We start from the raw sequence: 144,179 nt of genomic DNA, 5'->3' as shown, positions 1-144,179 counted from the left end.
ATTTTTTTTTTTTTTTGCAGTTGGGCCCTATCTTCCAAAACCTTAGGCCCACCTCCCCTCCAATTAGCCTAGCTAGCCCATCCCATCTAGCAACCACCTAACCCAAAAACTTAACAACAAAACTTTAAAAAAATTAAAATTAAAATTAAAATTAAAATCCTAGTCAGCCCAATATGAGAGCTTTCAAATTAGTTCATGCAAAAAAATTTCGTCTATTTTAGCATAAAAACCTACTTTTTCTATTTTAAATACTTATTTTTCAAAACACTTCACATCAGATTATTTATTTTACACAATACTACATTAAAATATCAATTTTTCTTGATTTTTTTTAAAAAAAATTTTCACACATAATAACCAACATCCACACTCTTCCTTCGACCTCGGGATATGTAAAGAAAAATAAATATAAAAAAATTTATGCAAAGTGAGTAATATCAGTGTAAATTTACACAATTACCATAAGAACTTTGCAAATGACATATTTTTAGTTTGTCTGATATGGATGATTTTGGAGGTTGAATGTGTACAAGTGATACTTTTTTTTCTTTCTATTTTGCATTGTTTGATGCAAATGCTCGAAAGAAACAATATATATTTGTTTGTGTGTGTGTGTGTGTGTGTGTGTGTGTGTGTTTTGTCATTGTTGGTAGATAATTGCATTTTTTTTTTTTTTTGAGAAATAATTACAACATGCTACTAACCCCGCAGCTCGAACCCTTTCCTCCTAGACCCCTAAGGACTTTGTACATGGGGAGGTGCCAATTCAGCTACAAGGCCTCTTAATGTATTAAGAAACAATTATTTTGTGTATTTTTCTTGGTTGATAATTAGTTAATACTATATGGATGACTATTTGAATTTTTTTTTTTTATACTCCAGCTCCCCCCAACTTGAAATCCTAGGTCCGTCCTTGCCCTCTAAGTCTCTCAATCTCCTCAAGTAATGGTGCTTATAGTGTGGTGTTTAGCAGAGATAGGGTTTTCTCTGCTTGGGTGTGCATGTTGCCATCTTTGTCCTTCTCGGATTGAAGCTAGTGTTGTATAGCAGCAAAGAAGGTGCGTTGGGCAAGAAAGATTTGATGAGGCTAAGTCTGGCTATGGAATGCTATAAGGTCAAGATGAAAGGGGTGTTTAGAAAATGGATATGATAGCTGAAGTGATTTCATGTGGGAAGCCTGTCGATATTAGATAAAAAGTAATTACATGAAATAAATTAATTTGTCTCAATCGAATATTGGATAAATTATTTGGACAATTGAGACCAAAATCCAATCCAATTGTGAAAAAATTGTGTTCATTTTAAAGATCATGAAATTCTCTTTAAAGTGACAGTTTACAGGCCCAACTTGAAGTTGAAACGTATAAGATATCGTAGAAGCATTGAATCTTTAGCCAAAAAAACTTAACTATTTTTACGAATTTTGATTATTAAAAGTAACAATCATTTTGACACAATACCAAAAAAGTTTGGTACCAAATTACTATATTTGAAAGGTGATTGACCAAATTGACATACAACCTAATGATTAAGGATCAAATAGGTAATATACCCTATATTTTCCGCCCAACCTAGTTGAAGGAATGATAGTGCACAAATAAGGACCAATTTAGACAATCCCCAAATTTTAGGGGTGTTTAATTTCAAATTTAAAGAACAAGGAGCTTTTGGGCTTTGGTTGAAGAGGATGATGACGATGATGATTATGGGCCTATCTACCCCTAGTCTTCCTCCTCGAATACATTTTTATTTTTACTTTAAAATATAGGGAGTTTGAATCTGACCCAAATTCATGAATGTTTTGCATTTTTTTCAAAAATAAAAATTATACTGATCTAAGATTAATCTTCAAATGGATTATACCTCCACGGCACAAGAATTAAAAAATGAGACGTATTACTTTTACACGCTATATGTTGTATTCTATAGAATCCTCTGCCTTCATAGAGAAAAAAAATGGTTTAAAACAAAATAAATCTCCGTTCATCAAAATTTATCTCTTACAACATTCCCACTTTATTAGACGAGCCAGAAAATGACAAAAATGAAGAACTAAGCCAACCATGTACTTGCCAAGTGGTTCGATATATTGTGTCCATCATTACTTTACTATTAGTCTATGGCCTGAAATGACCTCAATCATCTTCTCCTCTACCAAAAACGCCATTCTCTTGACATCTAACCATTACAGATGGAAGAAAAGAAAGAAAGTACAACCAACCATGTACATGAGGAAATATCTCTCTCTCTCTCTCTCTCTTTTATGCCTTCGTTAAAATTATGGTTAAGTGATTAAATTCACAATTTCCTAACAGCTTAAACTTTTTAGACAACCGGTAATTTAATATGATATAAGTGACTAAATTCATCATTTCCTAATAGTTTAAACTTTTGAAACAATCGTTAATTTAATATGGTATCAGAACAAGAAATCCTAAGTTCGATCATTGTCTTCACTCTATCTCCCATTTAAAATGTTAAATTCCCACGTATTGGGCTCCCACTTATTAAGTGAAAGTTTAGGCCCACACATGAGGGGATTGTTAGAATTATGATTCAGTTAGATTCACAATTTTCTAATGGCTTAAATTTTTGGAACAATCAGTAATTTAATGGCCATTTCCTTTTCGTTGGTGACCTATTATTTATTTGTTGTGTCTGTTTTATGGGATTTTCTTCTTGTTGCAAGGAAATTCCATAAATGGACATCGTAATACAATCTTAAAAGTTAAAACTAAAATGACCGCTTCAAGAGAAATTAAAGAGAAAAAAATGTTGAAAATTTACAGAACTCAAGTGTTCAATGCTTTGTTTTTTTTTTTCTGGCTGGACATTCTTTATTCAAATCACTTGAATATCAACCTTAGGCAGTAGGATTGATGAGTTTGGATTCACTTCATTAACACCCATCTCAGACTCCTCTGCTTTGTAAGTTGAATGAACACCATATAGCACATAGAACAAAGTTATGAAACATGCCCATATACCAAAAGTTTGGAATGCACTCATCTTTAATGTGCTCATGAGGAAGACATTAAGGAAGACTGACATTGCGGCTGGCCATGGCATAAATGGCACTGACCATTCCGTGTCTTGGCGTAGACAAGGTACCATGTATTGGAAGAGGGCAGTGATGATGATCATGGATCCTCCGAAAATGGAAAGATACCACCATTGTTCATGGAACTGCCATGATATGGAGAAGCCAAGAGCACAAAATGATAGGAGGAAAAGGAACAAAAAGGTATGAGAAGGGGGGTTGTGGCTTATCATCACATATTTTCGATAGATGAGAGCGTTGGCGACAAGGTAGAACACCAAGAGTACGCCAAGGTTGATCATTTCCACCACTATTTTTAGTTCAGTGAAGAGTGCGATTGTAGCTGTGCAGAGTCCTACATCATGAAGAGGGAAGGATTTGTGAGACTTTGTCTTTACTCATGGTAAATATAGGTAAAACGTTGAAATAATGTATTTTATATATATATAACTGATAAGAATGCTGATGGTTCAACACTTCAATTAAAATGGGAAAATAGATAATTGTGAGTAAATAGATAATGTACTTCCCTTGGTACTTTTATGCAAGAGAAATGCTATATAGATAATATTTTTATTTCGAGCAATGTCTATTACACGCACTTTAGTGAAAACATAGTACATACAAGCGGCAATTTACAAGGGAACTTGTGACTTTAAATCACGATTTCGAAGTTCTCTTGTAAATTATAGCTTGCGTGTTGTATCTAGTACCTACTATGTGTACACTTAGCTGTGCACTAGTCATTTTCCACTGGTTTTACATGATCTCATGTCTTGTTTGGTGCAGAGTAGTAGAGACAGAAGTCTTGTCCCAACGTGTTTCACAATTTGCTAAAAGTTAAATTTTTGATTTTATTATGGGCTATTATAAAATTATTTTATTAACTACTATTGATAACTTGTTATCTTAATAGTTACGAAAATAATTGTGTATGAAGACTTTTTTTTCATGTGATTTGGACATTATCTCTTCCCACCCCACCTCTTACATGCAATGAATTAGGTGGGGGAAAGATCTGGCTAAAAATTTTATCGGGTGGACATTTCTTTCTAAGTTCTCAATGAATCCTGAGTATATCAGAATTGTTACAAACAAAACACGGTTTTCTTTCTTAAATACTAATAGTATTATTTTTGTTATTATTTTCTGTTACCTTTGTGGTGGTGTTCCCCCACTCTGAAAAATGGATAGACCTTGGACAAGATTGGTGGTAAGAACATGTTAAATAAGTTATCATGAAATTCCATTAATACAACCCAAAATCCAACCCAAAATAGGAAAGATAGACTGAACTTTTTAAGAAAATATATGATGGGAAGTATTACATGAATTGATATCCACCTGATTGTTACCAGGTACATGATCAAGCTTTGATACCAATTAAATGACCAATTGTCCCAAAATTTAAATTGTTAAGAAATTGTGAGATTAACATCTTCTATGTTGTACGAGTATTACCTCAGGTTTTTAAATTAAATTCATACAATATAGATTTGTTTATTTTGTGTTTCCTCTTTGGGATGTATTGGGAGAGACAAAGTTCAAGGAGAAGCATATCACGCGTGCAAGAATTTACATACCCAAGAAGAGGGTGGCATTCAAGGGGGTGCCTCTTGAAGGATGCACCCGAGCAAACCATGGCGGCACTAGCCGGGCCCTTCCAAGAACACAAAGGTATCTAGCTTGACCTAACATGGCAACCAGGAGAGAAGCAATAATTCCCAAGCATGCGCCTGCCCCAACAACATTAGCCGCCCACTTCCACCCAATTTGTTGGAAAGCCATTGAAAATGAGGCTGATTCTGATATCTATAAAATGGCTATAATTTAGAATTTGCTCTAAGAGAGCTTGAAGTTTTCTTATATGCTTTTGCTCTTCACATGCTTAATAAGAAAACACATGATGTCTTTGAGATATCAAATTTAGATTACTCACCTTGTTGTAAGGAACCATGAAACACAAAGACAAGGCCATGAGGCAATATAGTACAGAAACAATGAGAACTGAACCTACAATTCCCACTGGAAGACTCTTTGAAGGATTTTGGATCTCTTCTGCCATTGTTGAAACCGAGTCATAGCCAATATAGCTGAAGTAAACACCAGCTGCTCCATCTAGGAGACCTCTAACACCATGGGGAGTTAGTCCATCTGGGCTTACCATGTTATTGGAATTCCCATGAAGAAAGCCAGCAATTATTATAAATGCAAAGAAAACTACATGAAAGACTGTCATAATAAGGTTCAAGATAGAGCTCTCCTTTGTACTGCATCAATAAAAAAAGACATCCATATGTCACTTTTGAAATCCACAAACAAACAAACAATCTTATCAAAAAAAAAAAATCCACAAACAATCAAACCATTATTAACTGACGGTCCAATAAAATTAAAGAAAGTATAATTATCTGTAATGGTAATAGTTATATGGTTATAATGATGATAATAAGTAACCAACGAAATTATAATAGTTATGATAACATCAAGAATAATATATTAAATCTTCTATAATATAGGATTAACATTATAAAAAAATAAAAAATAAAAACATTACTCCAAAAGACTTGTGACTCAGTGGGATTGTCTGACATTTTTAGGGAGAAAACTTGGGATTAGAAATAGAATCCCAGTCCCACTTGTAATTAAAACAAAAAATAAAAAGATTAAAACCAAGCCAAATGGCCACTAACCCACGTCAATGGAAGATCTACCTATCTACAAGAACCCTGTGCACCAATATTAATAAAACCTCATAAGAAAGAAAACTAGTAAAATAAATGTAAGAAATCAAACCTATGGCATAGACAGAGGGTGAGAAGGAGAATAAGAGCAACGGCAGGGAAATCCAACATGTCGTAACCTTTTATTAGTCCATCCACTTGGACTCTCCATGCTGTGGTTGAATTATGTACCCCAAAAGCACTAGACAAATACTCTGTAAAAGTTCGTGCTACCGCAGCGTTGGATAATACATATTCCATCAGTATGTTTGCTCCAGCAAAATAGCCCACAAACTCTCCTACATCATATCAAAAATAAAGCTCTAGATGAAGAATAAAATGGAGTACCATACTAATTAAAAACAAAAATAAAAACACCCAACAAGTATTTCTTTAGGGAAATGGAAAAAGCAAGGATTTTGAAAAAACTATATATACATACCAAAGGTCACTCTAAGATAGCTGAAGGCACCTCCGGCAACTGGAATTTGAACTGAAAATTCAGTGTAACACAAGGAGGAAAGAAGGGCTGATATTCCAGCAATGATAAATGAAATGAAGACGGAAGGACCAGATTTTTCAAGGGCTGCAGTACCGGTTGTGACAAAGACTCCAACACCAAGCATTCCACCAACACCAAGGGCTACCAGATCATACCACTGCAGCTTCCTCTTCATGTCAGCACCAGACCTTTGCCTCACTTGGTTGAGCTCTTGGTCTGGGGTCCAAGTGGCTAACATTCTCTTTCTGAGCCTTTGAGGTGTTTGGGAGAGGGAATAGAGGTATTTGGAGATGCAAATGGAGTTGGGTGCAGTTTGGGTGGTGGCCATGTTTGTTAGTGTCTTTGCTTCCATGAAATGAAGGTGGGATTGATGGTTTTAAATATACATTTGGGAGATGATTTCTTATAATGCTTGATAGTTTTTTACTAATAAAGATTGATCAGAGAATCCAAATGGGTGTCCCTACTAGCTAGCTTTATTGTGAGTACCTAGTTGTCCTTGTGTGTGTATAAAATGACAATGATGCCCTCTCCCTTTCTCTTTCTTAATTTCCCTCTCTTTTATTGCTAGCAAGTAACAGCCTTTGAGAGTCCCAAGCAAGACCATCCCAAAGAGAGGCTCTTCTGTTATATAAAAGCATGCACAAAAAAGATAGAAAAAAGCCTAACTATTTTGAAGTGAGCTTTAGTAAGAGGAATCACTATGTGTAGAAGGGACTTTGACCTAATCTTCGGAATTTCACATCTAAATTTTGAAAGATGTGACAAGCATCCAACACTTTGTTAAAGTAACTAAAGATTTCTTCAAATAAGTCTCAAGAATAACTGAACTTGATTCCTCAACAGGAGCACCTTCACTTCACAGTTCCAGCCAATATATTGATGATGCCCCTGCTTCCAGAAAGTCTCTAAAATTTTAAAGCCAAGCACGTGTTAGTGCACCAAAGCTGGACTAATATATTTTGTTACATAGTCTTACCACATCTGATTCCATCTGATCTATGACCAATATAACAACTACTCAATTTAATGGAACCATATCTTTCAAAGTTGAATTTAAAATTCAGCTTAAGAAGTGGAACGAGTGGTTTTTGAGTACTCATAAGTTAAAATAATGTCCAGAACAAGTAAAAGAAATAATAATAAACTGAGGTTGGAGCTTTGAACCTTTAATTATCATCTTCGTGAAAGCTTGTCTGACATCTGATGTTATACAGGTTATGCAACATAACATATTCTCTAAACCATATGTTAAGCTCCCAAATTGATATATTGGTTGTTTCAAAATATACGGAATAAAGCTTGTCTGGCATTTCAACATAATGCAGTATTGTAGCTTCTTCAAGTTACAGCACACTTCTCAAAGACATTATACTATATGTTCCTGATATGGTAAAGTAATTCAGTTTCAAATTAAGATAACCACTTATTAAAAGAGTTAGCCTTGCATCTATAATTGACACCTATTTGACATATCCCACTGCCACTAAGGGAGAGAAGAATCAAGAAATTGATTGGGCTTAATTCCCTTCTTAATTATTGTAGAAGAGATTAATATAGGACTTAATGATTTGGGATGTCCTTTACATTTTTATGTACATATACAGACAAAATAAACATACATGTATATGGAATACAAATCATCTACATCACTTTTTGTGTTGCATTTTGTATTCCATCAATTATAATACATATATGCTATATATGTATATTTTTCCATTTTAAACTTTAGTGATTTTAAGGAAAGTAAAAAGAATACATAATAAGTTGTAATTAATGGAGCCTCAAGTGAAACACAAAAAGTAGTACATAGGATTTGTATTCATACATGTGTACATACAAATACATGAATACAAATTCTCTATCTCATTTTTTGTATTCCACTTTATATACCACCAATCATAACTTGCCATGTTTTCATTTAACTTTTCTTATAAAATAAATAAAGTTTTAAATGGAAAAAATTCAAACACATGGCATACTATGATTAGTGGAGCATAAAATAGAACATAAAAAAAATGAGACAGAAAACTTATATTCACATAATCATATACATAAAAGCGCATGTGATGTTGTGTCATTGTTCAAACATAATTTTGTACATATGGCAGTTCATTTGTAAAATGAGCTCTATTAAGTCTAGCACTTGGCAAACTGCGATCAAAAGTTTTTTTGTATTGATCTTAAAGGGTAAGATAATTGTCCGAATTCTGCATTTTAGCTTTCAAGTTTAAACCTTCTGACAGCTTTCGATAGCTTTTTGATTGATCTAGAAGTCAAGTGTCTAGGTTTTCATGTATACAAGTCTAAGGTATATAAGAAAACCCTAGTAAACATGCAAAATATATACATTTGGAGTTCTATTGATTGTAAATCTGAAGGTGTTAAACCTCCTGCTCTCAAAAGACACTACTAGTGTTCCAGACAGACCAGACTGAAGAACTTAAAGAATCGGTGTGTTGAAGTTGTTGCATTTTCTAAAATATCAATACTGGACCAAAATTTTCCAGTGGGTACTTGAAGTGGTGGACAGAGGTTCACATTCAACATCTCCATATTTAGTTTGTAAAACTTCAATTTAGTTAGTAGATTTGTTTTGGTTGCTAGGTTTAGTGGTTTTGACATTAGAATTGTTATTCCACTGGTTTTTCCTATGTTACCATAATGTGGGCCAAAATAGGCATTTGCCCTTTCGCCCAAAACAAGTAGCAAACACCCCTGTTTTGAAGCTCAATTTTTAAAAAATCGAGTTTCAATGAAAAACTCGTTTTAATGAAAATCAATTTACTTGCAAAATGTTACATGGAACTCGAGTTCCATATTTTATTTTATTTTTTAAATTTTTTGCCTATAACTCGATTTTTTAAAAATCAAGTTTTTCATTGAAACTCAATTTTTAGAAAATCGAGTTTAAAAGGGGTAAATGTCCATTTTGACCCAATAATGTGTGTTGATTGTTACGCTGTTCTTTCTTTTCTTTTATTTTTATTTTTTTTTTAATTTTTTTTATGAGCACTGTTCTTTCTATTAATTGCGCAATATTGGATCTATCTGCGTAACCAAGGACCATTCATAACTTAACTAAGTAACAACTTGGCCTTAAAACTTGGATAACTAGGTCTAAAAACTAACAAGCTCTGCTATATACACAAACGAAAAATAAAAACAAAAAATCTCCAAAAGAAACACATACACCTTGCATAAATTTTCACTCACTTCACTCGGTGCCCGCCATGCAAGAGATGGTCTGTTATTTATTTGGTGTACACAGACTGTCTCAATTGAGACTTTTTTTTTTTTTTTTTTTTTTTTTTTTTTTTTTGAGAATCCATTCAAGGAACATTTTATTACGAAAGGATAAAACTCCTGTCAAGAGTTACATAATCTGTTACATCCCTATGGATGTCTTCTATCCAAACTTGTGGTTCGTACAAGTATTTTGCTAACTTGGCAAGCTTGTCAGCTACTCTGTTTCCATTCCGCCGAACATGAGAGAAAGACACCTTCCTCAAACTTGTGATTAGCCTGCGTGAATCCTCAATGATGTGGCCAAAAGCAGTCATGCAGATTGAGTCCGAAACCAGGTGTCTGTAAATGATCTCGGAGTCGACCTCAAAAATTACATCTTGTAGGCCAATCTCAATGGCGAAGGAGATAGCTTTCCTGCAAGCTAGAGCTTCCACATCTTCGACTGTGGATGGAAGTGAGATGCGCTCCGACAGCGCTGCAATCACCATTCCTTCAGAGTCTCTTATCACCACTCCAATGCCTGCTGTTCCCGTGTCCTGGAAAATTGCACCGTCGCTGTTGGCTTTGAATTGAGGTTGTGGGGGGGGTAACCAACGCACTGGGGAGTCCACCAATCTTTGCTGCACTGGGGAGTCTTGGGCAGCATGGTATTCTTGTAGTCGGTCCACCGCATCAGCATATAACTTCTCCAAGGGTACCGTGACCTCTCCCATTCGCTTGGCATTTCTATTATGCCAAATACCCCAAGCCATGTAAACAAACGTCTCTGCCAAATGTGATGATTTCCGAGCAAGTATGCCTTGAAATAAGTCACGGAAACTTGCCAGTTTTTCACCCAAAAAAAGTCTACACTCCACCAGCTCCCACCATGCGTTCTTCACCTCTATGCAGTCCCAAAGCGCATGGATTGTATCCTCTGTTTCACAGCCACAGCGGTCACATATAGAGTTTGCTGTGATGTTTCTCTTCGTTAAATTCAGCTTAGTTGGAAGAGAATCCTTCACTGCACGCCAGAGGAAATGTTTTAATTTATTTGGCAGATTGAGGGCCCAGATGTCTAGCCAAAACTGCTTATTTTCCGTTGCATTTGAGGGACCTGGTGCTTTCACTTCAGCTTCATTTTGAAGGAGCTGATATGCTGTCTTGGTAGAGTAGACTCCCTTGCTTGTTGCTGTCCAGATGAGTCTGTCTTCCGCGTGCGTGGAACTCAGTGGTAGGCCGAGAATTGCAGCTGCTTCATGGGGCACAAATTCATTCTGAATTCTATCTTCAATCCATCTCCCATTTTCTTCATCAATGAGGGCACACACCCGTGCATTATTAGGCAGATTTTTCTGTGGTGATACCACCCTGCTTGAGTACTCATCTGGCAGCCACTTATCCCCACGAATCAAGACTGACCTCCCATCCCCTATTCTCCATCTCGCCCCCATCCTCACAACCCTACAAGCTTTAAGAATGCTTTGCCAAGCATAGGACCCCTTCACCTTCACTCCCTCATCTAGGATAGAGCAATTAGGGAAGTACTTTGATTTAAAGACCTTATGGAAGAGAGAGTCTTTATTATGAAGCAATCGCCATACTTGTTTCCCCAACATTGCTAGATTGAAATTTTCAATATCCTTAAAACCTAAGCCCCCTTGGCACTTCGGTTTACACAAATTTTTCCAAGCCACCCAATGTATTTTCCGCACCTCCCCTTTATATCCCCACCAAAACTTACGAATTAGGGACTCAATGTCTTTACATAAGCTCTTTGGGAGTTTGAAACATGCCATGGTGTAAGTGGGCATCGCTTGGAGCACTGCTTTAATAAGTACTTCCCTTCCCCCTTGTGATAAGAGACGTTCTTTCCAACCTTGCATTTTGTGCCAAATCCGTTCGCGGATGTAACTAAAACTTTGCTTCTTTGCTCTACCCACCAAGGAAGGTAGTCCAAGGTATTTTTCATAATTTGTGGCGGCTCCAACTCCAAGCAGATTTTTGATTTCTTGCTGCACATGTGGGTTGGTGTTTGGGCTGAAAAATAGTTGAGATTTTCCTTGGTTAATTTGCTGCCCCGAAGATACTTCATATTTATTCAAAATATCAAGTATGGAGCTGCATTCTTGTGTAGTTGCCCGGCAAAATAGCACACTATCGTCTGCAAAGAACAAATGGGAGACCTTAGGACCTGCATTACAAAGAGAGACTCCTTTGATAGTGCCTGCAATTTCAGCTTGTTTAATAAGTGAGTGTAATCCTTCAGCACATAAAAGGAACAAATAAGGTGATAAGGGGTCCCCTTGACGGAGGCCTCGGTTTGGTGTGAAGTGACCATGTGGTTCACCATTCACCAAGACAGAAAAGGAGACTGAGCGGATACAAGAACTGATAAGGGATATCCATCTAGTTGCAAACCCCAACTTTTCCATTAATTTCTCTAGAAAAATCCACTCCACCCTATCATAGGCTTTGCTCATATCAAGTTTTAAAGCCATGAACCCTTCTTTTCCTTTCCTCTTATTTTTTAAATGGTGTAGTGTTTCAAAGGCTATAAGAATATTATCTGTAATTAGTCTATCTGACATGAAAGCACTTTGTGACTCCGACACCAATTTGGGTAAAAATTTTTTGATTCTATTGGCTATGGTTTTAGACACAATTTTGTATAGGACATTACACAAGCTTATGAGACTAACACCACACATTTATACTGATGATTCATTTGGTGTGCGTAGTCTATCTCAATTGAGACAGACTTTATGATTTACATGCACTGTCATCTGAGTGATTTGATAGACTATGGGGAACGAAAATAAGTCTAAAGACACAACAAAGTTTATAACATATTTTATAATAATTGAGGTGATAAGTTGTAATTAACTAGTATATAATAATTTTCTAAAGAAAAAAAATTGGTATATAATATAAATGATGTTAATTATGCTTCCTATAAAAGTGACATTGGATCACTTATAATATATAGCTTCAATAAGTTAAAAAAAATATATTTATGAAATTCATTAGGTTCATAACATCAATAAATAATAATAATAATAATATTTTTTTGATACAAAATAGAAATTCTACTCTAACTTAATTTAAGTGTATATGTGTGTGAAGTTATTTCCTAGAAACTTAAACTCCAACACCTTTCGTAGAAACTTGAACCCCAACACCCTTAGTGCACAGTAATATAATAATAATAATATTAATAAAGTAAAAGATGCAGTTTTTTTCTCTAGCATAAATTTGCTACTTATCCAATAATAATTTATATGAATGATAAAGAGAACCCTAGTGGAGCTAAGGTGAGGTTAAGGTTGAACCTATAATGAAAAGCCTACATACCCCATACCATTTGGATTTTAGACCCTACTTTTTGGTTCTTTAATGGGTTTTACCTATTATGGTCAAGGGTAGTGGAACTAGAATTTCAGAATTGAGGGGTCAATAAAGTAATAACAATTATAAAAAGAAAACAAACTAAAGAGGGTTATATAGTAAATAAGGAAAGATTGGGGCAGGACCACCTATATTCTTGCAAAATTAAATTGAAATAGAAGGCTAGTAAAGTGAAACTTTGGAAGGCATTTCCAAAAATGTATGCAGTTCCGTCCATGATTATGGTCACATTTGGTAGGTCTATTCGATTGCCCCACCCCCCCCCCCCCCCCCCCCTCTCAAGAACAAATAATATTATATTCACAATAATTTCACAACAAATCTTAGATAATAGACTATTATTAAGTTTAATCTGAACTCATCATTGACATTGCTTTTTTAGCCATCAATAACAATAGGCTACTTAGCATTTTCTGTGAAATTATTGTGAAAGTGTTGTGAACTTAACATTACTCAAACCAAAATATTGTTAAAGAGGATGGTTCTAAAATTCTATCCAGAATCCAACGAGCTGACTGAAGTGATTATTGGTTGGTATTCTATATTTTAAGCAAATGGAATATATGTCATTCATCTAAGTCTCTTTCGTTGTAGAGATTTGGCTTTCTCTACTTGAATGTACTCCTTTTTAGCCTATAAAACTCATAAGTAACTCTATTAAGTAAATACCTCGGTGTGGTTTTTATCCTTTTCAGATGGGATATAACCTTGGAATTACTCAGATTTCAACCCTATCCTCGTTTCACAGTTTAGAGTCAAGTTTTTCAACAAAAGCATAATGCTTCTCATCTTTATGTCTCCACGTCCAATTGGGCTTCATGATACTTTACAAGCTGTGCCCAGAAGTGCTTTATGTAACTTTCGGTAAAAGGAAGAAAATGGATGGGAATCAGTATGTAGCAGTTAACGGTTATAAAAAAGTAGAATTTCTATATCTATTAAAACACAAGTGGGAGAGGAAGTGGTGCACATATCACCACCATGCGAAAGCTAATCTATTATCCTTTCTCTTTGGTATATATTTCCTTTATCCTTTTCTTTTGTATTCATATATATCACACCAAAAAGGAACTCTCTCTTATGTGTGAATCAAACCCAAATCTAAGCTGTGTAAAAAGGAAAAGAGAAAGCTTCACTTGATTATGTGACATACATAATACTTCTGTCATGTTACAAATCCACACAAGTTGTCACTGATGGAGCTTTTCCTCAGTGATTTAAAAGCAACAGTGGCTCGAGAATATTAGGCTGAGATTGAGTGGTCCATGAGGTCCTTCACTTCTCCACGCGTAGCAATGGGAAACAACAACAAAAATTTGATTCTGTGGAGCAAATATTCTGTCAATATCTCTATGGATTCCTTTACTGTGAGGAAGAAACTTATCCGTGCACACCACTTGAGATGTGTCTGGACTATATAGGCTAGCTGTGCTTGAATTATGTGAATGCTAATCGCGTTTTCAAACACAAATCATGAGGGTCATGAAATGGGTATTGTTTGCTTAACATCACAATTTTAGATAATGGAATATTAAGCTAATCAAGTTGCCATGGAACACGAGTTTTTGCTCTTGATGATTAATTTGAAACTTCTAGCACTGGCCATGTGATTGGTATTCTTAGAATGGTGAAAATAAGTCAAACGGTTAAAAATATCCTTAACTCAAAAATAGATGGAGATGTTTGATAGCTTTGGGAGTAAGATTTAAGAAGTAACTGTTCCAAAATTCTTGGGAGAAAACTCTATAAAATATTCTAGAAGAAGCATTTGAAAGGGATCATCGGAATCTCCAAAAAATTATATATTCTATAACATTAGCAATAGAATCGAGGAGTAGGCTTAACCTAGCAGTTTGAAGCAACTAGTGTTAATTTTTGGAGTTGAGTGAGGATACTCATTGATTCCTATTGTGATTGATTGAGCGAGGTAAATGCAAGTTTCTCATTATTTATTGCTTGATATTTGTAGTACGTTGTTTTTATTATTCAATTTTTTACTCATTCAAGTCCTTTTAGTTCTAGCAATTCCAAACTCACTAAAAGCAAATCTTATTAAAAAACAAAAGGGGACACCCATGAACAATTTGCAAACTAATTCGTCACTTTGTCACTAGTTACAAGTTAGGCATTAACGTATCCAAAAGATATGTTACATGTTTGAATTTAGATTCAATCTCTCCAAAATTAGGGGATAAGAACGCCTACCAACCACATCTTTTAGACATTTCAGAAATGAGAAACTTGTGTAGCCGCGCAAACTTTTCATAAGTAGCCAACCCTGCAGAAGGGGATAGTAAAAATCATGTTTATGATTTAATTGGACAATGCTCCATATCGTGCATGTGATCTCATATTGGCTTCAACAACCTAATCTCTAGACCATGACATTAATATTTAATATTGAAAAAAGAAAGAAATAGATTTGTATGATCTTTGGCCTACTATATATCCTTAACAGAAACCTATCAAACACAAAATTAGTACCGGATGACTTCACAAACAATTGTCTCTTCAACTTGCTTTAATTTTTGTCAATTAATTGCATCTTTTGCCGATAACAGTGCCCCCCATTATCTGCTCCATACACATCTTTAATCTTTCAAAAAGTCGGAATTATAGTTAACTATTTAGTTTTGAATTAAAAATTTGCATTATTGTGAGTTCCAATTGGTTCAATTAATAGTCGTTCGAATCTCGCCTACACCTAAAATCAATTGATATCTCTTAACTTGATAATAAGAACAATCATTATCGAATGACACCGCATTCTAAAAAAAAAAATATTATCAAATGACACCGTAAATTAAAATTCAATCATATTTTATAAATAAAAATATAAATATAAAGAGACATTTTGCATCATTTATGGTATAAGGGACAGGTTAGAATGATAAAGAATGGGGTATTGTTGGTGCCATCAATAGGATTATTTAAACAATCACAAACAGTAGATAGCATATTCATGCTAATAAGAAAAGCATTTGTAGAGTGGAATTTTTGTTATGCCTTTCAATGTGATTGGTGAAATTGCACTCAAGAGGGTGTCTGGAAGCAGTGGAAGACTTTTGCTTTTGATTTTCTGAAGTGGGTCATCCAATTTTCCCTTGACCTCAATTCTCACCTCTCAGTGAGTGTTGCAAAGGAACCTTCATAGGTCATGTCATACACGAAAAGTTCTTTTTTATTATTATTATTATCTGGGGCGGCTTAATGTATTTGGGGGTGAAGACGAAAATTAATTATCTTGTTTTAGATGCAAAATTACTACTAATTAACAAAAACTACGTAGAATTTTTTCTTTTTTTAGAAATTTTATAAACAGAAAAAATTTGACAAATTTTTTCATACTTGTTGATATGGTAGATTGATAATAGTAAGTAAAAAAAGTGGTATTAGTGGTGGATTTAGATGAGAACTAATAAAAGTTTGCTAATTAAACTCTTATTATTTTTATTTCTATTTTTAGAAATACAACGTTCAAAAAAATTTTTTTACAACAAATCCTAGGTTTTAAGGTTTTTTTTTTTCTCTTTTTGAAAATATCACTATAATTATTTTTTTGTCATCAATAACAGGTTGTAACAACCTACTACTTAGCATAATTGTAAAAGTGTTGTAAAAAATATTGTGGACGTTGTATTTTTCTCTATTTTTTATTTGTTTTTCATCTGGTAAAAAAATATTATTTTATTTATTGATTATAAATAACCTTATTGGTTAAAATTTGGAGGCCTTTTTTTTACTTGGACCTTAGGCGACCGCATTTCTTGCTCACTGTTCAGCCGGCACTGATTATTATATAAAAATATACTAAAAGAAAAGTGAGGTAAAGAGAGTCACCTCCAGGCTCCAGCTCCAGGAGAAGAAAACGCCCTTTTGGGGAGGGGGAATCGAGGATGGATAATCCTAAATCACAAAGTGCCTAGTGGACTTTTCCTAGACTGATTAGTTTCTGGCTTTTAGTGGTTTATATCCTATGAATAGTGGTATATTACGCGAATCCTAGGATATGTTTATTAGGTAAAATACTAGTACACATCTTATTATACAATAAAATTACTTGCAACGTACATTTCCTGATAATTGTCTTGTATCTTTTATATCTCAAATTGTGGTCATTATCCAGTTGAATATTATTATACTGATAAGCACGCCTTTAAGAACTCATTTACTACAATTTTGGCTTAATACCCTACATTTTCTCATCTCATGTTTACTTACAAAACCTATACATGCATGACAAATAAATGCCCACATAAACACGTACATATATAAACGTAACGAAAAGAGGGGGAAGTATTCCACTTGTGTCCATGCCTAGTGTCATAATTTTTTGTTTATAGCTGGTTTTAAGCCCAAACAAAGGAGGAGGGGTTGCAGTAGATTAATGGCTACTGTAAAATTTAGTCACGTTTCTTGAATGAATCCTTATGAGATATAAGTTACAGCGTCCCTTGCTAATGATGCATTGCACTGGACCTTAGATGCAATGAAAGGTAGACAATGTTTAGCTAGAAAATATCCCATATAAGCTACTCACTACATCAGTGCCAAGTGTAGTAGGAAATGATTAAGGGTTCCGGCACTTTGATCAACAAATGGGGGTAAAGAAGTTAGTCTAGGAAAATATCATTCTTATAGGCACTTGAAATATAGGATCTTTAACCAAAAAAAAAGTAATCAAATAGTAGATATAATGATTAGGATGAGAAAGCATGCCTTCTATAAACTAACTTGGTAGGTGAGAAGTTTAGGGATATTAAACATATATAATATAAATTATGTTATACAATAAAAGAAAAGAGGGAAACAAAAATGATATAGGGGTAATTAAGGGTGTGCATCAAACCCACCAACTCGACAAAATTAACCTAAGCCAGCACCTCAGGTTGGTTTTTGTGGATTTGATTGAAATTTTATTATGAGTCTTGGGTTAGTTCGTATTTGGGTTAATAATTTTTTTAACCCATCTGACCCAACCCGATCCACCACATATATAAGTTTATTTTATTATCCTTAGGGCATCCATCACTAGACCTCAGATGCAATGAAAAGTAGACAATGTTTAGCTACGGCATCCATATAAGCAACTCACTATTGGAATACCCAAGTGTAGTTGGAAATGGTCAAGGATTCCTGCACTTTGATGGACAAATGTGGGAAAAGAAGTTAGTCTAGAAAAATAACATTCTTATAGGCACTTGAAATATAGGATCTTTAACAAGGAAAGTAATCAAATAGTAGATATAATAATTAGAATGGAAATAAATATAGTAGGTCTACAATAAACGATCTTGATAGGTGAGAAGTTTAGGAAAATTGAACATATGAGATATAAATTATGCTATACAAGAAAAGATGAAAAAGAAAAATAGAAGTGATATAGGGATAATTAGGAGTGTGCATCAAACCTATTAACCTGAGAAACTCAATCCAACCTAATGTCTCGAGTTAGTTTTTGTGGGTTCGTGGGTTCAGTTGGAATTTTATTTTGAGCCTTGGATTAGTTTAGGTTCGATTTGATAGTCTTTTCAACCCATCTAACCCAACCAATCTATAATATATATATATATATATAAGTTTATTTTATTATCCTTATTTCAGTTTTTTTTAGTTTGATTGACTTTGGTATTTTGAGAATTAGTTTTGATAAATTTGAAAAATAATTTAAGCATATTATATGAATTTTCATAATTTTATTGAAAAGTGTTTAAATAATTGATGAAAACTCAATTTTTTTCCGAGGTACAAAACATGTATACACAACTTACCAATCCAACCTGACTCATGTGAGTTGAGTTGGGTTGGTTTCTACACATGTAATGGATTGGGTTGAGTTAGGAATTTCTCGTCCCAACAAGGTCAGGTTACATTGAAAAAAAAAAAAAAAAAAAAAAACCTTTCAACCTAACCCATCAAACCCTAGTTTTGTTTGATAGAAAAATTATAAATTTTCCATGTCATTTTATTGGTTCCTTTTAAAACATCATAGAGTGAATGGTATGTTTGAATGTTAGAGACGACTCAAACTTTCACCATCGACAAATGCACTTCCCTTTGCATGATTGTACACCATGATTAACAATTTCTACTTTAAGTATATATCATAGCAACCACCCCTTTCTCACGTCCAAGCCACTCTTTAAAATCATGAACTAAGGGCAAAGCTTCATAGACTAGGTCTTCGCTTCAAGGATATATATCCTCCTTTCCTGACACTACCAAAGATCTTGTTAGGGACCCATATGCATTCAAGCCAAACCCATTATGGCTTCCAGGCCCTCAGTCTTGTTGGGGGTATTAATACACCCCTCACATGACTCATGTTAGAATAGTATATTGAATCATTGATGAAATGAAAGCATTTGCCAGAAAATTATTATAGCTTTACCGACTCTCATTGGCGGCTTCAGAATTTTTTTCTAGGGGTCAATAGTGTTGTAATTTTTGTGTGCTAAAAGTTGTGTAATTTTTTGCTAATAAAGAAGAAAAGTACTGCACAAACAATTTCATTTCGTGGCCAATGGCAAAATAAGACAGAGTCCAGAAAGAAGATTTATTTATTTATTTATTTATTTTTAAAAATGAAACAGCAATTTTAAGAGTAGAGCTACTGACACAACACTTTCATAACAAAATTTAGATGGCAAGTTGTTAAAGATTTGTAAAAAAGTGATGTCATTTGTGGCTCTAAATTAAACCAATTAAAACTTGTCACTTAACCTTTATTGTGAAAATAGCACTAAAATGAAAAAAAAAAAAAAATTATATATATATATATAATTTTTGGTTTTTAACCAGATCAGGGGTTCATTTGAACCCCTGGACTAGCTGTAAAGCCGCCTCTGACTCTTTATAATTTATAAGCAAAAGCCATAATTCTAGGTTGGATTGGATAAAGCTAAAAACCAAAGGCCTCACAACCAATTTTCAAATGACTTCTTTTGTTTATTAAATCAATATAATGATTCCAAATGAGTATGAAGGTCATGAGCTTTATTAGTGTTTTGTGACTAAAAGAAATATATAAGATGGACTGTGCGTTAGAATGTACAGATGATTCTTGTTCTTGTGGTCCATACTCTATTACACACTTACACTATTTGATTGGAATATATGAAGGTAAAGTGGCTAATATTTCCTCAATCACTAACCCTATTGTTTGCAAAGTTACCTCAACTAAAGCTTTTGGGAAAATGTTAAATCTACAACCAATTATATTATAAAAGACTTACAAACTATATAATATTTTAACAATATAATAAATAAATAAATGTTAATTATTTAATTACGATGGGTGATACATCATTTTATTAAGTTTATGTAGTAAAATCAATGACAGAGTCACATGTAAACTACGGAAGCATGGCCCCCCAAACTTTTTAAAATTCCTGTAGCTCCCCATACTATATAATATATTTACTAGTATAAGAAAATATACTACTTGGCCCCCTCAAAAAAAAAAAATATATATATATATATATATATAGTGTGTTTTTTTGTGTGTATAAAATGTAAGAATAACTCCCCAATTATTTCCTTCTTAATTTACCACTTAGTTTTTAATTATTTTAATCTTGTGTGCACAATTTTTAATTGATTTACTCACAATCTTGGTGCAATGTACTGTAAGCAAATTGTTAAAAAGAAAAGTACATGATCATGTGAGTTGAGAATATATACCCCCAAACACACTTATATAATATTCTTTTACATCTAAAAAAAATTCTAATAAATACTTAAAATGTAAAAAGAAGTCCTTAAACTATTCTACACATAAATGATAGTGTTAATTTTTTTTAAGCTTTGTTTATGTGCTTTTTAGAGTTAGAGTAATTACCAACAATTTATTATTGACACACACATCTATAAGTATGGCCTGCAAAGAAGATCTTCTAGCTCTACCACTGAATAAAACGTTTCATATCCAATCTAATTCACATAATCCAAAATATGAATATCACTCTTGAGAACCTTATTTGCATGTACGACATTAATTTATTATTATATCTATCATACATTGAACCCTGTGATGACAACCGTAAAGTTATGATTTACAACTATGTTTTATGTTGGCTTTATTCCATGACAAAAAGTATTTTAATTGCTTTAATTTTGTTCCTTGTATTTTGTGGGAATTTATTGTATTGGGTTTAGTATTAAATTGGTGAAGACTCAAGCTTAACTGAAGATCAAGTGGATTTTGCAAGAAACTCGCGAGAAGCTAACCCACAAAGTAGCCACGTGAGAAGCACATGACTGGAAGCTGAAGAGTCATGCCAAATTGTCGTTTTCGTGAGTGTCTCGCGGGTAAGGCCTTCTCGCAAGATACCCATGAAACATTCTAGTTTGAGGATTTTTTTAGTGTGACTTTCTTACCCTTCACTCATACTATATATACCCTCATTACCCACAAATGTAAAGGGGGTCATTCAGAGAGAAAAACCCTAGATAGGTTTGCTACAACACACACACCCATCTTTTAGAGAGAGAGCTACTCATCCTTAGCGAAGAAATCATTCTAGCCTCTTCTCCTTCCCTCTCCCATTGTCATACCTTGAGAGGAGATTTGTATCCAAACGCAACTCACACATTTTCAGAGTGTAAAAAGTGTTTTGGAACTTGGGAAGCTTTGGAGATTTGCCAAAAGAAGCTGATGAGGCTTGGTGGATGCAATCGGGCATATTGCGGGATCCAGAAAGTTAAACAAGACACGATTCCGAGAAGCCTTGTTGGAGTAGGAGTTTGGAGGGCTTAGGTACATTGGGTAGATTAGGCTTGGAGGGTCTCTTGCTATTCGTGTAGCCCAACTTATTGTCTAGTGAATCGATTTACCACTTGGAGAGCGGCGGAGAGGTTTTTCGCTGAGTTCTTCGGTTTCCTCTTCGATAACACATCGACATGTTATCTTGTGTTTACATTCTCTCCTCCTTAACTCTTGTGCTTTACTTTTATTGTTTGTTGTTCATGTTTATGCACTAGAGTAGTATCGGTTGATTACGTTTCATTTACTCTTGTTTCACTTAGATAAGTTAGAGTAAAAACAATCTAATCGTAATCTTTTAATTGGGGGTCTAAACAGTTCTTGTGTTTTAACACAATTTTGAGCTTTCAACAACGTTATCCAGAGCCTGTTTGGTAAGATAGTTCAAAGTTCAAATAACAGTTTTTAGTGTTTAAACACTGAAAATTGTAGACCCAAAAAAAAAAAAAAAAAACACGTTTGGTAAGGGATTTCATTTAGGAGTGTTTGAATTACGTTTCTCATTTTAGGGTGTTTAAACACTGAATTTTATTAGAGAACTCCTCCTACCAATTTTCAGTTTTCAAATAACATTACTCAATGGCACTTTTGTAAAAATTTAGAAAAATGTGGGACCCGCTTGATAAGAATTAACAAAACTACAACTCTCTCTCTCTCTCTCTCTCTCTCTCTCTCTCTCTCTCTCTCTCTCTCTCTCTCTCTCTCTCTCTCTCTCATGCACACCTCATCTTTTTCTTTTTTTATTCTTTCTCTCTTTTCCTCCCTTCTCTCTCACGTGTACTCCTCTAATAAATATTAATAAAATAATAGTACTTGTTAGAAATTTACCACTTAAAAAAAAATACATACACATACCAAACATATAATTATATTTTTTTTTTTCACATTTTAAAATATGTTGTTTGAAACATGGTACCAAACATATTTTTTGCTTTATGAGTACTTTAAACACGTATTTTCACAACACTTTTTAAATCATAGTTTTCACATCATTTGAACAACAATACTTGATTAAACACTGAAAATTGTGGTTCTAAAAAAAACAACGCGTTTGGTAAAGGTATTTTTTTAAGGAATATTTGAGTTACGTTACTCATTTTAAGGTGTTTAAACATTGAATTTGAAAAACTCCTCTTACCAGTTTTTAGATTTCAAACAATGTTACTCAATGGCACTTTTGTAAATATTTTGAAAAATATGGGGCCCACTTGTCAACTTTTTAAAAATAAAATACGCATATACCAAACACACAATTATATTTTTTCACACATTGAAACATGTTATTTAAAATACGATACCAAATACTTTTTTTGTTTTATGAATACTGTAAACACGTGTTTCAACCAGACTTTTAAAATCATAATTTTCACATCATTTTAAACAATGATACTAGAAATCTCAAACCAAAGGTCCAATTTCTTAAAACCTACAAAGTCATGATCACCCACATCAACCACAGTGACAAAAGTCAGGCAGCACCACAGACGGTATAAGAGAGCTTAGGATAAAAATGGCATTAAAAAAATTAGAAAAATGTTAAATCTACAATATTAATATTTTACAATATTTTCATAACAAATTTTTAAGTAGAAAGTTGTTATTAGTTATTACGGATGGATAAAAAAATAATTTAAATTGTAAATTCAAATTATAACCAATAATAATTTATTACATATAATTTATTATAAAAATGTTATAGACGTTTCTCAAAAAAATTATGGTCTATTTATATTCTAACATATACCTTTTTAATGAATAGTGGTAAATGGTTGCTACTGATCTGTGAAGAGATAGAACCCTTTAGGAGAGTCGCACTTCAATAATTGCATGGAAAAATTTCACCGTTTCTATACGAAACAAAATAAGAAATTAGGTGTGAAATTTGTATTTGGGGGACAAATAACAAATTGCATTGATGTGCTTTCATCTCCCATGGTGTCTCAATGCTTCATAAGTCAATCGTGTCTTTTTATTTTACCCATTACTCAAAAGAAAACGTCAATCGTGTCACATCAATTAGTTAGTACTAGTTTGAAAATTTTAGTGTATTTGGTTTTTATTTTTTTTGGTTGCTTTTTTTGTCTTTTTATATGTTATAAATATTGTGCGTTTGAGTAGAGTTTAAAAATTAAATTTATTACATTATTCAGTTTATTTTTATTATTATTTATGAGTCTTATTATATTTTTTGGCACTACTTATAGGTTTTACTGTACTATTTCAACTAATTTTTACATTTATCTACCGTATTTTCGACAATAATTTTTCAGTTTTAGCAAAATAAGCGATATTCAAATACACCCATAATTTTACTTTTAGTTTTTGAAAATAAATTATAAATTCTTAATTTTTTAATTACATATTTAATATAAAAGTTATTAAAAATTATATATTTTGAAAAACACGAAGGATGTGCTTTGCTTATGTACGTCCAGTAAATGCAAATGCATGTTACTCTAAAGCATAGTATAACGCAGCCAACATTGAAGTTACCCTAGCACAGTGTTGAAAGGTTGTCAATATGTAAGTGTACACACACACACACACACATATATATATATATATATATATATATATATGAAATCTAAAAGCCTAAAACAGGCACCTTTTCGATGATCCAAACCTTAACCAAATCACTGTTTCGGAATCACTCGAGTGAAATGCAGCTGTCATAAATGTCTATCAGAGTAACGATAATTTGCATATAAATATGAACAATCCACTTCAAACACAACAAAAGTTTAACGGTGTTGATCTATGACTATATTGGATGGGACTCGAATAGGTAACTGATAGATGTGTTATTCTATTCATTCTCATAATGCAACAGTGGTTTTTTTTTTTTTTAAATCTAAATAATGATATATAATAAATTAAGGCTTAAAAAAAAAGGATATATAATAAAGATGCGAAGCAAAAATGATACAAAGGCACTGATAATAATTAATTAAAAGGCACTGATAATAATTAATTATAAGTTTAATTAATATTCAAATTAATTTCTGTAACACAGGAGATGGAGCTTCAAATTTCTGGAGGGCTCACAAACAGTAACAAAAGAACAGTTCTCCAAGCAACGAAAAAATTACCGATTTTTTTTTCACACCCTCTTGCAAACATTCACTTCACCCATGTTTCACCACAACACAAAAGTAATGGAGTAGTGATTATCATAAGTTCAATGGTGTACACAACGCCCGTACACATTAACCCCATTCATATTTTATTGTGAAAATCATTTCATACGCACCCAATTCTAGATATAATGAATACGAAATGTATATTATTAAGTATGTAACAAAATTCTTTCAAGAGCATGATAAAATTAAGGGTAAATTTTTGGTGCCTATATATAACAATTTCCATAATGAAATGATCACAAAGTGGCACCATTATATTTAAATTTTAGTCAACCCTAAACTTAACTTAAACAACGGCTAAGACTTCACAATAATGTCAATTAATAAGGCTGAGTGCAGTTTGTTTCAAAATTAATGTTTGTACGTTGTCGTTGGGTGTCTTTTGAATTTTGATTCTCTAATTTTTTATGTCAAGGTCTAGTTGACAATTAAGGGTAATAAAATATATAGCCATTGGTTTCCATATATGTTGGGCATCCTTTGATTCCTTTGGTTTACTTTCCATAAATATGTTATCCATTCTCCATATTCCATACCCTACTACCTTTTTACGCCAACACCAAAGGATGGAAAAATAGCAATTGCTCTCTCTCTCACACACAGTCTTTTTCTTATGACAGTTGTTTTCTCTTATGGTCCGTTTGGATTGAAGGGGAGAGAGGGAGAGTAGAGTAAAATAGAGTAGAATTGGCCAAAAATTAGCCTAATTTTAGCTAACTTTACTTTACTTCCCTCCACTCCCTCTCCCTCCCTCCTCAATCCAAACGTACCCTTAACTTCAAAACTTCCTTATACTTGTATAATTAATGAATGCATTATAGTTTTTTACTGCAGCTTTTTTTTTCTTTTTCTTTTTGGTGTAGGACAAAAACAATGAAAAGATTTTCAAAATTTTAATAACTTTCTACGTAGCTCTCACCAATGTCATCATTTCTCAACAAGTGAAGCATTGGGGTGAGTTTGTTCCGGCCAGGACTTCTACAAAAGAACTTAAACAATTTACTAATGCCCCAAGTGAAAGAAAAGAATGCATATATATTATCATCTTGATTGGCGGTGGACCTTTTTTTTCTTTTTAGAAAGCGGTCTACAACTAGCTAAAATAATAGTAACTCACATATCTTTTGTTTTTGTTGTTATATATCTCTCTAACTTAAAAAAGTGTGTGTGTGTCTCTCTCTCTCTCTCAAAGATTCTCTTGACAACCTAGTACCATCAAATTAATCTCTCTCTTATACTCTTAACTTATTTTCACGGGTCACATTTAAAGTAAATAGATTTATTTTATATTACATTATTATGCTTAAAGTGTATATGTCTCTGTTTGTAAAGTTTGAAGCTATTGGATGATTTTATTGTCAAGTGAAGTTGCATTAGTGCCTTAATAAATCATGTTCATCCCGATTGGCGATTAACCTTTTTTTTTAGAAAGTGGTCTACAACTAGCTAAAAAAATTGAAACTCACATATCTTTTGTTGTTCTCTCTCTCTCTCTAAGATTCTCTTCCCAACCAAGCACCATCAAATTAATCTCTCTTTCTCTTACTCTAACTTATTCTCACAGGTCACATTTAGTGAGTGTTTGGACTTATTTGCGAGTCTGCATTTTACATCACATTTCATTCTTTTTTTTTTTTCAAGCCGCAACTTTTGACTATTTTCTTGTGAACAGTGCACCCATGCACTGTTTACGGGTCCCACAAACTTCACTTTTCAGCTACTTTTTCATTAAAAATTGGTCCCATAGCACTATTCATATATTTAAAAATTATTTTGTTTCAGTGTTTTCAGTTTTCAGTTTTCAGCAAAAATAAATTGTATCCAAACGGACCCTTAAAGTAAATAGATTATATATATTATACTTTAAAGAATATCCATCTTTGTTTGTAAATTTTGAAGCTACTGGATGATTTTATTGTTAAGTGAAGTTACACTAGTGTCTTAATAAATCATGCTTTGTATCAAAAAAAAAAATCATGTTGTATTATCCTATATTTTAAAATTAATTTTGTTCTAGTTATATATTATAATTATATATCAAATACGCATGGTGTTTCTTTGGTTTGTAAATATTTTTTAATTGTGAATGTCCTAGTTAAATTATAGATTTTGTTCTGAAACAAGTTTGAAGAAAAAAGAGAGAGAGAAAAATATAAAAAATAATTAAATCTCAAAAAGAATCTCTTAATAAAGTTTTTACTAGCAATAAACAAAATATATCAAAAACTTAATTAGTAATGTGGTTTAAAGAAACGTATTGTTTGAATTATTTGATTATTAAATTGTTTGAATTAAAATTGATTATATTAGGCTTTTATTATTTTGTTTTTAAATAATGAGTTTCTTAATTTAATAGATGTTTTGGATAGCATTAACCATGATGCAATTATGAAATACTTTCAAAATACGAAAATCTTGGGTCCGGCAATATATATGTGATATATATTTTGGGACTAGTTATATTACAATTGTGACACCTTATAATTACTTATATATCCAAGATCCTGAGACTTAACACACACCCACACAACACATATAAAATACTTAATCCAATCAAATCCACACAATTTGGGATATTTCAGTCTTCTCTACTTAAATTTCTGACATCCTCATCAAGACCTATGTTGTGTTAGAGTGCCCCTTGGAGCTACATAGAGTTACTTCTAATATCATTTGTCATGATATGAGAAAAGCACTAGCGACATTTACACTTATACCCCCAAGAAGACTAGTCAAATTATAATTGGAGTTCCTTAAAATCATTTATATACTTAGCATTCACCTAATAAATATTTAATAGTGCCCCTTCGAGCTACATAGAGTTACTTCTAATATCATTTGTCATGATCTGAGAAAAGCACTAGCGACATTTATACTTATGCCCCCAAGAAGACTAGTCAAATTATAATTGGAGTTCCTTAAAATCATTTATATACTTAGCATTCACCTAATAAACATTTAATAGTGAATTTCAGTTAGTTCAACTGGTAAAGTGTCTGATGGTTATATAAGAGATCTAGGGTTCAATCCCTACCTACACCAAAAACTGATTGGTATCTTGGTCTGATAATAAAGAGCTATTATCGGATCCCGCACAACACACACTAATCATACAATCCAATCTAACCAAATCCACACAATTTAACCAAAAGCCCATAAAATAAAGGATGTTAAGTGTTACCGACAACATAATGATATTAACCAAAACTCTCTTTTGTTAATATATGAATATAGAAAATCAAAATTTTTTTTTTTTTAACATTATTTCTTTGGCATTTGAGTGGTACCACTTTAGTCAGAGTGCTAATCAAAAGGAATTCATTGGAAGGGAATTTGGAAAGCCTTTAGAAAGGGAAAATTTGTGACATCTTATTGCCTAGTAAGTATGTCACTAATGATGCGATCAAAAAAAAAAAAAGTATGTCACTAATGATAACTTCAGAGAAAGTAGTTTATGAAAAAGGAAGACACTAACGGGATGTCCTAAAGACACTAATTTATGAAAAATTTAGAAATTTTTTATGAAAAAAAAAACAATTAACTAACTTTCTTTTCAATTTTTTATATTTTCCCTTAATCAGACCCAAAAAATGAAAAGATAAAAAATAATAAAATAATAAATAAAAACTATTTTTTTATTGTACAAAAGCAGAGTAATGTTTATCATAATATTCCGAATTGGGAAAGGCTGCCTTGGAGTGCTAGTGCAGAAAAATGGAGGAAAGGAGTGGTGAAGAAGAAAATGGGTCGGTAGTGGTGGTGTTGCTACTAGCTAGTGCTCTCTCTCATCACATTTTATTTGTGGGTCCAAATTTTATTTATTTATTCCAAGGTGATGCATCAAGTTCCAAGTGGAAATATACGGACCATAGGCTCTACAATCTATTCCCCCATGATATTGTCAGGGGCTACAAGGAAATTGGGGTGGAAAGTTTTTTTTTTTTAGAGGATAATCGTACATTTGATGATAATGTTGATAATTAAACTCAGATTGCGTCAAAGTGAGTCTAAACTTCTAATCTAGAATACAAGTGCAACATAAAATTGAGATAGTTTAGAGCTTATAGCATTCACGTGGGGAATGGGATATGCTATATTTTAGGAAAATTTAGCATAAAAGTCCAAAACCCCCCACACATCCGAACTTGTAAAAACCAACTATTGCAAAAAAAAAAAAAAAAAAAAAAAAAAAAAAAAATTGCAATAGTGCTACGGTGCAATTTTAAAGGTAAAATTGCATTGTAGCACAATTCTAAAAAAAAAAAACTAATATTTAATTCACTTACTTTATCAATTCCTCTCTCTCGCTCACCTGGTTTTTGGATTTTGGGTTTTTGTTTTTATTTAGGTTTTGGGATATATTATTTTACTGTGTAGAAATATTATTTTAATATATTGTATTGTAAAATAAAAGTTGGGATGCTGAGAGTATTGTAAAATAGTATGGTATAATTAATAAAGTAACTTTTTGAGATGGTAAAATAGAATGGGATAGAATTTTGGGATGTGAATGCTTTAAGGTATTTTAAACTTTATTTATTGATTGATAAGCGGATGGTTTCGTTTACAACAAAAATCAATAACTTAAATAAATGATAAAATAGTTTTAACAAATCTTATTTAGATGATGATGTGCCAAATCTGAACGAATTTTTTGATAAATAATCAAGAATTTAAGTACTCTAAGTAAAGCTATAATCTTAGCTTTAAACAATCCTGATCCTTCAAAGTAAATTTGCAAAATTAATCTTCTTTTCCTCATATTTTTAATATGGGGACAACTATTATGAACAATTTGATCTCTGATTTTCTTTTATGATGATCATAGATTATAGAAACAAAACTGTTTGGATATTTGTTTTCTTGGTATCTTGAACTCAGAATTTCAACTTCCACCTTATTTTTTTATTGAGAGAGGAATTATTATTTAAGCTAAAGCTCATTTGAAAACTGTTTTTAATTTTTTCCAAAATAACGTCTACATTCAAACTCAATCCCAAACTAGAATATTAATTCTTTCATATTTTTCTTCTCATCAGTTCTTGATTCTTTGAGTTATGTTAGATTGGATATAAATCGAATACATTCTCAACCTCCTAATTTATGTCCAATGCTAGACTGACTGACAGGCACACAAAATTAATGGTGAACCAAGATGGCTCCTTTTATGAGTTTCCCTCTAGTTCAGTCTCATACAAGTAGGTTTCTAGTTCTATATTATTTGTCACATGGAAGATTGAATGATGCACAGAGCCAATATTCGAAAAGAAACCCATTTTATAGGACCACATTGACATTGCATATATAGCTTCTCTTCTTTCTTTCTTTTTTTTAATTAGTTTTGCCATGTTTGCCGTCAAGAGAGCTCATTCTCTTACTAGAAGGGCAATTACATTGCCCAATTTAATTGTAGGATGAAAGATGTGTCACCGGACATTCTTCATGTTGTTTAGGCCAGTTTGGCCTCTTTGATTTAATGAAATTGATCTCTTTCTTCTTAAAAAAAATTGCAGCATTTTGACATAACAATGCATGGGCACAGAGATTATAGGCATAACAACAATCCCATCCATTGATGTCCTTTTTTCTCAAGCTTTACCTGATCAGAAGCTTGAAGTCATTGGAAACATTTTTTTTTTTATTCCCTTTATGCTTCTCACTGTTTTTTGGAATATTAAAGTATACATAGGCTCGTAAAGTTGATCTGAAATCCTTGGTGACCTCTTTTAAGGATCAAAGTCCTTAAATGAAGGTTGCTTTTTTCATTTGGACTGCTACCATGCTAAAATTCTCAATAAATAGCCTTTGGAAGAACAAGTTACCGTTATCAGTTCGTATTGTAGTGTACAAAGCAGATGGGGAGACTATTGATCATATTTTCCTTCATTGTTGGAGGGAATGTAATTGCAAATTGTTTGATAGGATTAAAGAAACCTTACTTCAAATTGAAATTCATGTTTCTTATATTTCTTTTCTATTTAATTAGTTAAGAAACAATAGAGTAATAGGTTCAAGAGTTACCGAATACGTGCGTTAAGATACAAATATCAAATTAAAAAAATCATATAGAGTTGGTATCTTATATTCAAGTAAAATCAGTTATTTCCCATAATTTTATGCCATATTTATGGCAATTTCATTTTCCAGCGAACTTAAAAACTGGAGAAAATGGCATTCCTGCAGCAAATTACTAGAATTTCTGATAAATGGATGCATACATCACATTATGACGACAATTCAAAGTGATGTGCATTGCATGTGACAGCTACAGTTCACACATTATATAATAGGAGTTGTCAGATTCATACAGTTACATCTATGTGCTTATTTCTTGTTAAATATTATTACAATGGATCCCTATTTACATCTTTGTACAGAAGATATCGTGTCCGAGTTTTACCAAGTGCAGCGTACCTGAAAAGGTTGCGAAAGATGTCATTGTTGATTGATTTAGACCATATTGAAGGAAGATGCAAATCATTTCTACATATCATCATCACTTACTTCATCCAGGAATCACAGAATATGTTTCTCACTTACCATTGAGGCACAAATGGAGCCATCCAAATGACATCACCAGCTTCAACTGGATACCTATTTACGAAAATAGAGGACGCAATTAGAAATGATTTAGCATGTGGCAGTAACTAGTAAAAACTGAAAAATGAAATAAAATAAAAATTTCAGAGAGAACGCAGACGTAACTCATAACTGTAAACAAAACTTAAAACATTGCAATAAGCAAATTCATCAACTGTCACACAGACTAGCAAAGCCAAGCAACTTTTCTTATACATTTCAGAACTTGTTAAAAATAGGACAAACCAAAAGTACTTTAATTTTAATTGCTATGATTGATTCCACTTATAAAGTGTCATTGACTGTGTTGCTGATCTTACGGCCAGTTATTGTGGATCCAAATAGAATAGAAATGTGTTGAAATAGTGATCTCATAGAAAAGTGAGTAAGAACATAAAGGATGCCGGAAGGAGTTCATTCCGCTGCATAATTCATATAGTTACTACCAAATAAGAGCAATTATCACAATAAACTCACGGCAATTTTGGCATTAGAGTAAGCAAAAAAATAAAAATATAAACAAAAACAAAAAAAGATGACAACAACAACCATGATTCCCAAGGAAGTTCAAAGCCAAATAAAACATAGCTGTAATTCTTTGGCATAATGCTCAAAGATCAAAATCCCTCTGAGGCCAAGAAGATAGTAATTTATGACATCTTAGCATCAATTCATGGACAAGTGTTTCATGAATAAGATATTCTATGAAGATTCTCTATGCCATCACCAGCACTGTGTAATTAATAAATACAATCAACAACCAAATTTAATCTCACCTCATAATAAAATCCCATTTGTAAGATAATTATCTAAAAAACCATACAATAGTTCACTCTAAGAAAAAAATAATTAAGTAGGGGCACATCAAACATAAGAGTTATAGTCTGCCAAATTTAAGAAGAATCAATATTAAGCCAGCGAGCATAATACTCCTTGCATGCACTGGCACCATTCAGTTTAATGCAACCATGGTCCAAGATAAGATGTAAAGCACAGGTAGGCATCTAGGCTTCCTACTGAATGCCAAAATCTTAGGTCATTGAGAGGTACAAGATAAATCAGGTAATCCTAAGTACACTCCATTTCCTACTAACTATTTTCACATTAGTCTACAATATCATCAAATAATTGTTCTCCATGTCAGATGACATCAGCAGGAAAAATATTCACATCATAACACACTCTCAGCTGTTAAAAACTCTTACCAGCTATCACCCAAGCGATAAACGCCCTGTCCCTCTAAAAGCAACAAACCATGCTGATTGTAATGCACCTCCTGTAAAAGCAAATAGACAAAAGATATAATTTACTGAGTCCCTCATAACATTGGGAGGAAAGCATCCTAGAGAAGCTGGAGACTAAAATAACTATCAAAACAATTAGGTACTTTAATAATTATTTAACATAACCTACACTAGGAAATCAATCAAATTTATTTTTTGAAAAAGAAATCATATTGTTCAGGATGTGAATTATACAAGGCTCTAAAGATTCATTAAATTAATTACTTTTTTAGGATCACCAATCTTTAGCTTAAATGTAAGTTAAGGGACTCAGATTAGAAATTACTTAAGACTTTTTTTTTTTGATGGGAGAAATTACTTAGTCTGATATTATGATTTAATATGTCACATATCCAAACCTACATCAAGGTTCAAGGAGCAGTTTCCAGAAACTCAATGAAAAGGGTTTAATCATCAAGAAAGAGAAGAATACCTTCACATTAAGAAACTCTCCAGGTTGAAAATCCATGATCTGCAGGCATGGTATATGGTAAATTATTGAAAAGATTGACATGGCCAAGAAAACGGGGAATGGCCTCAAACAAGTTGATTAAAGCTTACATGGATATTGAAGTCATATGGCAAAGATGTGGGGAGAAGCTTCCTAAGTTCAAAGATCTGATAACATGTAAAGAAAAAGTTAGAACACACAAAGCTAATAACAACTATTAAGCTTATCACCAAAATACAAACCCAATGGAAATAAAAAGAAATAGTTCCCAGAAATCACATATACAATGGCTATATACAATTGAGTATTTGTTGTGTGGATTCCAAGAGCCAGGAAAAATTAAAAATATATAAAGGAGGCTTGTTTCTCGTCAATACAAATCAAGGAACGTCTCCAATGCAACCAATGATGAATTTCCAACCAGTAATTTGGGTGGGTGTTTTTTTATTTTTATTTTGAATTAACAAAAAATATTAGTATACAAGAAAACAGGACTTTCAAGTTCCAACCTTTCTGAAATGTTAAGAACATAATAGCAAACAATCCACAACTTACTTCTCCTGGAGTTTCAAGGAGTGGCTGTTTTTCTGTTGAACTGACAATCTGCTCAGTGACATACTTTTCCAGAGAGGCATACCTAAAAGTAAACATGACAGTTTAATATGTATTAAGGATTAGCTCATAGACCTAAATATCTTTGGTGTCAATAATGTTTCAATATCAGAGTAATCCATAACTCATAAAACAAATTTTTCAGTAGCTTTAATGGCATGTCAGGGTAGCCTGAGTGAATTCTCATTCTAAGCATGCAATGAAAATGAAAGGTACGGAAGAGTTCACAACACATCCAATCAATTACAACACAATGGGACTCATACCTTCGCTCAAATACCACAAGAGTAGCAGATGCATCACACTTTAGTGAATGTTGAAAATTAGGAGGTAGATAAGCATATGAATCAACCTGCATTTTAAAGAGAAATGGCAATAGACTTACTTTTTTTTAGAAGTAGGTATTAGACTTTCTTTGTTTGATAAGTAAAAATGGCAATATACTTTCTCCCAACCTTTATCAATGATCCTTAATAGTCTCACTGCACACCTCATGCAAAACATCAACCAAATCACAAAAACATTTGCTGCTATTATACAAACAAAGCCAAATAATTCAAACAACTACTTTTACGTACATACATACTGATGCAAGACAAAACCAAAACTGATGCAACGCCAAAATTGAAGAACAGAAAAATAAAAATAACATAAGAATCAGCACCAAGCAAGAGAAACAAAACCAAGCAATCCACAACTACGATTAATAGGAATCAACACCAAGCTATTGAAGGAAAAACTCCAATAAATTTTATCATTCAAGCAAACTGTAAACTGCCTTCATTGGAGTATAATAGCAAACTATTTTTTATAGGTAATGCTAAATTCATTGAAAAAAGACTAATGTCTATTAGGGAACAGCTTATTTAACTTTTTACTGAAAGCGTGCTAAAGTATACTCGTACTTTGAAAATGTGAGAAAAAGTTAAGAAAAAGTGAGGGTTTTACATAGAACCTAAAAAGTAAAAAGCTACCTTATAAGCTAGTCTCAAACACACACTAACAATGGACACAAAGAAGCCTAAAGAATTACCATGGGATTACATACAAAAATCGACAAATCTATAAACACGACGATAGAAGTACTATTAGTGAACCCCTATGTAATGTGCGAAACGCCGAAACCAATCACGTAAAGAACTAGTTAACATCGCTAATAATTGGGTCCCTATAGTTCACATCAAGCATAACGGATCTAAAGATTGATGACCTTTTCTAGTAACACCCACCGAATCCCAAAGGATCAAAAAGACAGCTTCACAACTCAAATGCAGTAGTAGAATGTAACAATAGATGATCCAGCATCTTCTCACTATACTGGCACATGCAACACCAGCTTGCTAGTGTATAACCTGCTAAATGAGGTTCTCACAAGTAAGAATCTTCCCCCAAAACGCCATCCAGACAAAGAAGGAAATCTGCCATGGGGCCTTAACTCCACAGATGCCTTTCCAAGGAAGAGTACAACAAAAGAGCCACTAAAAGCAGTATAGAAATAACAAACATTGAATTCCCCACTCCTTTGTAACCTCCACCTCATTTTACCACAACCCTCTCTAAGAGGTATATTAGAGTCAATAATAAGATGAAATGAGGCTACCAACTCTAACTCCCAATCATTAAAGCCCCAAAGAAATGTGGCAACCTAGCTCCTTCTCCTTGACCGTCTCACCAACAAAGACTCCAAAGACACGTCTCTGTCTGTTGCACAATCATACAAGACAAGAAAAACCACCCTCAAAGGTTGATCTCCACGCCAACATTTATGCTAAAATCAAATCAAACTACCAATTCCTGCATCAAAATGAGTGTCATGTAAAAACCTATCCCAACCCACCCTGATTCTCTTCCACAAACCACATCCATGGGGTCCTCAAATAGGTTTCATAGTCCAACCGCCCCATTCGACACCATACTTCACCGCTACTACACACCTTCAAAAGCATGTTTCCCCTACCCCAAAGTGCCAAAGACACTTACCTAGCAGATTTTGATTAGAAAAAGGCAAGCTTCCTAATACCCAAACCTCCATGAGCAACAAGAGAACAAACTGTATCCCATCCCTCTACATGATGTTTGGATTCATCTCACAAGCCATCCCACAAGAAATTCCACTGTAATCTCACAATCCAGTTTGCCACACTAGTTGGGATGGTAATTAATGATAAATAATAAGTGGTAAGCTCAACTAAGTACTCTTAAAAAGCATCATCCTCCCCCCTTTTGACATGTAAAGTCTCTTCCAACCAAATAACCAACACTCCAACTTCTCTAGAATAGGGTTCCATATCTATTTCAATTTAAAATAAGCCCTAATGGCATACCAACCAAGGTAGGATTTATCCCCAAAAAAAAGGGCATACCAAGGTAGGGCAAACACCATATTTTATTGTATAGGATATTGGCAAGTTCAACTATGTTCTCAACCACACAAACCAGTACCATCTCACTCTTAATCGATTTCCTAAGTCATTGCTTCTGCGCTCTTTCTGTTTGTCTTCCGTTCTGTTTCACAATTTCTCTTTTCGATCAACCCAACTTCCTAGGATTATGGTTTTCAAGAGCCTTGTAGCTCAACCAGTTGGCACCTTCTGGTGTTTCTAAGGGAGACACCTAGGATTTTGAACCCCCCATCCCCACCCCCCCCCCCCCAATTGTAACTTTTGAACTTTTAAAAAAAAAAAAAAAAAAAAAAAAAAAAAAACCTTCATAGGATCATGTTTAAACTTTTGTTTTAAAAGGTAGGTTTCATTAGCCAAGAAGTAAAGCTTTTTTGCAAAAATAACATAGTTTAAATGTTTGAGAATGTTTGGAAACATAAAAGAATGATTAATCAAATAGATAAGCATAACCAAAACCATACAAGATTCTGAATGGCATATGAATTACATTACACGCCAATACAACAACAAAATTCTTTTTTATAAAATTTAAAATAAGAAATTAAGTTGTGAATGTTCATGAGCATAAGTAAGGAAGTGAAGCAAGACATATTACACATATGCCATGTGGATAAAAGTTGAGGCATTTAATTTTCACAATAGAATTAGAATTAGATAGCAATAATATGTGTGATAATTTAATAATGAATAAAGCAAAAATAATAATTTTTTTTTTGATAAGTAAATGAAGATATATAAAAAAGAAGAACTCAGCCCCGTACATAGGAAATGTACTAAGAAGGCAAAAACATCAAGAAACCAAATTACAAAGATCAAACAAAGCAGGAAGAGATAAACAAGAAAAAGCAGGTAAAACTAAGCACCATTCGAGAAGAGTAAGAAAGAAAAAAGACTTAAACTCAAGAATGGACCGTTCACGACCCTCAAAGCTTCTAGCATTCCACTCCCTCCAGATACACCACATCAAACGGTGAGGCACCATCCTCCAAATAACTATATTACGATGACGCCGGAAGTTGCAAGACCAACAGTCTAACAAATCCACTACCCTTTGCGGCATCACCCAGCAAAAACCACCCAAGCAAAAAACCATACTCCACATCTCAAAAGCAAAAGGACAGTGAAGGAGGAGATGATCAACAGATTCCCCAGACCTTTTGCACATATAACACCACTCAAGAATAACAAGATGCCTCTTCCGAAGGTTATCAATAGTTAGGATCTTGCCTAAAGCAGCAGTCCAAGAAAAAAAAACTACCCGGGGGGGAACCTTCGAATGCCACAAAAGTTTCCACGGGAACGATGAGACGATAGAGGGGGAAAGAGAGTGATAATACCCGCTCACCAAGAAACCCCTACTGCTGGCTGGCTTCCAACTAAATTTGTCAGAACCAACACCACGCACCATAGTGGAATAGATCAAACCCAAACAAGAATCCAAAGATTGAGACTCTTGATCATTCACTAAGCAGCAAAATTGAAGGTCCCAAAAAATTCTCCCATTAGCATAGCACAAAACCTCAGAGACCGAAACATCCCTAGACCTACTAATATTATATAAGTCAGGAAACACCTCCTTAAGAGGACGATCCCTACACCACACATCAATCCAAAACTTCACACGAGTGCCATCACCCACATCATACCGAAGGAACTTCGAAAAATTCAGCCAACCTTTTCTAATGGACTTCCACAAACAAACACCATGTGCCCCAGACACAGGTTTTGTACACCAACCGCCCCACTCGTTCCCATACTTCGCCCCAATTACCCTTCTCCAAAGGGCATCATTCTCCACACCATAACGCCACAACCATTTGGCTAATAAGGTAGAGTTAAACCTTCTCAAGCTCCGAATGCCTAGCCCTCCATTCTTCAGTGGCCTACAAACCTTCGACCACTTAACTAAATGAAGTTTATGATCATCACCAATACCATTCCAAAGAAAATCCCTCTGTAATTTCTCCATCCTCTTGGCCACCTTAACAGGAATAGGGAAAAGAGAAAGAAAATAAGTAGGCAAGCTAGAGAGAGTGCTCTTAATAAGAGTAATCTTGCCCCCCTTAGATAAATACAATCTCTTCCAACCAGCTAGCCTTTGCTCCATCTTCTCCAAAATAGGATTCCAAACCGTCTTATCTTTAAAAGAAGCACCCAACGGCAGACCTAAATATTTCAGCGGAAGAGCAGATTCACTACAGCCCAAAATCTCCACTAGCTCATGCAGATTAGGCACATCCCCAACTGGAACCAAAACAGACTTCTCTAGATTAATTTTTAGCCCTGACACCTCCTCAAATCTAGATAGCAAAAATAATAATTATCATAATAGGAATAGTTGAAAAAGTATATGATATATTTCATAATGAGTTACTTAACCTTGATGCTATCAAAACTAGTAATCTCATGCTGAGAAATATAATTAAAATTAAATATCAATAAACTTTCTTACTATCAGTTCATGGTTAACGCCAGAAACATTGGCGAGAGTCACAGCACCTTGAACCACAAATATGAACCTAGAGGGATAAACAATAAATGTTACAAAGTACATTAAATTTATAATTATAACCTGCTTGAATAATAGTCCATATGATATAGAAGGGGGAAGAAAAAGTAAATATGCATACCTCTCAACATCAGATGGCGGGAGCCCTGATTTTGAATTCCCTGCTCAGGATTGAGCAAATATCAGCAACCAAAAAAATACTCAGCAGACAATAAATTCAAACAACATATCTTTAAATGGGCATCACACAAATCATGGATGATAGACATGGCATATAATGCACATCAGGAAATAATTTTCCATACACTTTTTGCTCAGTATATTGACTAATTAAAGGTACATATATAGCAGTGCCCTGGTTGCATCTCTGCAATAAGAGACCTCTGAGGTGAAAACAAAAATTTCAACCAATTTTTTTTTTTTTTGCAATAAGAGAAATTTGAGGTAAAAACAACAATTTTAACTGAATCACATGATCATTTAACGGATGTAGTAAATAGGATATCTCTCATTTTAAGGCAAATGTAAAGACTGTAAGAAGCTGACTTGATCACACCATGCCATGCAAGAAAGTTGGGTGTGGTCAGAGAACATCCCTAAGCTTGTCCTAGACTTCATGCACGTTAGTGCTAGACTTTGACCATTATGAGGCATTTCTTTTTAATCAAAACACACCTCCTATAATCAGGAAACATGAGCTCCTAATTCAAATGACCTTGGGATATTGGGAATCTTACTTGTACTCTTATATTAATTTTTAGATCTTTGTAGTTTTAGATGTTAATTATTTGGTGGGGCTCTTCTACACACCCCATGTACTAAGGTTTCACCTTTTTATTTTGATAAAATTTTATTCTTGCAAAAAAAAAAAAAAAGGAAAGATGAGTAGACTAGAAGACATGACTTGAGTTGTAATTAAGAAATTAATGAATATAATTGAAAATGGCCATCAGAGCAGAGCAGCACAACAGAATTCACAAAGCTAACCCCAACTACCTAGTTAAATCATCACAGGGCATTGTATCATCTTTCAGACACAAACTATAATAAAGGACTTTATGGGATACGTCACTCTTGTTAAAGACCACAGGGAAATTCATTTCTAGTTGAGAGAGAGAGAGAGAGAGAGAAAGAAAACCTCAATGTGCCAAATCATGTATGTCAAGTATTGATTTCTGTAATTTCACATCACATTTTTCTTGTCTGTGCATGATAAAAAAATTCACAAAATAACATGAAGAAATGCAGGCAAAGAATGTAGAGCATATGGGAAGTTAGTGAAATAGAACAAATTGGGGAAATCTGTCTACATGTTTTTGTGGTGTATTTAGATTTAGGGGAATTTGTGGATCTAGTGTTTAGAACTTTAGAAAGAAGAGCTTGGGTTCAAGAATGACTTAGACTTTAAATAGAGAGCGGAATAAGTTTGATTTAGGATTGCAAAGAGGTAAAGAAAAACTGAAATCAAATCTACCCACAATCTGTGAATAGTTCACATGAACAGTAAGAGAAAAAGAACAATAAGGCCAACATGTCTCTATACTCAAAACAGTTAATATTCGTATTAATCAACTCCCTTTTTTTTTTATAAGTAAAGGAAATTTTATTCAAGAACTTAATAATGAGTCACCTGAGTATACAGGAAGTATACAGCCGGGAATCAACATAATCAAATACATAAATTACAAGCATCCATCAAATCATAGACTGAAGAAATAGAATGACTTCCTATGATAGACATCCAATCCGATAGAATTTTAAAGAAGAAAAGTTTTAACCGGCTATAGTCCTTTCAAAATCTTCAAAATACCGATTGTTTCTCTCCCGCCAAATGCACCACATCAAACAATGAGGGACAGCCATCCAAATAACACTATTACAATGATGACCAAAATGTCCTTGCCAACAAGCAAGGAGCTCAACTACAGTCTTTGGCATCGCCCAGTGGATACCAAACAACGTGAACACCATAGACCACAACTCATAAACGATAGGACAATGTAGAAAAAGATGGTCTACCGATTCTCCATTACTTTTGCACATATAACACCAATCTAGAATCAACACCTTCTTCTTACATAAATTATCAATAGTCAAGAACGTTCCTAAAGCTATAGTCCAAACAAAAAATGCAACTCTGGAAGGAACCTTTTGCTTCCAAATACTTCTCCAAGGGAAGGATTGAGTACATACACCAAACAAAGCCTTAATAGTAACTGCTTACCTCAAAACCCTTGCTCATCTTATCCTCACCAATACCTCTCAATGAGGCTCCATATATAACATTCCAGAAAATAGACAAAGAATCTAATTCCCTATCATGAATTTCTCGCAGGAATTCTAAGTCCCAAAAAAGAACCCCATTAGGAAACTGCATGAGATCGGCCACATAAGCCTTCTTATCATTACTGATTCTGAATAAATCTAGAAAACACATACTCAAAGGATTATCCCCACACCAAACATCATGCCAAAATTTCACTCTAGTCCCATCTCCAATCTGAAACTGAATGTAGCGAGAAAAAGTAAACTAACCACTACTGATAGTTTTCCATAAACTCACTCCATAGGAGCCTAGAACAGAATTAGAGCACCAATCTCCCTCCTTAGCTCCATATTTAGCCCTTATAACCCTTCTCCATAGCGCTTCTCTCTCATACCCAAATCTCCACAACCATTTTCCCAATAGTGCTTCGTTAAAGTATCTCAAGTTTCGAATTGCTAGACCCCCAGACTGGATAGGAGAGCATACCTTGGACCAATTCACCAAGTGACGTTTAGAATCATCTCCTAAACCACCCCAAAGAAAATTTCATTGAAGTTGTTTATATGATATGCTATATCTGCTGGAATTGTAAAAAGGGAAAGGAGATAAGTAGATAAATTGGATAAAGTACTTTTTATGAGAGTAAGTTCCCCCCATTTGGATAGATACAATCTTTTCCATCCTGCTAACCTCCTTTCCACCTTCTCAATGATGGGATTCCAAATTGCTCTATCTTTCCATTTTGCACCCATTGGAAGGCCTAAATATTTCATATAGGAAGTGAGCCCTGCTTACAACCCAACGCATTTACTAGCATCTCAAAATTTGGAACCACTCCCACAGGAACTAGTTCAGACTTATCCAAATTAATTTTCAATCCCAATACAATCTCAAACCATGACAAAATCAAGCGTAAAAACAACATCTGGTCGATATCAACTTTGCACATAACCAACGTATCATTTGCAAAGAGAAGTTGAGATATCTGTAAGTGATCACCTATGGAGGTACCCACACTAAATCTGGACAATCGACCTTCCGTCACCGCCTTATCCATCATTTTGCTAACTACCTCCATAACAACAACAAATAATAATGAAGACAAAGGATCCCCTTGTCGGAAGCCTCTATAATTCTCAAAGAAACCACATGGAGCTCCATTAATTAGAACTAAGAACTTGACCAAGGATATACAGTAAAAAATCCATTTTCTCCATTTTTCTGGGAACCCAAGCCACTCAAGCATATACATTAGGAAACCCCAGTTCACATGATCAAAAGCCTTCTCCACATCCAACTTGCATAACACCCCCGAAAGCATTTTGAGACTCCGAAATAACATCCCCGATCACCTCTTTCAACCTATTAACCAATACTTTAGCAATAATTTTGTAAACCCCTACTATTAGACTAATAGGCTGAAAATCTTTCACCTCTATTGCATCTAACTTTTTGGGAATCAAGGAGATAAAGGTTGCATTTAAACTTTTCTCGAACTGACCTCTCTCAAAAAAACTTGAAAAATCTCCATGAGATTTGATTTGATAACATCCTTGGAAAAAAGCCATAGGAAAACCATCTAGGCCAGGAGATTTATCCCCCTCAAAGTCTTTAACTACCCCAAAAACTTCTACATCATCAAAAGGCCTCACCAACCAGCCAGCCTTATCATCAGAGATTTTAGGAAAATTCAGCACATCCGGATGTGGGCAATAGACTTGTATTAATCAACTCCCTGTTTGAGTACAATGACACACTTTATATAGTCTCTAGATCTTGCTTTTTCTAATAGAACTAGGACTCCTATTTTGACTAGTAAACAAATTCCTCATTAGACTACCAAACTAAAAATTTAATATGGTAATAAAACTAACTTGGACTCAAAGGAAATATAAGATAATTCTAGACTCAACTAAACTACCAAACCCTTAATTTGCAAGAGTTGCAGAAATTATATTTCTAACCCTGAACACAAAAGTGGCCATAATTTGTAAAATAAAAACCCATATTAAATACTGTTTTAACCCTATAATTCTTATAATTGGACCTTTAAAACTATAAGACTCTTAATTAAATTGGAATTTAAATATTGAACCAATAAAATAAATCTTGAATAGAAGTATAACAAGTAATATATATTAACACTAACATTTTCCATCTGATACTAAAAGGTAAGGATTTAACAAGACTAGACACAAAACATGACAGTTCATTGCATTTCAACAATCGGTCATGTGTACTAAAATCTCTATAGTGTCATTAAAAATCATAAGCTGGATAATTTTCCTCTCAAAACAAACAAATTGTTGCAGAGTTCAACTACATGCTTGTTATCTATAGTTTACAAGATGTATAATGAGTCAGTTATCTCTAAGGAACCAAGTTGAATCACACAAACTCCAGCCATTTTTCTTCAATAGCAAATTCTCCCAATTTATGGTGTAACAACTGCAACGTCTATACACCAATCTTAGATTGATCCTTTTTTTGCATGCAGATGTTTGGCAAAAAGCTCAAGTCTTTATAAAACATGCAAATGTGCCAACTTGTGCATGATGAATGATGATTTGCAATTAGTGTGACACATTAAAGTATGAACCAATCTAAAATTTTGAAGCGTTTATCTCTTAAGCTGAAGAGCCATCAAATACCACAAAATGCATGAAAACTATATGACCCATGCCAAAACTTGAAATCAAAGAAATTGACTGCCAATACAATTCTACAATCAAACCTTGCATTTTTGCTAGATACATTACAAAGTTTGAGCCAATTGCCGGTGTAATTAAGTACGCTCCCAATGTATTAGTCCTGTCAAAGAAATTCAAATTACTGCACCAGCAAAAAATAAATAACCATTTTAATAATAAATTGTAATGCAAAATCAAAAGTACCACTCAGGTAAAGGACTGAATACTTGGCTTTCTGGTGTTATTAAAGCATGATCTCTTTTATAAACACTGCGTGTGAAACCCGGCAAGTCTAGCAATAAGAACCCAAAAAGAATTCAAATGACTATAGGATCTCTCCAACACCTTTTAGATTTGTTTCAATTCAAAAATATAATAAAAAGGAAAAAATAAATAAAGTTTAAAAAATTCTGATTGTAGCTTCAAAAGAAAATGTCAACAGCAAATAATTGCACAAGATGCAAGCACTGGTTGATAGCTAAGTATCAACTTTCCCAGAGTTATTCACTAGTTTCTTGGCATCCAAAAACTGCCATTGAGAAAGTCGCACAGTGATTCACTGTCACATGATGTATTCCAAAACATTATCCTTGAAATAACGCATGCATAAACAGAAAAAAATAAATTAAAAAAATTGTTTGAGCTTTGGTCAGCTATTAGATAAGTTTTCAGTTTTCTTCTTTTTTTGCTGAATTATAAGTTTTTAATTTTCATTCCCTGAAAATTTTCCTTTAATTTATCACCTTTATATCACTTTTCATCGTTTTTAAAGAAGACCTTTAAAGTTTCAACTAATCAAATATGTTATTTGAATTGTTGAACTAACCAAATATGTTTTCTTATGATTTTTCCACTGTCACTAAAACTGGAGAAAATAAGGACACTTTCACTAACTAAACACAACCCAAAAAGTTATGTTTGATAAACCTTTTACTACTCAAGTAACTCAACCTTATTAAATAAAAATCTCACCCAACCAAACTGCTACTACTGCATGGTTGAGTTGTGTTGTCCATCTTATTAATCTCACATCACTAAAGCACAGAATTCTAAAGTTAAAGGCTTGCTTGGTTTAGAAAATTATAATTAAATTCTAAATAAAACAGTAAAAAAAATATTTCATAAATCATCATTTTCAATTTCTGTTGTCACAGAAATCAACTGTTTAACATTTTGATATGTTCTTTTAAGAAGAAGGAAAAAAAAAAAAAAAAAAAAAACCCCTTCTTCAACAGCACCCTGTGAAACATATTTTTGCATTGTTTTCTACTTTTTCTTCTTCAATACAAAGGTAGAAACAAATCCCAAAATTTATACCTTTGGACCCTCCCATTTTTTGCTTTGTATCCTCAGCAACCAAACACAGTCAAAAAAGTTTAAAGTAATCAAACTCTATGCTTTGGATTTCTCTACAGACTAACACAAACCATTTCTACGAATGCCCAGATCAAGTTATAATAAGAAGACAAAATTATAATCACTTACCTTGAAGATGAGAAGGAGAAAGTGTAGGATTGGTGACCTTCCAGTACAGAGGCTTCGAGTCCGAATCAGAGTTAATAATAGAAGGGGGCATAGAGCAAATCCCTTCTTCACTCACTGCAACTTTGATCAAACCTGAGAAGGAAAAACAACAATAAAAATGATTAAGCAATCCCCCATGTGAGTTTTGGCTTCTGAGAAAACTGAGTAAGCAAATATAAAGATTTTCTGAGCAACCAAAATGGGTCATAGAATGTTGCTTACTGAAAATGGTGAGGAGGAAATGTAAAGGAGTGTGCATTGTGACTGTGTGTGGAGGACAGTGCTGGCTTGTTTGTTCCACTGATTTTGCTGTGTGTTTTTTATGTGTGTGTGTGTGAGAACTTTGAAGAAATGGAAGAAGACAAATCCTGACTAAGTGGTGTATGTGTTGTCGAGGAGCCAAAAGTTTTGAGCGTGAGGGATGTCTGTGTCTCGACTGCTTTGCACGTGCGCAGAAAGGTGGCTACTGACTAGCAATATTTGGAGTTTTTTTCTTTATTCTTTTTTAAATACCTAAAATAAGAATGAATTGCACTTAGGTTCCTCAAATTTTAATTTTGTAGATCGTCAATTAGGTATGATTGATCCCCTCAAAAAAAAATTTAGGTAATCTTGATTGAAAATTTGCGGTAAAAAATACCCTTTTTAGAGTTGAAAATGTTTTATGTCTTAGTACCCGTTTGAGTACCGTTGAATTTCCCAGCGTCCAACATTTCCCTTTTTCTTTTTCTTTTTTGGGAGAAGCGTTTTTTAGCTGAGGTTTTTTTTTTTTTTTAGTGGGTCCCATGAACCGTGCACAAGACCCACAAATCTCTTTTTTTAACAAAACTTTCATTAAAAATAAGTCTCACAGAACTATTCACACATTTAAAAATTATTTTGTTACAGTGTTTTCAGTTTTTAATAAAATAAACGATATCCAAATAGACCCTTTAAAATAAGTATAAAACAAATTTCATCTCAAAAGATGTGACTGGTGTGAGCAAAGACAATGGCTTGGTGCAATAAACAAACTTCTCTAGTAGATACAGGGTGGATGAAAAAATTTGAAGAGAAAATAGAAAATAAAAATTATTTTTAGTGTGTTTGGTTAGATAAGAAGGAAGGAAAATAAATGGTAAGAGCAAGATATTTATTTCCGGGCTCACCAAAATGTTTTCTCTCCAAAATGGAGAGAAAACTAAGTGGAAATAAATTTTTTCTTGATTAACAAAAATGCTCATGTGCATATATACATGGGCTTCTTCAAGTTGCCTTTTTTTTTTTTTTTTTTTCTTTTTTTTTTCTTTTGATTTTCTAGGCCTGGGCATGCCCTTTTTTCTTTTTTTTTCCTCTTCTGGTCAGTAGCTTGCCTCTTCTTTTTTTTTTTTTTTTTTCTTTTGATTTTCTAGGACTTGAGCATGATAGTTTTTTTTTTTTTTTGGGGTATAATTTGTATTTTTTTTAATAAATTTGGGTGATTGTTCTTTTTTAGTTGTTGTTATTTGTCACTTTTTTTTTTTTTTAATTGGTCATCATTCTTTAACAAGAGTATATAAGTAAATTTATTCAAACTCATTTTTTCCATCCTTCTACTTTTCCAATTCCAATTCCTCCACTTTTCCGCTCCCAACCAAACAAAAAGGAGAGAAAATAAAATTTTTTATATCCTCCTACTTTTTCATCCTCCCACTTTTCCACCCTTCTAACCAAATGGACCTTAGAAAAAGGTTATTAAAAAAAAAAAAAAAAGGAGAATTTTGGGAGTTTGGTTATGGACATAATGTGTGTGTTGAGGTGGCTTAAATTATTTGGTGGGTAATTATATGGTACACACTATACATATGAAGTCTGAACGGTGAACGTAAAATATAGTTTGAGAGAACAATTTATCTTGTGACTATATGTCATTCTAGTGGAATCACAACATTGAGAAGGATTAAAGTAGATGCCAACACGTCTCCTTCTCTCTACCAACTAATCAATGGCCTTAAAAAGCGTGCTCTCATGCTTGTGCATGTAGAAGCAGTGGTGAGTCTTGCAGTTTTGCTTACAAGAGTTTGAGTGACCTTCTATTAAGTGAGGTCGGGTGGGGATCAGTGTGTGTGAGTCTTCAGAAGTAGCACGGTCTGGGGTAAGGAGTGGAAGAGATAGGCTATGGCAGAGGAATTAGAAGTGTTATGGAAGAAGCTTTCCTTCACGGAGGAGGAAGATGAGGGCATTGAGATTGATAGCAATAGTACAAAATCGGCAAAGGAAGTAGGAAAGAATTGTGCATTGATGAAAATTATGGCCCATAAAAGTATAAATTTGGATACGTTGAGGAAGAATATGAGGATGGTGTGGAAACTAAATAAGGGGGTCCAAATTTCTGAGGTAGAGGAAGACCTTTTTCTGGTGGAATTTAGTGACGGAAAAGATAAGATAAAAGTCCTTGATATGTGCCCTTGGAATTTTGAAAAACAGCTGGTCCTTATACAGGAGTTTGATGGGGAGCTAACTCCAAAGGATATAGAGATTAAATGGGCTCCTTTCTGGATCCAAATGTTCAATCTTCCCTTAAAGTGTATGACAAAGGAAATTGGCCGGACTATTGGATCCAAGCTTGGTGAGGTTATGGAAGTGGATGTTTCTGACTCTAAAGTCCATTGGGGAAGATGTCTACGAGTACGAGTGCGCATCGATGTGACAAAGAGATTGGTCCGTGGAAAGAAGATTACCATTGAAGGTGGGGAAGGCAGATGGGTGCAACTCAAGTATGAGAGGCTGCCTAACTTTTGTTATAGATGTGGTTTTCTTAATCACACTCTTAAGGATTGTTCAGAACCTAGTGAACGAACAGTTGTGGGTGGAGTCGAAGAACTGCAATATGGAGCTTGGTTAAGAGGAGAATTTGTAAGGCGAAGCAGCAACGATCCAAGCTTTTATGGTTCGACGAAAGGCAGAGGAACCAGGAGATGGGAAGCCAGTGCAAAGGCAGAGAAAGGGCCGGTACGTGGGAACTCAAAGAAAGAAGGAAAGGAACAAACGCCAAACCTGATGACCTTGGAGAAGAATCCGCTGACATGGCGTGAAATGAGCGCAGAAGTTCTGAAACAACAGCCACAATGCTTGCACGAAAATAGTCGGGTCAGGGAGTTGGTGAGAAAGCAAGGGGAGAAGGAAGCTATTTTGAGTGAAGATGCCGTGGACCAAGGCAAGAGCCAGTCTGGAGTAAAAGAAAAGACTTGTGGGGAGACAGCAACAGATAACAAGGAAACGTCAAATTTCAAACCGGGTATGGCTCAAAGCAATATCACTAGTGTAGAGGATGGCCCATTGTCACCAAGGGCAGAATCGGGCCCAGTTGCCATGAGCTATGATATGGAAAATGGATGGACTGCTGAACCATTAGGCCCACGAAGCAGGCACTGGAAAAGGCTTGCGCGTGAGGCTAAAACAAACTCCAGCCCAACTGAAAAAAGCCCAATTCGGTTGAAAAGAGAGGGCCCTATTTCACTAGAAGACCTGGATTCTGAAGATAAAAGACAGAAACGAAGGAAAGGGGGAAAACAGAGTACCCAAACAGGGGAGGAGGAAATACCAAAGGATGGCGGAGAGGCGGTGGCTGCGGCGCAGCACCGCCGAGCCAAATGACGATCCTGTCGTGGAACTGCCGAGGTCTTGGATCTTCCTTGGCAGTTTGGACCCTCACCGACAAGGTGAAAGCGAGAGATCCATTATTGGTCTTTCTTGCAGAAACAAAGGCAGGGGAGAGCAGATTGAAAGGTGTTCGAAACAAAATAGGGTACACTCAAGGCATCACGGTTCCTAGCGACGGCAGAAGCGGTGGTTTAGCGTTGATGTGGAGGGAAGGTGCGGATATTTGTTTTAAAGGATGCTCCAATTCGCACATCGATGTGGTTGTAAATGGGGGTTCGGATTCAACACCGTGGAGAGCAACTGGGTTCTACGGAAATCCTGATGCCGAAAAAAGGTTTATATCGTGGCAGTTATTGGAAATCTTGAAGGAGCAGAGCACATTACCGTGGATTGTGTTCGGAGATTTTAATGAGATTCTCCATCCGGGTGAGAAAATTGGGGGGTTGGATATAGAAGCAAAACAAATGGAGCAATTAAGGGAATGTTTAAGCAGATGTGGGCTTCTTGATTTGGGTTATTTTGGTCAGCACTATACTTGGTGTAATGGGCGGTTTGGAGGCCAACGCACTAAGCTCAGACTCGACAGAATGGTGGCTAATGAGGCATGGATGAGAATCTTTCCGCAAGCTAGAGTTCAGCATGTGTCTTTATCCATTTCAGACCACTGCCTCTTAGTTTTGTCTATCAAACGAAGACAACCTCAGAAACCAGCTAAGAAGCGGTTCTTTTTTGAAGAAATGTGGACAAGGGAGGTTAGTTGTAGGGAGATTGTGGAGTCGGCCTGGGATCCTTTGCGGGTGGATCCTGAGTTCAAAATCACTGATAGAATAAAGAGCTGCCAAATCCATCTTCAGAATTGGAATTGGAATGTGTTTGGGAATGTGCATCAAGTACTGAGACAAAAGAAAGAAAGACTTCAACTGCTTGAAGCTCGGGACAGCTTACATGAAGATGCAGAGGAGATTCAAAGGGTTAAAAAGGAGATTAATGAAGTTTTAATGAGAGAGGAAATCATGTGGAATCAAAGGTCTAGGGCGCTTTGGATAAAATGGGGCGACCGTAACACTCACTTCTTCCATACTACGGCCAACCAAAGGAGGAGGAAAAACAGTATTGTGGGGTTGCAGGATTCGAATGGTGTGTGGAATGAGGATAAGGAGGGTATTGAAAGGGTCATCATGGACTACTTTACCTCCATTTATAGATCGGACCAGCCTTCTAGCTTTGAGGATAGCCTAAGTGCAATAACTAACCGGGTCTCCACTGATATGAATGTGGAATTGATTGCTGAATTCAGAGCAAAGGAAGTTTGGAATGCACTTCAGCAAATGCACCCCCCCAAATCCCCAAGTCCAGACGGTATGTCCCCTATCTTTTTTAAAAACTATTGGGATATTGTAGGCGTAGAAGTTGTGAATTGTGTTCTGAATGCTCTAAATTCTGGAAGTATGCCTTGTGGAATAAATGACACTTTTATATGTCTTATCCCAAAAGTTAAGTCCCCTCAGAAAATTACAGAGTTCCAGCCCATAAGTTTGTGTAATGTTATTTACAAAATAATGTCTAAAATTCTTGCTAATGGACTAAAAAGAATTCTGCCAATGGTGATTGATGAATCTTAGAGTGCGTTCGTTCCTGGGAGGCTTATAACGGACAATGTACTTGTGGCATTTGAAACAATGCATTGTATCAATCAAAGGAAAAAGGGGAAGGAAGCGCTAATGGCCATAAAGCTCGATATGAGCAAGGCATACGATAGAGTGGAGTGGGCGTATTTAGAGGCTATGATGAGGAAATTGGGATTCCATGAGAAGTGGATCTCGCTCATTATGATGTGCGTGACCACGGTGTCTTTTTCTGTGTTGATAAATAATGAGCCAAAGGGAAAGATTATTCCTATGAGGGGCTTGCGTCAGGGGGAACCAATATCCCCATATTTGTTCCTATTGTGTGCGGAAGGTCTGTCTGCTATGTTGAAGAGGGAAGAAAGAGTGGGGCACATAAAAGGGGTGGCTGTAAGTAGGGGGGCTCCGAGGATTTCCCATTTACTGTTTGCAGATGACAGTATTGTTTTTTGTAGGGCTACTGTGGAAGAGTGTGGGAGGGTTATAAAGGTGTTGGAAGACTATGAAGGAGACTCCGAGCAAAAACTTAATAAAGAGAAAACCTCCCTTTTCTTTAGTAAGAATACCAATAGGAAGGTCCAGAAACAAATTAAGGAGAAGTTTGGAGCTCAAATTGTTCAACACCATGAAAAGTACTTGGGGTTACCTCCTATTGTGGGGAAAAGTAAAAGAAAGGCCTTTAATCGCATCAAAGACCTTGTTGGAAGAAAAATTGCGGGTTGGAAGGGTAGACTCCTATCTCATGCGGGCAGAGAAATACTCATCAAGGCAGTAGCTCAAGCTACTCCTACTTATACGATGAGTTGCTTCAAAATTCTGGAGTCCTTGTGTACGGATCTGAATTCTATGATGAGCAAATTTTGGTGGGGGCAAAAGGATAGGGAGAATAAATTGGCTTGGGTCTCTTGGGAGAAATTGTGCACTCCCAAATCAGAGGGTGGAATGGGTTTTAGGGATCTAAAAGCCTTTAACCTCGCACTCCTAGCTAAACAAGGGTGGAGAATTATGCGAAACCCACATTCTTTGGTTCATAAAGTATTCAAGGCAAAATACTTCATGGATAGTCCCTTTGAAGAGGCGCAATTGGGAAGAAGACCCTCCTATTCATGGAGAAGCATAGTGGCAGCAAAGCAGGTTATTGACAGGGGTTCTAGATGGTGTATTGGAAATGGAGCAAGTGTTAGCATCTGGAAGGACAGATGGATACCAAAGCTGGAATCTTTCGAAGCAACCAGCCCACATGCGGTTCATCAGAATGAAGAAAGGGTTTCAAGCCTCCTGGATGTTGCGAATAGATGTTGGGATGTAGCTAAGGTGCGTGCCATGTTTCTTCCCCATGAGGCAGTGGCGGTATTGAGTATTCCAATTAGTTTTAGGCTGCCGGAAGACTCTATGTGCTGGGCGTGGTCCTCAAATGGAAAGTTCTCAGTCAAAAGTGCCTACTTGGTAGCTCAAAAATGGTTGAAAGAAGGAAAAGGCAGAACTGATGGGGGCAGTAGCTCAAACAATTTGAGTATGAAGGCAATATGGAAGCTTACCTGACACATGAATTGCTTAAACAAAATTAAACATTTCTTTTGGAGGGCTTATAAAAACATCCTCCCCACAAAGCTTAAGTTGAAAGATAAGGGAATTGGGAGTGATGACAGATGCGAATTTTGTGATCAAAGCGAATCCTCAGGTCATGCCCTGTGGAGCTGCAAAACAGCTGAAGAAGTTTGGAGCAACACAAAATTGAAGTTGCCTTTCTTTCAGGACCCTCAAAGGGACTTCATCGATATTGTATGGGCAATCTATGACACACATCCGGGTATCAATTGGGAGCTATTTGCTGTGACTGCTTGGAGCTTGTGGAACAATAGGAACAAGGTATGTCATGGTGAACAAGGTAAGAGACATGAGATTATTGTGAGGGAGGCAGCTGCATAGTGCATATCTGAAGGAAGTGCAGGAGGTGAAGCAGCCCATTGAAAGGCCCCCGATTCCTGCAAAACCTCCGTGGATCCCTCCAAACCGGGGCTGTTTTAAAGTCAATACAGATGGGGCCATTTTTGAAGAATTGGGGTGCTGTGGGATTGGTGTGGTTATTAGGAATGAAAGGGGTCAATTGATGGGGGCCATGAGTAAGAAGTTTGAGTTGCCATTGGATGTGTTGGAAGTTGAAGCTAAAGCTTTGGAGGAAGGAATGCTACTTGCTTGGGATTTGGGGCTGAAAGAGATTACTCTGGAAAGTGATTCGGAGTTGGTAGTGAAGGCATTGAGCGATCAAAGGTTGCTGCAGATTTCTATTCAGAAAGTAATTGAAGGGATTAGAGAGGGGCTGAAGTGTTTTTTGGCTGCGACAGTAACCCACACCCGCAGAAGTGGGAATAGTCCTGCTCATATATTGGCTAGACATGCCAAATTGTTGAATCATAGCATTATATGGGTGGAGGATACTCCACCCATAATAGTTGATCACATTCAAAATGATGTAACCGGTTTGAATTCTATTTCTTTTAATGAAATCTAGTTACATATTGTTTATCAAAAAAAAAAAAAAAAAAAAAAAAAAAAAGTAGATGCCACATCTTATCCCAAAAAAAAAAAAAAGTGGATGTCACATGGTAGCTTAGGATTGGCGGGAGACATCCATCGATAGTTGGGTTTGTATTATTTAATAAAAATACTATGTTCACAATATTTTCATAATAAATTCTATATGACATATTGTTATGAGTTGTTATTGGTGGGGTAGAAAAATAATTTCAGTGGTAGGTTCAAGAAACCTAAAAAATGTTTGTTACAAATTGTTATGTTGTGGAAATGTTGTGGACGTAACACCTCTTTTTAAACAAGTGACACGACTCAAGAAATTTGTAATTTCAAGATCTATATTAAATTCAAAACATTCAACTTTTGGTTAACTTCATAATATTGTGTCACATAAGCATTTAACATATTAGCATTGTAATATATTTTTAATCAATTCAAAATTTATTCTATATTTAGATCCTCAATTAGAACATTAGCACATTATATTTTATTATTTTATTTAAATAGTAGATAATATAGTTTTATAACAAATACTATCACAATAAATGTCTAGTTTTTATTTATTTATTTTTTTTTATAGAAATAAATGGCTAGTACTTTGAATGTATAATTTCATATATAAACACACTCATGATAAATACCTACTATATGATGCGATAAAAAAAATATATATATATATATATATATATAAATATATTATTGAGAGTATTTTAGGAAGTAGAAAAAGTGATAACTAACTTTTCCTATCTATTAATAGTACATAATATAGTATATTATGTAGTATATTATTAATAACTATTATAATTATTGAATTTATTGTATCTAAAAAAATATATATTAAATTTCATATATTAAAAAATATTTGAATATATATATATATTATTATATTATGTTTTGTGCATAGTAGGATTATTGACTAGTGATTGCTAAGGTTTTGTTTGGATATCGCTTATTTTGCTAAAAATTAAAAACACTGTAACAAAAAAATTTTTAATGTGTAAATAATGCCGTGAGACCCACTTTTAATAGAAGTTTTGGTGGGGAAAAAAGAGGTTTGTGGGTCCTATGAACAGTTCATAGGACCCACAAACTTGACAGAAACGCGCTTCTTTAAAAAAATAAAAGATAAAAAGAAAAAACGCTAATGCTGGACGCACATCAATGTTATCCAAATGATGCTTAAGTTATACGCTAAAAAATACACATAAAATAGTTTCATTCATGTAAGGGGAAATGTCTATTATACATTAAGTCATAAGATTAAAATTTTAAAATTACACACGAATACTTTTATTCACGTAAAGGAAAATGTCCATTGTGCACACAATCACACACACTTAACTATATATATATATATATATAACTCAACACACTCAATGTTTTGAACTAAAAATTGTACTTAGGTGATTTCCAAGACATTGTTAATCATGTAAGAAGCTCCAAACCGTTTTGTCTTTACAACAAAAATATGGGTTAAAATAGTCCAAAAATTTTCAGCAAAATACCACACTCTTGGAACTTGATTTTCTATATAGAACCTGGTTTCAAATATATTTTGAGTTCCAAAAATTTCAAGTTCCCCGTAACATTTTTTATTAAAAAAAAGACACATCAATAGCATTTTTTTCCGCATGAAACTCGATATCAATGAAAATGTGGGACTCAATTTTTACAAAATCAAGTTCTAAAATGGTGGTATTCTACTATATAGTTGGCAAATAATGATATTTTGCTAAAAATTTTGAATTCGAAAATGTGGTATTTGGTGGCCCAAAAAAAATGTCATAAACTTAGCACAAATAATATTTTACTTCTACCGTATATATATATATATATATATATATATTTCTGAAAATTTCGAAATTCGAAAATATGTGGTATTTGACCGCCCAAAAATATGTCATAAACTTAGCCGGTGCAAATGCAAAACCCACTGTAGGGAACCAAAAGAAAAGAAAAGAAAAGAAAAACCCTACACTAGGGTTTTAGGGTTTTTCTCTTTCAGCACCGTTTGAATTGAATTACACCGTTTCTTGTCAGAGACTCTGTACACGGACATGTCTACAACAGAGAGCGACTTCGTGGACCCTGTAATCGCTTCACTGTCCACGAGCTTCGGCCAAGTGCCTCCGGCGGCTATTCCGGCGATGTTGGATTGCATATTGGCTTCCACGGGCTTATCTCCGCCGTGTCTCTATGTGTCGCTTCTCGACGCTTTCCCTAATCTCATTAAGGTATCACCAATTTCATCAAACACCCAGTTCGTAAAACTTTCCAGTTCTGTGTTTGGTTGCTGAGAAAATGCAATCACAGTAAGATAAGTATTTGCATTTCGAAGGGTACTGGGTTAAGAATAGAGTAATAATGATATATTCTGCAAAGTAAATGAAAGAAAAGGGTTTAAAGCTTAATGGGGGTGATGGGTTTTCTTTGAATCACTAAATAAACGTGTTTGCCACCTGGGTTTTATGTAGGCATTTTGAGTTGTTTATATGTTCTTTTTCTAATGGTGTTTGGTATAATTGTATATTTGAATCTTTTTGTTATTAGAAAATGTGGAAATGACATTCAAGTGTGAGAAGCAAAAGTGGAAATTTCTTTTATTTTCTGCACTTTTTTTTTTCTTCTAAGGAATTAAAAACAGGGTGATTGAATTTCAATTGATGTTTAGTTGGGTTTGACTGTTGTGGATAGGACGTAATAAAGGAGGATGAGAAGTTGGGTTCTGATCGGTGTAACCATCTTACATCATTGGTGGGAGCACTTTGTCACCTTCTAAAGAAATTTGGTGAGTTATCATGTGAAGTACAAGCTTGGAAATCTTTTATTTGAAAACATTAGTGCATTTCCTCGTACTTTCATGCTCTGTTAGGTTGCAGTTACTACCCTTTACATGGAGTTGTTTATGTTCTGTTTGGTCGCCACGACATTACAGGGAAAATTTTATTAAATTTTCACTTATAACTTCCGTAAATCTACTTTCTTCCCATGTCTTTTCTTTGATCAGGTTAGCATGTCTTGTCATGTAATCTTGAGCTATACTAATTTATCTTCTTTTGAGGAGAATCTCATGTACATCCGGTGTACATGAGGTGTCTCCATTCTAATAAAATCTCATTACTTAATTTCTCAGTAAATCTTAAAATTTGATTGAAATTAAAAAGGATGAATCCCAAATAGGTGGGAAGTATACAAGAGCTACATAATATAAAGCCTTAAGTTATGGAAATCAAGGAACTCCAAAAAGGAAGAATAATTAACCTTCTCAATGTTCTTTGACTAAACAAAAAGAGATCTAAGTAAAATGAACTTCAATTGAATCATTGCTTATAACACACGCACAGAGATATATATATATATATATATATATATAATTGGTAAGTTACATACTCACCATTGGATTTAACCCATGACCTCATCTTCCCATTTGAGCTGAAGCTCATTGGCACTTTTGACTTTTGAGCTATTTGTGCTCTTACAATTTTGGTTTTCAACTGTCTTAGTAATGTGTGGGGTTATACATACTATGCATTTAAGCCAGTGGTCTTCGAACCAAGTGACATATCCTTCCCCAATATGTAGGAGCCTAGGAGGTGGAGGGCTTAAACTTGTATGGGTGGGTGAGTTACATTTACCTATGTAAATAAAATAAACATTTAAAAGTTGAGTAAATTTCTATTGCAGGGGCCAATAATAATAATGCTTTGCAATCATTTATATGGAGAAGTTTTATTCCTTTGTTGAGGATGGTACATGCATCTGATCGTGAAATGCGAAACCAGGTAGAATGTCTATGCAGGGTGCTGTCATGTTTACTGGACTCTTAGATGTTTTACCCACCCCTAACTTTTCTTTAATGTGATCATTCTTGGCTTCATGTGATTTTTATATTCAGATTGCTGAATTATTCGTTGATGTTGTGGTTGAGACTAATTCCTGGGCTGTTGTGGAAGCTACCTTGGTGCCATTTTCTTTAAGATCTGTTGGTCTTTCCGTGGGTGTGCTTCAAAGAAAAGAGTCAGATGTCTTGGAATGCTCAGTTTTCCAGGGTTTAACTGACCAGGTAAATGATTTGGGAATGGTAAAAGAACAAATGCTATCGCCAGGTGGATCCTTTCCATTATCAATATCATGTCATATACTAAACTTTATGCTGGATGCGGCCCTTCAAAGCCTGCAAACAACTCCAACCTCAGAATTGATGGTGGCAAATGGGTGTTATGCTGAAAAGTTTGTGGGTAATTTGATATGGGATCTTTGTAATGTGACTGAAAAACTGCTTCTACAAAGTTTGGAACATCGTTCCTGCATGATTGGATTTTTTCTCCCAGTTATTTTCAAAGCATTAGTTTTCCATTGCTCTTTTGACATCTCAATTCATGGGCAAACATGTACACTTTCCAGGTGAAAACCTACAACTTTTTCTAACTATGCGAGTCTTACATCTTGGTGTCCTGATTTCATATGCATTCTATCTTATTGATTTAGCTTTCTATAATGGATGTATTTGATTTTCTTACAGGAAGTCTTTCCTTATGAAAATTTGGAATTGCTGCAGAGCACTGTTTTCTCTTGGACCTCTAGAGAGAAGAGATGCATATAATGTACTCTCTCTGTATTTGTCTTTTTTCCCTTGTACAGAAGAAAGTGAAGATGCTGAAGAATTTGACATAAGAGCTGAAAAGGAATTTTGGGATGAAATTAAAAGAGGATTGGTATTTGAGCTTTATTTTCTACATTTGTTAGACCACACTGATTTTCAACTGAACATCAAACTTCTAAATCATTTTAATTCTTATTTTCTATGTTTGGTACTTTTTTTTTTTTGGTGGGGCTTGTCAGGTTGATAAGGAGGGCTTAGTGAGGAAGCAATCTTTACAAATATTAAAAAATGCACTACACATAAATGTAGGAAGCCCATCCTCTTCTGGTGTTTCAGAGATAAAATTGTGTGAGAGAGAGTCAATCCCTCGAGGTATGACAAAGAGGGAACAGTGGGCTGACAAAGAAGCGAAGTCAATGGGTGTAGGGAAAATCTGCAACTCAGATGATCTCTATTTGAACAGCCACCAGCAATGGGAGGCATTCATACTTCTATATGAGATGCTTGAAGAGTATGGTACTCACTTAGTTGAAGCAGCTTGGAATCACCAGGTTTGGCATCATGTTTATTTTATTCTTGATTTCAGTACTGAATCCTAAATTTGGTGTTGGAATGAGCCATTACTTCTTAATGGCTGTGTGAAGTGGCTATATGAGAATTCATTTGCTTCTGAAGCTACATAGGGTTTTTTTTTTTTTTTAAATAATTTTTAACAAAAAAATTATATTTACAATCTTGCTATAGGAATTCTGAATTCTTTTTTGAAATCACTTTATATTTCTTTTTTAGTACAATATGAAGAATATATTTAAAGAAAGAAGCAGATAACAAAAGGAGATCTCCAAGGGACAAAAAAGGGGTAGAAAGTCTGAGATCCAATCATACACATCATAGGACCCATGCATCTACAGGAATAGCTATCTACCACTCATCCCTTTTCACCATGCTGGTAAGTGTGCTAATAGATTGGAGAAAATACAATGTGCATAATTATAGGGTGAATGGGGGAGGATAAAAGGATTGACATGGTAGATTGGAGGATAATATATTTACCTATGAGCATAGGAGGATTGGGTATTAGAAAAATGAGCACTTTTAATTAAGCATTATAATTGAAATATGGGAGGTTGGTGGTAGTTAAGTATGGGGAGTACCTGTACGAGGGGGGTTGGACTTTGAATTTAGTGAGATCAACAAATGGGATGGGAGTTTGGAAGGCAATCAGAATAGGATGGGATTCTTTCTTAAGTTATATCAAATTATAAGTTGATGATTGGAGAAGAGTGAGTGTATGATGTGTTTACACAGGAAGCATGGACATGCCTAAAAGCCTAATGTGTTTGTGGCAGACATGTGTTAGACTTAGACATTGACATGGATGGGACATGGCCGCTTGTGTGTTTGCAGGGAGTTGGGAGAATTTAAAAAAAAAAAAATTTATTTCTGACATGGTTGCGACATGGTCACAACACGGCAACATCAAAGTTGAAAAATAAAAATAAAGGGAACAGTGCTGCTTCTGCCTTTGATTGTACCTCTGGATCTTAGATCTCCCTCTCTCCATCTCTTATTTGTTGCTTGCTCTCTTCTTATTTCATTTGGTTTTTTTTTTTTCTTTTTTGCCTTTGCTTTTCACTCTCGTTAATCTTCCATGATGCTTCTTGTCGTTCTCAATCTAACCCACATGCTGGCAGGGTGGGATGGGTTTTGTGTATTAATATTTGGTTAATGGCTAGTGGCGTGGGTTCTCTTTACAGTGGGTTAGTGGGTTAAAATGAAGCAGACATTAGCTTTTTTTAATTTATTTTCTTGGTTTTTTAGTATATTATTGCTTTTAAACATTTTATTATTGCATTTACATTAATTTTTGATATTTTTTCAAACATTTTGATGGATTGTTAGTTATTTATAAAACCTAAAATAAATATAAATTATGTCTAAAAAATATATGGAACTTTCCTTCATCCCGCTATGTAGCGGGTAAGAGGATCATCCACTAGAACTTTTAGTTACGATTTTTATAATGAGTCATGTGACTTGTTAATACATGTGGATAGTCTTATGAATTGCCACATAATGAGTTGAAAGAGATTATTCCAAATTAGTTTGGAGGAAAACTTTTTCCAAAATATATATTAATTAATTAACTAACTATTGTGTCCTAGTTTTTCTAGATTTGCTATGTCGTTGTGTCATGTATCATGTCATGTTCATGCCGTGCTTCTTAGGAGCTAATGAAGCATTGTTGTCTTTATAACTTGTAACATTCTGGTTAGAGGTGGATAAACATGTTAAAGTTCATGGTTACATCAAGATTAGAGATGGAGCAGTGTATTGAAATCTAATTTTTTTCAAGACTTGCCCAACGCTAGGAGTTGGAGTCAATTAATGTCTTTTTTGAGCTGTTGTAATTAGCTAAGATACATGGTACAATAGATAGATTTGTTTTCTTCTCTGGTCGTTCATTGCTTCATCTAATAAGGCTTTTAGATGGAATATTAGAGTAGATTTTATTTAGAAAGCCATTTGGATAGTGAAAGCTCTTAAGGTCCTTTTGCTTTTGTTTCAATTGCAATGTTTGGGAGAAAACTAATGGTAAGATAATCATCTAAAAATGAAGAGGGTGATTATAGACTAGCGTTGCATGTGCAAAAATAATAGGGGCAATGTGGATCACTTACTATTCATAGCTATGGAGTGGTGGACTTATGTTTTTATGGTTTTTGGAGTAGATGGTGATGCCAAAAACGGTGTATGATATAGTTCGATGTTGGAGGAGAAACCAATCTCATTTAATAACAGGGTGTCAAATGTAGTTCCTTCCTAGGTTGCACGGACACGCCATTTTTGGCGTCGTGTCGGTGTCGGACACGTGTCGGACACCGGAACGGGTACGACTCGTCGGATTCCGGTGTCCGGCGAGTGTCTCTTTTTTTTTTTTTTTCGCTTCTCCGACACACCGCTGACACGGCTCCGACGCGGCTCCGACACGCTAGCAGTGAAAAAAAAAAAGAAAAATCACAGATGTCTGACCTCTGACCTCTGCCCGCTGCTGCTGCCGCTGCCCTCCGTCGCTTGCCGGAGCTAGATCGGGCCGATCGGCGAGCTCCTCCTCTCTCCTTCTTCTTCTTCTGCTTCTTTTTCTTTTTCTTTGCTCTCTCACCCAGATGCCTTCTTCTTCTTCTGCTTCATTTACGTTTTCTTTTTCTTTTTCGTTCACTTTAACTTTTCTAATATTTTTTTATATTTCCTCTTTGTTTTGTGGGTCTTCTGCCAACCCCACGTGAAAGCCAGTTTCAAACATTCAATTTCAAATTTTAACTATTGAGTACCATATGTCAGTCATGATTTCTTTGATATGCCATTGGTCCAAAAGAAAATAATTTATATTATTATTTTGACTATTATTTTTAGTATTAGTATTTGAACGTAACATATTTAAACTTTTGATTTGTACTCTAAATATTTTATGTGTATTATTGTATTATTTTTGGCGTTAGTTTACTTATTTATAATTCTGATATAATTTAAATTCTAGACATAAACGTATTTTATGTCTAAAATATTAAAAAATATCCTAAATATAAAATTTAATTAATTATTTAACCGCCGTGTCCCCGCCGTGTCGTGTCCTTATTTTTCAAAAATTGCCGTATCCTCGTGTCCGTGTCCGTGTCGTGTCCGTATCCGTGTCCGTGTCCGTGCAACATAGGTTCCTTCATGCGTCATGTGGAACATTTGGAGGGAAAGAAATTGAAGAATGTTTAAGGGGCATGAATTCTCTGTGGAGAGAATAGAGTCTGGGTTTGCTAGTTCTTTATCTTGGATATCCTTAGATGACTGTAGATTCTCTAAGGTTTGTGATTTTGTGGATTCATTATATTGCTGGATTTTGTTCATAAAGGGTAGTTAATATATAGACTGTATATTTAAACTACTGTCCTGAATCATTGTACAATTATTTTTGATTAATACAGTTGTTCCTAGTTATAAAAAAAAGAAGAAGAAATATGCAAAAAAATCCTAGTGCTTTGGATCAAAATCAAATTGACCCCCCTATTCCTTAAATTTGAAATTTGAAGCCCCTAACGTCATGGTAATGATCAAATTGGTCCTGTCGCACTTCCATTGGTTAAGCGATGAAAAATGCTATCACTTGATGGCATTTTAACAAATTAATTCTTTTTAAATAAAAATTGACTTTTCTCTTGTCTCTTCCTTTTCTTCTTTTTTATTTTTCCTTTCTTTTTTCTCTCCCCCCTCATATTTGGAATTTAGTTTAAAGTTGGTCACTACAAAGCTTGCCTTGGCGATGAGAACGACAATAATGAAGACTTCCACTGGTGTTGGTTGCCAAGAGTGTCGCTATAGAACTCGACCCATCTTGGCAATCTTGCATTGGCCCCACCACAAGTCAAAACGCACAAATAAAACCCCCACATGCTGGCAACTACCCTTTAGCCAAAATGCTAATCAAACCCTAATAACCACATCATGTGAAACCGACACACCCAATCAACTACAAAGCACAAAGCCATCAATTGGTGGCTTGAGGGCCACCCTTGATGTAATCATGCATTGTGGAAGATAGAAGAACCCACTTTTAAAGTGAAAAATACATTGAACTACTCTCTCTCACAAAATTTCCTGTAAAATTTCAGGGAAGTTTGGGGTTTAGAGTGGTTAGAGATGCTTTCTCAAATCTATGTTTCTATCAGCTCCCTGGAGAGAACCTCTAATGACTCATGCTCTTATTGACTTGCCCTTAAATTGAACCAAACAGTTCGCATGAATTTTACCAACCAATTTCTTATGTTTTCTAATTGAAATTCAGTCATTTCTTGTAGAGCGTTATGACTAGCCAAATTTAAAAGTTATGTCATCTAGAGGGCGTCTTAGGAACAAATATGTCAGAAGGGTTTGATGGAGCAAGGGTAGTTGGCATTGTTGGACATTTGAGAGATTTGTTTGGAGCAAAATAGGAAAGGAAAATAAGGGAGAGAGAATTGGGTCAACCTAATGTTCCTTACTCACCTTGAGCACTGGTATTATGTGTGTGTAATATATTTATTTAAAATTTTTTGGAATGAGATATGGGTTTGGTTTTGGGGTTGGTGTGTTTCTTTATCTTGTTGAGAGAGAAGGTGGTTGAGGCTGGTGGTCATCTGCGATTTTGTGTATCAAAGAGGGGAAGAAAAATATTATTAAAAAAAAAAAAGAAGAATTTTAAATTTTTTTATAAGAGATTTAAAAACAGAATTTTTTATTAAATTTAAATTTAAATATTTTTTAAATAAATTAAAAGCTATCATGTGTATCACATTGATAGCATTTTCTGTTACTAATCATTGGAAGTGTGACAGAAGGACTAATTTGGTCATTTTCTTAACATTACGGGCTTTTAGTTTCAAATAAGAAGAACATGGGGTCAATTTATTTAACTCAAAATTTAGGAGTATTTTTGCATTACCCCCACCCCCCACTTCCCCCCTTCCCACTCTCCAAAAAAAAAAAAGAAAAAAAGAAAAACAGCACACCAAGTCAATAATAAAAACATTTGAATTTTCTATTAATCAACTCTCTTCTAATTTGAGTACCATGACACACTTATTTTTTTGATCAGTAAGTTGCACTGCACCCAAATATGCTCCTTCCATGCTTGGAACTAAATATGCTCTTTGATGAGCTCCTGGAAGGAATGATTCTTAATAGGATGTCTTACTTTGTCTCAATGGTGTAATGGTGCAGTTCATTTTAAAGCTAGCTGTTTACTACTTGTCACTGTCCAGCAAGTACAATCATTAGTTTCTTATGTTGTATGATAAGTTGTTTTTTTTACTTGTAATAGCTTTTATCACTTGTAACATAAAGTTAGTTAGCTGATAGGTGGTTGTTAGTGATTAGTGCAATAGCCTATCAGTTAATTAGAGAAGCTTGTTAGGCTTTGGCCAATCACATGGCAGCCACATGGTAGGTTCTTGGAACTAACTTCCTAGCCAATCAGTAGCTTGCTTATGTACTATAAATAAGCAAGGTTGGCTTCATTGTAACTAGTTGAATTTGAATCCAAAATCTATACCTGTGAGGTATTATTCCAAGAGTGTGTCTCTTGAAGAGCTAGTTCATTCTATATTTCCTATAAGCAACTTAGCTTTCTAAAACAGCCCTCATTTCCACCAATTTTCTCCATCATGTAAGGATCTCCTTGGATGGTTATTATTGCGGTATACAAATTTTGATATGTCCTCAATTTTATTCTGCCTATTTTGCTTGAAACTGTTGGTTCCTTGCAGGTATCATTGTTGCTACAATTCTCTATATCACATGTTAATTTTGCTAGCCTTGTCAATGGAGGAGTTCATCAAAACCAGATTCAAACTTCGAGTGAAATCTTTAATTGGCTGTCAATTCTTTGGGAACGGGGCTTTTGTCACGATAATCCTCAAGGTACCTGTGACTTCTTATTTAATTATTTATTAATTAGTTTACATTGCTGTAATTAGTTTACTGTAACCTTGTATTATAGTTTTTCACTGGATATTGCTGACATAATGCATTTTCCCCCTTTTATGTTATATGTAATGCAGTGAGGTGCTTGATTATGCAGTCATTTTTGGGAATTGAGTGGAAAAGTTATGGAAACTATGCAAAATCAGTGCCTGAAACTTTTGTCCTTGGTCCATTTATACAAGGGTTGAATGACCCTGTGCACCACAAAGATTTCGGTTTGTTCTCATGATTGCTTACTGCACTAACTTCACTCTTCTACAATATTTGATACTATTGTATTCTATTATAGGCAATTACTTGTGATAATTTTAGGAAGTTATTGATAAAAAGAATGGGCTTGTAGTAGAAGATTGGAGTAATTTATTAAATTTGTTATTATGTACACTTTACTTGATGCTATGAGCATGGCACAGCACCGGCCTTGGCAACATGGCGGTGAAGGTCTAAGATTTCCGTAGATGATGACTGATAACCATTTCATGCTAAGTCTTATGGTGCCTTGATATTCTATCTTTTCTTTGGTATCTTATGGGGTATTCCAGCATGAGCTGGTGCATCAGAAGTGTAGATAATACAAAGTTGTCTTTTAACTTAAGTCTTCACCTGCAAGACCATTAGAAAATATGGTAATGTCCAAATGGTATTAATTTTTAACGTGGCAGTGATTAGAACCATCAGCTTTTAAACAATTCCCTATACAAGTTTTATTTGTCTAGTTCAGAAATTTCCCTTTTTTATTTAATTTATTTTAATAATTCATTATTTTTAAAGAATATTGACCTCATTTAATCGACATACTCTTCTGTACTCTCTTCCCTGTACAATGATCTGGCCTAGACAACAATGTTGAATACATATATCATTTCATGGTTTTTCTTTTCTCCCTTAGTCCATGCCCTAATTAAATAATTTACATCAACCTTTTTCTTTACTGTCATCGTTGGTCCTTGAAAACCATCTTTATTATCTTACGTGCCCAACTATATTTGTATATTGGAAACTTACAATTGCATCTAGTGGGTTTTGAACTAACTACCTCACCCATTTGTCGATTGGAGGAAGTGTCATTGGTGGGTTTTGAACTAACTACCTCGCCCTTTTGTCGATTGGAAGAAGTGCCATTTGAGCAAGAGCTCATTTGGCATATTTCATCCACAAATAGTTCTACCTCTAGTCTCTTATAGATTCATCAAGTTTAAATTCTTATATATATATATATATATATGTATGTATGTATGTATTCGAGTGATTGGCTGGTTTTTTAGTTGTTTGCTTTTATATTGAACTACTAGGTGCCCGTTTGGTTTGGACGTTTTCTTGCGTTCAGCATTTGCGTTTTGGGCATGGGACCCACGCTACAGTAAACACGTCCTTCTTCCTTCTTTTTTTTTTTTTTTTTTTTTTTTTTTTTTTTTCACGCATTTCAGAGTGATGCAGTTACTGTTCATGCACTGTTGCATGAGCAGTAACCGCAAATGTTGACTTTCTACTGTGAACAGTGATCTGTGCACTGTTCACAGACCTACAAATTTCACTTTTCAGTAACTTTTTCATTAAAAATGGGTCCCACGGCACTATTCACACATTTAAAAAATATTTTGCTACAGTGTTTTTAGTTTCAGTTTTCAGTTTCAGCAAAAATATGCTCAATCCAAACAGACCCTAGATATCTGGTGAAGATTGGGGACTTTTGTGATGTCTTTTTCATCCCATTTGTTTTGATGTTGTTACCAAACATGCTCTGCTTTCCCTTACACTCTGTTTGTTTCAACGATGAAATTTTCTAGAAAATGAGTCATTTTCCAAAAAGTATTTTCTATAAAACTATTTTATTTTTCAATATTTGGTAGCAATCTTAAATGAGTTGAAAAACAATTGCCTAACTTCCTTTATTTAGCTTGCTGTGAGATAAAGTTGTTTTCTAAAAAAATTTAGTGGAAAATAATCTCTAAAAATAAGTCATACTTTTTATGTTGACCAAAGATAGTTTTCCTTTGTCTCATTTTTTTATGCTACCAAACACCGGAAAATATGGAAAACCATCTTTACACAAGGTTTTCTATTGAAACAAACAGAGCATTAGTGAAACTTAGACAAAAAAAAAAAAAAAAAGATTTCTATTTGCCATCTTTTTGAAAAATAACTTGTTTTAGAATAATTTTAATAATGCTTACTTTCTTCATATTCAGTTAGTGTCCTGTTTCTTGCAAAATCTTATGGTATTTTGAAGCAACTTTCAGTCATTTGGTATTAATGATGCAAATTTAATTTATAATTAGTAGGGAATAGTTTGAAACATAGTTTCTCAAGGAATATCAGTTTGAGTCTTCTACATCTTTTATCTCTTTTTCAATTCCGAGTTCCTTATTTTCCTCACCTTTCCTATACCTTTCACAAAGTTGTTGCCACTAAAGGCCCCAGGCCCGTAACAAGTATACACTAGATATCTACAACCAACAACTCTAGTGCCCCTGCCCCCCTCCATCATCCTCTCAATCTGCTAATCCTCCATCATCTACTGACTCCAATTTACTTTGTGTTGCTCTTCAAAAAAGGTACACATTCCTGTTAAGAATCTATAGTTGATCCCAAAGATTTTGAGACTAAGGCTTGGTTGTTGTTGTATGCTCCAACTTGAGGGTGTGTTAGAAAGAGAGAGAATTGTATCCTTCTAGAAATATACTGTTGGTGAGGTATCCCTACCAGCTGCCACTATCAGAATTTTCTTTATCATATTTTGTAAATGCTTCTTTAGAAAAGAATACATGTGGTTGACCTTGACTAGTCTATTAAGACTCTATAGCCGATCCCACTAAGGCTTGGTTGTTGTTGTTGTTGAATATGCTCCAGCTTGAGGGGGAGTGTTAGAAAGAGAGAGATAGGTATCCTTCTATAAATGTACCATCGGTGAAGTGTCCCTATTCTAGTCTCTTCTATAAGATACTATTGGTGAGGTTCTCTAGTGAGTTGTCCCTACCAGCTGCCACTAGAATGGATTGGGTGAGGGCAATACGGAGAAAACAACTGCTCCCTTTCACAATTTCTTCATATTTACATCACCTTATGTGCAAAGAATCACTTTGATTATCATGTTACACTAAGTTGGCTTATTTTTTCCCTTTAACAGGTGTAAAAGGAATCTATTCATCGAGGACGATTGAAGGTGCATCACTGTTTTTTCAACAATATACAAGTTGTCTGAATGAGAGGTACATTATCATGTGCTTGATAAAATATAATTTGGATAAAAAGTACTAGCCTAGTGCCGCTAGAATGATTTCTTACAAGAAATATGCAAATAAAACCTTACTAGGCTGATATGAATGCATCATTTAAAAATTATTTTTATAGATAAGAGAGGTTTACCTTCTCATATTTTCTCTCACAGTTCTCATATTTTCATTCACAGTCGATATAGACTACAAGCCACACCTAAGTTCTCTTATGCATTCTAGACAGAATTTAACTTCTTCAATAAGTTCTTAAATAAGTTAAGAGTCTACTAAGGCTAGATAGCCACATTATTGCATTTTCAGTTTCCAGGAATGATGAGACTGTCACTATTATAAGGCTTTGCCTTTAATCTCTAGACTGCCAATAGGAAATTAAACCACTTAGTCTTTTCCAAAAGCTCCTGGAAACTAGAATGACAGGAACACCATCATGAAACGAGTGTTACAAGATTTGCTCCCCTCCCCATAGCCATAATTTTGATCTAGTAGCAACCCAATTTGTGCTATGCTTGCAATCTGGGTCTTCAGTTTCGGCAATACCAATTTCTATTAAACTAATTTGATCATAATATAAAAAAGAATAAATCATTTAACTTGATTAAATTTTTTTTTTTCCATTCTAACATAATATAGATATTTGATTTGATCTCATGGGAAAATATTATTTTTCCTTTTTGAAGTAATAGATTTTTAGAATTATCAACTATTTAATATGGTCTGGAAATTCCAGGAAAAATTATTTGAACTTGTCATTTGACTTTTTCTTTTTTGAATTTCAAATATTAAAATAAGTAACTGAAATAAGGTAGTTGGATATCACAAATATCACCCCTTTCAAGAAAGAATTTTATTTCCTATTTTAAGAGCAGAATTGCAAAACTGTCTGTGTGTGGTACTTGTACATTACATCTAAATGACCCAAGAATGCATGGCACTATGAACCATGAACTAGGTAGCAAACCATGCCTACTTCTATCCTGCCGCATACCAGGCATAGGAGTGTATTTACCATGATCCCTAAGGTACCGCTTCTCTTGGAAGTGACTTCAAAAATGACTTTGCATTGTACAAAAGCTACTTTGATTAGTCTTAAATAAGAGGGCCACCAAATGAATTCAGACAGCTCAAACACCACTCCTGCCCAAAAAAAAAGTGAGAAAAGGAAAAAGAAAAATTAGAGGAATTTGTTAGAACTCTGTTTATCGAAAAGTTATTGTAGGAGCTAAGTGGTTGATATATCCTATTCATTCCTTATGGTTACAGGAAACGAATTGCATTTTTGAGTAATTTAGCGTCAGTTGCCAAGCAGCAATCTTTCTGTAGAGCTGGGTTGATGGGTCTTGCCGAATGCATTGCTTCAGCTGCCCGTAGACTTGACAGTGAAGCAGAATGGGGTGAAGATGCTTTTCTGGTCAAATTGGAAATTGCTTCGGAAAGTTTTCCTCAACATGATAAAACGACTTTACTGGATGTTTTGAGATTTGTTATTGAGAGCAGCAAACAACATTTCAATCCTAATTATCGTTTTCGAGGTCTCTAATCACTAATCTGGTTAGATTATGTTATTTTCTCTTCTACAGTTAATCTTCTTAGTGATATTATTAACAGGCCAGATCATAACTAACATGATTCCTTTTCTATGTCTACTAGTTTGTGAAAAAGTCCTTGAGGCTGCTGCTTCAGTGGTGTGTACATTTGAAGTGCCCTTGCAGATTCTTTTGCACTTCATTTCAACTCTGCCACGAGAATTTACTGATTATGGCGGTAAGTGAAATTACCGTGGCATACTGTATCTACTGCTAGCTTCCACCTTGCCTTTTTGATATCATCAGAAAGAATCAGAGAGGAGTTGTCTTCTGGGCTAGTAGTATGCCTACATTTTTCTAAGTTATTGCTTTCTGATTGGTGGTTGATGTGCTTGCGAACTCTTGCTTTTGCCATTTTGATTTCAAAACTTGGAATTTTTTCCTAATTATGGGCACAGAAAGCTAAAATAAGCCTTAGAGTCAAGATTGATTTTTTTTTTTTTTAATTTTCTGCCTTTTGCAGTAGATGAACGTTTCATTGGAAGAAAAAAGCCTCAGACTTCAGGCATTTGTTTTGGTGACCTAATGAATTGTCCATTTGCTATTCAGTTCTGTTTAGAACCATGATTAACTGCTTTAATGAGTTTTCCCTGGAATCAATATGCAATTGATGCTTAAGTCAGTTTCTTAGCCAAAAAGTGAGATAACAGGGTAAAATGCTTTGCTCAATCAAACTTAAAATGTATATCTAAGCAGCCTGTGTTTGGTTACATGAATAATGTTTAGAGCCAGGATTTTTTGCATACTTAAATATGTACAAATGTTGTATGTATTTCTGCTATCTTTTTATAAGCCTAAAGTTGTGCTTTAGAAGGGGATGTAGAGCATGAGGTGGTATCTAGTGTTTCGGATGCATGCAACATCGCACTTACAACATTTGGGGCCCACAGATAGTGACTGTGATGCTGTATGCATCTGAAACATTAGATACTTTTTTGTAGAACAGGGGCCACATGTGCTTTGGATGAATACACAATCATTGCTGTAGTGAATGTGATAAAATGCTTGGCCAAATGCCAATGAGCTCTAGCTCAAATAGCGCTCTCTCCCATTGTAAAAGCAAGGTGGAGGGTTAGGTTATGGGTTCAAGACCCTCGGGTGCGTGTATAACTTACAATTAAAAAAAAAGGCTGAGCCAAACTGCTTGAAGTTGGGTTCATTATAACTTTTTATCTATTAACACCTATTTAGAGCCACTTCCCTTTTTGGATTCCTATTGACCAGATTTGACTATATGTTCACTGACCATCTAACTTCAAGAGTCCTTTTGCTGCTCTGGAACATTATCAAAACACAATATTGGTGGACTTAGAGATGTAAATAGCTACTAAGACTGGGAAATATATTGTTGTTAGTAATGGGAAGTTTGACTTCCTTAATATTTGTTTTATATTTTGTATAAGTTGAAAGTCTTACCTTTTTTTTGCGCTTGTGAAATTCTTCCTCTCTATATTTTTATTTAACTATTGGTTGTTGCATGGTTTAACCACTCACTAAATTAACCATCTTTAATTCTCTTTCTCCCCGTCTCCTATCCTAGGATTTTTAAGAGTAAAAGTACAAGAATGGCTTTCAGGGCGTGGTAAAAAGCATTGTTGTGCTAATTGCTGCAATACTGAGGAGAAGCTTTTAAAGAGTCTTCATGACTTCCCCAAAAGGTTTACAAGTTGTCATTATCAGGTTGATGCTGTTCTTACTTATGATGATGAAGATTTGGAAGCATGGGAATTTCAAGCAAAAAGATGGGCAAGAGTGCTTTTCCTTGCAAGCAAGGAGGAGCATCATTTTATATCTCTATTTACGGTTTGCCTTTACCATCTTATGCTCTAAACTAATTCTCATTTCCTTATTTTTATTTCTTGTTGTCCAGTATCTTATAATTAGGATAAATGGTATTAGCTGCTACAATTGTCAAGTTGAGAATGAACTTACTTTTGGATAAAATAATAACTAGAATATAACCTTTCTGATGCATGGGAAGAGAACTGAAACAAGTAGAAAAGATCTCAATGCGTCTATTCTACATAGCTTTCTATTTTTTCAAAAAATATCTTATAAGTTTTATTGATTAAGAAGAAATTCCTCAATTGCACTTATCAAAAAGAAAAAAAAAGAACTTCCTCAATTGCACAAATGTATACATGAGGTAGTTCTAAAGAATTACAAAAGAATGACTACAATTGAAAAGAGATAATCACTGACATTTACAACATAATGAATCCTGCTAGGACTCAAAACAGAGGACCACTCTATATAGCTTATAAATATGCTCAGCAAAAGTATGAACTGATGCATATGATGACGTAATGGTATGTAAAGGCATGGAGTTGCCTTAGTCTGCAGCTTTGGGAGAGTGATTAAACATAAGTTAAGACACAAAACAACAATATGGGAGAATCAATTTGGTTTTATGCTAGGACGATCTACCATGAAAGCTATTTCTTTACTTAGAAGTCTAATGGAAAAATATAGAGAGGCTTGTAAAGATCTTCATATGGTTTTTATTGACCTGGAGAAAACATATTATAGGGTGGCTAAAGAGTTGTGTGGTGGGTTTTGGAAACGAAAGGAGTTCCTCTAAAGTATATTAATTTGATTAAGGAACTGTAAACCCAGTAGTCTCTACTTTGACTCCTTGTTGAGGAATTTCGCGATTTGCCCAATGTCTGCTCAGTGGGATGTGTAGGCATCCGGGGTTTTACCCCTCAAGTGTGGACCCACTGGCCCATACCTTGAGGAGGTTCCTCGTTGTAAAAAAAATAAATTAAGTCGATTATGGATATGTATGATGGAGGTGTAACTAGTGTGAGAACAAGTGGAGGCATCATAGGCAAGTTTCCTATCACTATAGGTTTGCATCATCAAAATTAAGTCCATATATATTTGCATTAGACATTAGTGATGGATGAATTCACTAAGTCGATTCAAGATGAAGTCCATTGGTGTAGGCTTTTTGCAGATGATATAGTTTTAGTGGATGCAACTAGAGGTGGAGTTCATGCGAGTTAGAAATTTGGTGAGACATTGTAGAATATAAAGGATTTTGATTAAGTATGACTAAAGCGGAGTACATGGAACATAAATTTAGACAAGGATGAAGCGGCAGTAAGGCTTGATGGTCAAGAGTTGTTAGAGAGCAAGAGCTTTTGATTACAGCCTTGATGGTCAAGAGTTATTAAAGAGTGAGAACTTTTGATATCTTGGATCAATAATTCTAAAGAGGGAATTAAGAGGACGTGAATTGTAGGATAAGAGTAGGTTGGATGAAATGGAGAAGCGTATTGTGAGTATTGTGTGATTGTGGAACACCTATTAAGTTAAAGGGAAAATTATATAAGATTACTATAAGATCGGCTATGCTCTATGACAATGAGTTAGGCAGTTAAAAAGTAACATATTCATAAAATGAGAAAGTTAAGATATATAAGTGGAAATACATGAAAATATTGGATTCAAAGTGATGAAATTCACTTAAAGATAATGGTGACTTCTATTGATGAAAAGATGAGGGAGAGTTGCTTGAGATTGTTTTGTCATGTTCAAAAGAGAGCGAATAATGCACACTTGTGAAAAAGAGTAAGTTGATTCAACTTGAGGGAACAAAAAATAGGTTGAGGAAGAGCAAAAAATAACATTAGTAGAAATAGTAAAAAGGATATGTCAATTAAGGAAATAACAGAGAGTATGACTTTGGATGTAATAGAATGAAGGAAAAGAATAAATGTGGAAAACCTGACTAATTTGTTGAGGATCCATATCCATAGCTGACCCAAAAAAAAAAAAAGGTGAGACCAGGACTTGATTGATATTGTATATTTTTCTTGTTTGCTAGATAAATTTATAGTCATTCTCTTTAATTTTTTTTTTTTTCATAATTCTTATTCCATTGGATATTAGTTTTACTATCGTTCAAATTTTTTTTTTTTTTTTTGTTCATAGGTTGCTAGTGGAATATTATAAACTTTATAAATAATAGTCATGTTGAATATGAAAATGAACAGCAGAAATGCAATATGAAGCTAATGGAGAAAAACCTTTAGATTCATTTTGTGTCTTATTGATATATCTTTTCAACATTCTTGATTTCTTATTTATTTATTTATTTGATAAGTAATGATTTCTTATTTATTGATAAGTATAAATATATTGAAGCCACCAAAGGGGGTGACTTAGTTAATTGGGCGTATACAAAAGGATAGCCCCTGGAAAGAACAGAAGGAAATGGAAGAGTACATTTCAGATTTCAAAGTTTACAACATCAAATTGATCTTCTAATCCATTTTGAATTAATTTTCTTACTAAACTCCCCTCAAGACAAGTTTATTGGTGCTCTAAAATTAATAATATAACTCTAACGACACATATATCCATCATAATATAGAAGCATAAACATTAGATTGACTTAAAACACCGAGCCACACAAATCCCCCAAATTTTTAATCTCTGAGCTATGAATTTCTAAAGATTTAAAAAGTTTGGATGTGCTCTATGTCAATGGCTCAATAAGTTGAATACTAAATTTGAAAATTTGATCTTCAATCGTAGTCCCTTTGTGAATGTACATCATATTGGCAACTGTATTATCTGAGGGAAGAAAGTTATTAGCCTGCTTTTTCTAAAAATCCCCTCCAAACTAAGAGAAATATACTAACAACCCCATAGTAAAATAACAAAGTTACCCAATCAAAGCATTTTTTCTTCTTCTTGTGAGTGGATATTATAGTGTATGAACAATTATCACTTTATAGGGGCATCAAGTCTATCAACATATCAATGGTTATTTTCTTGAATCATGAATATCTAATGATTTAAAATTTTTTAAGTCTCACTCTCTATCCTTGTGCAGTTCATTTTGGCGTCTATATACTCTGCATGATATCTACTGGATTTTGTCCAGCTTAAGTGCATTGTTGTCCTAATTTGCTGTAGTTAGGTTTTGTTGTCAAGCTTCTGATGGTTTACCTATTTGTGCAGTTTATTCAAAATTATGGAACTAATATTTGCAAACAAAAGAAAGATATGGAGTGGATACCTGTGAAGTTTCTCATCATAACCTTGAGCTTGGTTCTGGAGCTTCAAATAATGCAGGAAAGGGCAGCTGAATGTGGTACCAAAGTTCGAAGCAAATCAGAATTTAGCATGCTTGAGACAGTGGTTCGATTGAATAATGGAGAAGTGGCTATTTTATTTGAGAAGTTTGCCAAGACTTTTCTTCATATATTGGTATTTAGAACTAACTGCATCAAGCCTGTAAACGTTTCTGCAGTATGTTATGTGCTTGTCATTGATGTTACTGTAATACTGAAATTATATCTGTCTTGCAGGAGGAACTGATTTCATTTGCAAACATGTCTTGTTCCATATTTTCATCTAGCATTATGATGGGGGATGTGACTCTGCCTAGTTCTGTGAGAGGAAAACTTGGAGGCCCAAGTCAACGGCGGTTGTCATCTTCAACCACCACTGCTGTTCTGCAAGCTGTATTAATCTTTCTGCACTTTACTTATCTTGGGTTTATATAATTGATCTAGTATGGAAAAGAATGTACAGTTACATTTAGACATGCCACATGCATGGTAACTTGATATTTCTTTTTTAGCCATTTTATATATTATTTATGTAGTAATTAATCTTGTCAAGTTTCTATATTTAGGTGTCATATGTTGGTAGCTCTAGTGTTTTTTTTTTAAAATATAGATTTTCAACTTATACGTATTATGAGTCCTATCTTTTTTAATAATGATCTCAGCAACATTGGTCATTGTATTATGGGAAAAAAAAAAAATCCTTAAATGAATATATTTGTTCAATTTTATCTGACATATCTGCTAATACTTCTTTTCTATTTTGCTCTATGAAGGGTAAGTTAAGAAGCTATATAGAAATTGGTTTGTTTTCAGTTTTGTATGTGCCTGTGTCTTTATGTAAATTTATTTATTTATTTTTTATTTTTTTAAAATTAACTGTCGAATCCATTGCCTCTTACATTAATGTAACTTGCTTTTATTGAGTGCTCCTTGTTGGTCATTTATTTTTTGTTTTTGTCTTCCTTCTGTATGCATAAACAGGTAACAGCCATGAAGTCTGTTGCAGCTATCTCATCATGGTGTGCAAAGTTTAAGAGTGATGTTGTACTAAATTTTGCTTTCAGCTTTTTGTGGGAATTCTTCTTAAAGACTATTTCATCTCCATCTTGTGATTTGGAGGTATTGTGCAATTTTTATAGATTTTCTAATCTAAAGCATATTTTATGTCATAAAGATTTAGTACATTTATTATGGGTGATAATTTGTAAGCTCCAAAGCAGACTGGAGCAGAAATCTGTCTTGCAGCATATGAAGGATTAGCTCCAGTTCTCAAAGCACTAGTGTCCGTGTTTTCTCCTCAACTTTTGGATACCATCAGGGAAAACGATGAATTCCTGCTACCTAAAGTAGAAGGCACACCTCTATTAGATTCCTTGGTTCTTTCTTTTCTTCAAAACATCAATAATTTTCTTACCATTGGAGTTTTGGCAAGGACGCGTCGGGCAGTTCTAATGAATTGGAAGGTATGGATCTGTCTTCTGTTAAACTTTTGTTGCTGATTATTGCCTTTGTTTTTTATTTCTCTTTGCATTCCCTAAACTGTTTGTCATAGGATCTCAAAAATTTGAATTGTAATAAAGGGGGTTATATGGCCATATTGTTCTAGTTTGTTTTAGACTTGCATTATTGGTTCATTATTATTATTTTTTGCTGTAATTGTGATCAACTTGTGCACTCCCTTTCATTGTTAATGTTCTTTTCCACTTTTCAGTGTCATGCATATATTATGAATTTCTACGGGTATTGTTAATTTGTTTTAGGTTAATTAGTTTGCACACAAGGAGACTACATTTTTCCATGTGGATATGGTGTGATAGAATGATAAAAAGTTGTTAACTTATCCATTGTGACTTATTCAGTGGCTTTGCCTAGAATCTCTTTTGACAATTCCAAGCTATGCTTATGAGGACGGATTTAATGTGGAGGACAGTATCAGCTTTTTCTCAGATGCTACTCTCAGATTGATTTTCACTGACCTTGTTGAGAGGTGAGAAATGAGACAAAGGTTACTTGCACAAATTTTTATTTTTATTTTTTATCTTCCTTTAAATATTTGTGCTTGTTGTTTTGTCGTAAGGGGGTTGGGGGTGGTGGGTGTAGTTATTTGGGCAATCATCATTTCCAGTTTCATTATTTATGCAAATTCTTTGTTTATTATATATTTTTTCAAAAAAAAAAAAATTAGCTCATTAGATTATCCTTGCTTCATTCTTACAAAATATCTACCTGGCTTGCGGAGAATTGGTCTGCATCTGCTGTTAATTAATTTCCAAATTTGGCTTCTAGATGAAATTTTTTGTTACAATCATGGCGCTATTCTGTGAGGTTTTGTTTTGTTATGTTTTCCCCTTTGTTTTTAACTCTTCACCCCCAAATAAATTTGCAGCCTTGAGAATGCTGGAGAAGTGTCTGTTTTACCCATGCTGAGATCAGTCAGACTGGCTTTGGGGCTTTTTTCTAGAGGAAAGTTTGGTTCAGTTGTTTCCTCATGCAATGGTGTGGATGTCCAGGTTCACTCACAACTTCCATGCTGAATATGGGATTATGTGCATGTTCTTCTATTATTGATGCTTTGATGTGCATGGACATGGTTTGTGCTTTGATTGTCGATCATGCAAGTTGTCTTATGTTTGTGATTGCCCTGATGCAGCAAGGGTGATTTCCGGTAACAAATTGTAGAGTGTGGATGTCATTTATGAGTAGATTGATTAACCTGTATGAACCAATCTTGACGTCCCTTAACCACAAGCATCTCCCTCTTTTGATGATTCAATGGTTGGGGGAAGGGGTTTTCGAACCTTGGACGTCTCTATTAGAAATGCCAGAAAATGTCAATTGAGCTAGAAAGCTCTTGGTTCATTTCTCAATTTTACACCAATACCATGTCTCCAAAAGTGACCCCTTCTCAACATAACATAACTATTTTCCTGACAATGCATGGTTGAAAGCACTTAGATTTCTCTTATATTATGAGGAATTTCATAAATTTAGATGGGGTCTTTTGATGAGAAAATAACTGAAAAACATAGAGAGGCCTGTTAAGATTTTTATATGGTTTTTATTGGCCTAGAAAAAGTACATCCCTAGAGAGGTTATGAGGTGGGTTTTGAAAAAGAAAGGAGTACCTCGTAAAGTATATGAAGTTGATGGTACTATAACTAGTGTAAGAACAAGTGGAGGCATCACAAGTGAGTTTCCTATCACTATAGGTTTGCATCAAGGATCAACACTAAGTCCTATGCCTTTGCACTAGTGATGGATGAGCTCATTAAATCGATTCGAGAAGAAGTCCCTCAATGAATGCCTTTTGTAGAATATATAATTTTAATGGATGAAACTAGAAGTGGAGTTATGCCAAGCTAGCAATTTGGCGAGACACCCTAGAGTCTAAAAGCTTTTGATTAAGTAGGACTAAAACAGAGTACATGGAATCTAACTTTAGTAAAAGTAGAGACAGATATGAAGGGGTAGTAAGGCTCAATGGTCAAGAGATACTAAAGAGCAAGAGCTTTTGATATCTTAGATTAATAATTCATAAAGATGGAGAGATTGAAGATGATTTGAATCATAGGATAAGAGCAAGGTAAATGAAGTGGAGATCTACACCTGGGGTATTGTGTGATTGTAGACTACCTATTAAGTTAAAGGGAAAATTTTATAAGACTGTTATAAGACCAGTTTTGCTCTATGGAATTAAATGTTGGGCTGTTAAGAGGAAAAATATTCAGAAAATGAGTGTAGTTGAAATGATAATGTTAAGATGTATAAGTAGAAATAGACGGAAAGTGAATATTTGAAATGAGGAAAGATCCTCGTAAAGTATACTTGGAGGGAAGATCCCTGGCGGTGTCTCATCTCCTTTTTGCGGATGACACTCTAATTTTTTGTAATGCTGACCTAGAACAGATTTTGATTCTCTGTATGATTCTTATTTGGTTTGAGGCGATGTCGGGTCTAAAGATAAATCTGAGCAAGTCAGAATTGGTTCCGGTTGGAGTAGTGCATAATATTGACTTATTGCTGAATGTCCTTGGCTGCAAGCAAGGTACTCTTCCAATGAAATATTTGGGTCTTCCTTTGGGTGCTAAATTCAAGGATAAGACCGTATGAGACCCAATTCTGGAAAAAATGGAGAGGAGATTAGCGAGTTGGAAACACTTGTACTTATCCAAGGGAGGTAGAGTCACTTTTATCAAAAGCACCCTATCTAATTTACCCACTTATTTTCTATCTTTATTTCCTATACTTGCTAGTGTGGCTAACCGAATTGAGAAACTTCACCGGAATTTCTTATGAGGCAGCTTTGGTGATGAACCTAACTTTCATTTGGTTAAATGGACTAATGTTTGTGCTTCCATATCTTCGGGTGGCTTAGGGATAAGGAAGATAAGACTTTTCAATGAAGCTTTGCTTGGGAAGTGGCTATGGAGATTTGGGATTGAGAAGGATGCCCTTTGGAGACAAGTGATAGAGATGAAATATGGATGTGTATGTGGGGGGGGTGGTGTACCGGATCTGGTAATGGTCCAAATGGTGTAGGTTTATGGAAAAGTATTAGTCAAGGAAGGCCTTCTTTTTCACGCCATATTCTGTATGATATTGGTGATGGGTCTAGGGTGAAATTTTGGCAAGACCGTTGGTGTGGAGAGACATCTCTTGCTGTTAGCTATCCTAACTTGTTCGGATTTTGCAGGAATAAGGATGCTAGCGTGGCTGAGCTTATGAAGTTCTCCAATGGAGTCCTCTTTTGGGATGTGAGCTTCTTTAGGGGGGTGCATGCTCGGGAATTAGAGGCTTTGTTAGGCTTCATGGAAACCATATATGATTCTTCAATAAGGGGTTTGGTGAGTATAAGATGTGTTGAATACCTGGTAAAGATAAGGGGTTCATGGTTAATGATTACTGTAGAATTTTAGTGGGCCTTACTATCTACGGTTTTCTTTGGAGATGTTTTTGGAAGCAGAAGATTCCTTCTCAAGTGGCTTTCTTTCTTTGGACTGTTGCTTTAGGGAAATGCTTGATGACTGATAATTTACAAAAAAGGAAGGTGTGGATTTTGAATTTGTGCTACATGTGCAAGAGTAATGGTGAATCAGTTGACCATCTCTTCCTTCATTGTCCCGTTGCTATGGATTTGTGGTCTATGGTTTTGGGTTTATTTGGAGTAACTTGGGTTATGCTGCATATTGTTTTGGGGCTGCTAGGGTGTTGGCAAGGCAGGTTTGGTCATCATCGAAATGGTTATATATGGTCAATTGTTCCCCATTGCTTAATGTGGTGTCTTTGGAGGGAGAGAAATAATAGATGTTTTGAAGATATTGAGAGATCCATTCCAAACCTCAAGCTATTTTTTTTTAGAACTTTATTGGATTGGTTGTTTGCTTTGCAAAAACAATCATTCCCTTCTTTCATTGATTTCCCAGTTTCTTGCCATTTTTGTATTTGATTTGTTGACCCCTTGTACACTCCCTGCGTACTAGGGTGTTTTTTTTTTTTAATATCAATAAAACTTATTACTTATCAAAAAAAAAAAAAAATCTGCTTATATATTAATGAAAAGATGAGGGAGAGTCAAGAAGGGTGGTAGATCTTCTATTTGGATGGAGGAATTGGTTGGGGAAGCACTTGTCTTATATTCGAAATTTGACATCGTTGTGTTAAATGTGGTGCATTGGAGGGAGCTTAATAACTGCACATTTAAGGATGTGGAGAGCTTGGGAATCAGCTTCTTGCCTCGTTTATGGGCTCTTTGTTTGATTGGTCTTGGGCTTGGGGCCTCACATCTATTGATTCCCTTCCAATGTTTATAGACTCGCTTCTTTCTTTTATATAGTTTTTGTTATTTCCTTTGTACTTTTTGGCTGCTTTGTGATCTTTCAAATGAAGTAGTTTTTTTTTTTTTTTTTTTTAAATAAAATTTTTGTTCTTTAAAAAAGAAAAAAAAAGGGTAGTGGAAGACCAAAAATAACGTCAGCAGAAGTAGCAAAAAATGACATGTCAATTAAGGAAGAAAAAATGTATGAATTCAAATAAAATAGAATGGAGAAAAAGAATACATGTGGCTGACCTTGACTAATTTGATGAGGATCTATAGTGGACCCCAAAAATTTGGGACTAAGGCTTTGTTGTTGTTGTTGCATAGAATTTATACTACATGCTATATTTATTAATATGGTAGAATAATGCGGATGCCCCGCTCAACTTAAAATTTTAAACTTTATTTAGGTTGAACTGAGTCCAGCTATCATGGTGGGGACTTAATTTTGCTGTGAGGGTTGTTGGTGGTGGTAGATGAAGCTTCTTGGGTTAAGATTTCAACCTTTATTTGTTTGGGTATTTTCAGTTTGAGTGATTTGATGGACAAAAGTAGGTTCTCAAGCCCATGGCATATGCTTCTCTTTGATTGTAAAAGTTTTGCTTCTAATGGTGTCAAAGGTGGATTAACGTCTATGGACTTTAGAGGATGCTCCCATTGATGGTGTGTACTGTTATTTCGTTGACAGCTTTTCCCCTGTTCATGGCTTAGATCACTTGTGTCTGGAGACTTGGTCCATTGGCGTCTTTCTCTCTTCCAATAAAGTTGTAGCATCTCATCAACAAAAGAAAATTAATAGAATATCACCTTGTGTCCAGTGTCCATCTATAATTATCACTTCAATCTTTGTTGCAAATTATTTTTCTTCATTTATATGCAGACCTTGTTCATAAATCATTTTACAATTCTCAATAAAATATGATTCAGATGATGTGGCATTTGGTTCGTGCCTCCTGGATATTGCATGTCAGCTGCAACAAGCGGAGGGTTGCACCTATTGCTGCACTTCTGTCTTCTATTTTGCATTCTTCTGTGTTTAGTGATGAGAACATGCATGTAGCCGAAAATGCACCTGGTCCTCTGAAGTGGGTGTGTGGTCTCTCTCTCTCTCTCATTTGTGGGTGTGCTAATTACCTACAGGATTTTTACGACTGTTATCTTTTCTTTGTTGCAGTTTGTTGAAAAAGTTCTTGAGGAAGGTAAAAAAAGTCCTCGTACAATTCGCCTTGCAGCATTACACTTGACAGGGCTTTGGTTCTTGAATCCCAAGACTATTAAGTACTACATGAAAGAGCTGAAATTGCTGTCACTGTATGGTTCTGGTGTGTTCAATGCTTATCTTTTCCATGTCTTATGTCCATAGTTTTATAGTTATCCTTGCTTTGTAACATAAAATGTGAAATTTCTTTTACAGTTGCATTTGATGAGGATTTTGAAGCTGAATTAGCAGACAATTTTGATGCGAGGACTGAAGTATCATTATTGGCAAAAAACCCTGACTCTGAGCTGACTGAAGTAAGCTATCCAATATATAAAGTTATCTGATACATTTTATTACATGTTATGCATCATTCTACATTTGAAGTGAACTACAATTGATCATGACATTACTCTGTAGGTGCTTTTGGGACAACTTGGAAATGTTTTCAGTAAATTAGGTTTTCACCTAAGAGAGACTTCTGGATAGGGATAACAAAAAGAAAAAAAGAAAACAGAGACTTACCCTTAAAAATAAAAAATTACTGGGCCACTTATGTGGAGTTATTGGAGACCTTAGTGTTTTATCTAGAAAGAAAATGATAAATTTTCTTCCATTGTTGTCTTAACTAATGGATCACATTGAAACAGTCATAAGACTATAAGCTGTGGGTTATTCAAATTCAAAACTGAAAGGTGTGTTATATGGTTGGGTTGGTTGGGTGGAGATAATTAACTTCTTGTAACACAAATATTTAAGTAAGGCAAGTTGAATGGTTTATGGATGCTGGTGGTTACTTACAAATACATAATGATCCAACTTAGATTTCTTTGAAGAACTTCTCAAATTTGCAATATGACTTGGTAGCGTCTCTTGTCAGGCATTTATCAACACAGAGTTGTATGGACGTGTGTCTGTTGCTGTTCTGTTTCACAAGCTAGCTGACTTGGCTGATATGATGGGATCTGCAAATGAAACTGAAGATTGCCTTTCTGCTTTGGAGTCTGGAAAACTATTTCTGCTGGAGCTTCTTGATTCTGCGGTAGCTTCTAATTTTGCATTTTCTAATTGCTAATGATATTTTGTTTTGTCTAACGTTCTTTAATTCTATAATTCATGCACTCTTCCCAGTCTCTTATAAATATTATTTACAAAGCTAAATTGTATTTTTAAAATTTGTTTGATTAGACTCTAGCTTTGCAATGTTTTTCTTGTTCTTCTCTTTTAGATATGTTTGATTGTCGTTACCTGAGAGGTTGATTATCTTGTACCCATATTATACCCCTTGTGTGCTTGGGTTTATTTTTACTTTAATAAAATTCGTTACTTATCAAAGAAAAACTATTTTTGAAATTTGTGTCTATGCTTATGGTGGTCAATGTTTGACACTTTGATGGATCCTTGTAATCAAAGGAGTGGATGATCTTTCTAGCATTTCCACTTCAGTGTCTTTGTGTTTCTTCCCTTCTTTTATGCGAATTCATGTAGCTTAGGAGGTGCATCACTTGACATAAGGTGGAGGTAGGGATGAATTGTGTTGATGGCTAACAAAGGAATAGAAGGTTTGTGGATCATTCCTTCTACAAAGCATGATAATAGGGACTATAGGTGTGAGGAATCTTAATAGAGTATATTGAGTTAAAAGGTCCCAAAAGCTTTTTATTGTTTATTTATTTATTTTTGTGTGGACATTTGCTTGGTAAAATTTTGATGGTTGAGAATCTAAGGGAAGAGAAATTATTGTAGTCTGGTGCTGACGTGCTGCCTATTAAAGGGTGGTGATGTGACAGTAACTCATCTCCTACAATATTGTGGGAGACTTTTGGTCACTATCGTTATCCTTGTTTGGCATGCATTGGTGATGCCTAGAATGGTGGTGTTCATACTTGTGTTGGAAGTTTGGCTATCATGAGAGTTGTAAGGTCTAGAAAATTGTTCTCCTGTTTTATGTTAGAGAGAAATGCTCAAACTTTCGATGATGAACTAAATCTGAACTCTAGCTCTAATAGTTCTTCCTGCTCTCATAAAAAAGGGGTAGAGAGTGAGCAAGTTTAACACCCACTGAGTGTCTGCGTAGTGTACCAATAAAATGAAAAAAATTCTACTCTACTACACTGGTTTAAGTTGAAGGTCTAAGTATGACAAAGACATATACCTACATACATTAATGTAAAGAGGTATTTAAAATAGATATTTCATCTTTTGCAATATAGATTCAGAATATATAAACTGCTGCATTAATAATGATTTGTTAAGCATCCAAAATAGTTTGAAGAATGCATTGTTGAGCAGTAAGGTTCTATTTCTGTGCATTCTAAGTATATCTTCAATGATTATGGATTTATGTAAACTTAAAAGGCTTATTTCCTAATGTAGTTACTGAAATCCTTGTTTGCCATTGCCTTCATTATATCATCTGCACTACACCATTTCTCACTGCCTCACTTAGCTTCCTCCACCCCCCCATGGTTTTTTTTTTTTTTTGTCTTTGTAGCTCCTCCGTCTTTAATCTTGAACTTCTTAATGTTGCATTGTTTGTGACCGCAGTTGATGATCTTCTAGCTTATTGTGAATGCATTCATTTCTTCTTCCATCTTTCGTTATGTTGCTACTTATCTACTCAGTGTCACCATTGATCAATTTTATTTAATGTTGCTTCTTAACCATGTGTATACTACCCTTCTATCCTCTGAAAATGAATTTAATTGCTTGTACCAGTTAGAATTTTATACTTGATCTCACTTGGAGTTAGAATCCTTGGTATATATGTTGTTGGTGATCATAAGTTGAATTAGGCAGCTTCAAGGAGTTTTGAGTTGAAGTTAAAACTTGCTACATGGTTTTGAGAGATATTGGGAGTGGATCTTTCCTTTGAGGAGCATTTAGTAGTTTAGAACTCCATGAAGAGTGGCTTTTTTCAATTGGACAGCTGCATTGTGAAGATTTTAACAATGGAAAACCTTAGAAAAAGGAGAATTGTTATGATTAGTGTTGCATGTGCAAAAATGGTGGGGAGACAATGGATCATATTTGTCTTCGCTGCAATATAGCTAGAGCTCTTTGTTTTCTGTTTTGTTTGTTCAGGGTTAGGCAGGCTACGCCTAGATCAGTGGCTAGGCTTGCTGACTGGGACAGTGTGATAGGAACCCTAGTGGTATGATTTTAAAGGTTGTTCTCCAGTGTATCATGGGATACATTTGGATAAGGGAGAAATGCTCGGACTTTTGAGGGTTGTGAGATATCAATGTTGAAGTTGAAGCATCTTCGCTTTCATGCTCTTCATGGTTGGGTGACCACTTACAATTTTTTTCTTTAATTTGCTACAGTTCCTTGAACTTTTTCTTCAGGAGCTAGGACTTTTCTCTTTGGGTGTTCCCCTTTGCATACTGCCTATTTGGTAGGTTCACTCTCCCCCCCCCCCCGCGTGGGCCACTTTATCTAATACCCCTTTGCATACTGCCTATTTGGTAGGTTCACTCTCCCCCCCCGCGTGGGCCACTTTATCTAATATTAGTCAATCTTGTTGGCTATGCAAGCGAGAGATTCCTGGGGAAGTCTTTCAAAAAGGAATGAGCATTTTGCCCTAGCAAAGATGCACAGGAGAAATTTGGCTAACTAGGGACATATTCCAGATGGCAGCTCAACCGTTTAAAGAAATGGTCCATTTCCATGTAGAATATTCAGCCATGTCATCATCCCATGTGGAAAAGTTGGCCAACTCATCAGGCCCATGTACATTATCCGGCCATGTCAGCATGCATGTGTTTTGTGGAGTAGTCATGTTGAAATTCCCTACATCAGAGAATTTCATCGGTGTTGGTCACTGCTTTTATGAAATACTTTTTTTAATTTTCTCTAATAGCATATCTGTTTTAGACTGAATTACAATTGTATGCTCAATGTTCAGCATACAATAAAGTAAGCGTAGAGTGATAAACTTGCTATGGATTATTATTGTTACTTTTAGTTCATTTTTCATGCCAAGTTGCCTGCATGCCAGTATCCTTTTGCAGAATAGCACATTTCTTTCAATGGTATTATAGTGTTGATTTATTGATTGATGTAGGTAAATGACAAGGACCTTTTAAAGGAGTTGTATAAAAAGTACAGTGCGGTGAGCAATCCTTTTCCTTTTAATCCTTTAAAGTGGGGAGTTGAGATTATTCAGAGCTTGAATAATAAAACTTGCTTAATCCTTCAAGGTCATATGCAAAATAAAGGGAGGCTTACTTTAACACAAAATCAAAATATTTTAGGAGAATATGAAAATATAAGTGCAATTTTGCTTTAGATAGAAGATGCTTCAATTAATAAATTGAAAATTACTAAAATTGAGTTGTATTCAGATAAAAGTTTGGAAAAGTGACCTAATTGTAATGAAATGAGTTCCCCATACCATTAATTATAAGTTCTCCTTATGTACATTTTTCCTTATACTGATCTTTGCTATATTTTGAGATAATCATTTGTACTTCTACTATTAACAGATTCACAGGCGCAAAATACGTGCTTGGCAGATGATATGTGTCTTATCACGATTTGCTCGTCAAGATTCACTTGGGCAAGTTGCACAGAGGTTGCACACATCCCTTTATGTGCGTAAATTTTGCTTCAGAACAATTCTAGTTCTCTCCATTAAATATTTTGTACAAATTTAATTTGTTTCAGGAATTTGGTCTTGCTCTTGGAATAACTGTTTCAATTATTTTTGTTATATTTTCTGTATTGTTTTTATGATTTGTTAAATAAGTTTCATTTTTGCTAAAAACTTTCACGGGAGCCCTATTCAGACGTATTTTCCATATATCTGCTAAGAGTTAATATCTTGTGGCCATATGTATATGTCATGAGCTCCACTTTTGTGTAATTCATTTTCTGTCTTTTCTAGGTTGGAGTCTATTAGCTTGCTATAGAGGCAAAATGCTTGAAGATTTAATTTGTATTTGCCATTCCCTATAATTATGCAGTTTTTTACCAAGTGTTAAATTACTAATTGTCCCAAAAGCTCAAGCTGTTAGGAAATGTTGAATTTAATCATTTGACCATAATTCTAACACTTTCCTTCACATGTGGACCTGAACTCCCCCTTAATAAGTGGGGTCCAACACTTGAGATTTTTAACATTTTAAATGGGAGTTAGCTTGGAGACAAAAGTTTAAGTTGTTAGGAAATGGTGAATTTAATTATTTAACCATAATTCTAACAGCAATCATGCTTTCAATTTGGCTTCCCTCCCCCCCCACCCCCCCCATATGCACATTTGCCGATTTAAACAGCTTTATCATATCCTTTCTAAGGCTTCTCATATCCATGATTTTCTCCTCAAGGAATGGGAAAATGGGTTATAAATTTTCATAGTTGGTGTTTGACTATTTATGTGATGCTTCTCATACACTGCTCATCTTATGTATATATATATATTTGAAAAAAAGATTTTTTTTTTTAAAAAGCAAGCAATGTAAATAATATTTTTTCATTGTTTTCCAATGGCAGCTGGTCATTATCAATCCTAGAATGATGTACAGCTTGCACTACATGCAGTGACTAATCTTTGTCAATTCCAAAATTTATTTTTTGGTTTAGACACAGTTTAACCTTTGTGAGCAAGGATGTGATTTTAAGAATTGGGGAATTAAGGGTTGTTTGACTGCAAAATATTCATCTCTCTCTCTCTCTCTCTCCCCCTCCTTTTTTATCAATAATGTGGTTGCCTAGAATATCATTACCTTGGATTTAAGAAGAGCCAACCTGATTGATAATGTTAAGCTTGATGTGTGTTATATATCTGCCTTTGATGGGAGTTAAAATGCTCATGCATGATTGAAGCTGCTGAATCTGTACTCTATTATGCTGCAACTATCGTCAGTATTGTTGTTGAAGAATTTTAACAATTTTCCTTTGTTATTTGGCTTCTTCTTGCAGAGAAACAATTTACCTGCTGTCCGGCAATACTTAGAGACATTTGCAATAAATATTTACTTGAAGTTTCCTCCATTGGTAAGGAATTTTCTATTGCATTGATAAAGCAAATACACCCAGCCGTTTTCATGGGTATTGTGAAAGACGGGAAGGGAAATCAGCTACCTTTTTTTATGAAGGCCTGTCAACTTTTGAAGCTTTAGTTTAGCAAAGTTTTTTTTGTGCATGTATCAAAAAACTAAAAACCAAATTTATATTAACTATTTGCTTATTTTGTCTGCACTTAACTTGTTCTTCAGTTTTGTCTTAAAATATTTTTGCTTGGTAAATTGACTCACACCCTGCAGGATAGAACCCATGACCTCTCACCCACCCCGTTGGTCAGTTTTGACAAAAAATATTAAGAAAGAGTACTTTCTTTAATGTTTTTTGTTGACTTATAGGGTTGGCTATTTCTTTTGCACCATTCTATCCATCCAAAATCAAGCCTTAGTCTCAAAACTTAGGGGTCGGTTATGGATCCTCAACAACTAATTAGGGTCGGCTATTTCATTTACACCATTCTATCCTACCCAAAATCATACTCACAATCACCTTCTTAATTGACATTTCCTTTATTATTACTCTACTAACAGTATTTTAGGTCTTTCTCTATAATTCCTTCAACTTGAATCAACTCACTCTTCCTCATTGGTGCATTAATCACTCTACTCTACACATGACCAAACCATCTAAAATGGCTCTCTCTCATCTTTTAATCAATAGGGGCCACCTCTATCTTTAAGAAAAAAAATTTCATTCCAAATCCAACCTTTCCGTATATTTCCACTTATCCATCTTAACATTTTCATTTCAATGACACTCATTTTATGAATATGTTGCTTTTGGCTTAAAAAGAAAATAAAGAACATTATTTATTTTAAGTTAAGCAGGTTGTGGCTTGTGTTAAAGCTAGCTTCACTGATAGAAAACTGTGAAGCTATTGAAGTGGCTTGTGTTAAAGCAGGTTTTTAATCCATCCCACATCTTATGTGATAGAAAGAAAAAAAAGAAAGATTTTTAATTCTTTTTATGTTATTACCAAAATATTGTGAATGTCATGTTTGTAAAGTTTGTGTCAATGAGTTATTTTAAGGATGTAACTCTCACGCCTGCTTAGATTTTTAATTTTTGTCCTTACATGGTTTTATGGACAATGTTTTGGCACCTTTAGTTATTGTTTCATCACTGCCTTTATAAGATGTAGGCTTTAATTCTTGCATTGTTATTTAATTGACAGGTTGGAGAGAATTTAGTTCCTATACTACGAGATTATGACATGAGGCCCCAGGTAAATATTGTGTTGGGACATTATGGGATCATAAACTAAAATTTCCTTTGCAGTTTATATGGTTGGATGGCAGAATCTACTACTTTGCACTTTCATACCTTTTGGATTAATAAAGTTTTTAGCGTAATTTATTTTTATCTTTTTCTTTTTATAAAGTTGATTCTCTCTTGTTTACTTCTTATGTGCTTTGGTTGCATCCCTGGGTTTTTCTTTATAATTTTTACTTGTTAAATTTTTTTTTTTATGACAAAGATAATAAAATGGCAAGTATAATGACAATAAGAGTGATGAGCCCTTTGGCAAGGGCCGCAAGGCATCTGTCTTTCTCTTACTCTTGTTTGGCTATGAAAGAGTGTAGAATTTATTCCTTAAAAAGTACAATGCCATCATGATGTCATGAACAGCGAAGTGCTTCCATATGACTATGTGCAGTACGAACACTTGATGCCTTTCCTTAATTTTTCCAGTTTCATTGTCTTGATTTAATTCAAGGATGTCAGTGATGATCTTAAACTGTACTCTGTGATAATGTATGTGATATTAATCATATTACTATGATGGGCTCTAGATATGACCTAAACTCAACTTAATGAAGCCTTAACCCCAACATTTTGGAGTTAGCCAGATACTATGTAATGAATAAACTATAAAGTATCTTCTCCCCACCCCAACATTTTGGAGCTAGCCAGATACTTCGTAATGAATAAAGTATCTTCTTTTTGTTTTTCCTTTGATTCCATGCATTACTGGTTACTTCATTTTTTCTAAAATTATATAATTGAAGAAAATGATGCTGTAGAAGTGCTGGTTTTCAGAATGATACCTAGTAGGCTCCCTGTATTCAATATGATTTTCTGCTCTGTGGTTTAGAGCAAATTTTAATCCTGACTAACTTCATATATATATTGTTGGCTGAAATGGTACTGTCATTGCTCAGAGTTATTAATTGCTTGAATTTTAGTAGTCAACACTAATTGTGGTACTCAACATTATCATCCTTGTTGGACGTCAAATGCAGGCACTCTCTTCTTATGTATTTATAGCGGCTAATGTCATCCTCCATGCATCTGAAGCAGTTCAATATAGGCATTTGGATGAATTACTTCCTCCTATAGTTCCATTATTGACATCACATCACCACAGCTTACGTGGTTTCACCCAGGTCAGTTTTTGTGAAGCTGGTGAATCTTCTGTTATACAACTTTAGGAGGGTGGGGGGTGGAGTTCTTATTTATGATGAGTCTTTTTTGTTCTTGCAGTTACTAGTATACCAAGTTCTTTGCAAACTGTTTCCTACTTCGGGTTCTAGAGCCTCTCAAACAATGCCTTTAGAGAAAAGATGCTTTGAGGATTTGAAATTATACCTGGCAAATAACTCTGATTGCAGGCGGTATGATATTTACTGATAGTTTTTGGACCTTATGTTTCTGAAAAGAATATAATTTGTTAGACCATGAACTTTGTGTGTTAGCATGCATTTGTTAAGTAACTTATGACAAAACAAAAATCTTTCATGCTACATTTTTTGTATGATAGCATTTCATTTGATCAATTAACACCTACCTATTTTTGTCAACAGTCCAACACCTGCTTAATTTTTGTGTTTTTGTCTTTTTAAATCACTATCCTTGGCATGACAACTTTATTCATTTGTTGTACTTTGAATGACATTGGTTTCATGGGTTGTGCTAAGGATGGTGATTCAGATGTTGGACCTTTGGCAAGGAAGTATCATTGTCAGGTGAACTAAGATTTGGAAAACTATTCCCTTGTGTGTAATGTGGAAAATTTGGCATCAATGGACTAGCTAAACTTGGTTGGTGTTGAATGTCCTAATCATGTCATCAAACAATCAGTGTTGAGAAGTTTATATGACTGGATGGCTGCAGTGGGTGGGCAGAATGCATTCGAGTTCTTTAATTTAAATTTTTAGATTTATTGAATTTGAGATCCTAAGCTTTTAGGAGTGGTTTGGTCTGTTTGTTGTATATTGACCTATCTCCTCTTCTAAATAAGATTTTTTTTTTTTTAATCCTATTAACAAAAACTTCGATAGACACATGACAGAACCTCATGCCTAATAAAAAGCCCACTCAACCTGAGGTTTCTGTTATCATTTTATATAATTAGATTTCCATCATGGGAAATTTGAGTTATTACTTTTTATGTTAAAATTTTAGGTATGGTCATGATTCTGGTTTATATTGGGGGAAATGTGCATAGATATATAATTGTTGAGCAATATTAATTCAAAATATTTATTAACGAAATTATTGTTGAGAACTAGGGGTAATGCAATTGGGTGGGTGACCACATCTCATAAAGCGGATGTCACCAGTTTGAATCCCTCCCCTTTGTCCTCCCTTGGGGTTAAGACTTGATAATTAAAAAAAAAAAAAAAAATTATTGTTGAGCCTGGTTGGTGTTTTTGGTGGTAGTGGTTAGAAGTTGGCTGTGATTTTCCAAATGGTAGTATTGCTTAATAAGCAACAATCTGATAAATCCGATAAATCCGGATGATGCATATTTTGGAATCTAACAATTGTTTTAAACGTTTGATTCAATGGAGATGCTGCTTCTAGAACTACTTAATTCCCATTCTGACGTAGTAGAGCAGTCAAATAAAGTGACTAGGAGTCCTGGAGCAAAATTTTTATATTATTCATGGAAATTCATTTGATAGCATACCAATAATCTAGAAAACTTAAGCTCATAGGAAATTCACTTAATAACTATTCTAAGCTCCAACTTTTATATGGGCCCAAACTCCCCCTCAATAATGATCCCCAACACATGGAAATTTTTAATTTTTAGAAGAGTGGTTGGGTGGAGACAAGTTTTGAATAGAAGACCACGTGGCACCTACTTTGATAACATGATATAAAATATCACTAATCCCAAAAGTTAAAGTTGATTGAAAATTATGAATTTAATCACCTGACCATTGTTCTAAAAGTATAAATGGTTCCATATCAACAACAGAGAAAGGAGCCTAGTAGAATGACCCAAATTTGTATTTCAATATGTATTAGCTTGTTTTGTGTAGTTTCATTTTGGTATGTGATGTGGATTTGATGCAGTCTATTGAGGGTCAGTGAGAATGATGTCTGAAAGTTTGTAAATAGAAGTATAGCCATTACATATCCAGCAGAACTGCAGTTCAATTGTATGTGCTATGAATGCAACCTCAATTCCAAAGTCTTCATTTTTCTTTTTGGGAGGTCTTCTTGTTTTTCAAAATTATATATTTTCCTCTTTCATAACCCCAAGGGTTAGCACAATCGACTGGGCACCATGTCTCATGAAACTGGGGTCACAGGTTCCAATCTCCCCTTCCCCCTCCCTGGGGCCAAAACTTACTTATAAAGAAAAATACTTTTCTTTTTTGTTTTAAGTGCTATAGAATATAATGTCAGTTTATAAAACATGGTGTACCTATGTCGATTGCAATTTTTAAAACACCAGGGTATTCATATATTTTGAAGAACTCTGAGCAAGGCCATCTTTACTGTCATGCATTAAATACATGGCAAAAACCAAGTGCCTTGTCCATTTTTTGTAGTTCTCAAATTATGATTCTTTTGCATTTTTCAATGTAGACTTTGACTTTGGTGGGTTCTTCAGATAGATTTCTAGGTAGTCACAGCCTATAAGAGAGATTTTGGTAATTTGCTTGTCCCAAAAATATAGTTGAATTACCTAATGATGTTATTGGTTATATATACCAGAGTTATATTGGCACACCTTACTTATAGTTATGTTTAAACTGATTGGCTTCTTTAGTTTACTCTTAAAAAAATGGGAAGAGAACTAGTTGTTCTTCTATATCTGATAAATTGACAGAAAAACTGATGTGTAAGCACGTCTAGCAAACAGTGTGAACATGTTTGTAATTGCTAGTAGGAAGAAAAGCATAACTTGAGCCAATAAAAGCATAGCTGATAGGCTCTTTTGATTTCATGCCTCTAGTTATACATATGCTTTGTAGAAAGCTATTGACATAGTAGCTTTGTTTGATCCTATTTCAGCTTACGAGCATCAATGGAAGGATATCTTGATGCCTATGATCCCAAAATCTCCGTCACTCCAGCAGGAATTTTCATCAATCGGGTTGAGGTACGGGATTTCTTTGTTTAAGTTTGCAATTCTATCCTTTTATAAAAGAAGCATAAATAGGAGGTATGGGGAGATTATAAACCCTTTTATGATCCTGTAGGCCAATACTGTTAAAGAAAAAAAAAAAAACCCTGTCAACACTATAGGCAAACATGAAGCAAAAAGAAGTATAGCAAATAGTCTCTATGGTCGTAGTAATAGGAGAACTTAGAACACAGTTGCATGAGTTTGAATTACCATGCAAGCAGTAATGGAATATTCTTTCCTCCTTGTAATTAGTAATGATGGTTCTGGAACTTAAAACTATATCAGGTAAAATATCTGAACCCCTAAGGAAGATATATGCACCAAAATATGTTTTAAAAAATCCAATAAAGAAGGCTTCCATCCTAGATTTTAACTTTTGACATGTTTTTCACTTATATGATTTGTTTCATGAGGACATGGTACCCAATGATACAAATGTACTTTTCTGTTCTATTAATTTAAATATCTAAGGTACTTTAAATTTGAAGGACATTTTACCTTCAAAAAAGCAATAGATCTTTTTTTTGTCATTATTATTTCTTTTAGAACTGTAAAACTGCTGAGAGGGGCAGTTTTATTTTTTTCCTTGAAGTACAAATCTGGGTATATACTTTATTTTCATATTGCTGAACTATATGAATTTTTTTTTTCAGGGGTTTTCTATAATCAGTTCATGTCATACAAATTTATTGTTCTTTCAGAAAATTCAAGTTATAAGTTCAATGTTCAGAAAGAAACATTTGATTAACCTGGTACATGTAGGAACATGGCATCATTTGTACAAACACTTCCATTTCCATGTTAATTTTTCAAGATTGTATGATGATGTCCTCTGATACCTAATTCCTAATTTTCTGAAGCCAGTCAGTAAAAATTGATTGAAATGTGTCAATCAATTTTATTTTCATATTGCTGCTGAGAGGGGCAGTTTTATCCTTTAAGTACAAATCTGGGTATATACTTTATTTTCATATTGCTGAACTATATGAATTTTTTTTCAGGGGTTTTCTATAATCAGTTCATGTCATACAAATTTATTGTTCTTTCAGAAAATTCAAGTTATAAGTTTAACGTTCAGAAAGAAACATTTGATTAACCCGGTACATGTAGGAACATGGCATCATTTGTACAAACACTTCCATTTCCATATTAATTTTTCAAGATTGTATGATGATGTCCTCTGATACCTAATTCCTAATTTTCTGAAGCCAGTCAGTAAAAATTGATTGAAATGTGTCAATATTAGGCATCTATCAAACATTGCAAGTGAGTCAGCATTTTTTTCTCTACATTCTGTCTTGATAAATTCACTAAATGGAATCCATTATTTTTACTAGTGCTGCTTCATGGCTTTTGAGATATTCTCTACATTTGGTAAATAATAATTTCCAGGACCCTACTAAGTGGGACCAGCATTTGATAATATCCCTTTTAATACTTTGTCTATAAATTCTTTTTTTTTTTCCTCTCTTTTGGGTCTGTGTTGAAGGAACTCGAGTTCGAATGCGTCCCAATATCCCTTTTGGAGCAAGTACTCACCTTCCTAAATGTAAGAGCTTGATCACTTTTTACTGCCATCTTTTATGGGGTTTGTATCTCATTTACAGTGTTGCAGGATGTCAGGGAAGATCTTAGATGTTCAATGGCAAGGGATGTGGTGACTATCAAGAATGAGAGCTTAGATCCTCACCGCATGGATCTATCATCTAATGCCAAAGGAGAAAATTTGCGTATCCAGCAGCCTAAAGATACTTGTTTGGATTTTCAAAAGAAGGTTACTCTCTCCAAACATGAGAAGAATGAAACCAGTGTTAGTTCCTTCTTCGGCAACAAAGAAATTTATGAACAACTTGTCGGTATGTATAATTTCATGTAGTTAATTAGAGGGATGAAGAGGACGCAGATAGTTGTACTATTCTATTGTTTGTTAATACTCAATTCATTCAAGCAGAAGCACATCACCTATCCTACTTCGTTATGGACATCACCCTGCATTAGATAATATTACTATACCATTCTAGCTGTCCTGAACTAAACTGCTTAATATATTTTCCTCAATAAGATCTAGATAAAGATCTTAATCATCAAAGGTGGGCCTTGTTATTGCTTAATCTTCATTATCTTCTGGTGTGCTAACTCTTTGCTTCCCTTTGTGGAGAAGAATGAAGAATTCTGGTGAAACCCAGCATGAAATGGGTACGAGTATCCTGCCTAGATATACTCCCACACGAGATACTGTTTCCCATTCCTTGTCATCCACTGTTTGTTCTGTGTTAGTGGAAGCTTTGAGACCAAATTGTTTTTAAAAAAATGCAAAACAATAAAATAACAAGCAACACTTGACAGAAAATTCAACATGGTTCGATAAACTCTATGCCTATATCCACGGGCAACGCCAACAAAAATCCACTATCAATAACTTAAGCTCTCATTAACCTCACAAACATAAACTAACTCAAATCCCCAATACACCCACAGGTTCTCTCACACTAACAAACTCTCTATTTATAGGGACTACCATGTTTCCCTACTTATCATTTTAGGACTATCACTTTTAATAGGATCACTGCACCTCTTTATTATTCTTTTAGCCTACGTGGAATTCCAAAACCAATAATGAAATCTCTAGACTTCTGTCATTGGCTGGACTTGATGAATTTCCACCTCCATCCCTTGAGGTGTCTTCACTGGGACCGGCGCTCTCTTTGAACCCCTTTTGTGGGTAGAGGAGCTTGCCATGCTCCACCATGTCCTCAACAAGAAATTCAACAAATCTTTTTGGCAGTCTAGAAGTTTTAAGTGTTGCATAGCTGTATTGCTAATGAAAATTGTTATCTTTCTCTTCTAACGAATTTCACAACTGCACTATGTGAAGCAGAAATGGAAAAGGATGATCAGCTTCTAGATCAGCTTTTGCAGTCTAGAAGTCTGGCTATGGAAAGAGTAAAAGCTAGTCAGCAAACTTTTATCCTAGTAGCATCACTACTTGATCGTATACCTAACCTTGCTGGATTGGCACGAACATGTGAGGTATGTTATGGTGCTCATAATACTAGGTTTTTTTCTCTACCCCCAGCACCCCCTTTTTCTCCTCTCTTGAGTTGTTTTAGAATATTTCCTAATAGTTTAAGCTTTTGGGATAATCGGTAATTTAATATATAATTAAAACAGGTGATCATGAGTTCGAACCTTGCGTTCATTCTCCCTTCCTTTTTCAATGTCAAAAACCCATATCCTGGGCCCCACTTATTAAGGGGGAGTTTGGGCCCACATGTGAGGGGGATTGTTAGAATATTGGTTAAACGATTAAATTCGCTATTTCCTAATAGCTTAAGCTTTTGGGACAGTTGGTAGTTTATCAACTTATACTTCTGCCATTTCATGTTTTGGCAGTATTATTATCTCACTCTTCTTTTTTATGCCAATTGTTGTTCCTTGCAGGTATTTAAGGCATCAGGATTGGCCATTGCAGATGCAAATATATTAAGTGATAAACAGTTCCAACTCATCAGGTTTGATGATAGTCCAATACCCTACATTTGAAGCTCTTTATATTCTATACCTACATTGGATCTTAGTTGGATCTGGAATATAATCTCTACATCATGTTTGATAAATGGCAACTCTCTCATAGAGAATCTTTCTCATTTCTTTCCTATAAAACTTATTTGAAATTTAAGGGTTGAGTACCTTTGGAATTTGAATTCGTGTCAACTAGCATGGGGTTTATCATAATGAAGTGATTTAAACTTAATAAGGTATAATAAAGCAGCAGGATAGCAGTTTCAGATGTGGGAGAATCACCTAAGATTGAAGATTCATGTGATTTGGTCTGTTCTGTTGAATATTTATGTTTTTTTTAGGGATAGATACCTCTTCTGTTGAATATTTAAGTTATAAATCAGATACTTGCATCACCTCTCAGTAGTCTCAGGTACAAGCTAACTCGCTAGATATAGTCTTATTCTAATCTGCTATATTGTTCAAAAACCCATACAAAATCCACACATTTGGTGTGTTCTCCCCTCTCACATCAAGGTTTCTATATATTATTTCATATTCATAGCTTTTGAAGTAAATATTCTTACAATTTTTCGGCCAGTCATTTAAGCCCATTGTTTTGTTTTCTAGTGTGACAGCAGAGAAGTGGGTTCCTATCATAGAAGTCCCTGTGAATAGTGTGAAAGTTTTCTTGGAGAAAAAGAAACGAGAAGGCTTCTCTATATTGGGGTTAGAGCAAACTGCAAATAGTATACCTCTTGACCAGTATGTCTTTCCCACAAAGACAGTAAGTTGTTCTGCGAACTCAGACCTTCCAGTTCATTTAATATTGAAAAAGTCAGTGGAACTTGATGAAATACATTACGTACATCTCTATTCGTCTTACATTCTTATTGTAATGGTAGTAAAAGTAGGTTCACCTAATCTGTGCTCATAAAAGAGGGTAAAAAAAAAGGCTTACTTGGGTTCTGTTGGTCAAGAGGACAAGGGAGTAAACTTTGCAAATTTCTTCTCTTCCCCTTTTCAATTTTCCAGTTTCAATTTTACATTGGTGGAAGTGCTTCCATTTAATTTGTTATAAAATTGAAAATTTCATTCAATTCTCTGTATATTTATTGTTCTGGTCATTTCATCATTTTGTCAGGTCCTTGTCCTTGGGCGTGAAAAGGAGGGTATACCTGTGGATATAATACATATTTTAGATGCTTGCATTGAGATTCCACAATTGGGAGTTGTTAGATCTCTCAATGTTCATGTCAGTGGTGCCATTGCTCTCTGGGAGTATACTCGGCAGCAAAGGTCCCAATAGATCTTCGTTAAACACAATGCTGTCTTTCAATTATAGTTAGGGATTTTCTGGATGTAATGTCTCAGCAGCATATGATTTTACAAACCACATGCTTCCTTGTCTTTGTATCTGATTCATATATTGATCCATTTGTGAATATTTTTTAATGGCGCTGTTGTCATTGTTGGCCTTTTTGACAATAATATGTGGATTAAACAATGATAGGATGATGGAGATCTAACAATTAGATTCCATTCTTTGGCTTTGTTTAATAAAATTCCTGTTTACTCATCAAAATATATAATGCCAAAACCAATTCAGGTGACTAATTGGTGTCACATTTGTTTTGATATGATGTATTGATGTTGCTTCATGATACTATCAATAACATGGTCCAAATTATTATTGTCGTTGTTGGCCTTTTTGACAAATAATATGTGGATCAAACAATGGTAGAATGATGGAAATGTAACAATTAGATTCCATTCTTTGGCTTTGTTTAATAAAATTCCTGTTTACTCATCAAAATATATAATGCCGAAACCAATTCAAATGACCAATTGGTGTCACATTTGTTTTGATATGATGTTGCTTCATGATACTATCAATAATATGGTCCAAATTATTGGATAAATTTTATTTTTTAAAGGACAGAATTTTCCTTCAAACCAGTTTGGATTAAAGTTTCTTCTACTCATTACATGGCAATTGGAAAGACTATACTTTTAGTCAAATGACTGACTTAAAAGTCATGTGATTTGTTTAAATGATTTAATGAATCATAAGATTTGATACATGTAAATGGTCTTATAACCATCAAATAAAAAGCCTGTTTAGGAAGACCATCTAATTCTCCGGAAAGGATCAATTTAAACATAATGTTTTGGAGAAGATTCCAACAACATAATATAGAGAACAACTTTGTCCGTGTCCTCAGGTTTTCTGCTACAATATCCATCACAATGTCAGATACCTATGAACGCATGTTTGTTTGTTTTCATCAGCATATGTGAGAGTATCATTGCGATGGTCAGTGAATCCCTTCTCTGCGTTGATTTCTAAAAGTTTATTGCATTTCTGTGGGCACTGAAATTTTTGTACCTAACTTTCTTTAGCATGGAATAGAACAAAATTCATAAGACAAAAAAAAAAAAAAAAAAAAAAAGAAAAAAAGAAAGAGAAGTGGTTTTATTGTATATTATGGATCACATAATCTATAAACATAATGAAAAATTCGATTCTGACATTTTTTTTTTTTTTTTACTTCCATTCTATTAGTTGCATAATACACCCTGTAGATTTGTATTCATATAAATGATGCTTCACCTATTCTTTTGTAATGTTGAAGACAGTTTTGAAATAAATCCCTGCTTCTTTTGCCCCTGAAAGAAAGAATTCATTTGTCAGACCAAAAGATTATGAGATTTACACTACATGAAATTCACTACTTATCTCACCGCTAAATCTTTCATGACATCTTTAAGCGTATTGGTTTTTGATCCACGGTGTTTCTTCTTCTTTCTTTCTTTCTTTCCTAGCTTTGGAACTTATCAAAGATCTGAAGAAGTTTGGAAGCAGGATTTTCCAAATGCCAAGGCAAGCTGGTGCTCTATCTTGTTTTCGCTTTCTCTGAAAAGCGACAATCTAACAAATCAAAATTGAAAATAAATACTCAATTACATCCAACGTTAGCATCTTCCTAAACAAGAAAGCTTATAGAAAGTAGAAACAAATAGATATTGAAGGGTATCAAAATGGTTAAGTTGACATTCTTCCTTCTCTGTATGAAATATTACAAAATTCTACATGCAAAATTGGCCTAAGGGCCTTATAATATAATTGGCACCTCCTAGTATTTCTAATTGACATGTTCAAGATTCAAATTCCCCCTTGGTGTCAAATGATTTATAAATAAATAAAAATAAAAATAAAAATAAAAATAAAAACCTTGCCTTTCTGTAATGATGCATCAACCAAATATTTGTAATTAAAGGAAAATGGTAAATGATGCAATCAAGGATTTAAATGCAGCCTGGACCAAAGATTAGGTATTGTAAGCAATAATTATGATGCCAAAAGGCTTGTCCTAGCTATCACAATATATAGTAAATGATTTAGGATTTGTGGTGGGGGTTGAAAACTTTAAATTAGTTTAACTGATAAATTGTAACAGTACGTTGTGTGCACAAATAAAATTGACAAAAGAAAACACACACAAAAAGAAGCTTTGATAAGAACGCTAGGCTAAGTATATACAATAAATATAAGATACAAGGTTGTACTTGGGTTGAAGGTTGCTGGTTGTGGTTGCTGGATGAAGTTGGCTTTAATGGTAAGGGTGTGATTGTTGCTGATCGAGAAGACTCCCGTAGATGTTTAGAGTACTGAAGCAGCTGGGCTCTCCTATCATAACCTTTACCAGGTCCAGGAGCACCATGGTTGACTTGGGTTACCTCTCTTTTGGTGGTGTGATGAAGATAATGATGATGGTGGTGATGGTGATGATGATGATGATTTGTTGGCACCTTCTTCTTTCTTGGACGCTCCACATACACTGTTACTAACACTGCCTTTTCTTTGCTACATGTTGCCTGAAATTTAATACCATGTCAAACATATGCTATTAGAGAGAGAGAGACAGAGAGAGATGATTTACCATTTTTGTTGGAATGTTGGAGAGGGTGAGAGAGGGCTTAATGGATTGAACAAGTATATTATATATATGTTTTGAGTGTGTTTGTATATAATGTATGCATATATGGATGTTTAAAAAAAATAAAAAAGGTATATATATGCGTGTGTGGATGTATAGTTGCATGTATTATAATGCAGGCAGGATTGCAGGTGCTTGGCTACCCGTATTCCCCAGAAGAGGTTTAGACATATCTATAGGGAGGCTAACAAGCGTGCTGACTGCTTGGCTAGAATAGGCTCTTTGCTTGATAGTGACTTTGCTGTATTTTTTAGTCCGCCTGTGGACTTGGTTTTTTGGAGGCTGATGCCACTGGTCTGTTTGTTCATAGGCTTTGTACTGAATCTCTGTTGGTTGTTTAGTGTTTAATGTTAATTCCTTTTTACCAAAAAAAAAAAAATGCAGGCACAGGAAATATTATATCCGGATTGAAATACCAGGCCAAACAGAGAAGGTCAACATGACACCATTGATCCAATCGAAACCAAACACATTACTAAATGTAAAGGAGCTTTCAAATAGGCAATTCCACACTGATGCAATCTACATTCTTTTTATTTTTATTTTTTGGGGTTAGACTCTCTCAAGTCAAGAGCCAAAGAATCAAGGACACTACGAAACAAAACCTACGAGGCCACTTTGCAATATGCCTTTTCGCTTTACATGGCAATCACGAATTAACAGCCACTGTTATACCCAATTCGAACGACAAATTAATCTATATATTAAAGCATAGAGCTCGTGTGAGAAAATATAAGATTCTGTCAAGTGACAAGTTTTTTAAAACTCTCTCATTTAAGTTTCTATTGCATCAAAATTTGTATTTATGTAAAATTTTTAGTTCATTGAATATGACAATGAAGTAAATACACATTAATTATCTATAGGTGTGCACTAATTATATATAAAAATATAAATAAGTATTTTATATGTTTTATTAAAAAAAAATTATATAAGAAAGCAAAAATCTCATGTGGGAAATTATGCAGTTCTACCGTGTGACACTTTGTAGTAATTTTTTATATAACTTTTCACCTCACATTCTTTACATATTACTATTTTCACTTAATGTTTAATCTATTATTATCATACTTCAATAGCATAGACGTGACATCATAAATTTTATATGACATTTTCATAAGTCAACTACACATCAACATGATATTACAAAAAATCAATAACATAAACGTGACATCATATATTTTCTATGATATTTTTGTAAGTCAACTAAACATCAACATGATATGACAAAAAATTTATACTAACTCCAATGCATTGAAGAAACAAAAATTATGATTAAACAAACAATTAACTTATTAGTTACATCACATCATAACTAATTTCTAATTTATATGACATTTACTTTATAGTCTAAATTCTTCATCTCCTTAATTTTGTATTACATCAATAATTTAACAAAAACCTCTTCATATTATTGTAAGACTATTTCATGTTATTACTTTAAAATATTTTGAATATTTTATATAATCCTTTCACATAGCAACTTACAGCATTATTCGCGCATTACACGGACCCATTGCTAGTTTTATTAAGAACAAAATTTAGTTACAAAATTGGTTGTATTCTAAAACTACAACCTTACTCAATATCTTTTTATTGGAGATGAATTTTGACAAATCCACCATTAGATTACATTTTTTTCTTATATTCTTCATACTTGTAAAATTTCTAGAAAATTAAAGATTAATAGCTGTATCATCAATAAATTGTTTAAATTGCAAGTTTTTGTAGTTTAAAATTCTGCATAAAATATATCTGATTGGCACAAAATTTGACATGTGTATTAAGAACGTAAAGAACAAGCAATCTAATTGTTAGATTTTTGAAATATGTAATAATGTTAATAATATTGAGTAAAGTTGTAACATTAGACTACAATCAATTTTATAACTAAAATTTGTCATTTTTTTAATGAGTAGTGTTTATTACACACCACTTCTTCTTCTTTTTTTATGAAATTTTACACACCACTTCTTCTTCTTTTTTTATGAAATTTTACACACCACTTAACACATATAATTGTACACGTATTATTTTTCTTCTCACACTAAGAAAATACCTTATATATATATATATATATATTTTGCTCGAAGCTTTCCTGGGAAACAAATCATATTGAAATTATATTTTTCAAAAGAAAATCATTATGGAATAGATGGAGAAAAAAAAAATACTTTGAAACAGATCTAAAATCCAAAACTAATTAATGTTAGAATAATTATAAAATTATACCATCAATATTAGGCTTTATTATATAATTAATTATACAAAATTACCAAAAATTAAGGATAAAATTTTCTCCAAACTAATTAGGAGGAAAGTTCTTCAAACCCACTACATGGCAACTCAAAAGACTATTCATGTGTACTTTTAGTCAAATGATCTACTTAATAGTTATCTAGCTTGTTTAAATTATTCCATAAATCATGTGATATAACACATGTGACTAATCTTCTGATGTATCACAAAATGAGTTGGAAGGATCTTCTAACCCAATTTATAGTAAAACTTTGTCCAAAATATAATATCAATATATGTATAGTTTTAACTATGAAACTACATGTTTAATTATAATAATTTAGTATTCCTTTGTCTCTCCTTTCAAATACTTTTATTTGATTATTCAGCTACAATAATTTAAAGAAAGAACTTAATTTAAAAAAAAAAAATTGTTCAAATATGGATCAAGCATGTATGAATTTTTAAAAGAACTAAAATTTTAATGGAGTTTTGTCTAGATTATCAAATTACGATTTTGGAAATGGACTGAAATAAAGACTATATAGCTTCTGAAGAATTAATTGAACATTCTAACTATGATTTAGACCCATCCATTGGGTTATACATTGGCACAAAAACTAGTTCCTTATGGGGCGTATTACTTGCTTATCATGGTTTTGGGGCATACCATGGGCCTAGTCATGGGGATATAATGTGACCCATTGGCAAAAAAGAATAAGATTTTTGAAGAATATAAAATTGGACTGCAAATGATGTTTTCTTTCAAGCCCAATGAAAATACGTGCAAACATTTTCGAGAATCGAGACAAGACGGGAGTTGAGCGCAAGCAAAATTTATCCCATTCCTATCACCTTTTTAGAGAGAGAGAGAGGAAAAAAAAAAAAAAAAACAACCTTGCTAGAACAGAATAGATCATGTGGGATGAGAAATTTTTGTCATCCTAAATTCTTTAATCAAATTTGAACCTTTTAAAAGTTTTGGTATCACAAAATCTTATCAATGCCTTCTGTATACAAGGCTTAACTAACAATGAACTTTTTGAAAGTTTGTACTTTTTATCTTTCAAGTTTGAATCGTTATGCCCAAGAGTTTTTAGTTCAATTAATACTTCTTGATATCATCAAATTCTCCTTCATCTCTATTATAATTATCAAATTAAGTGAGTTTCAATTACCTTAAGGACAAAATTTAGTTATAAAATTAGTTACAGCCTTAAGCTACAAACTTATTTAATATCTTTTTATTAGAAGTGAATTTTGGCAAATTCACCATTTGATTACATCTTTTTCTTATATCCTCAATACTTGCAAAATTTCAAGAAAATTAAAGATTAATAGCTATGTCATCAATAATTTTTTTAAATTACAAGTTTTTGTAATTTAAAATTATGCACAAAATATAAACTTATAGATCATATAGTAAATAATATCCGATTGACACAAAATTTAATATTTGTATTAAAACGTAAAAAACATGTAATTCAACGGTAAGATTTTCAAAATATGTTATAATATTTATTTTATTGAGTGAGTTTGTAGTCTTAAGCTAAACTTTGTCCTTAACTTAATTGGTAAAGTTTTTTGTCGTAGAATAAAAATTCAATGATAATAAAGAACAATTATTATGAATTGAATGTTATAAGTTAAAATTTATTTTATTTAAAAATAAATAAATAAAGTTACACCAAATTCTCTATGGAGTTCCATCTCACTACATATAGTATGAAACTTGCATAGTGGAGTAGGATTAATTAATGTTAATTGGTATTTGATTTGGATTCTTTACCTTAATTAGTCTTAGGTACAGCTGCTGAACATCTTTTTATATTAGTATCTGATAATGTCACTGAGTTCCATGTGGAATAGCTGCAACGGAAAATTCAATGGTAATAAGTAAATGCCTAAATAGAAGGCCAGCCTTCTTGATTACTCAATCAGCTGCTTATTTTTCAAAGCACTTCTTCTATCGGATACAATTTTTTCAAACTAATGCACAATTTTTTTTTTTTTTTTAATAAACCAATTTAGCAAGTTGACAAAAAGTTTTGTCCCTAATAAGCTTTCTCTATGCAAAAACATTCCTGAATCTTGATTTTCTTTTGGCCTTTGGGCGGTAGATAATCGAGTTTGGACTTATATACTGTTTGTTTTATTTGCTTAAACACCAAAAAGTACTTAGAAATTAGTACGAAATTTGATATGCATATAGAAAATATAAAGGAGCCAATTATCTTTTGAATTCTGTTTAGTGCTCGTGTGTATACTGAATTGATATGTGGCTGTTTTAGGACTTGTATCGTGCTCGCATCTTCTCCGATGCACAAGAACATCAAAAGTAAGCCACATCCAATATAAAAATATATTAATAAATAGTGAACCTTTTTTTTTTTTTTTAAGAAACAAATAAACATGAACTAAGCGAAGCAAAGCGAAGGTTTTATAAAATTAATTCAATAAAAAAAATATTAGGTAGTATGATATACTAAGTGTGGGGCCAGAGAACTTACGACCCGGCCCACTTTCCACTAGGGCCCAAGGCCCGTGCCAAGGAGGGTAGTTGCCGAGGACAATTAGGAAAAGACCAAATAGCATAGAGACGCAGTCGAGGATGACCCTGTCTTCGGCATCCCAAGACTTCGAAGGGAAGAGTGACATGCCATTAAAGGCAGTCTCCAAAAGGCCCCCAGGAGAAGAGGCGAGTAGAATGGGACCCACGTGGGGGTACGGTGTGGAGGTGGTTTAAGGTAAATACGTCCCCTCCGCATTGAATGCATCCACAAACGTCCTAACCATATTAATGAGAAAATACGCCTCAACAGTGTGGCTTCGGTTATTGCAACTAACAAAAAGCAAGGGGAGGCAGTTGATGGGACATATACTTGAATAGGCACCTGCCTGATTAACAAATGGAGGGTCAGGATCAGCCAAGAAGGGCTATATAATGTGAAGACTGATGCGCTAAGAGAGGTGGCTGGGAAAAAAATGCCAAGAGCCAGAGCTTCCCAGACCGCTTCAAGGAAAAAGACTCCTCGAGCGAACACGATTTAATTTTGTATGAACACCACGACTAACCACCGTCTGGTGACCAAGGCCTAACCTTTCAAACCCACGCTCTACAAATGATATTGTTTGGACCTTTTTACGTGCGAACCCAATATCATTTTGGGTCGTTACAAATTGAGTCCTTACAATTGGCGCCGTCTGTGGGAAGGCTTGTGTGTTGGCACAGGCGGTGGGTAGAGAAAGTCTCCCCGTCACTTCCAATGGCCTGTCATAGTGCTCTAGCACAGAGTTCCATTAGGGGCTATGCTTTTTCATTAGGGGTTACGTTTCGAAACGTCAGTAGAGCGGATGGTCCTAGGGGCTTGGCCGAGGGGCTAATCTCCCCAAACCAATATCTCACATCTTGGTCGAGGGGCTAATCTCCCCAAACTTAAAAATCAAGTTTTGGACAGAACCAAGGTATTGCATGGTCCTCGGACTCAAACCTATGGGGAAACCAACTACTTAAAAACTAAGTTTTTGACAGAATCAAGGTATTGCATGGTCCTCGGACCCAAACCTATGGGGAAACCAACTACTTAAAAATCAAGTTTTGGACAGAACCAAGGTATTGCATGGTCCTCGGACTCAAACCTATGGGGAAACCAACTACTTAAAAATTAAGTTTTGGACAGAATCAAGGTATTGCATGGTCCTCAAACCTATGGGGAAACTAACTACTTAAAAATCAAGTTTTGGACAGAACTAAGGTATTGCATGGTCCTCGGACTCAAACCTACGGGGAAACCAACTACTTAAAAATCAAGTTTTGGACAGAACTAAGGTATTGCATGGTCCTCGGACTCAAACCTACGGGAAAACCAACTACTTAAAAATCAAGTTTTGGATAGAACCAAGGTATTGCATGGTCCTCGGACTCAAACCTATGGGGAAACCAATTACTTAAAAATCAAGTTTTTGACAGAACCAAGGTATTGCACGGTCCTCGGACTCAAACCTATGGGGAAACCAACTACTTAAAAACTGAGTTTTGGACAGAACCAAGGTAATCTGGATACTAAGTTGGACCTAACAATACATGGGACATCTCGGGTGATGCCTATATCTCCATTGAAGGAGGTTCAGACACGAGTTCAAGGCCCTATGGGTGCGGGTAAGCTAACGTTCCGAAACATGATTCTAAATATATCGCATGCACAACCATTCATACATGTTAAGATAATTAGTTCAAAAATCATAAACAATAGTAAGTATCGACGAGGGAAACTAACAAGTAATCAAAAGGAAAAAGGAAGAAAATAATTTCATACATGTGTTCAACAGGTTCAAACTACAAGCAGACTACAAAGTTTTCAAAATAAAAAAGAAACTAGTTAATCATTAAACTAAAAACAAATACGGAGGCTGGTCAGGATTTCTACTTCTTCAATTCTGTATCGGCCACATCCTGGGAAGGCAAAACAGGACCAGCTTCGACGCCCTGGAGTCCTTTCTGGGGAAGACTGAGTAGGATCGATGTCGGTACTCTTGGGGACCTCAGCGAGGGGAATTGCCTACAGGGGCTGGGCAATTATGGCTGGCTCTTCGGCATCAGGGATCTGAGCGCTGACCATAGGCTCGGCATCCTCTTTGGGCACCTCGGGATCCCTACTTTCAGGTGCTTCTATCATATCATGAAGCTTTCCCCCTTTTAACGACTCGCCAGGAGGGACGCTGATCTGTGCAGCCTCTGACTGAGTAACCCCTGCCTCGTGTTGATCGCTTACAGCCTCGGAGCTGGCGGAGGCGGCCTCACGGATGGCTAGAGGGTAAAATATGCTCTCCGCCTTCCACAAATCAAACGAAGCATCCACCCCAGCTCGCTTTAAGGCCTCTTCCCAAACCTGGGAGCAGTATAGCCTGCACACCTCGGGAATTTGGGCTTTAAGGGAGGCTTGGGTTTCAGCTACCCCCGTATTGTAACTCTTATCTTCGGCCTTGTCCCTAGCAGCTTCGACCTCGTTTCTGGCAAATTCAGCCTCCTGCTTGGCCCTCACGGCTTCGTCCCGGGCATACTCCGCCATACCTTTAGCATTCTCTGCCGTGATCAGTCTTTTCTTCAAATCACTGGTCTGCTCCTTGGCTATTTGCAACTGATCCTCGGCTTTGAGTAGACGTTTTGTCTGTTCCTCGGCCTGTTTTTGGGCGCCATCTAAACCCGTAGAGGCGCTACCCCTCTCTCGGATAGCCTTCTTTAAGGCATCCTTGGCCTTTGCGAGGTCGTCCTCGGAAGTTTTGAGAGTCCGCGCGGCGTCTATGCGTTTGGAGCGTTCATTCTCGGCGGCCTTACTCTGCTTGTTAACTTCCTCCTCCATCCTATAAGTGGCCTGGAGAGCCTGTCAAGTGAGATAAATAAATCGTGAGTGACAGACCGGGAGCAAGAGTTAATAAAGTTTTGGGTTTCAAGAGCCTTACCATGCCCAAGTACCTCTTCGTACTGAGGAAGACCTCCTGCATCCTCATTTTCTTCAACTCATCCACGTCGGTGGGAAGTAGCATGGTTCTCCCTAATGCGTCGGCCACATAACCACCCTCACCATCTCCAAGGTCCCTCATGGACGCGGTTTCCAGCAGTGGCCCCCCGTAGAGCATTGGGGTGGGAAGCCAGGCGCTTGGCAAGGATTGGACTTCGATCCCCTTCCCCTTGCTTTGGGCGGATTGGGTTTCGGTCTCTTTACCCTTACTTTGGTGCCCAATCTTTAATTGTTTCACACGCAGGGCTTCATCCCTTTCCTTAGAAGATTGGGATTTTCCCCTGTCCATGGCTTCCTTATCCTTGGGACTCCTCTTTCTCTTTGAGTCAGTGGGCTCCGGCCGAGGAGGCAGAGCTGATTGGGGAGGAGCAGGAAGTTTGGGGCGGGGAGATTGTGGCTGCGACTTGGTGGAGGAGGACCTAGTCTGGATGGTCTGGGGCTGAGGTGGTGGAGAGGGAGCACTGGACTACGGTGTTCCTTGCGCACCCTTCCCCGTTTGACCCTCGAGGAGGTCGAATAAGCTGGTTGGGGGCTTTCTCTTAATTCCCATCTCGGCTCGGGAGGATGTAGCCACTGACAATAGCTCCGCTTCGGACAAGTCTGGGTCCCTTAGATCGCTAGAAGGATCCTCAGATGGGCCGACTTGATCAAATGCCCCAAAACCCTCTTCGGACGGATCCAAATTATCTTCGTCCTCCGCTACGCGATGAAGCGACGAAGAGCCCCCCAATGGGATGCCCTCTAGGACAGGATATCCTTCAGAGATCAAAAACCCTTGTTCAACTACTTTAATTTTTGGAAGCCAAGGACGGTTAGCGCTAATCATGTGCTTTGGGTCGGCAAACGACTTCTAAAGGGGAGCGTATCCTAAGATTTTGTGAGCGACTCTGACTTGACCATCTTTGTCATTTACAAAAATTGCCGCCTGAAGAACAGTCTCCAAGTCCACCCGGTTAATTAGGTGAAAGTGCCGATGAAAGGCGTTGGGATCTGCAAGAAAAAGACATGCGCATGGTTAGTAACCGAACCACGTCAAATTAAAATGGTGCAAAGGATCAACGCCCTTCTACTCTCTATACCCCACCTGGTTCTCCCTCCACCATTGGGCATGGAATGCCGTCGTGTCATTCCCCAGATACAATAAGAAAGTCTTTGTTCAACCCCTTGCTGGAGTCGGGGAGGCACTGAATTAATCGAACCCTTTCGTCTGTGGTCTTCATATAATAGATTTTGCCCTTTAGTTTTTGGAGATTGTAGCACCAATTCACGTCATGATAGGTTAGTCTTAGCTCCATTTTCTCATTTAGGGCATCCACACAACCCAGAATCCTAAACATATTGGCGGCGCACTGGGTGGGAGCTAACCGGAAATGCCTAAGGTAATTCTTCGTTACTGGCCCCATGGGGATTCTCATACATCCCTCTACGAAGGCGATAACAGGAATTACCACATCGCCCGTATTTCTCAGAATATGCCACTCCCCCATCTTACAGTGCCTCAAACTCACGTTGGGGGGAATTCTATAATCGGCGATGAACTTTTCCATCGCCTCTTCGGTCTCAACCAATTTCCTCAGTCTCATTTTAATCATCTCTAAGAACTACTAAACAGACTCAACCAACTACGGGAGAAGGAAGGGAACAAGAGAAAAATAAACCCAGAAAAGAAAAAGCACGAATTAATGAAGGCAGAGAACTTACAGAAAAGAGGAAAGGTGTCTCGGACAGGCTTTTTGTGCCGGAGACAGACTTGAATTTGGACGAAAGTTCAGATGAGCCCAGGGTACATGCACTAGAACTCTTAAATGCAAAACTGAAGAGACAAATCAGTTCCAAAAATCATTTATGCCTCCCATCGAAAGTAATTGCACGAATTTTCCCGCCCATAAAGGCCAGGAAATCTCCACCGTTAGATCTCCATCACGCCATTGAACGTGGGAAGCACAGAGCCGCCCGCATTTAATAAGGGCATGTTTCACCTTCCAAATGCTCTAAGAACGTGTCTCGGGTAGGCAAAAAGTCTCGGGAACCGATAGGTGACAAGGATTGACAAGTATTGACAGACGTCTGATGTCATCAAAACCCTCCTATCCATCCGAGGAGCCGGATAGCAGGATTTTGAGGGGCTATTGTGGGGCCAGAGAACTTATGACCCGGCCCACTTTCCACTAGGGCCCAAGGCCCGTGCCGAGGAGGGTAGTTGCCGAGGACGATTAGGAAAAGACCAAATAGCATAGAGACGCAGCCGAGGATGACCCTGTCCTCGGCATCCCTAGACTTCGAAGGGAAGAGTGACATGCCATCAAAGGCAGTCTCTAAAAGGCCCCCATGAGAAGAGGCGAGTAGAATGGGACCCACGTGGGGGTACGGTGTGGAGGTGGTTCAAGGTAAATACGTCCCCTCCGCATTGAATGCGTCCATAAACGTCCTAACCATATTAATGAGAAAAGACGCCTGAACAGTGTGGTTTCGGTTATTGCAACTAACAAAAAGCAAGGGGAGGCGACTGATGGGACAGATACTTGAATAGGCACCTGCCTGATCAACAGGTGGAGGGTTAGGATCAGTCAAGAAGGGCTATATAATGTGAAGACTGATGCGCTAAGAGAGGTGGCTGGGAAAAAAAGGCCAAGAACCAGAGCCTCCTAGACCGCCTCAAGGAGAAAGACTCCTCGAGCGAACACGGTTTAATTTTGTATGAACACCACGACTAACCACCGTCTGGTAACCAAGGCCTAGCCTTTCAAACCCACGTTCTACAAATGATATTGTTTAGACATTTTTACGTGCGAACCCAATATCATTTTGGGTCGTTACAAATTGAGTCCTTACACTAAGTATAACTAAAACTCAATTATTATTATTATTGAAGAGTAAATACTTTTTTTAAAAAAACAAGAGTACATAATTTAAATTGGAATTTCAACAAGTGGGAAGGGAAATTAAATTCAAACTCTCTTTAATACTCTATCCATCCCAAATTGTTTGGCCTATATTCCATTTTGGGATATCTCAAAATAAAATTTTCTTTCTAAAATTAACATATAAAATTCCTAATATGTCCCTTACTTTATTTAAAAATTTAATGAGGATAGTTTTGAAATTTTGTATCTTTTTATACCAAAAAAACAATGCATTGAATGATGCTTCCTTAAAAAAATTCAAATTTTGAAATAGGTCTAACAAATTGGGAAGGAAAAAATAGATTCAATAGAATAATTAGACCATACCACATAAATATAAAGCTTTTTTTTTTTTTTTTTGAGAAAGGGGTATGATTATGAACTTTATTATATCATTAATCAATAATCCGTATATCTCTACACCAAAAGATTTATATTTTCTTTCTCAAAAAAAAAAAAAAAAAAAAAAAGCCCTTCCGCGCAGCCCCCCCCCCCCCCCCCCCCGCCACAAAAAAAAAAAAAAAATCCCACTCATAATAGACTAACATAATTTTTCACTTGTAAAGACTCAATTTGTAACGACCCAAAATGATATTGGGTTCGCATGTAAAAAGGCCCAAACAATATCATTTGTAGAGCGTGGGTTTGAAAGGCTAGGCCTTGGTTACCAGACGGTGGTTAGTCGTGGTGTTCATACAGAATTAAACCGTGTTCGCTCGAGGAGTCTTTCTCCTTGAGGCGGTTTGGGAGGCTTTGGTTCTTGGCCTTTTTTTCCCAGCCCCCTCTTTCCGGATTGCTTGCTTCCCCTTTTATATTAGCTTGTATCCTTTATCCAACGTCCACGTGTAAGTTCGACTTTCCAGGACTGATACTTGTCCCATCAGCCCATACCCAAAGTGGTTGGGGGTGGTTGTAAAAGCTGAAGAGCATGATTCGGTCAGGTGCAGAGTATTCAATGGCAGTAATGGCAGTTTTCCCTTTGTCCTTGGTCGCCATACTGTCCAACGGTCCTTTCTTTATCAACATAGATATTTTAGGTTTTTCCCAAAACTGTTCCTATACCGCTCTTGCCCTTTCTTTCAGGGGTACCTTGAGAATGCCGAGGACAGAATCATCCTCGGCTATATCTCAAGATTACTTGGACTTTTATTATACGTCCTCGGCTATATCCTTCCTCGGCTCGGGCCTTACGCCCTAATGTAAAAATGGGCCAGGGCCACAAATTATTGGACCCCACATCACTATTTTTTTTTAAATTGTTATTAGATTACAAGACCATCATTCTAATATTTCTAACATAGATGAGACATTATTTCCTTTTTTTTTTTTTTTTTTTTTTTAAGAAGGGTGTTATTAGACCCCTTGTTTTTTCTTTTTGTTTTTTGGTACATATAACTCAACTAAAGCATTAGGGTCATCAAACAAAGTAATTTTTTTTTTTTTATGGATAGAGTTTAGTTACAAATTAATTTAGTTGTTGTAGTCTTAAGTTACAACTAACAATAGAAAAATGATACGTGTTCTCATCACGTGCAATGCATAAAACTCTCTTAAAATAATTTGTGTACAATTATTTGAGCATTCTTTAGCAAAGAACACATATGACATATCCTCTTTTTTTTTTTTTTTTTTTTTTTGAGAATTATATGACATATCTTCGGTTACAGACAAGTTTTGTAGCCAATTTTTATTTTTCTTTTACAGCTATAAACTCGTGAGCAAAATCACGAGGATTTCGGCCTTTCTATTGAAATCTAGCTTTTCAAGGAGGATGTAGGCCTTTACAACATCTCAAGATGAAAAAGGTAAATCATTTTTTTCCTGCCCAAATGTTTGTCCGTAGAGAAGGAATTGTGTCTGGCACAGGTACATTGATTTAATTATCAATTAGAATCACACTACGCAATTAAAAAAAAAAAGAACAAAAAGAAACTTATCATATCTTTTAACGATGTCTTGTGCAAAAGTTAGAACTCATCAAATCAATAAGAATCTCTCTTTGTTATATAAAAAAAAAAAAAAATCTTATTTATTTATTTATTATTTATGGATAAAGAATCTTTCTTTGTTCGCTGAATCAATCAGAATCTTGCTATTTCTATATGAAGTACCCTTTTGCGTTGAGTAGTAACATACCGACCATAATTATAGCTATAAACTCTTTGTTATAATAGGATTAAAGAATTAAAGTATTAGGCTTTTTCCCCTCCCATAAATTGAGAAAACAAAAACCCACTTCTTTCATTCACAAATATTATTATTATTGGGTTAAAAATTAAAAATAACCATAAAGTTATTGGTTATACAATTTATTTTATTTATTCTAGAATAAATAAAATAATTGTATAACCAATAACTTTTTTTGTTTATTCTATACCCTGGACGTGGAGTTTTTTTTTTTTTTTGAGAATGAAAAAAGGGTGGCTCACGTGTGTTATCACAGCCGACCACACCCCACAGATACATCGCCAGTGGGTACCACTAGCACATAATGGTGCCCGCGACTTGGACTCCACCCTTGTGCTTTGTTTTTTTTTAGAAACCAAAGTCCAAACCCCACACCTGTGGGGTATGAGGACTCGAACCCCCATCTGGACGTGGAGTTCACAATGCCATATAAAGACCAAAACAAGAGCTAGGAAACAATTGTCAAGAAAACAATTAGCACCTTCTCAAAAAAAAACAACGACAACAATTAGCAAAATTGTGTTAAGTTTGACAATAAATTCTAACTCAACATATCAAATAAAAATAATGTTAAGAGTTTTGTGGATCAAATGCTTAATTAATTTTTTGGCACTTCATAGCGTATTCATAGGAGACGTTTGAATTATTAAAAAAAATTGTGTTAGTACGTGTGTAATACATGCCTTCAGGTATTGTATTATAGGTCCTATTAATGGGTGCTCTTCGGCAGGGGTGGAGGGTGGGGCCAAGGCTCTTGACTTTTCCAAAAATACCCTTCCCTTTTATCTTTATGTCAAAAATTCAAAATTTTGAATAAATTTTAGGTAATGATTTTTTAAAAAGTATAAATCCTCTTTAATTTATTGTTATCTCATTTATTTTTCTTTTGGGGTGTGGTTTACCTCAAGTATTTTTTTAACTGGAATCCTTTTTTCTTTTAATGAGAGACTGCCACGTCACCTACTAACTAAATAAAAAGTGGAAATTAAAACGCACTATCACTTGCTATTATATATTTAAAATAAAAGAACATATCTAGTTTAAAAAATACTAGAGGTATGTCAAACCCTTCCTTTTAACATTGACCTTTTGTCCTATAGTATAAGTCATTAATTTTAAGAGCATTTAAAGTAAAATTTTATAAAAAATATATAAGTAAATCTCTTTAACCATTTTTTTTTTCCAAAAATAAAGTCATAAACATTTATATTTATATAATTAAGGATACTAGAATTTAATGATAGATTTAACTTGGCTCCTTCCAGAAAAATTTATGGCTTTGCCCTTAGAGAAGTTTCATGGCACTTTTATTAATAAACAATTTTAGAAAAAATTTGGCACAATTTTCATGAAAATTATAAAAAATATTATTTATTTTTTTCTTTTTTTATAAAAATATTTTAAAAATATTTTCTAAACCAATTCTGGTAGGACATCCGTTTATAGTTTATACATCCGTTATCTTTTGCCCTGTATTATTCAAATATTCGTGATACATGCACCACGTATTTGTAGTTTGAACAACAACGTGAGGGCTTGATGTTATGGATAAATTTCCCAAAACATCCCCCAATCCACGGGAGTTATATGAGTCATTTCAAATTGAATATCTTCTTCCACAAATGGAAAATGAGTCAGATTAGACTGATTAGAGTCAGCGTCAATGTTCCAACCTCCAAAGTCCACTTTGTCATTTTGCATGCATTAAACACTGCCAGAATTTTTTATTTGAAAAATCAATTCTATATAAGGCTATATAAGCTATTCTCCCTTAATATCTGAGCCTCCTTTCCAAAAAAAAATAAATCTGGCCTCAGATTCACCTACCCCATATCAGTAACACCCAGTTTTGTTTCTTTACATTTGGTTTTTGGGATTTAGATACCATTTCAGTTTCTGGGTCCTCACTGTTTCATTGGGTTTACTACTTTGCTTTGTTAGGTGAGGCAGCCATGAACGCCCTTGCAGCCACTAACCGCAACTTTCGCCATGCAGCTCGCATTCTTGGCTTGGATCCCAAGCTTGAAAAGAGCCTTCTCATACCCTTCAGAGAAATCAAAGTAACAATCAACTATTTCTACACTGTTACTGTTAGTGTTTGACTGTGTGTGTGCTTTGTTATTGTTTGAAGTGTTTGATCTTTGCAGGTTGAATGTACGATTCCAAAGGATGATGGGACTCTGGCTTCCTATGTTGGATTTAGAGTGCAACATGACAATGCTCGTGGCCCAATGAAAGGCGGAATCCGTTACCATCCTGAGGTTATCTTCATTTTTTGTGTTCTTTTTCATTATTGAGATGATTATGCATGTTGAAGCTATTTTGATTTGGGATTTTGGGTTTTGGGTTTCGGTCAAGTTCAATTCTTTTATCTGTTTAAGATAAATATACGGCTGCAGGTTGTTGTTTGGACCATTTGCTTTGTGATGTGGAATCTTTATTTTTGGGTAATATTATGTGGAATCTGGATTCTTACTGTTTGAGTTTATGCATGGTCAAGCAAAAATGGATTATGAAACTCATATTTGTGGTCTTTTGAAACACATCAGGTTAAAAATAACAGGGTTTAAATTAGTTTCTGTTAGATCAACCTTAATGACTAGAATTTTGATGATCATATCTGAATTTAGTTTCAACTTTTCTTACTTAACCAAGTAATTAACCTTGATTTACACAGTTATTATACCAATGGCTTGCTTGATTGAAATATTTCAGTAATTTATCTCCATATTCTGTACCAGACTTGATGTAATGAAGAGGATTTTTTTTTATCTGTCATGATTGACAAACATAAAACTGGAAAATTGAAGTTCATAACTTCTTAATGTAACAATTTAATGTGAACAAAAGACTTACTGGTAACTTAAAAAGTAAATTAGGATCTCCAAAGCTAATGGTTTGTTTGTGCAGATGATTCAAATCACATTGTAGCACCTGATTGTTTGATTACATTAGACAGTATTCATATGCTGTGGCACTGGCTTGTTCACTGAGGACGAAGAAGATTTCCTTCTTATATGTACTTCTATAATGATATTAATAGTGTTTACATGATATGGTAGCTAAATTTTATTGTAAATTTGTGCGTGCTTGTAAGTTTGGTAAATCAAGTGTTATTTTGCTGTTTCGTGGTTTTATTATGTACAACTGTAGTTTTTTTCTTTGTTTTTCCTATTCTAGTAATTGTCTGTATCAATGCAGATTAGATTGAGCAATAACCCAAACTAAAAGCGAATTAAAAATTTCTGAGTTTTCATTTGAGGACATGACTTATAAATATTTTATATTAGTGGTCAAGTATATCCTGAATTTATGGATATGAACAGGATAGCATTTGTGGGTTCCAGTAAGGAGGACCAGAGAAGCAATCTGGGTGACATTGAAAGTGTTACAAGAAGTCATGAGGTTGTTGAGAAATAAATGTTACACAAGGTGGATAAAAACAACATTTGATCAACTATATTATGAACAAATCATATTACCCTAGAAGCCTAGATACTATACATTCTGATATGGTTGATTTCTGGAAAAAAAAATTTTGATTGGTATAGAGTGGGTTGGGGGAGGTGGGGTTCAAAGCTTTCTAATAATTTTAGGGCTATATGAAAATGTACCTTGTAAATTTTTTCCTTCATATGCTTTTTCCATTATTATTTGTTTGTCTTCAATTCGTTTGAATGATCTTGCGATTTATTATAAACTTAGATTAATGCTTATAAAAGATTATAAAACTAGAGCATTCATTTATAGTTGTTTGGTTCTATTTTAGGTTGGTCATGGCAATAAGTTATATCTGTAGAAAAATCTTGGTATTAACCTGTAATCTCTGTTTTGTAGTTGTGAAGTGTAGACAGGGAGCCCAAATTTAAGTTTTAGTGTGCAACATTTCCTTGTTCCATTTCATTGTTTTTCAGCGCTAAAAATGATATATATAAGCTGTCTAAAATCGTGATGTATGAGAGACAGCATCAATTGTCTCTTCTTTGCTTACCAAATGAAACCATGAAGAATAGAATTGATACACCTGAAATTTCAGAGGAAGATGCAGGACAAATGGTTATCAATAACTGGCATGGGGCCATCAAGGAAGGGATCAAAGGGATTTCCAAACATTCTCTCAACTGTTTGAACAAGCTGCCTGATGCTTATAAATTACAAATAAATATGTCAGATGTTGTTTGTCATCTAAATTATTACATGTTTCAGATTTCATATATTATTCTCTGTTTTTGTTAAGAGGAAATAAAAAATAATAATCTTAATAAGCACGTAGAGTCCTCTAATTTATTGTACAACCAACTATGAAACTGATGCTTAGTATAACTAAGACCCATCATGGTTTCCTTTAGAAAACTCTTCATTATGGCTTGAATTTAAGATTATTGCCTGGGACTATACTTACAGGTTGGCATAAAATAGCTCCCTTATCTTGCAAGTTTTTATAAGCTCTATTGAGTACTGAACTTTCAAATTCTCCTGTGTAAGGTTGACCCAGATGAAGTGAATGCTCTGGCTCAACTAATGACATGGAAGACAGCTGTAGCAGACATTCCATATGGTGGAGCAAAGGGTGGGATTGGATGTGACCCGAGGGACTTGAGTATTAGTGAATTAGAACGTTTGACTCGTGTGTTCACTCAGAAGATCCATGATCTTATTGGAATTCACAGGGATGTTCCTGCCCCTGACATGGGAACTAATGCACAGGTATCTTGTTTCCAGTCCCGTGACTAAATGAGTTTTGATTATCATAAAATGCTTACTAATTTTCAAATTGTACAGACAATGGCATGGATTCTTGATGAGTACTCAAAGTTTCATGGGCATTCACCCGCAGTTGTGACAGGAAAACCTATTGTAAGTAAAAGAGAATTATAAAAAATGTGGCCAATTTAAATTGACATACGGAATTGATTTTTTTTTTTTTTGGTCCTTTTTACCATTTAAGGATCTTGGAGGTTCACTAGGAAGGGAGGCTGCAACAGGACTTGGGGTGGTTTTTGCAACAGAGGCTTTACTCACTGAAAATGGGAAATCAATCTCTGATATGAAGTTTGCTCTACAGGTAGCATGAATGTCACAAGTAAACCTGCCTTTTTGGGGGCTAGGCAGATTACATGAATAACCATTCTGTTTTAGTCCATTTAATGTAGATTCTTGTAATTTTTTTTACTGAAAACTACTTGCAGGGTTTTGGAAATGTGGGCTCATGGGCAGCAAAGTTTATTCATGAGAGAGGAGGCAAGGTAGTTGCTGTTAGTGACATCACAGGTGCACTTAAAAACCCAAATGGAATTGATATCCCAGCTCTGCTGAAATACAAAGATGACAATGGAACTTTAAAGGATTTTAAGGGAGGAGATTCTATGGACCCAAATGACTTGCTTGTATGCGAATGTGATGTCCTAATCCCGTGTGCCTTAGGTGGAGTTCTCAACAAGTATGTAATCTGCTTTTTTATTACAATCAGGCTGCTGATCAACATTAATTCTATCTTTCGTATCACACAACCTAGGAGGAATTGTTTGTCAAATTTTCAGAGAAATTGCAATTTTAGATAACTACCTTAGGACATGAAGAATCAAACATTTTATGACTTTCCATTTCTGTATTTCGACCATCCTGATTATTTCAAACAAATACAATCTAAGTCATTTACGGTTTACTTGTATCTCTCATTTCAAGGGAAAATGCTGCTGATGTTAAGGCAAAATTCATAATAGAAGGTGCAAATCATCCCACTGACCCTGAGGCAGATGAGGTAACAGTGTAGACGTGTTTTTACGAATTTGGTAAGGGAAAATATTTACTTATATCACAAAATATATCTTCTCTGCAGATCTTATCTAGGAAAGGAGTTCTTATCCTCCCTGACATATATGCAAATTCTGGCGGTGTGACTGTGAGCTACTTTGAGTGGGTACAGGTGAATTTAACTGCCAGAAAACCCGCCTCCCTCTGCATAATTATTTTTCTTCTTGGTGCTGTCCTCCATATAATGATAAAATATTTTTTGTTATTTAAGTCTTAATCCTATACGGATTTATGATATTTTGGTATGTACACTCATATTAAGCTGATTTTTTACTGGTGCTTAAATATCTCTATCTTGCTTGGCTGCAGAATATTCAAGGATTCATGTGGGATGAAGAGAAGGTGAACTTTGAGCTTAGCAGGTACATGAGAAGGGCTTTCCATGAAATCAAGGCAATGTGTAAAATTCATGACTGCAACCTGAGAATGGGGGCATTCACTTTGGGGGTGAACCGGGTTGCACGTGCTACCCTCTTGAGGGGCTGGGAAGCCTGAGGCAAGCTCTTATTTTCCTTACTTTGCCCATCAGATGCATCCAGAGGTTATCATCCAAGAAGTGAAAACAGAAGTTACAAGCCTTGCTATTTTTTCTTTTCTTTTCTTTTTTCCTGTTTTCTTTGAATCTCACTGTTTCAGTAATGGAATTTGGCTGTGAAATGAGTGTCGTTTTTGAGGAGTGGTATTTCTAGGTGGGGCACATGAGGAAAAAATTGAAGATGAATTAATAGCTGTTTAAAGAAATGAAGAATTAACTTGAAGATTGTTTCTTTGCCTACAATATTGTGTGCTTCCTGCGACTCATTCATAAATATCAACATCAATTTGATCCTTTTCATACTTGTCTAGTGTCATTTAGGGGACAATTGGGTAGCTCAATGCTTTGACTCAGGAAGGGTGCAAATCACTTCACATTAATTGTAATGGGAGGTTGTTGGAGCACAATAAATGTGGAGAAGACTGTTATTTTATACGAGCGACGCTTCTTCCTAGATGAGGGATCTAATGGTGTGGTGAGACCGGCATAACGATCCCCTTAATCTTGCCTTATCGAAATGATGGCGAAATGATGGTGACTTTCCGTTATAAGCAACTTTGGCTAGGCTTGCTCTTTGCGCTAGTGTTGCATGGCTTGACCCTCTACAGGTGTAATGCCAGGTTTTGGATATAAATTTGTGTGTTGATTGTCTGCTTCAGGCGACTGAACAATAGATGTTATTAATGCAACTTCCTAAGGCCTCCACTTGTAAAAAAAAAAATATATATATATATATATATAAAATATATTTATTTATATATTTTAATTACAAAAATTTATTTTAAGTATTTTTATATCAATAAAATGCATTAAAAATGTCCCGTTGTATCCTAAAATGTAGAACATTGCACAATGATAGTGTAGACAGCTTGATAGGACAAGACTGCACAATCTTGTCCACAGGCCACGACAAATCAAGCTAAGCCCATAGTTCACACTCCTCAGTCCTGACTTCATAGCTGGCTCCCACACACCACATGGCCATACACTAATTAATAAGTTATCACATCTTTTTTTTTTTTTTAATACAAACTCGTACTTTATCAATTATTATAAATTATCACACCAATTAATAATTTGATGTATATTATATCAACTCATTTGTATTATAGCTGTGCGGTATAGAAATTGAAATAAGGTAATAGTGTCACGTGTCATACCCATAGCCGAGAAGGCCATTATCGTGCTAAGGAGTCCATGCACTCGGATGGTAAAACTAGAGGGGGGGCCACATTGGAGAGGAAGAGCTTCAGAGAGTGGGTTAGCCCTAACGTGATTGGAGAGATGAAGCTACTATCACATTTATTACACCTCACCAAACCCCCTGGCCACATTTATGTGGAGAAGACTCCTAAGCAATACTGTCTTGATTGCCGCAACTCACAAAAGACTAGGGAAGGCATCTGATGGGACAAGCATTCGAGTAGTGGCCTGCATAATCAACAAATAGAGGGCCAGGATCAGCCAAAAAAGGATATATAATGTGAGGGATCCTCTAGGGATGAGGGATCGAGAAACCTATAGAGAAAACACTATAGCAACAAGAACTGAAATTGTAAATATACTTAAGGACCACTCTCCTCAGATTTTGTCGAGGAAGGTTTTCTTTGCATAGAGTTTGATTTTCTTTACTTTCTTACTATCTTTAATCCACTATGCGCATTGTTCGATCCATTGAAGTCTAGTCTTTAAGCCCACTCTCTACAAATTCATTGCGTTAAGCTCTTTGGACTTGAATCCTTCTACCTTTTGGGCTCAGGATCCAAACCCAGCCCCTACAATAGCGATATTAATTTATTGAACCATGTAACAAATTAATTTTTATTTGTGTAGGTTTAGACTTTAAAGTTTAAAAAATGATCTACTTCAAATTTTCACCTAAGACCCCCAAAATTGTTGAGCCGACCCTGGTCTGCTTCTAGATGGGTATGTTGTGTTCAGGTTTTGTCAATTTTAAGAATCACGCACCTAACAATAAGACCGCAAGAATAAGGGTTGAACACTGAGTTTCAAATGGCATCAGGGAGGCATGGCAAGAAACTAACTGTAGTCTGAAAGTTGTCAAATAGTCTACAGCAGAGAAACCATTACTTATGAGCCAGGTTAAGACCAATGTTGCATTTGTTGTTAGGGATAAAACATGGCTTTGGAGCTCTTGCCAAATTTGATAAGCTTTTGGAGATTCAAAGCAGACTTCATCTACTCGACTTGAAAAAGGATGATAGAGCTTTATGATCTTCATCCCAGCATTGTGTGTGCTCACACTTTCAATAAAATTGGAGAAAAGGGTGGCGTTGTGGATTCCAACCAAAGCTAAATAGAATTCCAACCGAAGCTAAAATGATCCAATGGGCTTGGTTGTGGGTAATCTATATAAATTCTTTGGGTCCGACATTGAAGATAGAGCCCATTTGTTCACCTTAAGGAAAAAGGTATTGTGCAAGCTAGGGGTGTACATAGGTCGGGTCGGTTTGGTTTTGGACTCAACCCGAATGCGACCCACTTACAATGGGTGGCAAGTGGAGAGACCTGCCACCGATTGCCAACAACAAGTCGAGTCGGTTTCGAACTCAAGTGAATGTTTGTTGGTAGGTAAGGTCACCAGATTCTGTTAGAACTAGTCGGATTAGGGCAAAAATCATCGAAATTGGTAGGGATTTGGCTAGATATTGTTGGATCTGGTCAAGATTTCACTAAATCTAGTCAATATCTCACTGAATTTAACTAGCTAGGCCAAATTTTGATCTCACCGAATTTGACAAAGTTTATGTTTATCATTGGTCAAGTTGGGTGGCTTAGGTTTTAGAGAAGAAAACCAACCACTTTACCCACCAGCATGGGTTTTGTAGGCGAAGACCTATGGGAGCTTTAGATTAGGCAGAATATGAGTAAGATTTGGTCAGTTCCACAATTTCTGGTTGGGTCTAGAGTCTAGACACCCCTAGTTTAAGGTAGCTTGGTGGGCATATTAAGATGGTACAAATGCTAGAAAAGTAGCAGAAATGAAGTTGAAGAAGTATTGAAGTCACCATTTATCTAAGCTACAATTAGTTTTTGACCTACAAATAATGTGGAAGTTAGTTGGTTTGTTATGCAAGTGTACAGGTGTGGAAGTTAGTTGGTCTGTTATCCAAGTGTACAAGTTTTAGCTATTAATTTTTCTTTCTCACCTCTCTAATTCTGTCAGTATGCAAATGACATAGCTATGTATTTTTGCACTTAGTTAATCACGATTACAATTAGTTATATTTCATTTCTTTTTTCTCTCTGGTTTTTCCTTTTCTACAAATATTGTAATGATATGATATTAGAGCATTTTTCACATTTATGAGATACCTATTCTTTTTTAATTTTCTTTCTTTGCTTTATTTGTTGCATTTACTTTCTTTTCAAGCTTTAAGTCTTGATTTTGAGGGATTTCCACGGTGACAAGTGAGAATTCTCAGCCACCTATTCCAACTAGATCTTCTTATTATTCCTCAATTGCAGATCAGCCTTTTAGTCCCTATTTTCTTCAAAATGGAGAAAGCTCTATTTTCTTCACAATGAAGAAAATTCTGGAACTATTTTGGTCTCACAATTGCTTTCAACAATAAATCAACCAACATGGAGTAGATTAATGACCAAGAACAAATTAGGCTTTGTTGATGAATCCAATGCAAAACCGTTAGATCCTAATTCTCCTTTGTTCCAAGTTTGGTGGAATGAGATCTATTCAGATTGAGCTCATGACATTTGGATGGGTTTGAAGGTGCAATATATTCAAAGAAATGGTCCAAGAATTTTTGAATTGAAGAAAGATTTAGGTTGTAACACTCCAGGTTCACTTATTGTTGGAGAGTACTTCACTAAGCTGGAGTGTTTGTAGGAAGAATTGGTTAGTTATAAAATTTTGCATGCTTGTCCATGTGGTGCTATGTTGAAGGATGCATGATATATTTCAAGAATAGTATGTTCTTTAATTCCTCATGGGTTTGAATGAGAGTTATTCCAATGTCAGAGGGCAAATTCTTTTACATGGCCCTATGCCTGTTCAACAAAAGCACAAAAGGAAAAACAAAAATCTGTAGGCATGAAAAAAAATTTGGTTGAATCTATTGTGCTAGCTACTAGAACCGGAAGCTCTTATGGTAAGGGTTCCAGTTCCAAGAATAGGGATCGACTAGTGCTTCCAATTCCAAGAATAAGAATTGGCTTATTTGCTCTCATTGTGGTCTGACTCTGAATGGTCACATAATTAAAGGGGAGGTCAAATGCATCAAACTGCTACAGTTGTTATGGTTCCTAACCAAACACTTGCATCTAAGACTCTAAACTCACTCTTTCATAGCTACAATCACAAAGTGTTAAGAGTTGATGAAACATGTATCTATTTCAAGTTTTCAGCTTGCTGAAATGGGAACCACAAGAGTTAGTTAGTCTGATATCCATGTGTACAAGTCGTTAGTTGTTAGCTTTTATTTCCCTCCTCTTTGATTCTGTATATAAAAAACATGGCGATGAATTAATGTACTAAGTTAATCACAATCACAGTTAGTTACATTCCTTCTTTCTCTCTAACTTTTCATTTCCTCCAAACATTGTGATTCTTGAAAGGGCAATTGTTTGCATTTTGACATATTTTATAAGAATCAAGTCACTAACTTGTTATTAATTTCCTCCAATATTTCAATAATTTTATCTGTGAAAATTTGTAATATTTCTTATTTTATTTCATAGACAAAATAGAAAGATAATAGGAGTAGTGTAATGATTTGATCATACTATATGTATATACAAATTTAAAAGTTTCATGATATAATGACTTACATAGACAGGCATATTTCATGCCTATTCAAGAATGCGATTATCATTTTGATAAAATATATATATATATATATATATACACAAATATCCTTCAATTGTTTGTTTTTTCTTTTTCTTATTTATTTATTTATTTATTTTTTTTACCTTCTTGATTGTGTATCATTAAATTTTTTCTTTCTTTTGTTGGACTGTGTTTCAATTGTTACGAAAGCAACTAAATTTGAGCAAAAATACCATATTTCAAATCAATTGTTTCTCATATAAATCTTAGAAAAATTGACTTCAAAATTTAATTATATTTATATAATTAAGGCATCTCTTAAAATAATTCATATAACAAAATAAATGTAATTATCCTATTGTATGCTTTTTAATTACATAAAATAAATACTTTAATGTTGGTTCAACAGACACATATCACTATAAGAAGTTAGGAAATCTAAACGATTAAGATTAAGTTTAGTGAATTCACAAATATATAATTTTTTTATAACTTTCAAATTTACTAAACATGAAAATTTTTATATTCTTAATCTATTATTATTATTAAAGATAAAATTAGTTTCTTATATAAATAATGAGTAATGCTACATACACAAACTATTTTACAACATTTTTACAAGCTGCGGATGTGGCAAATTTTTACTAGTTCTAATATGGGCTCATCATTAACATCACATTTTTACTTGCAATAACCATTTGAAAAATACTAAAGCCATATCAGCAGTTTGTAAAAATGTTGTAAAATAGTTTGTGTCTGTAACATTACTCATAAATAATCATATAAATTCATTTAATATAAATAATTAATGCATAACAACAAATAGTTAGTATGAATAATACTAGAGACACAAACTATTTTACAAAAAAAATTTATAAACTACTGATGTGGTGAGTGATTATAAAGTAGGCTTAGATGAAACCAATAAGAGATTGGTCATATCAACGTTTTGTAAAAATATTGTAACTATAGCATTACTGTGTTAGTATATGCATTTATTGTTTTTTTTTTTTTTTTTTTTTTTGAGAAGAGTGCATTTATTGATTTAGTTCATTGGCTAATTCAATAAACTAATATTTTGATATAAATGTAAAATTTTGTTGACCTTAAATAAATAAAATCCGAAGGAATGCATTGCATGGCAAAATCTCGTACTCTCTCAGGTGAAGTTTCTACTTTATATATATATATATATATATATATATATATTCGCATTATTCCAATCTATAGTCGAGATGATCCTACCAAAGTACTCTATCACAAGTTATTCATAGTCAGATTCTCAAAAAAAAAAAAAAAAAAAAAGTTATTCATAGTCCGATTCATTTCTTGCACAGATTGGGGGTCTCATCCATCTCTTCTTAAAGACCTCCCAGGTCACCCAGTTCAATTTTGCTACTATGATTATATATTTATATAGAAGCATGGTTTAGAGTAATCCTTCACCAGAATAGGACCACTCTCATTCCTGGTTCTTTAATTTTGACAAGAAGTACAGAAGCCAAATTCCTTCATGGTTCCTCAGATGAGTCAGATGGTGGACCATGCATGGCTCCATCCCAAAACGCCTTTCAAAAGCCTTGTTAGACCAAATGAGGTATTTCTCGTCAGAATACCAAGTAAACCAGCATAATGCCCAATTCCCGACATTGCTCCATTTCTACAGTAAATACAAAGTGAACTTGCCAGGAAAATAATGCTTCAAGTCACCCAAAAGGGAGATGATCAAGAAAATGCTTCTCCGGCTTCTTTAGAAGCATCCTCCTCCAGTCAACAAGTCAGAAGAATTGAGCCCAACCCGTATCTCAATTCACCATACCAAGATTCCTAATATATATCCCTATGATCTTGTAGAAGATTGAAAAATTCCTCTCACTAAAGTTAAAGACGAACAACACCACCAATAAGCCAAGACAAAAACATTGCCACTATTCGAAACGGTACTCAACAAGTTACTATCTATGGACAGTTAGTCGTCAACATCAAATCTAGTCTCAGTATAAATAGTAAAGATTTGCAGTCAGTTAAAAATATTTCTCTACAATTAAAAGAATCCACTTTGCACAATAGTAAAGATTTGCAGTTAGTTAAAGTATTTCTCTACCGTTAAAAGAATCCACTTTCGGTGCAAAGCAGTTCAGTAATCAGGAATCCCTACCACCTAAAAGCAAAGCAATTCAACAAGAATCCCAAGCACCCCGTGACAAAACAATCAAGAAGTCAAGAATCCCTGGCACCATGAAACATGAAAAGTCTATATAAATTAGCATTTCAAAAGAAGAAGTCATCACTCATTCCACAACCTCATTCCATTACCTGATTTCCCATCTAAGTTGATAACCTTCTTAGCAAAATTATATTTTATTTTCTAATTAAGCAAAATTATATTTTAGTTACCTTGCACTTGTAAGTATTTTGAGTTATTTTAGTTATTTCAAGTTTGCATTTAAAGACATTTCAAGTTATATTCCAATTTAAATTTAGTCAAGTTATATTTAGTTTATTTTTGCATTCAAAGTTACAGTATTTTGTTTATATTCAGTTTATTGCGCGTGCGTCCACACACACATACACATATATATATATTTATTCATTTGATGATATGTGAAGTCAAAGAAATGCTAGCATCCATGCAAGGAAGATCTACACCGGAGAACAACTTATAACAGTCATCAAGAAAGATGTTTAATGACGAATTGAATGCCAAATGTTATTCAAAGGCTCAATCTTGAACCGTGTACAGTGTTGTAGATGGGGAATCAATGCTTCCCTGTTATGCAGTCATGGTAATTGATTGTCTATAGCTCGTGTTGTAATTAGCTCACTGGTGCTTGTTTTGGTTTTGTTCATGTAGAGATTGGTGCTGCGGGTAGTTTCTGCAGTAGTGTGGTGCTGTTTTGTTTCCTGTTGGTCTGTAATGACTGGGTGTTGGTGTTTTGTAGTCACTTCCGCAAGTGTTCTGTATTCTATTCTTTGTTCAATGAAATTACTGATTCTTGCAAATAAAAACAAGCTATATGCCCTCAATGGGAGAAAGTACATGTAATAATCCTAAAATTGTATCTGCAGACGTGCAGCTGCGAATAATTATCAATTTACCACTGAATCTAGAGTTAGGTCCACCATGATTTTTTCAAAGACTCAATTCAAATGAAAACATGTTCAGAGAAATTCAGAAAAGAAAGAACCTTGCAACTGGAAAGGCACAAGAACTAATAAATCAAAAGACTAAATTACAATGATGGGAATTTAAATTCATCATCCTTCACTAAAACAGAGTAATTACAATAACATGAAATGGACAAGAAGATGCTAATAATTTTTCGATAAGTAAAGGAGGTTGCTGATTGAATTTGAAGGGGCAAACTCAGGAATAGCAATGTCACTACTCAATTCTTGGAACTGCCAGGCTTCTCGTCCTGCCAGGTTGCTTGCCATTGCTTGTCATAAAAGGTTGTCTCATCCAGCAGTTTCTTTAAATTCTCTAAATCTTCATTCTTCCGGATCAGCAGGACTCCAACAACAGCTATAAACAGTAGAGTTTTACAAAAGAAGTTGCCCATTTGGTCAACCAAACCCACCCCAGTCAAGCTATCAACCAGATAAGCCATGAAGAAGCCTATCATTGCAGCGCGGCCTGCACAAAACACAATGTACAGCATAGACAGATTAGCAAGATATAGCATCTTACATAAATACACACACATTTCATTTAAGAGAAAACAAATGCACTGAACAAACCATTAAGTAGTTCTGCTTCAGGTAGATGGAACCGTTTCATCCATGCCCACCAAGGTATGATAGATGTGTCAAAAACTATGGGGGCATCATTACTGGATGTTTCCGGGTTACCCTCAAGCCATTTTCTTCTCCTAGCCTCTGAAATGAGTAATAAGGAGGTCCATTAGAAATCAAGTAATCACTAAGGTATATGGTAAGCGAAGCACAAATTACAAATATCTTTACCCCCATGGTTCATTCAGAAAGCTTATGTGAATATATTGGGTTTAATATTTTGAAAAATAGCACCATTCAATTCTTTTTCAGACCAAAATTTTATATGCAAGTGGTCTGTGCGAAACTTAACCAACAAAGAATAGCACATCCATGATAATAAAATAAAACAAGAAATCCTTAGGCAAAAAGAGAGGAGGGGGGGGGGGGGGCGGGTTTGTGGGAGGAACACAAACTAAACAAAATATGACTGACATATACACACATTGTTCTGTAAAGCAATATAAAACTAGAAAAATGCGGACACATAGGATGATTACACCTCATCAAAAACACACAATATTTGACAGGAGTCACATGACATCTGCTTGGAACTCAAAAACAGCAAGAAAGGGGAGATTGAATCTGCAAGAATGCCTAAGATAGGAACCATAAGCCTTACAGATTCTCTCTCCTTATTTACGAAGTCCAGACTAAGCCTTAGGCATTCATTACAGATTCCTTGCCTTGGTTCTTTCCAAGATAAAGGCTGGTTTTACGCTTTACTACATTGTGGAAAACAAGGGAGGGAGCGCTAGATGTCCTAATATTGTCCCATGAGTAGTTGAACAAATTTGTCCAACTACAAAAATTCAGTAATAAGATAGAAGTATGGTAGAGTGACATTTATTTTTGGGTTTGGGATAGAAAGTAGGATGTTCTTCCGTAATTGTTGATTTCAGTTTAAGCTATTGAATCTCCTTGTGCTGTGGAAGATGAAAGACTCCCTCTGCACCCTAAGTTAGCGGATGAACCAAATGATTTCAATTCCAGTCACATCAATGAGGTGACATGGCTTGAAATTATGGTCACCAGACAGTTCTGTGTTCCAAGTATAGACACATCCACTTCTGAAATCTCTGAAAGCATAATCACACCTTGAGCTCCAAATTCAGAGTGCAAAAAATAAACAATCACAAGTGCCAGTCAATATTAGTTTGAAATTTCCAATGCTTCTGACCACAAGTCAAGACTAGACAATGAACACAAACGTGAGGTACTAAGAAACGTCTAGTATAGCAAGAAATGAAGGGAATCTTCCTAGCAGATGCCACTTACTGCTCGAGCTTGCCAACTATGGTAATTGGTTGTGACCAATTAAAGCAAGACAAATATTTCAATGATCTGAGATTACAGAAACGGAGTTGCTCAACAAATCCACTATATTTCAGTTAAGAAAACCTTCTTTGTTTGGCAGACTTGCAATCTCACACTGGTTAAATCTCATTTTGTTTCTGTAGCTACCTTGCTATGGTTCCATCATATATTGAATGCAATTGCCAACTTCAATTTCAACTAGTCTCCCAACTCCGTGATGGTCATATAATATTTTTTTTTCAGGATTTTTCATTCTGTTCCTCCTAATTGCCAAGCAAACAGATGAATAGGGATAAAGATCACTGAAATTTTTAATTTTTGAGTTGCAAGTTATCTTAGTTTCCAAGAGAAACTGGAAATAAAAACAAAAAAAAATACTCTCACCCCAAGTCAAATTACACAATTAGGGAAAGTTAAGTAAAGATTATTGGCCAATTAACATGACCCAAAAAATCTGACCACATTTCTTATCTTTCTCACCACACAAGCAAAGATTTTTATGAGTGGAAGAAACAAAACTCAAAGTCAAATCCAAAATAAAGGAAATCCTATATCATAAAGAAAATCGAAAGAAAAAACTATGAACCCAAAAACTCACCAGCATCAATAACAGCATCCCAGTCAGTATTTCCATCTTTCCGAAACTGGCTCAAGTCCCAAGTCCCACCAACCCATTTGGGGTCCACAAACTGACTCAAAACCTTATCTTCTTCTGTTTCCACTGCCCCCGCAGACCCATTGGCTCCAACAGAGCTCTCATCTTTCTGAACTACCTGCTGGGGAGTTTCAGCTACCTTCTGGTCAGGTTGTATTTCAAGTGCAGTAGCAGCTGAGGGTGAAGTACCAGCACCATTTTCAGCTGAGGCCTTGGTGGTGGTGAGGAACTTGGATGGTCTGAGAGAGAGGTGGGGCTTAAGAGTTAGGTAGGGTTTGGAAGGGGAAGAGGGAAAAAGGAGTGGGGGTTGGGTTGGAGGAGAAAACAAGACCAAGGAAATGGACATGATGGTGTGTTTGGTTGCAATTTGCAAGGAGCTGTGTCTCTTAGAACATGGGTGCTTCTTCTCCTCTGGGCTATCCTTTCCTCAGCCTCAGAAATGGCCAAACACAACACTGGGTTTGGACTTTGGTTTACTCTGTCTCAAATCTCAAGCTTGATGATACGTGGGGGGGTAAAGACTGTAAGGTACACTGAGAAGTGATCTGGTAAGCCTGTTAGCATGATCAATCCATGCACCTTCATGGAATATATATATATATATATATATATTTTTTTTTTTGATGTGTGTGTGTTAATATATAAATATATATATATATATATATATATGTTAAATGAAGAGATTTTTTTTTTTTTTTTTTTTTTTGAGAAACAATTAAATGAAGAGTTGATGGTGGTTGGGGTGGTAATGAAAGTCGTGGTGAGTAAAGAATTCAAAACCATGTCAAACCGCTCAATTAAATTTTGATTTGTACATCATTGGGCATTTTGATGTGATATTTATTAATGTTTATTACTTTTTTATGTGATATTTATTACTACAATTTAGGGTCTGTTTGGATACCGCTTATTTGTTGAAAATTGAAAACTTATTACTGAAAAAATTATAGTAAAATAATTTTTAAATATAAATAGTACCGTGTGGGACCTAGCAAAATATATAATCTGCATTTAAAGTGAAGTTGGCTGACAAGTGCACAATTGCTGTGGGACCTACCTTTTAAACACTAAACACAGAGGTGTTGAGGGAAACGCTTTCCAAACAGTCACTTAGTCTATTTTATCTTTATTTTTCAATTAAGCTTTTTTTGTTTCGGAGTAAAATATTTTCAAATGAAAAATATTTTATACTAAAAATATTTTTTTGAAAATATTTTTATTTTACAATGTTTGATGGTGTAATATAAATTACTCAAGTTCTAGTGTTTCTTCATTATTGTGGGGCCAAAGAATTTGTGGTTCTGGCCCACTTTACATCAGGGCTCAAGGCCCGAGCCGAGGAGAGGAATTGCCGAGGACACACAATGAAAGTCCAAGTAGCTTTGATACATAGTCGAGGATAATTCTGTCCTCGGCATCCTCAAGGCATTCCTAAAAGAAATGACAAGAACGGCATAGAAACAGTTTCAGGAAGAGCCGAACACATCCGCATTGATAGATAAAGGAGCCCTGGACAGTATGGCGACAAAGGACAAAAGAAAGGCTGTCATTACTGCCATTAAATACTCTACGTCAAACAGAGCAATGCTTTTTAGTTTTTACAACCACCCCCAACCATTCTAGGTATGGGCTGATGGGACAAGTATTAGTCCTGGAAAGTTGAACCTACACGTGGATGTTGGGAGGGGAGTGAAAGCTACTATAAAAGGAAAAATAAGCAGTCCAGGAAGGGGGCTGGGAAAAAAGGCCAAGAACCAAAGCCTCCCAGACCGTCTCGAGGAGAAAGACTCCCCGAGCGAATATGGTTTAATTCTGTATGAACACCACGACTAACCACCGTTCAGTGACCAAAGTCTAGCCTTTCAAACCCACGCTCTACAAATTATATTGTTTGAGCCCTCAACGTGCGAACCCAATATTGTTTTGGGGCCGTTGCGAATTGAGTCCTTACAATTGGCGCTGTCTGTGGGAAGATTTGTGTGTTGGCACAGGTGGTGGGTCGAGAAAGTCCCCCCATCACTTCCAACAGCCCATTGTAGTATTCTAACATAAAGTTCCATTAGGGGCTACGTTTTTCCATTAGGGGCTACGCTTCGAAGCGTCAGTAGCGTGGATGGTTCTAGGGGCTTGGCCGAGGGGCTAATCCCCCCAAACCAATGTCCTACAGCTTGGTCGAGGGGCTAGTCCCCCTCCCCCCCCACTTAAAAAGCTAAGTTTTAGACAGAACTAAGGTATTGCATGGTCCTCAGACTCAAACCTATGGGGAAACCAACTACTTAAAAAGCTAAGTTTTGGACAGAACTAAGGTATTGCATGGTTCTCGGACTCAAACCTATGTGGAAACCAACTACTTAAAAAGCTAAGTTTTGGACAGAATCAAAGTATTGCATGGTCTTCGGACTCAAACCTATGGAGAAACTAACTACTTAAAAAGCTAAGTTTTGGACAGAACCAAGGTATTGCATGGTCCTCGGACTTAAACCTATGGAGAAACCAACTACTTAAGGAGAATTCTAAATTGCTCAGACCTACGGGATGATCATATACTAGAGGTCGGATTAAGTCCTAGATGGAATGAAGGTCCCGACTTGTCCTCGGATCCTCGGTTCTAAGGGAACTGATGCAAACGAGCGTTTAAGTTCAGTACGATCGTACTTCAATCCTCGGATCGGATGCCAAAAATGGCTAAGGATAGGGAGGATATTAAGAAGGTGGCAAAGCACCCTAGTACCTGGCGACCTGTATGGGCAGCTCATTTTAGGTCACCCCTCCTCGGATGATTACCTCCTATACAGTACCAAGCATTCAGCTGTCATCCTGGTTAATCTGGGGTATGTAACCTTTTTCAGGTCGGCATTATTGTGCCGAATAGTTTCAATAAGCTCGGAATAATGCCTTTTTCTTAACAATGGTCTCGGCCCTAAGTATCGTTTTTTCAGGTCAGCATTATTGTGCCGAATAGTTTCAATAAGCTCGTAAATATACATTTTTCTTAATAGGGGTTTTGACCCTAAGTATCGTTCGGAATAATAATAATAAAAAAAAAATCATTATATGATAGCACATCCATTCACAGCATAACTATTGCAGAAAAGAAAGAATACATAGAATAAAATAATGTCAACTTTTATTAATATAAAGAAGTAGTACAACGTACAATGAGGGGCTTAAACAAGCCTATACAAGAAGCTAATTACAAAAGCAAAAAAAAAAATACAATAAAACGACGAATCTTTCTAAACTCTGCTCCAGTAGTGATCGTGTATGAGTGGGTGACCCCCTTTGATGGATGAGGAGAAGAAGAGGAAGAAGTAAAAGCACCAGGATGGATCTGGTGATGGGAAAGAAGAAGAAGGGGAGGCAAAAGGAGGCACCAGTGAAGGAAGAGAGGAAGAAGTAGGGATACTTAATCCCTGCGTCAACCCTGACTCCTCTCACGCTGGTACCATATTAGCTATGCTCGAAAGAGAGCAGATGGTACTGATGATGAGCAACCCCAGCTCAGTTGCATCAAAAGCTTGATGCGATTAACACCTGCTTCGGATTTTGGCTGAAGGAGGATGAGAAATATCTTGAGTCTCTGTCTACCCTGCCCTGACCGAGCCATCTTAAGCTTCGGAGGGACACGGTGCTTCTGGAGAGGATGTGGTTTCTTCACCCCCGCTTTTACCTCAGACATATCACACTCTAAGGTTTGATTGTGCTGATAAGGAAAACTTTGGGCGCAGCTTGAGGGTTAAGGCTTTAGAAAGGTTGGAAGGTCTCTATGTAAAGGAAGTATCCTCTTGTCTTGTTTCTTATATGGAAGGTAGGTTCAGTGGCATTTAATCCGTACATATTTCCAAGAAAAGCTGCAAACGAGATAGTGTCCATTCAACTCCCCAACGTCATTTATAACCGTCAAAATTTGATTGGCCTCTTAAAGGGAAGTTATTAAAGACGCGCCTCGTATACGGAAACGGCAGGAGCGCATCATGAGTAAATCTAAAAGAATGTCTCGTAACTTATTTTCTAGGCAGATGAAGAGACACCGACATTAATGAAGGACAACGCTAGGCAAGCCATGAGATAGGCCCGACATCACCAAAACCCTCCTCCCCGACCAAAAGGTTAGGCAGCTGGATTTTAAGGGGCTATTGTGGGGCCAGAGAATTTGTGGCTCTGGCCCACTTTACATCAGGGCCCAAGGCCCGAGCCGAGAGAGGAATTGCCGAGGACACACAATGAAAGTCCAAGTAGTTTTGATACATAGCCGAGGATGATTCTGTCCTTGGCATCCCCAAGGCATTCCTAAAAGAAATGACAAGAACGGCATAGGAACAGTTTCGGGAAGAGCCGAACACATCCGCATCGATAGATAAAGGAGCCCTGGACAGTATGACGACAAAGGACAAAAGAAAGGCTGCCATTACTGTTATTAAATACTCTGCGTCAGACAGAACAATACTTTTCAGCTTTTACAACCACCCCCAACCACTCTGGGTGGCCCTGATGGGACAAGTATCAGTCCTGGAAAGTTGAACCTACACGTGGACGTTGGGAGGGGAGTGAAAGCTACTATAAAAGAAAAAATAAGCGTTCTAGGAAGGGGGCTGGGAAAAAAGGCCAAGAACCAGAGCCTCTCAGACCATCTCGAGGAGAAAGACTCCCCGAGCGAACATGGTTTAATTCTGTATGAACACCACGACTAACCACCGTTCAATGACCAAGGCCTAGCCTTTCAAACCCACGCTCTACAAATTATATTGTTTGGGCCCTCAACGTACGAACCCAATATTGTTTTGGGGCCGTCGCGAATTGAGTCCTTAAAATTATAAAATGAAAAAAAAAAAAAATCTTCAATAAGAAACAACTTAAACTCAAAATTCTCACCAACTTAAACTAAAATTCTCAAATTTTAATAAAAAAACACAACCATGAATCAAACCCAAACTCAAATTAGCTTCGAAAAAAATCAGATTTGCCTAAGCACAGATTTGCAAGAAAAAAACCCAAATCTGCCCAAAAACTCAGATCACGAAAGAACCTTCAAATTAGAGATCAAATAGTATTTTTTTGTGGCATACAATCAATTGAGTTGTTGAAGTATTGAACGTTGAATGGTTTCTATGTTGGTAAAGCCGCAGAAGATCACAAAATGATGCTGAGTTTCTACCATCTTCTTCTATTTTGGAGAAACTACCCCGCTGGGTGTTGCTGAAGAAGGTGGAGCCATTAATGGGTGGGACTGTGGGAAAGAGGTATCAAAGGGGGCTAGGTTGTGGAGAGAAAATTGTGAGGGAGAGAGAGAGTGAGAGGGGTATTGAGATTGAGAGGGAGCAGTAAATGTAACATATTTTACCAAAATTTCAAGTGTAAAATACAAATTTGCCTAAGTTGATTTGATTGACTGAAAATATTTTACTGCAACGCAAATACCACAAAATATGAAAATATTTTATTTAAAATATTTTACTTTGAAACAAATGTTGCGATAATTTAAGTATAATTCTACAATATCCTCACTTTTTTTTTTTAATAACTGTAAGGACTCAATTTGTAACAACCCCAAAATAATATTGGGTTCGCACGTTAAGGGCCCAAACAATATAATTTGTAGAGCGTGGGCTTGGAAGGCTAGGCCTTGGTCGCCTGACGGTGGATAATCATCGTACTCATAGTGGATACATAGAGGTGAGCTAAGGTTATTCGTGGATCTTGCCCATAAAGCTTAATGTTCCTATACTTCATTTCCCTATTTTGGGTCTCTGGTTTTTTGTCACTTTTTGGCGCATAAACCTTCACATTATATAGCCCTTCTCGGTTGATCCTGACCCTCCATCTGTTGATCAGGCAGGTACCTACTCGAGTATTTGTCCTATCAGCCGCCTCCCCCCACTCTCTGTGAGTTGCAATAACCGAAGTCACACTGTTCAGGAGTCTTTTCCCATTAATATGGCTAGGACGTTTGTGGGCGCATTCAATGCGGAAGTGACGTTTTTACCTTGAACCACCCCTACTTTGTACCCCCATGTGTGTCCCATTCTACTCGCCTCTTCTTCTGGGGGCGCTTTGGAGGCGGCCTCTGATGACATGTCGCTCTTCCTTTTGAAGTCTTGGGATGCTGAGGATAGGATCATCCTCGGCTGTATCTCTAGGCTATTTGGTCTTTCACCACTTGTCCTCGGCAACTACTCTCCTCGGCACAGGCCCTGGGTCCTAATGGAAAGTGGGCCGGGTCATAAGTTCTCTGGCCCCACAATAACCTACATCTGCTTTGTTATTGCCTTATTTAAAACATTTTTTTTTTCATTTTTTCATGATGGAATGTGATAAGGTCCCAAAAGATTGTATGTGACAAATACAACGATGAACTCCACCATATTACAAATAGCTTATTTCTTTTGTTTTTATCTCAATTTTTCTAGTTACTTTGGCCAAACAATAACATGGTCACCAATAATAGTAATTTTGTCCACATCCCAGTGCCAGCTTAATGCCAAAAGCAATTGATGCGGTGACCTAAGGCCCCAAGTAAAAAAAAAGGCCCCCAAATTTCAACATATAGGGTTTTTTCTATCAATGCAATAGTAATAATTAAGCTCAAATATTAGCCAACAAATAAAATGATATTTTTTTATCAAATAAAATACAAACAAAAAAGAGAGAAAAATGTTACATCCACAACATTTTTCACAACACTTTTACAACAAATTTTAAGTAACAAGTTGTTATTGATGACAAAAAAGTAATTTTAGTGTTGAGTTCAAATTAAAACCAGTAACAACTTAATATCTAGGATTTGTTGTGAAAAATATTGTGAATGTAACACTTCTAAAAAAAGAAAAGAGCAATACACAAAAAAATTCACAACATTTTTCACAATAATTGAGTTGGCAAATTTTTACTAGTTTTTATCTAGGTCCACAATTAACATCACTCTTTTACTTATTGCTATCAATCTGTAACATCAATAGGTGTAAAAAATTTTGTCAAATTTTTGTATCTATAGACTTTAAAAAAAAAAAAAAAAATTACGTGATTCATGTTAATTAATAGTAATTTTGCATCTAAAATAAGATAATTAATTTTCATTTTAGGCTCCTAAATACAACAAGCCGCCCCTATGTCCACATCTTATAATAACTTGTCACAATATGACAACTACATCCAACTTAAAGTTAGGCTCAATCATGTGGCATGCTAACTTATTTCTTATATTTTAATTTTCTAAAGATCACTTTTTTTTTTTTTTTTAATGGAAGTTCTAAATATCACTTTGAGAAGCAATAAAAAAATAATAGATGATAGTAACTTTGTCAAATCAAATGATAACTCATGTTACATTGAGCAATAACTTCATGGCTACATTTATAATTTTTTAATTGCTTTTAGGTATGGTAGATTGTGATACGGTGATAGCAATTGTTTGTCTCAAATAAAACAATGAACTCTACCACGACACACACTAAACTGTTTTTTATTTTTTATTTTTTATTATTTTATTATTTTTTTCAATTTTTTTTGGTCACTTTTGAACAATAACTTTATGATATATATTGTGGGCCAGAAAATTCATGGCCCAGGCCCGCTCTATATATCAAGGCCCAGGATCTGATCTGAGAAAACCTATTGTCAAGGATAAGCTTAATGCACGAATAGGATAAGTGAAAAGACTGCCCTTACTGTAGTGGAGAACTGTGTGCCTAACAAGCTCCTATTCTTGACCAAGCAATTCGACCTTTACGTCTACTCCCAACCACTTGAGGTATGGGCTGATAGGACAAGTCCTCTGCCCCGAAGGTAAAGCTTACACGTGGACCCTAAAGAGAGGGAAAACTACGAGTATAAAAGGAAACGAAAGCCAAGAGACAAGGGAGGGGGGGAAGAGCTCGATGCTCCTCGGACTAAGTCCGAGGAGTCCAACCCTTCAGGCTACATCGTTGTATGGCCCGGACGTTCAAACCGAACCACCTTCTACATGAGCCCCCTCCCTAAAGTCAGGACCGGACCGTTGCCCAACGATCCAGAGCAAGCCTTTCAAGCCCACTCTCTACAAATCATATTGTGAGGGATCTTTCATATGCGAGCCCAACGACATTCTTGGGCCGTTAAATAATCGTGTCCCTACATATATATATATACATATATCTCTAATAGTAACTTGTAACAATATGACAACTACATCTAATTTAAAGTTAGGCTCAATCATGTGGCATGCTAACTTATTTCTTATATTTTATTTTTCTAAAGATCTTTTTTTATTTTTTATTTTTATTTTTTTATGGAAGTTCTAAATATCACTTTGAGAAGCAATAAAAAAAAAAATAAATGATAGTAACTTTGTCACATCAAATGATAACTCATGTTACATTGAGCAATAACTTCATGGCTACATTTATAATCTTTAATTGTTTTTAGGTATGGTAGATTGTGATATGCCACTAGGCCTTGTAGCCTAGTGGCATCCGGTTTCGTTGTAAACCGTTTGCTCGGGGGGTTTTATCCCCCGCAATTACTAAGCACAAAAAAAAAAAAAAAAAAAAAAATGAAGAAAGAAAAGAAGAAGAAGGTAGATTGTTATACGGTCACAACAATTGTGTCTCAAATACAACAATGAACTCTACCACCTAACTTTTTTTTTTTTTTAATTTCAATTATTTTTTTGGTCACTTTCGAACAATAACTTTATGATATATATACACACACACACTAGCCTCATCACATGCGCTTTGCGTGTGCGATGAGGCTTTTTTTTTTTTTTTTTTTGGTCTAGTGTCATAATTTTCCTTCTTCTTTTTTTTTGTTGGTTTTGAAGACATAGATTAGTAAGAGAATGACATTTTGTATGCATTTTAAGTGGAGTTTGAGACATATTTTTACTGGGCTGTCCTTAAATTTTTTCCCTGTTAAACGTAAGGTTTAAGGGTATTTCTAGACCACATAAAAGTCCAGTCCAAAGAGAGAAATCCTTTTATAAATAGTACTAGCCTCTGAGCATGCGCTCACATGCATGCTCAGAGGCTTTTTTATTTTTTTGGGTAATATTAATAATTTGTATCTATTATAATTTAGAATTTTTTTTCAAACAAATAAAAATGATAAACTTTAGAGATAAACAGTAACTGTAATATCTTTTTTGAATGGAAAAAATAATCATAAATTTTAAGAATTCTGTTTTTGAATTCAAACTAAGATTTGTTATTTGACATTTATAACCCTATTTCTAAATGAAATTATCCTTCATTATTGAGGCTATTTTTGAACCATATAAAAGTCCAATTGAAAAAATGGAATCCTCTTATATATATATATATAATTTTTTTTTCTTTTCAAAACAAGGTAACAATAGAATTGTTCCCTGAAATTCAAAATTAGGTTTGTCGTGTCTCATGCTAGCCTATTTCTTATAACTTCTAAAGTATACTACAAATTTTACAATATAAGCCTTTCAAATTGATGTATTGTCAATCATATTTATTGTCACTTTAGTTTGTAACTGTAAGAACTCAAAAAGAAAGGCCCAGGCCCACCTAGAATAGTGGCCCCTAGTCCTTCAAGCCAAGCCCAACACAATGAATTTTTGAGAGAGTTGACTTCTGTGTCAATTGCAATGCTAATAAAATTACAAGATTAGGACCAATAAAACCAAAGCAGTTAGTATGAGTGAAAAGAACGACAATTCAGTATAAGCTCCTCCTCAAGCAAGTCCGAGGATGGGTTTCTCATTAATAAATAAGAGTGACGTGTTTACAGAATGGTGTTGTGCTCTCTCTCTCTCTCTCTCTCTCTCTGTCTTTTCTCTTGTAAGTTGTTTATCCCCTCTTTCTATGGGGTTCCTTTCTTTATATAGTCCATTCCATTGCATCTTAGCCCTCCATCTGTACGTCTCAGGTGAACCATTTGGATGCTTGTCCTATTAGGACCCTTCTGGAGGTGGTAAAGAGGGTTGTGGGTTGTGAAATCATTGTTTAAGTGTCTTTTCCTCATAAATGTAGTTAGTTCAGTTGTTGCAGTGCATTAAATGTGGAGGTGGTAGTCACCTTCCCAGATATCTCCTTCTTCTGTTGCTTGCACGACTCTGTTATCTTCCTTAAAACTTTACTTTCTAGTGTAGGGAGTTACATAAAGTACTCCCGAGGTGCCTTTGCTCCTCGAGATCCTCGGTCGGCAGACCAGTTTGCCTTCTTTCCTCGGAACTCTCATTCACAGTTTTCGCTTGTTTCAAAATGATCTTGATGTCTTCCCTCCTCAGACTTGGTCCACGTGTCAGACTTTGGTTAACATATATGTGAATATTTGATCATCCTCAGATAGGGCCCATGGACTAAAAATGTGTTCAGATCATTTTGTTAGGTTCTAAGGAATTAGGAACTAATGTATTAGAACTGCATTATGCATATGTTGGCAAACTATGATCAAAACATTCAGTCTAGATTTAGGCTGCTCAAAGTGTGTCTATGTGTAAAGTTGGAATAAAGTGTACTGTAGGATTTAATGTGTAAATCTACAAAGCTCGATCGATCGAAGCTAATGCAGATTTTTTTTTTTTGGCAGAATTTTCCAACTCAAGCCCAAGCCCATATGATGTGTAGAGTTTTATGTTTTGCTTGTAGTATAAAAAGAAAAACTCTAACCATGTTTTAAAGGTTGTTGATATACTGTGTGTATGAATCTCTTGTGAGATCTAGAGGTGTTTGCCTTCATACATACTTAGGGTTATCAAGATCAAGATTGATGTCGAGAGCTTGGTGATCACTTCAGTTACTGCATAAAAAGTTTAAAGAAAATACAAGTGAGAGTGTTTGTGGTTGCTGTGAATCCACGAAAGAAGTAGTCCGTGGACTCGGAGCTGTCACGTGATCGTGATAGTAAGTTTTCTACTCAAGGTAGCAATATGATGTTAGTAGTCTAAGTCGCTATTGTAAAACTTCAATTCTTTCATAGTGGATTTGTTTTACCTTGAGGATAGCTAGGTTAAATCCTCCCTAGGTTTTTTACCGGTTTGGTTTTCGTGGGTTATCATATCGTTATATTTTTTATTTTCCGCATTATTTACATGATATGATATACTTGTGTTAACCCAGTTTTTGAATAATTTACCTAAGTAATCACTTGGCTAAATATCTAAGTTAATCAACTTGTGTTTTAAGGGGTCTAAAAACATACACATTTACTCCCATAGTAACATTTTCTTAACTTCCTTTTTAAAATTACCGTTTCATCATATCTTGTAACATGTTATGTCCTTGCACATATATATTACTAGTCGCTAACCCGTGCGATGCACAAGAAACTATTGAAAATTAGATTTTAAAAAAGAAAAATTTATTAATTTTAGTTTATATTGAATATTTATTTATGGTAGTTTAAAATATTATTTCAAATCTTCATTTCATTTTATTTTAGTTGGAATAACTTATATAATTAAATGAAATGCTTATGAATAAGAGTTGACATTAATAATATACTATATATATTTAGTGATTATTCAAGATATCATTCAAATATAATTTTTTTTTTTTGTTTAAAAAAAAGAACAATATTAATACATTGAAACACAAAATACTATATTGTCCAATAGATATTACAACTTTAAAACTAAAACATGAGTAGTGATTTTTAATGGACTGGGGTAATAGCACAGCTTTCTGTAGAAAAAAATCTGATTTAAATTTTTTTGGAGTAACACTGTAGTAAAAATGCCGAAAGGAAGCAAGAAATTCCACTAGAAAATGCTACAAATACATTTGGTTTTTTTTTTTTTTTTCATTGAGTAGGTACATCACTGTTTAGTAGAGTCTTAATACATGGAGGACGCTCCTCCATCTAATACATCATTGTCTAGCCAACCCAACCAATTCTTTGCTTCACATGCTATCTTCGCTGTTGGTCTGTTTGTTCAAGGAAAGCCATAAGAGAAAAATATATTCCTAATAGAAGAACCAAGTAGTCTAACATCATTTCCTTCTACTATTCTTGCACATAAAGCTCCTATACATTGACTTCCACTATCATTGTACCTTCAAGCCACACCATCTATTGTTTTGCAATTTCTTGATGGTAAAATTTACCTTGTAACATGAACCTATAGGAGGCCATGTACACTCTTCAACAGGCTATCTTGACTGATTATTTCTCTAAGCTTCCATATATTCCATAGTAAGTGTATAGGTTGTTTGCACCAAATCCACTACTAACTTCAAAGTTTCTTCCACATGCCTTTGGTTTTGATTTGACCATAATAGCCAACCTCCATCTCCATGACATGCCCATTTTGTTTTACCCAACTTAACAGTTCAAAATAAGACAGAATAAATTTGTACCATAATAAAATATTATGAACATGTATAAGGCAAACAACCATTAAGTACTAAACGAAAAACTTTTTTCCTCCCAAGTGAAGCACAATTTATGAAACTCAAACATTCAAAAGAGGCAATCATGGAGAGAACCCATTATGCATTAAGTAAAAAAGTATAGAAGTAGAAAAGCAGTCCCTTGAGACTTAAGGGAAGCTCAAGGCAACTAATACAAAACCTCAACTTAAGGCCAATCTTAGGACTAAGCACAGTGCTCAAAAACTTTCAAAAACCATAGCATGTCAGTTCAAATGAAATGCAAGCAATGGGAAGGGGACAATGAAAAAGTTAAAGATAGCTGATTTCTAAAGACCATGTTATCATAGCAACTAAAATATGCTAGCACAAAGTTATTATTATGTTGCAACTCAAATCAGTCAAAAAAAGAACAATAATTATGTCAACAATCATTAAAGAAAACCAAAATTTGCCTCATTTGTGTCACATAATACAATTTTTTTGAGGCATTTAATCAAACATACCATGCATATAGCAAACAACTGTTGATAGATTTATATGCATATAAAATGAGAAACAATTTGATAAACCACAAACCATAAGTAACATTGTACAATAATCTAAATAAAATACAAGTTCTAGAACTCAAGTCAGATCTAGTGGTTTAGGAGCAGTAACTACAATTTCATAGTAACTACTATGCTTTCTTTGCAAAGGATACAATGTTGAAGCCCAATTATTATTGTGTATGGTTATACATTTGACACCCCTAACCAACCCCAATCTTCAAAAATGATTCCCACAGAATCCAAAACAGTGGCAGCCCCAACATAACACTTTGTAGGCTATCATATAAGACAACCCAGATATTATAATAATTTATAAAAAGGGAAAACCAATGTAAATGAAGACGACAATAACTCTATATATCAAATCATAACCTTTTGTAATTTCTTGTAGTTGAATTCTTTTAAACAGAGAACAAAAGGCATATTACAAATGAATCTGAGAACAAACACCTGAGCATTCTATCAAACACATGTTTAGCAATCTCAAGCAACTATACTAACCAACCCCAACCTTCAAAAAAAATTCCCACGGAATCCAAAATAGCGGCAACCCCAACATAACATTCCATAGGCTATCATATATGAAGACCCAAAGATTATAATAATTTATAAAAAGGGAAAACCAATGTAAATGAAGATGACAATAACACTACATATCAAACCAAAACAAACCCAGAATTGAAATCAAATAGAAGAATCCTAGGAAACCAAAAATCCAATAAAAATTGCATAACCAAAAAAAAGAAGGAAAAAGAAAATCCAAACCAATGTAAAATGAAGATGAGAAAAACACTATATATCAACTAAAACAAACCCAAAATTAAAACCAAATAGAAGAATCCAAAAAAACCAAAAATCCAATAAAAATTGCATACAAAAAAAAAAGGAAAAATAAAAATCTAATAACAAAAATTTCATGATTCTTCTTTGCCATAGATTTGACAACAAAGGAAGAAGAAGAAAACGTGGAAATCTGCAAAGAAAAAAAAAACAAAAACAAAAAAACTTAAATCCAAAGCAACCCACAGCCACAAACCAACAAAATTCCATGAAAAACAAAAACAAACAAAAAAAAAACTTAAATCCAGAGCAACCCACAGCCACAAACTAACAAAATTCCATGAACAATTGAAGCAGATAGAGAGAGAGAGCAATATATAGAAATTATGCAAAGTAAAAAACATGTTTTAATTACCTCAAAATAATTTGCCGACCTAGAATATGATGGGTTGGATTAAGCGACGATGGAGAGGCAAAAAGAAATCGATGCAGTGGCGGTGATCCATGGTGGCGGCGGCAGCGGGAGGATCTGAGTTTTGGGGTGCCAGCGTATATTAGAAAACAGAAAGGTTGTTTTAGACGTGAAGGCTGACGGGAAACAGAGAGGTTGTTTTAGACGTGAAGACTGAAGGGAGTTGTATACTTGTATTAGGGTTCTAAATTAATAAATTCTAATATAATAATAAATTATTAAAAAGAATAAAAAAAAATAAAAATAAAAAGAAGAAGAAGAAGGTGACGTGAAGGCTGAAAGGGAGTTGATTGGGGTGGGGTTCTAAATTAATAAATTCTAATATAATAAATCGTTAGAATTTAATAATAAATCATTAAAAAAAGAAGAAGAAGAAGAAGAAGAAGAAGAAGGAGGAGGAGGTGACGTGAAGGCTGAAGGGGGAGTTGATTGGGGTGGGGATCTAAATTAATAAATTCTAATATAATAAATCGTTAAAAAGA

General features: G+C 35.1%; 7 protein-coding genes and 1 long non-coding RNA gene across 9 annotated transcripts; 3 read left to right on the top strand and 5 right to left on the bottom strand.

Annotated features, from left to right (window-relative positions):
• Positions 1-2,608: 2,608 nt before the first annotated feature.
• LOC126709806 (cationic amino acid transporter 6, chloroplastic-like) lies at positions 2,609-6,675 on the bottom strand. Its single transcript, XM_050410147.1, has 5 exons — positions 6,206-6,675; positions 5,837-6,062; positions 4,980-5,310; positions 4,624-4,852; positions 2,609-3,395 (listed from the first exon to the last, which is right to left on the bottom strand). The coding sequence occupies exons 1-5, from the start codon at positions 6,615-6,617 to the stop codon at positions 2,842-2,844; spliced, it is 1,752 nt and encodes a 583-aa protein (XP_050266104.1). The 5' UTR covers positions 6,618-6,675; the 3' UTR covers positions 2,609-2,841.
• Positions 6,676-30,983: 24,308 nt separating this feature from the next.
• On the bottom strand, positions 30,984-45,508 carry LOC126708611 ((S)-ureidoglycine aminohydrolase). The gene is made up of 13 exons (XM_050408421.1): positions 45,344-45,508; positions 45,083-45,214; positions 43,802-43,889; positions 43,642-43,718; positions 38,763-38,802; positions 38,585-38,651; positions 33,997-34,082; positions 33,674-33,755; positions 33,229-33,285; positions 33,101-33,139; positions 32,590-32,660; positions 31,346-31,399; positions 30,984-31,219 (listed from the first exon to the last, which is right to left on the bottom strand). Exons 1-13 carry the CDS (start codon positions 45,378-45,380, stop codon positions 31,150-31,152), a joined length of 900 nt encoding a protein of 299 aa, XP_050264378.1. The 5' UTR covers positions 45,381-45,508; the 3' UTR covers positions 30,984-31,149.
• A 6,404-nt stretch (positions 45,509-51,912) lies between these two features.
• LOC126708444 (uncharacterized) lies at positions 51,913-52,879 on the top strand. The gene is made up of 2 exons (XM_050408239.1): positions 51,913-52,236; positions 52,289-52,879. Exons 1-2 carry the CDS (start codon positions 51,913-51,915, stop codon positions 52,877-52,879), a joined length of 915 nt encoding a protein of 304 aa, XP_050264196.1.
• A 1,938-nt stretch (positions 52,880-54,817) lies between these two features.
• On the top strand, positions 54,818-97,465 carry LOC126710567 (uncharacterized). Its single transcript, XM_050411096.1, has 35 exons — positions 54,818-55,136; positions 55,597-55,690; positions 56,587-56,684; positions 56,798-57,306; positions 57,425-57,617; positions 57,745-58,056; positions 63,799-63,952; positions 64,093-64,230; positions 67,143-67,224; positions 68,512-68,780; positions 68,899-69,012; positions 70,375-70,637; positions 73,809-74,057; positions 74,159-74,314; positions 74,903-75,040; positions 75,142-75,384; positions 75,781-75,908; positions 76,308-76,431; positions 80,664-80,825; positions 80,911-81,058; positions 81,151-81,251; positions 81,815-81,976; positions 85,001-85,048; positions 85,422-85,529; positions 86,857-86,931; positions 88,133-88,183; positions 89,202-89,345; positions 89,443-89,573; positions 92,212-92,299; positions 93,816-93,875; positions 93,942-94,182; positions 95,205-95,356; positions 95,768-95,838; positions 96,458-96,614; positions 96,972-97,465. The coding sequence occupies exons 1-35, from the start codon at positions 54,960-54,962 to the stop codon at positions 97,134-97,136; spliced, it is 5,505 nt and encodes a 1,834-aa protein (XP_050267053.1). The 5' UTR covers positions 54,818-54,959; the 3' UTR covers positions 97,137-97,465.
• An 819-nt stretch (positions 97,466-98,284) lies between these two features.
• On the bottom strand, positions 98,285-99,967 carry LOC126710212 (uncharacterized). 2 transcript variants are annotated; one of them, XR_007649601.1, is made up of 4 exons: positions 99,772-99,967; positions 99,398-99,706; positions 98,573-98,759; positions 98,285-98,497 (listed from the first exon to the last, which is right to left on the bottom strand). It is a non-coding gene; the product is annotated as an uncharacterized LOC126710212 (long non-coding RNA). The 2 variants fall into 2 exon arrangements; XR_007649600.1 differs by having other exon boundaries at positions 98,573-98,744.
• Positions 99,968-106,625: 6,658 nt separating this feature from the next.
• Positions 106,626-107,426, bottom strand: LOC126708443 (uncharacterized). Its single transcript, XM_050408238.1, has one exon. The coding sequence runs from the start codon at positions 107,424-107,426 to the stop codon at positions 106,626-106,628; it is 801 nt and encodes a 266-aa protein (XP_050264195.1).
• A 7,076-nt stretch (positions 107,427-114,502) lies between these two features.
• LOC126709637 (glutamate dehydrogenase 2-like) lies at positions 114,503-119,267 on the top strand. Its single transcript, XM_050409944.1, has 10 exons — positions 114,503-114,521; positions 114,617-114,735; positions 114,823-114,936; positions 117,161-117,382; positions 117,458-117,532; positions 117,624-117,740; positions 117,865-118,115; positions 118,361-118,436; positions 118,515-118,601; positions 118,799-119,267. Exons 2-10 carry the CDS (start codon positions 114,628-114,630, stop codon positions 118,982-118,984), a joined length of 1,236 nt encoding a protein of 411 aa, XP_050265901.1. The 5' UTR covers positions 114,503-114,521; positions 114,617-114,627; the 3' UTR covers positions 118,985-119,267.
• A 7,753-nt stretch (positions 119,268-127,020) lies between these two features.
• Positions 127,021-130,121, bottom strand: LOC126708816 (light-harvesting complex-like protein 3 isotype 1, chloroplastic). Its single transcript, XM_050408776.1, has 3 exons — positions 129,521-130,121; positions 127,573-127,710; positions 127,021-127,468 (listed from the first exon to the last, which is right to left on the bottom strand). Exons 1-3 carry the CDS (start codon positions 129,921-129,923, stop codon positions 127,221-127,223), a joined length of 789 nt encoding a protein of 262 aa, XP_050264733.1. The 5' UTR covers positions 129,924-130,121; the 3' UTR covers positions 127,021-127,220.
• Positions 130,122-144,179: the final 14,058 nt, after the last annotated feature.

This window comes from Quercus robur, chromosome 12, assembly GCF_932294415.1.
Source record: "Quercus robur chromosome 12, dhQueRobu3.1, whole genome shotgun sequence".
Taxonomy (NCBI): Eukaryota; Viridiplantae; Streptophyta; class Magnoliopsida; order Fagales; family Fagaceae; genus Quercus; species Quercus robur.
Note: the sequence above shows the minus strand (reverse complement) of the source record. Positions and strands in the feature narration are given on the sequence as shown.

Bases quoted from the DNA above. Each gene is read 5' to 3' on its own strand.
- LOC126709806 (XM_050410147.1), bottom strand. From the start codon at position 6,617: ATGGAAGCAAAGACACTAACAAACATGGCCACCACCCAAACTGCACCC. The intron at 4,853-4,979 runs GTGAGTAATCTA...GCCATTTTATAG, and splicing joins TCATGGTTCCTTACAACAAG to ATATCAGAATCAGCCTCATT. The intron at 3,396-4,623 runs GTATGTAAATTC...TTCATGATGTAG, and splicing joins GAATGCCACCCTCTTCTTGG to GACTCTGCACAGCTACAATC.
- LOC126708611 (XM_050408421.1), bottom strand. From the start codon at position 45,380: ATGCACACTCCTTTACATTTCCTCCTCACCATTTTCA. The intron at 43,719-43,801 runs GTACTTTTGATT...TTTCTTTGACAG, and splicing joins TTCAGTCCTTTACCTGAGTG to GACTAATACATTGGGAGCGT. The intron at 38,652-38,762 runs GTATGCATATTT...TTATCCCTCTAG, and splicing joins CCGCCATCTGATGTTGAGAG to GTTCATATTTGTGGTTCAAG.
- LOC126708444 (XM_050408239.1), top strand. From the start codon at position 51,913: ATGAATTGCTTAAACAAAATTAAACATTTCTTTTGGAGGGCTTATAAA. The intron at 52,237-52,288 runs GTATGTCATGGT...TGAGGGAGGCAG, and splicing joins TGTGGAACAATAGGAACAAG to CTGCATAGTGCATATCTGAA.
- LOC126710567 (XM_050411096.1), top strand. From the start codon at position 54,960: ATGTCTACAACAGAGAGCGACTTCGTGGACCCTGTAATCGCTTCACTG. The intron at 74,058-74,158 runs GTATTTAGAACT...TCTGTCTTGCAG, and splicing joins AGACTTTTCTTCATATATTG to GAGGAACTGATTTCATTTGC. The intron at 85,049-85,421 runs GTGAGCAATCCT...TACTATTAACAG, and splicing joins TGTATAAAAAGTACAGTGCG to ATTCACAGGCGCAAAATACG.
- LOC126708443 (XM_050408238.1), bottom strand. From the start codon at position 107,426: ATGGAGGAGGAAGTTAACAAGCAGAGTAAGGCCGCCGAGAATGAACGC.
- LOC126709637 (XM_050409944.1), top strand. From the start codon at position 114,628: ATGAACGCCCTTGCAGCCACTAACCGCAACTTTCGCCATGCAGCTCGC. The intron at 114,937-117,160 runs GTTATCTTCATT...CTCCTGTGTAAG, and splicing joins GAATCCGTTACCATCCTGAG to GTTGACCCAGATGAAGTGAA. The intron at 117,383-117,457 runs GTATCTTGTTTC...CAAATTGTACAG, and splicing joins ACATGGGAACTAATGCACAG to ACAATGGCATGGATTCTTGA.
- LOC126708816 (XM_050408776.1), bottom strand. From the start codon at position 129,923: ATGTCCATTTCCTTGGTCTTGTTTTCTCCTCCAACCCAACCCCCACTC. The intron at 127,711-129,520 runs GTGAGTTTTTGG...TACTCATTTCAG, and splicing joins GGATGCTGTTATTGATGCTG to AGGCTAGGAGAAGAAAATGG. The intron at 127,469-127,572 runs GTTTGTTCAGTG...TGTTTTGTGCAG, and splicing joins TGAAGCAGAACTACTTAATG to GCCGCGCTGCAATGATAGGC.